Below are 111,790 nucleotides of genomic sequence, written 5' to 3'. Positions count from 1 at the left end.
TACTTGAATTGTTAAGTTTCATTAAAATCTGTTCATAACTCAAAAGTAAATATTAAAGCCTAATATAAAAGCTTGATATTGACCAATAAAATGTTGCTGACATCCAGCAGACCAATAGAAACGGTTCTTCAGTCCCGACGACCCCAGAAGGGAAAAGAATGCGGCCTGGAAAACCGAATTTTAAATAATTTGTATAACTCAATCTGCAAAACGTTAATCTGAAAATGTAGTCCCTAAAATTAATTATATATAATATGAAGTAAGAAATGACAGTATTTCAAAAATGTAAAATCTGAGAAACATCAAATTTACTCTGAAAACATTTGATCAAAAAGTTTTTCAAAATTTAATTGGTGTTTTTTTTTTTATTTCTATTCACAAACATTCGTTCTCTGCTTGGAACAATATTAGAACAGTTTTGTTAAAGTTTAGCAGCTGGAAGTGATGAATGATGGTTACTGGAGGAAAGGAAGCAGGAAACAGGAAGTGAAACAGGAAACGCTTTTATTGTTCTGTTAGAGATCAGTTAGAAACGGGACAGAAGCAGATCTTCAGGTCAGAGGAGACAAAAACTTTTCACATAAACAAACAGAGCAGAGGTTCTGCTACAGAACCGACGGAGCGTCTGGGTTCTGGTCCCATTCGGTCTCCAGTCTGATGTTCTACAGCCCAGGAAGGAACCCAGGAGGAAGTTAAGACCCAGAGCGGTCCCGTTGGCGTGCTTCTGGCTGTGGAATCAAGGTCCAGTAAAGGTTGGTCCCGTCATGCGTGAAGTTCTACTGGGAAACCGGACCTGAAGCTGGTGGACAAGCAGCTGAGAGGACTTTACCTGAGCAGGTAGCGAAGGCGGGTCGGTCCGAGGAGGTTCTCCAGAATTAGGAGGTTCTGCAGCTAAAGCAACAAGCAGTAGATTCGACTTAAACTAAAGCTTTATGGATCCGACAGAACCCTGAAACCAGAACCCTGAAACAGGAACGATACCGGAGCTCCAGACTGGACCCGCCAACTGAGCGGTCAGATAAACTGAGAGGGACATGGTTCTGGTTCTGTTTGGGAGGAGGCGGTACCATGAGTGAAGGTCCGCAGTAGGACGGGTCTGGGTCATCATGATAGGTTTGAAGTTCTGGACCCGGTGGACCTACATCAGAACTCCAAAGAAGTTCTGGAGTGAAGGGGGACAGGATGAAGATCTGGACCGAGTCTGAACTTCAGCGGAACCATCTGCTCCGTTTCATTCCCGGTTCTGGTTCCTGGGTTTTAGTTTTATTGCTTCTCATCTGGATCCAGAGCAGAACCGGTCCTCCCAGAAACGAACCAGCAAAAAACTGCAGAATTAATTAGAAAGGAAAGACGGAACCGGTCCAGTTCCAGGAAAACCAGGATTTAAATCAAACTGGGATTCAATCAACAAATCAAATCACATCTGGAGTTACATTCCACCATCGGAACCAATCAGGATCCCAATAAGGAGCCACTGGTACCGCTCCGCCTCACCTTTCCTACCCGGGAGTCGGAGCGGGATCATCAGCGGGCCGGAATGACGTCATTGGAAAAAAATCAGGAATGTTTGATTAAAGGAATGAGATGATTTCAGGTGTGGAGGGGGGTTCTGAGTCCGTTTCTACGGCGATTAAACTCTGTTAGCGGAGATTTAAGGCCTCAGACTCAAACAACCGCAGTGATTAAACCCCCAAAACGAAAACCGAACAAAAAGAGAAGAACCGCCGACAGGCCGGGCGGCCCGGGGCGCCCGACACCATCCGTGTTTGGCCCCTAGTGCGTTTGTCCCTTTGTCCCGGGCCCCGTCACTTCAACATGCTCTGCAGCATGGCGGTGGCGTAGGTGGGCCGCGCCTGCCGGCTCTCGATGGCGCTCCGGAGGTACTGGATGCCGCCGCAGCGCTCCCAGATCTCCTCAAACTGCCGAGGAAGGATCTCCGCGCCCCTCTTCCTTGACAGACCCGTCTCCTCCAGGCTCAGCTCGCACATCTCCATGTCGTCCTTCCCTGCAGAGGAAACGGCCACGTTAACAACCGCTGGTCCTGCAGACGCCCCGGAGCGTAACCGGGACGGTTCCACACACGACCTACGGGGGCGCTAACGTTCAAACCCGTCTGGAACAGTTTACTCCTCTGGACTCAAAACATGATCTCAGTTCCCAGGTGTTAAACATCAGCAAAACAGTTGAAAACTTTTTTAAATTGAGTGAATTTTGACAATTTTAGCAAATATTTCAGTTTAACAGAGCTGCATTACTGCTTTAAAACATCTTTAAGGTTTTATTCTCTGAATTGTACGACTTTATTCTCTGAAGAGAAGAAAAAAAGTCTCTTGACTGGCCCTAATACTCCGTCATAATTTTCCTTATTTTATCCTTTTATATTCACTGCTTTTAAAAGAGAAATAGCAGAGCAGCCAGTGATAAAAGAAAGGTTTACTGGGAGTTTTTTAATCATCAACTTTCAAATTTCATCTATAAGTAAAAGATTAAAATTGGAAGAAACTAGCCAATGTTTGAGCTGCTGAAGAGCAGTTGATACCAGAGGAGTGGCCGAGCTAAAAAAACGGAAATAAAAAAAAATAAAAAAAAAACTCTGGGGGGCTTTTATTTCCAGCGAGTTTAAACACAGACACATTTAAAATAACAGAAATAACCCCAGAAGTTGGATTTCGATCACAGATGTTTCTCCTCCAGATGTTCTACTGACCTGCCACCAGCAGGATGGGTTGTTTCTCCGGATGCAGCTCCATCTGCCTGGCGATCCACGGCCCATCGAAGTGTGCGTACCACCACCCTTTCTTCTGGGGCTTCTGCGGGTCTTTGTATTGGTCTCCGGGTCGGATGAACGGGATGCGGAAGTAGCGCTGCTGCCGGTTCATCGCCACGTCATGCTGCCGGGCTGGGATGGGCGGGGCCAGGTTGTGCTGGGCTGCTGACCGGAAGGATGAGATGTTAGACACAGGTCTGACACGGAGCTGATGGGAAAGTGACACGTGTCCCCTCCAAAGAGGATACGTGTCTTCAGAACACATGGCTCCAACTAGGCTGATGCCGTTTGTGGGTCACTAACCTGAACTGGTTCTGCAGGAGTTTAAATCTGGAGGAAAATACAACCTTCATACCTAAACCATTACATAGTTAGGTGTATAATTCAACTTTATTAATCTCACATTGGAGCAATTTACCTCTGCATTTAAACCATCCAGGTTGGGGTGCGCCCTAGCGCGACGCGCATGGTTGGGGTGCGCCCTAGCGCGACGCGCATGGTTGGGGTGCGCCCTAGCGCGACGCGCATGGTCGGGGTGCGCCCTAGCGCGACGCGCATGGTCGGGGTGCGCGCGTTTGCGCGACGCGCATGGCTGGGGTGCGCGCGTTTGCGCGACGCGCATGGCTGGGGTGCGCGCGTTTGCGCGACGCGCATGGTCGGGGTGCGCGTTTGCGCGACGCAGATGGTCAGGGTGCGCGTTTGCGCGACGCACATGGTCGGGGTGCGCGCGTTTGCGCAAAGCACATGGTCGGGGTGCGCGTTTGCGCGACGCACATGGTCGGGGTGCGCGTTTGCGCGACGCACATGGTCGGGGTGAGCGCTTGCGCGGGGCACACGGTCGGGGTGCGCGCTAGCGCGAGGCACACGGTCGGGGTGCGCGTTTACGCGAGGCACATGTTGGGGTGCGCGTTTACGCGAGGCACATGTTGGGGTGCGCGTTTATGCTAGGCACATGTGTTTAGATGACAGTGAAGATACAGGTTTAGTCTAATATATTTATATAATCTATCCTGGAAGCATTTTGAAGGAGATTTAAAGGACAGGGGAAGGTTACGTTTGTAAGCGCTACAGTAAAGGGAAGGGATATGATGATTTACGTTTTGCTTGTTCAAACCTCTTTTCAGACATAATGACTAATAAAAGGTGCATTTGTGTTTTAGAGGGACCAAACATCAGGATTTGCATTTCTGTCACATTATTCCAGCTAAATATAATGTCTGCATTACACTGAGGAATATGTAATAAATTTGCTTTGGTTGGCTGTCTTAAATAAATAAATAATTATTAAAACTGGACAGAACAACCCAAACTGGGTCCTTTTTAAACGAAGCTCTTATGACTGGAGATCCTCCACTTCCTGTGCATGATCGAACTTAACAGCAGATGTTTAGGCCACAATCAGTCTGAAACCATAAATTGATTATTTAAAAAATTGGCAACTAATTTGGTAACAATCTTACTGCTACAGACCCTAAGATGCCCTTTGCTGAATGAATAACCTACTTAACACTATTCTCTATGGAGGGTGAGGAGTGCCACAAGTTAATTCAGTAAAACTGGAAATTAATACAGAAAATATATGAGAACTATTTAATTATAGGGGCTTCAATTAAATATTTTTATTTCATTTTTACAAAATAATTATTTTAGGAATTATTTCACATTCCTGCGATGAAGGACGCCATAAATTAATTTAAACTGTCAGGAACCCTAAACCCTCATCCTAACCTTAGAGACGAGTTAAATAAAGAAATATATATGTAAATGGATGAAATAGAACTTATTTAGTAGAACATTTATTCAGTAGAAATCAACACCTATTTATTTAATTCAATATTTAACTGCGTCCCCCTTAATCCTAGATATTTTTTTTAAATATTTGAACTAGGGGGCTGATGTCACCATCTCTTTAATTTAAAGGAGAAATGCTGATGAATTGATAAATATTATAGATACTTTGATTTTTATTAAATTAACTAAAATAATGATTTAGAAACTAATTTTGCTTCAAAAGGAGAAATAAAACTGTTGCTTTCGGATTAATTAAGATTATTTCTTTGTTAAAGTCTCATTAGAAGCTTCTGTTAGATAATCAGAAACAATAAATACGGGTCAGAACCTGAAGGTGTGACCCACGCACAGGCGGTTCTGTTCAGGGTGGAAATGAGTGGCTGGTTTCCCATCGCTGCCTGGAAATATGAGGTTAGAGCTGAAGCGGGTCAGAGCGGTTCTGAAGAACCAGGAAGGAACCAGAGAGCCGTAAGGCGACACCAAGATACTACTGATCCAAACCAGGATCTCTAAAAGAAACCAGGAAACGTCAGAAAGCTCCTCCATCACCCAAACACCTCCAGAAGCCCGGCCCACAGAGCCTGAAGCTACAGAACCCGGCCAGAACCATCAGAACCTCCTAAATGAAACTAAAAGATTGGCTCCTTGTGTTGAGGAGCAGAAACTGAGACTGTTCAGAGAAAGGAGGGAGAACTTCAGAACCAAAGAGGATCCACTCAGGTTCTGGTTGGATGTTCTGCTTCCCAGGTTCGGTCCAATAGAAGAGCCTCGGGTCGCCGAGGGAAAGGTTCTATTAAATCTGGACGGTGACGGTTCTGTTCCACATGGAGGTGTCGTCAGCAGGTCCGCTTTCTGAACCTGGACTCATCTGAAGAAGAGTCCTGATCCAGTTTCCCTGATGTTCCTAGAATACTACCTGGATTTCCCCGTCTGGTTCTGCTCATCTCTGATCCAGTTTGGTCGGATTCGTGGACCCGGTTCTGGGGTTACGAGTCCGCTTCCCGACCGGTTCCTGATGGTTTGGGTGGTATCGGATGGATGCTTGGTACCAGCCGAGTACTGAGCAGGTCCATCCCTGATGTTCTGATGGACCGTGGCAGTACCTCTGAGGTCCAGTCAGGTTCTGGTTGGTGTGATTGGATCAGGCGGACTCACCGGGACACAAAGTCCTTTGATTTTCCTCCATGTTGGACCAGCAGCTTCTGTCGTCATGGAGACCAGACATACAGCTCAGAAGCCTTAACCCCGCCCCCCTACCGCCCCATCAACCAGAACCACTAGCAGCACCGACCCAAACCATCAGCAGCAGCAGCAGTGAGCCCGGTTAGAGCTGCAGGTTAGTGACGTTAGCTGGTTCTTTACTTACTTGCTTTCTTCTCTGGAGATGAAAGATCTGAAACATGTCAGAAAGTTCCGGCAGAACATGAGAAACAAACAGGAAGTAAACGGACCGGACCCAAACAGAGTCCTGGTTCTGATGGTAGTGATGCAATTAGAGTTCTGATTCTGCATCAGAACCAGGAGCAAACTGCTTGGCTTATTTCAGAACGGAACCAGAACTTTGAAAACAGAGACGTTTCCGTCTCCTTTCTTCCACCCAGAACCAGAATGAAATCTGTTTAAAACGGGACTGGACCGGGTCTAGAACTTCAGAACCACACAGGAAGCTGAGCCTGAATAAAACCTCATCAGAACCAGCTGGTTTCTGGAGATGATCTGGTAGGCTCATCGGAACCAGCGGGTCCAGTTTTTCCAGAACCAGAGTCTCTATTCCGCCTGATTGGACAATAAACCGGTTCATCTAACAGAACCTGGCTGTGATCTAGAACCCGGACCTCCTGAGACAGGACTTCATTACATTCTGGGACTCAGAACCGCATGTTGGTTCTGCAGCTGAATATTAAAGTACAGCTGATTATCATTTCTACAGTTTCCTTTAGAACCAGAACTTTGGCCGGACTGGAACTCCGATCAGAACTGGTCTGAAGGGCCATAACCTGACTCAGGTCGTTACCATGGCAACAGACCATAAAGATTAGTCCTCAAACCGCCTGACGGAACCTCAGACTGTAGCAGAACCAGTGGAGGACAGCCGTACCGTAGTCCGTGACGGATTTCGGCGCCCGCTGCTCCGTCTCCGTGTTCCTCTTCTTGTTCTTGGACTTCCAGGCGTGGTAGACCTTGAGGCGGCGGTGGAACTCCTCCCTGCAGGCAGCCAGCAGCTCGATGTCTGCAGGACAGAGAAAAAAAAACGTCAGACAAAGCAAAGAAACCCGACTTATTCGTGTTCTCCCTGGAACCTCCTCTGAACAAAGTACTCTACGCTTCTACCTGTGGTTCTGAAATCATTCATGGTTCGATGGAATCATCAAAAGGCTCAAAGAACCATTTAATAACAGCAGAAAACTACAACCAAGGTTGGAAGAACATGGATCTGATCCATAAGGTTCTGGTATCTACCATCTCTGGTGAGAACAGGTCCAATGAAGATCCAGGAATGAATTCCAGCACCTCATGGTGATTCCAAGCTAGACCAGAGATCTGGACCAGAACCAGATTCCTGCCAAGGTTAAGATCAAAAGGAGGCAAGGAAGCTGGAAGAGAATCTACAACTTCCAAAAATGTTGCAGTGAAGGAGAAGTTTGGTCCATCACTGAGCTGATGTTGGTTCTGAATGATGAGAGGTCCGTAAAGGTTCAGTTTAGCTAATACCATGACCTATAGGGAGCGGTACCACCATCAAAAGGACGTCACCGTGACCCAATAGTAGCAAGGCCTCAGAGCACTTGATGCTACCACACAAATGTACGTCCTGCCATCGCGATCGAGATCGTCCTGCCATCGCGATCGAGATCAATGTTAGGCCCCAAGACCCAAACAACGTCAAAGCACGACCCCAAGGCTGCCTAGCCTCGTGAGACCATCCTGATCTTGCGAGCTTTCAAGGTTTCACTCGCAGATCAGTCTGGAGACTCTCTGTTAAAGAAAATTTGGAGCCGTTCACCAAACAAACGTCCAATCAGCGTTGGCTTTGAGGCGGGTTGAGGTGTGACGCAACGAGAAGCGCGACAGTTCAGTCTAAAGAACATGGCGGCTTCAGCCGATGAAACTAGCGTTAGCGTGGCTATCGAGCATATTTCTTCACTGAAAGAAGAGCAAAACACTGCTCTGGAGGCTTTTCTCAGAGGAAAAGATGTTTTTGCTCTTCTCCCGGCTGCTTTCGGCAAGAGTTTGATCTATCAATTGGCTCCTCTTCGTCGTCGCTCTGTTAGTACGTCATATGCTTCGTTGATCTGATTGGTTTATTTGGCCCGTCTATCACCAACATAGGCCAATCAGCTAACCGGTATTTTCGCCCCTTCCCAAAATTACTTCAACGGAAGGTTTCCAGATGGATATGCGGAGTCAGGTTAAAGGCTGCCACCCGATACCAACTGTTAGCCACGGTGGAGGAGGTATGATGATTTGGACCCGAGATCTGCAGGAACTCACCACAGGATGTGTTGATGGCGTCCCGCAGCTCGGCGTACTTCCATTTGCTCAGCTCGAACTTCTTGGCATTGGCAGCAGCTTTGGAGGCCTGAACCTGTGGACCTCTGGACAGCAAACAGGAAGTGGAGACAGGAAGTCAGCGATAGCTGAGGGACACCAGAACCTCTGGGAGATAAAGGTCCACCTCAGGAGTGGAGTTCACACAGGGAGTCAGGAATGTAAATGTTTTCAGCTGAACCAGTTCTGACTAAAAGCTGAGACCAGCCTTGATTTGGGTAAAGTTCTGAACAGGTATCGGTTGATACCTGGTTCTGTTTCAAATCATAGTCCGATTCCTTCTCCTGCTAATCAGACCTTCAGGTTTTATCTAGACTCCCATCACCAGGAGGTTCATCAGAACGTCCTCTGTGGACTCCACTCCATCAGGAGCTGCTTAAAGGGGAAACCAGAGCCCGGTTCTACAAACTGGACATAGTTATGGGTCGGTAACAAACACCAGGTGGAGGTGAGGAGGAAGCCTGTAAGGAGGAAAAAGGAAGGAATAAAATAGGAGGGCATGCTGCAGATACCAGGAAGTCTAGAAGAACCTGAAGGTCCAGTGGACAGAGAGTGAAAAGAGCAGAACCCCTCTCCATCAACACCGTACTTTTCATGTTGGAAATTAATAGAAAATTATTTTTACCGATTTAGAAATTTTTTTTTTTATTTGTATTCATTTATTTTCTGATGAACAGAAGAAACCAGAAGATCAGAAAGATCTAGATCATCCCAAAGATCCATCTGAACCACAAGCTTCTGATGAATATCTGACCGGACCTCAGCCGGTGCTGAAACCTGGAATCATTCCCTAGTTTGGAGTACGACACAGTTGCCTGTTGGTGGCGCTGTTCTTGCAGCATCTTGTGAACGAGTCAGTTCTTTGCAGGTTCTGTATGACTTCCAAAAACTTCTAGAAGGACCAAAAAGTGAACCAAACATCGGATGAAGGTTCTGAGAGAACATCTGATCTTCTGCTTTAATCTCAGAGATTCCAGAACCAACCGGATCCATCTACCTAAACCTGAAATGTTCCGTTTCAGGTGAAGGAACATGTAACCAGCAGGAGGTCCACCTGAAAGGTCAGAAGAACTGGAATCTTTCTCTCTGAGGGAATCAACCCTGCAGGTAAACACTGATCCGTTTAAATCAATCACAATCATCTGGTTTTCATCGACGATTTGATCCAAATCAGGAGAAATCAAAGTGACTGATCGACCGTTTTTTTTTACCCACCGAGCGAGAAGTTCAGACATCTCCTTCGCCATTTCCTCCCTGAAAAGCATGATGGTCCCAGTTTAGCAGTCAGAAAAAGGGATGTGGGCGGAGCTTATCAGATACACAACATTTCAACTCCAGGAGAAGAAGAACTTGAGCTGTTTCTACACACCACAGGTGCCCCGGGTCAGAAGGATGACCCAACCCCCCCCACCAGCACTACATCCCACTAAATTAACCCAAGTCATTCAGAACAATCACCATGGAAACAACAGATCCTTAAGCACTTTAAGCATCAGCTACATCTGAACATCTAAGGAAACAAACATCTGTAGTTTTGATTCAACTGAAAATAATCATCTATAGCCTTCATTTGGTTGAACATGAGTTTTTAGAACCAATGCAGGAGGAAATATCAGGTTCTACTAAACCAGTTCCAGTCTTCTGATCCAAAGTTATTTTAAATTATCTGTGTCGCAAAAAGAGGCAGTTTTACACCTAAAAGCTTCTGTATGTAAAGAAATCATTAAAAATTGTTTCCTTTCTTTCATATTTCATTTAGCTTATTTTACTATTTTATAAGTTAGCTAAAATGTAGAAATAAACTGATAACAAGAGTCTGTTTTAGGTTAACATCTTCCATTCATACTATAAAATGGTTCCCAGCTCTCAGATGTGTGACCCCACTTTCCATCACTAGGGGGCAGCATCACATTTTTGTTCTCATACGCGTCGCTATATAGAAGAGCTATATATATATAAAAACTGTAACTGGAGCGTGTAACAAAAGTAATTCCCCTCTGGGATTATTAAAGTATTTTTGATTTTGATTCTGATAGACCCCGCATTGTGAGGTGAGAGGTATGCGGACAGAGCGGCCATCTTGGGTCAGACCAAGCTGCGGTCAGAGACTATACACGTCCATAGGGGCTAACCCTACTTTATAACCTCAGATGCTCTGAATCTGGGGAACTCTAATGCTACGTTTAGCCCGAACGCAGCGGAAGGAGCAAAAACTTGGTGCTGATTCATTTTTGATGCTTGGGTTAGGGTTAGCCGCTACGGTTGAAAAGTGGGTCTGATGTGCGTTGGGCGGAGCTACCCTATCCTTTCTTTGCTTGTAAAAATGGCAGCTATATTTGCTGTGATCAGTGGGTAAAAAGTAGTTTTAATATGTTTTTAAGTGAGAAAGTCCACCTGAAACCTTCATTTGTGTAGTCAGTTCATCCAGATTACGATCATAGTTTGAAATATTGTTTGTCGGAGCCACTCAGACCCCCGTACGCCAGTGGAGCGCTGTCGCTGGGAACCCAGTTCAACAGCAGCCTCTGGCCTGGACGCCTCTTCGCGGTTTGCCGCGGCGGCTGGAAGGTGCTTTTTTTACGTTCCTAATCCAAACTACAGGCACCAGAATAATTAAATCTAACATTTTATCGGCAGGTACTTTAATAAACGTTAAAGGCTAGGCGTTGACTCCTCTGTTTCAGAGGAATGATCATAGCGCTCTGCATCAGCAGTGCTGTGTCCATCTCCCTGCCTGATCAGCTTATCCGATCGGTTGATGCGGCGCGTCGAGCTACATCTGGCTACGCTGCTTCGCTTCATCTTCTTCTTGTTTACTACTGGTGGTTGGCTTTGATCGCAGTAGCGCCACCTTCTGCTCTGGAGTGTAAACGCTTCGCCTATGAGAAAAAGGAGCAGCGCATGAACCGAACGCAACACACGCGAACCGAACTGAGACAGTCGAACCCAACGGTTCGGACAGTTTTCATAAATCGTCCCACCCATAAAAGAGTCTGAAATTTATTTTACTACTTGTTGTTTTACTACTTTCTATTATTGTAAGTAAGGAGGAACACACTCTGCCCAGACAGAACAGGGCTGATTACCAGGCAGTAAGGGCCGACTGAGTGAAATCCATTGATCTTCATTTATTTAACCGGAGTGAATAATTGAATACTTTTTCCCCCCACTACTGTAACTATATATAGTAGTGGGGGGGGGAAAGTAGTAAAAAGTAGAAATATTAGTTATTAAAGTCCTTGAAATGCTGAGTCTTTTTATCTTCAGAGGGTTTTTTAAGCGCATGGCTGTAACAAAATCTCCCTGAGGAGTGTTAAAGTCTGTCTGGGCTGACTGCAGCGTTGCCATGGTGATTTGGACACACAGTGGGAGCTTTTTGGGTATTTATACTGGTTTGCATATGTTTTTAGAAGCGTAGGGATGTAGGAATTTTACCTTTTATTGTGCACTTCAAACCTTCAGCAGAAAAAGCGGAACATTCGTTCCTACAGGAGAAACTTCCTCAGCTTTTCTGTCTTTAAAAGGTTAAACGTTCTGAAGAACTGATGCTGTTTCTGATTGGGCGGCGGTCCATTTGGGCGTAATAATATCGATTGGATCAGAAGACGGCTCAACGGTTTAGTTTTTAATCAGAACTTCACATCTTCTGAGCTAATCTGGTAAAACTCTGTGGAGGATCTCAGGAAGACGCAGACTGTTGGTTCTGTTCTAAGCTGAACCGCCCTAAGCTAAGCTAAGCTAACCCTTTGATCAGATCAGAACAGGTTCCTGCAGGTGTGGAGAGTGTGAGAAGAAACCTACATGGTGTAGCTCTTCAGCTTTGTGTTGGACCCAACGCTGTGGAGAGAGTTAGAGGACGGTCAGAGTCAGAACAGCACAACCGGATCAGGGAGAGGAACCATTTTCCTCCCTCCTCATCAGACCACCCATGATCTCCAATCAGAGGAGATCAGCTGCTCTCTGTTGATCACATGATCCCGTCTATTATGGAACCAGGTCATAAAGGAGGAACTATTTACTGGTTCCTGGTTTCCACCAAACTGAACCCAGTAGCACCAGAGCTGTCTCACTGGGACTGGTTCCTTCTACGCCAAAAGTTCTTCCTACTCATGGAGCCCCGATCTCAGGGCTGGGAAAGGGGAAGGGGCCCGATCTGCGGCCTCAACTCAGGCCCCGCCCCTTCCCTGGCCAGGAAATGTATGGAGCCCCATCTTTGGCCAGAGAAGGTTTGGTGCCCCATTCTCTAGCCGGGGAAGGATAGGGGCCTGATCTTAGACCTGGGAAAGGGGGCGGGGCCGAGGACAGCCATGTTGGTGTGATTCTCTAGCTGTTGAACACTAAACCAGAACTGTCCTGGGTTTATTTATTTATTTATTGTTTTCAGAACCAGGCCTGGTTCAGAACTGGACCCAGTTTGGTGGAAAACCCTTTTTAGATTTCCATTTCTCATTAGGCTGCTCCTACCATGGACATAATTAGATCTCATGTTTCTGATCATTTTAATCAGGCTGGAAATAATCAGACTGTTTCTGCCTTTCTGAATCCGTTTCTTCACTCGGACTTCCGGCTTTCAGCAGCCGCTCCAGGCTGGAGGTTAAGACTGCTGCTGATCCGTAACAAATCAACCGGATTCTAGTCAGAACCTGGAGAGTGGGCGGTTAGCGGGCAGATTGTTACAGCATGCAGGGGTCGGAAAGGGGCGGGGTTAATTTAGGAGGGTGAATCTGAGGGTCTTACGCTGCTCTCTCTGGGGACGATGGAACGGAGGAGCCGTTACTGGGAGAACAAAAGAAGAACATGGTTAAACACAGCATGGTGCCTTCAGAACATCAGAAGCCCGTCGGTCCGGGTCCAGGTTCTGTTTGTCCTCCTGTTTCAGCCTGAGGACCATTAAGCTCTGAGCTCTGAAGGTTCTGCTGGTTTCATCTGTGAACCAGCGGCGTAATCTGGCGTTTTTATTCATATATCAGGTTAAACCTCCAGTCCTGCAGACTGGTAACCACTAACCAGCTTAGTTTCCTTCTGTTGGTCTCGGAGCTTAATGGGACCCGGCTCTGACCCTCCCTGGCGGTTGTGTCGGGTTACCTGCGCAGACCCGAGTCGTTCAGCGCCTCCTCGGGGATGAGCTCGGACTCGCTCTGGGCGATCCTCATGGCCAGCTCCCGGTCCCTCCTCTCCTGCTCCATGACGGCCTGCCGGGCCACCTCCTCCTGCCGCTCCGCCTCCAGCTGCAGCTCCATCTCCATCTGAGCAGAGACGCCATGAAGCTACTGAGATCTACGCCTCCATCAGCATGGCGGCCAAACACCTGCTTCTAGGAGGTTTCTGCACCTCCACCAACAGTTCCAGCATTGATCCCAAACAGGAAGGAGGAACATTTGCTTCTCCGCTAATTTCTCAGGGGAAACCAGAAGTTCCATTTCTGCTTCGTACAGGAAGCCATCTTAGAACCATCAGACAGACTTTAAATCCCCTTCTGTTAATCGCTAACATCATTGTGAAATCGTGCTGATCAGCACCAACCTGCATCCGCCTCTCCTCTTCCTCCCTCTTCTTCCTCTCTTCCTCTTCCAGCTTCCTCTTAACCTCCATCTCTGCTTTCCTGTGGAGAAAACGGAAGAACGAATCACCAAAGATTGTTGTGGTGGAAGGTTCGCAAGCATTTTGGTTGTGGCCGGTTTCTCAGAAGCATCTTGCTAACCAGTTAGCATCTTAGTGATAGTAGGTTCCCAATGGGAAATTCCATTGGGAACCTACTAGCACTAAGTTGCTAACCAGTTAGCAACTTGGTGCTAGCAGGTTCCCAATGGGAAATTCCATTGGGACCAAGTAGCACTAAGTTGCTAACCAGTTAGCAAAATTAGTGCTAGCAGGTTCCCAATGGAAAATTCCATTGGGACCAAGTAGCACTAAGTTGCTAACCAGGAGAGTTTAGTGTCGGAGGTCGTGGATGAGTCTCCTCCGTCATCCATTTTTTATTTAGAGGAGGAAAGCGGGGACGAAGATGTTGTGGAAGAGGACGCCAGGGCGGCAGAAGCTTGGTTTGGTGTAGAAGGCTTCCAGCCGTCCATGTTTGAGCCCTTGCCTCGCAACGCTGCCAGTTCTGTTAGCTCTACGCCTGCCGAAGACACAGACGTCCATCCCCGTGAACACTGGGACGCAACTCAATGGGAAAGGAAAGGATTCTGGTTTCAACCGTTGCGTATATTAGCTGCGACATTTGAATCAAGATGCTATGACCGAAAACATTTGATTGACAGATGACCGTTGATATATGATTGGCTGAATTTAGGTGTTCAGGCTGACGTAGAACTAACTGGCCTGCAGAAGATAACGGAAAAAAACAGATTTTAAGGCAGGATTTTTGGGACAATATTGTCTGATAAAGAGCACATTGGAAAAATGATCTAGAAATAAGCAAACATTTCTTAAATTAAGTGTTTTTACCCTTAATTTAAGTAGCTAAATGAGATACTTTCGAGCATTTTCACTTAAGAAAATTAGATATTAAGCACTTGAAATTAGACAAAGCAATTGTTTTTTTCTTATTTTAAATGTAAATTGTCTCGTTCCATTGGCAAAGTGTCTCACTTTCTTCCTCAATTCAAGAAAACATTTACTTGTTTTAGGAAAAAATGACTTTAGATTCAGATTTTATTTTATGCAGTATACATGTTTGATGAACGCTGACATCACTCGCTCCATCTGCACCCTGGAATCTGCTTTATGACGGCTGAAGGTTATCCTGCTTGTCGAGACGCTGAAAGGCTGCCGCAGATTAAAGCCGGACGCCTGATGAGACGTCAGAGAACCGCAGACGAAGGCGGCATCAGGATGCCTCTCTGACGCTCAGGACCGCCGGGCTCTGACCTTCAGCGGGGCTCCTGGGAGCCCGGAACATGGCAGGCGATGAGGAGCGAGCCATAAAACTCAGCCTGTCGGCTCTAATGTGTGATATTAGCGAGCAGCGGTTTGTGACGAACACGACGGCTCCCATCAGTCCTCCTAAACACTTCCAGAACTGCTGAGGGGCCTGAAGGGAAATTAGAGCTCTGGATGGAGCGGAGCAGTGTGAGCGGCAGCGTGAAATTTATTGTATCCAGAAATGAAATTTGGAAACATGTTACTTAAAAGAAGGGCTTTAAAGGTAACTTTGCCATTTTCTTTTTTCTTATTTCATTTTTAAATTATTATTTTTTTTATTCTATTTCATATAATTTTTTGTAACGTTTTGCTTTCCAAATTTATTTTTCAGAGCAGGAGGCATTTCTATTGGTCCGCTCGGCCGTCAGTAACAACCTTTTATTGGTCTAAGCGAACATCAAGAGAGAAAACGATCAGTGCAACATTATTTTAAAAAAAGCTATACATAAAACCATCTAAAATAGAAGAAAATTAAAATTCAATAAATTATCTGTAAAAATCAAGTTTTTTATATAAAAACTGGAGAGCAAATAAAAAAAATTGAATCAAATGAAACTTTTTTGTTGATAAAATAAAATGAAATAGCAAAATGAAAATTTTTTTAGTAAAATTTCTATTTACAAAAACATTTTATGAATTTTAACCAATTTTTAAAACAAGAAAACAAACCTGGAACCAAACTCTTCTACATCTATATTGTGTTTTCTATAAGCATCAAGTAATCTAGGAAAATAAATATTCTTTGCTTTACTAATTTCTTTGAGACACCGTTTTAAGAACAGATTTAGTTTTTACATTTTGGAGACAAACCAACGTGGATCGTTTATCTTTTTAGGATTAAAATTTGTTGCTTATTTTTAAAGCTTCAACTCAGTGAAACCTTTAAGTCCGAAACATTGATTGGATATAAATATCCTGATCTGGTAGTACGGTCAAGTAGTAAATTAAAGTTCTATAACATCAAACAAAAGAGAAGTTCTAAGAAAAAAACAACAGGATTTATCAGTTAATCCAAAACCAGAATTAGTCCTAAATTCTCCGCAGCCAGGTTTCCATGAATCCAGCCATGTTGATGCTTCAATGCTCTGGCTTTGTCATCATGTTTGTTCTGAAAATAAGCTTAAAACTACATATTTAAAAGAAAAATTCTGCTCATATTCAGAATATAAACTTCTGAAAGTTCTTTAAATCTGAAATGATTCCATCCTGTTCAATAAATGATCAGTGTTTTTAATTCAGAGTAATTTTCATGTGAATGTGCTTTACTGGAGGCATCCATGTTTGTCAAAGACCACTACTGCCACCTACTGGTTAGTGACGTCACGGTGCGGTATCGGCTGTTGATCAAGTCCCAGTGCTGTATCTGGTGTTTGTCACAACGCGCTATTATCCAAGTCATCTTGAAAACATTCTTCTTCCAAATGTTGGCTACATATTACGGGTTTTTTCTCTGGCCAGAAGTTCGATGGCTCCTCCCTCTTTAGGCTACGTTACTGCAGGCCTTGATGCTCAATTCCGATTTTTTGGTGAAATCTGTATTTTTTTTGGTGCGTTGCCGTTCACATTTCCAAATATATGCGACTTGTATGTGATCTCCTTTGTGAACTGCATTCATACAGCTTAAGTGTCTCGCATGCGCAGTAGAGGACGCAATGACGTCACAGGCCAGCGTGCTCTGCGTTTACAGAAGTAAACATGGATGTAGCGCTGGAGCGCATCTAGCGATCTTTCCCCACCTTAAAACCTCAATTTTTTCAAGATGGTTTAAAAAAAAACTAATTAAAATAATCATCGTCCGCCATGGTTGTTTGTTTTTCTTGCTTCTTCTGTGTAGCAAGACATATAAGAGTTAGCTTTGTCGGCTACTAATGGCGTTCAGGTCGGATGAATGCGACCTGGCCTTTCAGAAACAGGTCGCATTTAAAAAAAACTGATCTGTATCGGATTGAAGACCACATAGCCAAGTGGCCTGGGTCGCATTGGGGAAAAACAGATCTGTGTTCAGACTGTAATGAAAAGATCGGATTTGGGTCACTTCAGGCGGCAGGGTGAACGTAGCCAAGTTAGCGATCCAACGACCAACCCGTCCGTGGAGGATCAGGAATCAGAAAGGTGGAATAACTCTTTTTTTCACTTTTACCCGATGTATTCCAGCATCCAGCTGCCATGCACGTGGGCATTGTCAGTTTCACTATAGCTCTGGTGAATTTCAATGGTGAAGTCCTCTGGAAATCTTCAATAATTGTTGTTGATTGCAGATGTGTCTAGTAGTTCCCATTGATTTAGCTTGGAAAGCGGGGAGAATGGCGCTAGGCTTACCGCACCGTGACGTCACTGCTGGAAGATGGCAGGAGGGAGGGGCTACTATATTTGGGCAAAAATGGCCGCTCCCAGAATTATAATTTTTTTTTTTTTATTGATGCTAAATTAATTTAAGCTCCGCAAATGTATTAGTTAAAGGTATAAATAATGATCCATTCATTGCTGATTGGACTTTTCCTTTAATCTGTTCGATTATTCGATCGATTCTTAGAGCCAGTTTTAGTGACGCTGTTTAAATCAGAGCGCCATTAAACTAATCGCAGGTAAAAAGGTTCAGACTATTTGTGTTGGATGAACTTTTAACCTTTGATTATCTTTTTCATAGTTAAATAAACTTTGGAAATGTTAAAAATATATATATTTAAAATGATAGCAGCACAAACATTTCACACAGTTAAAGAAGTTGGTGTCGGGTACGATGGTTCTTCCCTCCAGGCAGGAACCTTGGGGAGAAGAACCCCCCCCCCCCTCCCCGGTTCGCTCTCACTTACAGTCGCCGGTCCTCCTCCTCCTGCTTGCGGCGCTTCTCGTCCTCTTCTCTTCTCCTGCGCTCCTTTTCCATCTCCTCCTGGATGCGGCGCAGCCGCTCTCGCTCCTCCTCCTCCTTCTTCTTGTTCTGCAGGTCGGTCAGCAGCTTCTCGGAGCGCCTCACCAGGGCCTGGTACTCGTGGTCGATGTCGATGCGGCTCATCATGGTGCTCTGAAACGCCGACACAGAGCGGGTCTGGTTGATGTATATCTGACTAAGGTCAGGGCCGTCTCTGGCCGCTGGGTGTCATGGTAACCACCTCATTAGGGTTTCATTCCTGGTTAGCGGGCTGAGGTTCACCTTAATATTTATGAGTAGATGCTGTCACCATGACAACAGTAGCGTCTCCCTCCAAGCCTCTAAACATAAACCTGACCTGTTCAGTTCTAACAGGTACCAGAACATCCAAGACCCATCATCGTCTTCCTGCCTCAGTTATGGCAAGCCATCGAGGCCAAAAATCGACGCTTTTCCCAAACAGAAAACCATTTGGGGGAAAAAAAATTAATGGAGGATTTAGATCAGATACCTTAAAAACAGCTTAAACCCTCCAGAAACATCTATTCGTAGAGAAAATGAGGTTCTGATGGGTTTAACGGCGCCGTTTTAACAATCAGAACCACAAAGATGATCAGAAATAAAAGATGAACTCTGCTGGCAAAGAGGCGACGGTTTGATTAACGGAGATTCTGAAACCAAACCAGAGATCCAGTCCTGATCTATGAACCTTCCGTCTCTCAAACTGAACCATAAACTGGTTTTCATCTTTGGCTTAAGACGCCAACAACAGTCTAAACAAGGACGGGTCCAGCAGAGCTTAGAACCAAACAAAAGGCCCGTCAGTCGAACCGTGACCCAAACAGAACTCGGTTCCGTTGCTTCAGCTTACCTTGATTTTCAGCACCAGGGCGTCGACGGCTTTCTCCAGACCCTCGATCTGTTTGCTCATCTCCTGCTTGCCCTCCTTCAGGCCGCCCACCACCTCGGTGAAGCGGCCCATCCTCTTCTTCAGGTTCTGGACCTTCACCAGGCCGTCGATTCTGAAACACAGGAGCAGAGTTTCCAGCAGGGGGCACACTCCACCTTAAACATCTGCTTAAGGCAGAACTTCACTTCACATCATCGTAAATAATAAATAACGCAGTCTGTGGGGATGGCTGGGCTCTAAATACTCAGCTTATCCTATAGTTCTGCTGCTATAGGCTTAGACTGCTGGAGGACATAGGGACCCCTTTTTCATCATTCTGCTTCATTCTCTCTCTATTCTCCCACTCTGCAGAATCTGTTAGTTCAATCTCTAACGTTCTGCTCTCTCTGCTTTTTCTCAGAGTAGCTTCATCTGGTCTGTTCCTGTTTGGCTGTGACTCCATCCTGGAGAGAAATATCAGCTGTGCTGCTGCCATCAACACCTTTGTTTCTAGATGTTGGAGCTTGGCCTGTTTTCCAGTGTAGTCCTGTTTCTCTGACTGTGACTAACTGGATGTGCTCTCTTCATCCTCTGACATGGGAGCTGGCTCGGAGCTCGTCTGCCTGGCTGTGTGTTTCCTGGACGGGGCCGCCTGTGGAGCTGGTTGACAGTTGCCTTTTGTATCTATGCTTCTTTTTCTATGTCTGCTTCTGTCTCCTTGAACCCCAGTGGGCCTCAGCAGATGGCCGCTCACACTGAGCCTGGTTCTGCTGGAGGTTTCTTCCTGTTCAAAGGGAGTTTTTCCTCTCCACTGTCGCTACAAGCATGCTTAGTGTGAGGGATTGCTGAAGAGTCAATGAGTCGATGCAATCAGCTGGTTTTCCTTAGATAGAAAACTTTGAATCAATCTGACTGGATGATCTGGTTGAATTATCTCTGTAAAGCCGGCCGTACACTCTACGATTTTTAGCCCTTTTCAGTCGTGCAAGAATTTTCCGACTTTCAGCCTGATTGTCGCTATATAAATAAACTAAATCGAAGTGGATGGCGGTGATTCACGGGTCGACACGGCAGAAAGACTGGTAGAGATGCGAGGAGCCATTAGAACCCGCTAGCAGGCATTTTAATACGTTTCCTCTCATCTCTGCTCCAGAACCTGATCATCACTCAATCAATCGTCTCCATTACAGTTCAGGCTCCAGCGCCTCATTTACTCCAATTAGTTCTGATGAAGCTCGGTTCTTGAAGCTTGATAATAAATACAGCAGAGGAGCCGAGCATGGGAACCGACAGACTGCGGCCCGCTCGGTTCATTACAACGCTTCAATCAACCCGGGCTTTAACCAGAACCCGCCCTCCAGTCATCAACACTCCAATCACTCACTCCCGTCCCGCCGCACACCGCCGGCAAGAACGGATCAGCAGGTTGTCAGAGAAGATGAAGGACCCCCGCAGAGGAGGAGAAACACCCTCCTCTCCACCTGCATCCTTCATGGAACCTGCCGGGTCCAAAGCGTGTTTAATCAGCAGTCAGAGGGAATAACGGCGTCGCCGCGTTACAGCGAGCAGAACCACGGCGCTGAGCTGTGAAAGTGGCAGATAATGAAGAACAGGAGGAGGAGTATGGAGCTAAAATGGGGCCAGAAAGTTGGTTCAAAAACCTTTTCTTTTTAAATTGAAAAAAAAAAGAACATTATTAGTCTGTGTTGGACATTTCCCACAATGCAAAGCAGAAGAACCGTCAGACTGACGGCGGCGGCGGCGCTTCAGAAATAAACTAAAATAATCATGTTATAAAGACACTTCCAGCCCTACAGTTCCTGAATGCATCAGCTGGGAATATTTCATGCAAAAAGGAAGGAAGGAAGGAAGGAAGGAAGGAAGGAAGGAAGGAAGGAAGGAAGGAAGGAAGGAAGGAAGGAAGGAAGGAAGGAAGGAAGGCTTTATGGCTAGAAGGTTTAAAGCAAGGAAGGAAGGATTTAAGAGTTGAAAGAAGGAAGCAAGGTAGGTAGGAAGGAAGCAAGGTAGCAAGGTAGGAAGGAAGCAAGGTAGCAAGGTAGGAAGGAAGCAAGGTAGGAAGGAAGGAAGGAAGGCTTTAAGGAAGGAAAAAAGGAAGGAAAGTAGGCTTTATGGCTAGAAGGATTGAGGCAAGGAGGGAAAGGAGCAATGAAGCAAGGATGGATGGAAGGGTGGATGGAAGGAAGCAAGGATGGAGGCCAGAAAGAAGGATGGAAGAAAGGATTTGAAAAAAGGTTTAAAGGAAGGAAGGAAGGATTTAAGGATTGAAAAATGGAAGCAAGGTACGTAGGAAGGAAGCAAGGATTTAAGGATTGAAAGAAGGAAGCAAGGTTTTAAGGATGGAAAGAAGGAAGCAAGGTAGGTAGGAAGGAAGGCTCTAAGGAAGGCATTAAGGAAGGTTTTAAGGAAGGAAGGAAAGAAGGAAGGAAGCAAGGTAGGAGGGAAGGAAGCAAGATAGGAAGGAAGGAAGCAAGATAGGAAGGAAGGAAGGAAGGCTTTAAGGAAGGAAAGAAGGAAGGAAGGAAATAAGGAAGGAAGGCTTTAAGGAAGGAAAGAAGGAAGGAATGTAGGCTTTATGGCTAGAAGGATTGAGGCAAGGAGGGAAAGGAGCAATGAAGCAAGGATGGATGGAAGGGTGGATGGAAGGAAGCAAGGATGGAGGCCAGAAGGAAGGATGGAAGAAAGGATTTGAAAAAAGGTTTAAAGGAAGGAAGGAAGGATTTAAGGTTTGAAAAATGGAAGCAAGGTACGTAGGAAGGAAGCAAGGTAGGTAGGAAGGAAGCAAGGATTTAAGTATTGAAAGAAGGAAGCAAGGTAGGTAGGAAGGAAGGCTTTAAGGAAGGCATTAAGGAAGGTTTTAAGGAAGGAAGGAAGCAAGGAAGGAAGGAACTCACCGAGGTTTGTGCTTCTTCCTGCAGAGCCACATGCGGACCGTCTTCTGCATCATGATGCAGGCGCCGGCCCGGTACAAAATCTTATTCTTCACTGAGACACAAAAACATCAAGAGGTCAACAAGTCGGACCAGAACCGGGTCAAACATCAGAACCATGGGCAGCTGTGAGGGGGGAGAGTTAGAGATCTAGAGACACCTAGTGGCTCGGTTTTAAAACTGCAAAACGAGCAGATGATTCATCATTAACTGGAGTAAAGAGACTAAATGATTCCTTTAAATCAGCGGTCCCCAACCACCGGGCCGCAGACCGGTACCGGGCCGGGGGTCATTTGGTACCGGGCCGCACAGAAAAGGATTAGGATTATTTATTTACCGGTAGATCTAATTATCATTTATCTTTATTTATCATTTTATCATCAACCGTAGAAAAACAACAAGAATAAAAACTACAAAATAAAAAAAATATAAAAAAAAAAATTTGGGATGTTTTGTTCCAGAATCTCTCTCTGCTGGAGAACCGGGCCTCAGTGGACCAGAACCTGCAGCCGGTTCCATGTTTCTAAACCAACTTCTTTGTTTCTTTGTGTTGTGAATAAAACAGATGTTCTGGTTTAATGCAGAAGAACATAGAAATGAGCAGCTAGATCTGCTCTGAAGGTAGGAGCAGCTTACGCTTGATGACGGACAGAGAGCACCACTGGACCTTCTTCCAGCGGCTGTGGATCAGCCACTTGTTGACCTTCTTCACCAGCTCAGCCAGATGTTCCGGATCCGACCGCATGATCTGATCGAACTCTGCAAACTGGACACGGTTTCAGAACGTCAGTGATTACGGTTCTACTAGAGTTCTGGTTCAGTCCCGGGTTTCCAGCGGGCGAGGCGGCCCAGTCGGAACCAGCGGTTCAGGAAGTCTCACCTTGCCGGGACGGAAGAACACTTTGGTGAGGCCGAACTTGTAGTCGTTCTCGTCGAGTCCCAGAGCTTTGAACAAGGCCTGCGGAACAAATAAAGGTTTTAATGACCGCCGGCGGCCCGGTTCCGATCCGGAGTCTCTGGACTCACCTTGCAGAAGAGCCGCGGGTCCAGCCGGGTCAGTTTGGGCGGCATGTACTTCTGGTACATGTTGTAGAGCTCATGGAAAGGAGCTCTGGAGGGGAAGCCGCCCTGCATCAGGTCCAGAACCGAAACCATTCCTACAGAACCGACACAAACAGGAGCAGAACCTTAGGGACCAGGAGCAGAACCTTAGGGACCAGGAGCAGAACCTTAGGGACCAGGAGCAGAACCTTAGGGACCAGGAGCAGAACCTTAGGGACCAGGAGCAGAACCTTAGGGACCAGGAGCAGAGGTCCGCTTGGTTTATCGCAACATGAAGCAGAAGAGCTCAGAGGAACCGATAAAATCCTCAGAACCAGATCCAGGCTGAGTTCGGCGCCTCGCCGTCTCCGGGGCGCCGTGATTAAGACGTCCTCAGTGAGGAGCAGGGGCCTCGTTATCAGAGACGCTGCGCCGCGTCTGATTGGTGCTAATTGGAGGGTTAACAGGAGCAGCGCTGCGGTGAGCTGCTCTCCACGCAGAGACAATTAGAGCTAATCATCTACTAATGAGACACTTCCCAAAGTTACACAGGAAGGAGAGAGGAACAGGAGAGGAAGAGGAGAGGAAGAGGAGAGGAACCAGGAGAGGAGGAGGAGATGAAGAGGAGAGGAAGAGGAGAGGAACCAGGAGAGGAACCAGGAGAGGAGGAGGAGAAGGAGAGGAACCAGGAGAGGAGGAGGAGAAGGAGAGGAACCGGGAGAGGAACCAGGAGAGGAAGAGGAGAGGAACCAGGAGAGGAACCAGGAGAGGAAGAGAGGAAGAGGAGAGGAACAGGAGAGGAACCAGGAGAGGAGGAGGAGAGGAGGAGAAGAGGAACCAGGAGAGGAACCAGGAGAGGAAGAGGAGAGGAGGAGAAGAGGAACCAGGAGAGGAAGAGGAGAGTAATAGTAGAGGAGGAGGAGGGGAACAGGAGAGGAACGAGGAGAGGAGGAGGAGAGGAGGAGAAGATGAACCAGGAGAGGAAGAGGAGAGGAGGAGGAGAGGAACCAGGAGAGGAACGAGGAGAGGAACGAGGAGAGGAGGAGGAGAGGAGGAGAAGAGGAACCAGGAGAGGGAGAGGAGAGGAGGAGGAGAGGAACCAGGAGAGGAAGAGGAGAGGAGGAGGAGGGGCACAGGAGAGGAACCAGGAGAGGAACCAGGAGAGGAAGAGGAGAGGAAGAGGAGAGGAACCAGGAGAGGAGGAGGAGAAGAGGAACCAGGAGAGGAACCAGGAGAGGAGGAGGAGAAGAGGAACCAGGAGAGGAAGAGGAGAGGATGAGGAGGGGAACAGGAGAGGAACCAGGAGAGGAAACAGGAGAGGAAGAGGAGAGGAAACAGGAGAGGAAGAGGAGAGGAATCAGGAGAGGAAGAGGAAAAGGAAGAGGAGAGGAAGCAGGAGAGGAAGAGGAGAGGAAACAGGAGAGGAACCAGGAAAGGAACCAGGAGAGGAAGCAGGAGAGGAACCAGGAGAGGAACCAGGAGAGGAAACAGGAGAGGAAGAGGAGAGGAACCAGGAGAGGAAACAGGAGAGGAAGAGGAGAGGAAACAGGAGAGGAAACAGGAGAGGAAGAGGAAAAGGAAGAGGAGAGAAACCAGGAGAGGAAGAGGAGAGGAAACAGGAGAGGAACCAGGAGAGGAACCAGGAGAGGAACAAGGAAAGGGACCAGTAGAGGAAACGGGAGAGGAAGAGGAGAGGAAACAGGAGAGGAAGAGGAGAGGAAACAGGAGAGGAAACAAGAGAGGAACCAGGAAAGGGACCAGTAGAGGAAACAGGAGAGGAAGAAGAGAGGAAACAGGAGAGGAAGAGGAGAGGAAACAGGAGAGGAACCAGGAAAGGGACCAGTAGAGGAAACAGGAGAGGAAGAGGAAAGGAAACAGGAGAGGAACCAGGAGAGGAAGAGGAGAGGATGAGGTGGGGAACAGGAGAGGAACCAGGAGAGGAAGAGGAGAGGAAGAGGAGAGGAATCAGGAAAGGAACCAGGAGAGGAGGAGGAGAAGGAGAGGAACCAGGAGAGGAGGAGGAGAAGGAGAGGAACCGGGAGAGGAACCAGGAGAGGAGGAGGAGAAGGAGAGGAACCAGGAGAGGAGGAGGAGAAGGAGAGGAACCGGGAGAGGAACCAGGAGAGGAAGAGGAGAGGAACCAGGAGAGGAACCAGGAGAGGAAGAGAGGAAGAGGAGAGGAAGAGGAGAGGAACCAGGAGAGGAGGAGGAGAGGAGGAGAAGAGGAACCAGGAGAGGAACCAGGAGAGGAAGAGGAGAGGAGGAGAAGAGGAACCAGGAGAGGAAGAGGAGAGTAATAGTAGAGGAGGAGGAGGGGAACAGGAGAGGAACGAGGAGAGGAGGAGGAGAGGAGGAGAAGATGAACCAGGAGAGGAAGAGGAGAGGAGGAGGAGAGGAACCAGGAGAGGAACGAGGAGAGGAACGAGGAGAGGAGGAGGAGAGGAGGAGAAGAGGAACCAGGAGAGGGAGAGGAGAGGAGGAGGAGAGGAACCAGGAGAGGAAGAGGAGAGGAGGAGGAGGGGCACAGGAGAGGAACCAGGAGAGGAACCAGGAGAGGAAGAGGAGAGGAAGAGGAGAGGAACCAGGAGAGGAGGAGGAGAAGAGGAACCAGGAGAGGAACCAGGAGAGGAGGAGGAGAAGAGGAACCAGGAGAGGAAGAGGAGAGGATGAGGAGGGGAACAGGAGAGGAACCAGGAGAGGAAACAGGAGAGGAAGAGGAGAGGAAACAGGAGAGGAAGAGGAGAGGAATCAGGAGAGGAAGAGGAAAAGGAAGAGGAGAGGAAGCAGGAGAGGAAGAGGAGAGGAAACAGGAGAGGAACCAGGAAAGGAACCAGGAGAGGAAGCAGGAGAGGAACCAGGAGAGGAACCAGGAGAGGAAACAGGAGAGGAAGAGGAGAGGAACCAGGAGAGGAAACAGGAGAGGAAGAGGAGAGGAAACAGGAGAGGAAACAGGAGAGGAAGAGGAAAAGGAAGAGGAGAGAAACCAGGAGAGGAAGAGGAGAGGAAACAGGAGAGGAACCAGGAGAGGAACCAGGAGAGGAACAAGGAAAGGGACCAGTAGAGGAAACAGGAGAGGAAGAGGAGAGGAAACAGGAGAGGAAACAAGAGAGGAACCAGGAAAGGGACCAGTAGAGGAAACAGGAGAGGAAGAAGAGAGGAAACAGGAGAGGAAGAGGAGAGGAAACAGGAGAGGAACCAGGAAAGGGACCAGTAGAGGAAACAGGAGAGGAAGAGGAAAGGAAACAGGAGAGGAACCAGGAGAGGAAGAGGAGAGGATGAGGTGGGGAACAGGAGAGGAACCAGGAGAGGAAGAGGAGAGGAAGAGGAGAGGAATCAGGAAAGGAACCAGGAGAGGAAGAGGAAAAGGAAGAGGAGAGGAAGCAGGAGAGGAAGAGGAGAGGAACCAGGAGAGGAAACAGGAGAGGAAGAGGAAAAGGAAGAGGAGAGAAACCAGGAGAGGAAGAGGAGAGGAAACAGGAGAGGAACCAGGAGAGGAACCAGGAGAGGAACAAGGAAAGGGACCAGTAGAGGAAACGGGAGAGGAAGAGGAGAGGAAACAGGAGAGGAAGAGGAGAGGAAACAGGAGAGGAAACAAGAGAGGAACCAGGAAAGGGACCAGTAGAGGAAACAGGAGAGGAAGAAGAGAGGAAACAGGAGAGGAAGAGGAGAGGAAACAGGAGAGGAACCAGGAAAGGGACCAGTAGAGGAAACAGGAGAGGAAGAGGAAAGGAAACAGGAGAGGAACCAGGAGAGGAAGAGGAGAGGATGAGGTGGGGAACAGGAGAGGAACCAGGAGAGGAAGAGGAGAGGAACAGGAGAGGAACAGGAGAGGAAGAGGAGAGGATGAGGTGGGGAACAGGAGAGGAACCAGGAGAGGAAACAGGAGAGGAAGAGGAGAGGAACCAGGAGAGGAAACAGGAGAGGAAGAGGAGAGGAATCAGGAAAGGAACCAGGAGAGGAAGAGGAAAAGGAAGAGGAGAGGAAGCAGGAGAGGAAGAGGAGAGGAACCAGGAGAGGAAGCAGGAGAGGAAGCAGGAGAGGAAGCAGGAGAGGAACCAGGAGAGGAAACAGGAGAGGAACCAGGAGAGGAAACAGGAGAGGAAACAGGAGAGCAACCAGGAAAGGAACCAGGAGAGGAACCAGGAGAGGAAACAGGAGAGGAACCAGGAAAGGGACCAGTAGAGGAAACAGGAGAGGAAGAGGAGAGGAAACAGGAGAGGAAGAGGAGAGGAAACAGGAGAGGAACCAGGAGAGGAAACAAGAGAGGAACCAGGAGAGGAAACAAGAGAGGAACCAGGAAAGGGACCAGTAGAGGAAACAGGAGAGGAAGAGGAGAGGAAACAGGAGAGGAAACAGGAGAGGAACCAGGAGAGGAACCAGGAAAGGGACCAGTAGAGGAAACAGGAGAGGAAGAGGAGAGGAAACAGGAGAGGAACCAAGTTCTGACCTGAGCACTGGAGCTGGGAGAGGATCTGAGCTCCTTCAAACTGGTGGCTGACCATCTTCAGGTTGGGTTTGATGCAGCGAATGAAGCTGGAGCCCTGAAGGAGACCAGGAGAGAGAGAACCGGGTCAGAGCAGAACCAGAACCACTGGATCCTCCAGTAGACCATTACTAACCGTGCTGCGGAGCTTGTCCAGGAGGATGTTCAGCTGGGTCTGCAGGAGAAAGCACAACATTTGGTTCAGAACCCAAACCACTGATAGACCCAACAGAACCAAGGGGAGCAGAACCAGAACCACAGAAGAAGAAACCTTCAGTGACCCAGAACCACAGGGAAAACCAGGAGATGAAAAATTGTCCTGCTGATGTTCAGCAGGGAGAACTTCCCTCAGCAGCTAGTAGAACTTTCTAAACCCAGTAGAACCATCTAAAGGCAGCAGAACCTTCTAAACCTGGCAGAACCTCCAGAAGCCAATAGAACCTTTCAAAGCCAGAGGAACCATCTAAACCCAATAGAACCTTCTAAACCTTGCAGAACTTCCTCCAGCAGCCAGTAGAACCTAACCCTCAGTGAATAGAAGTCCTGTAGCTCCTGTATCCAGATCACCATTCCTCCACCACCGTGCTGACAGGTGGTTCCAGTGGTTTTCTGGCTGTGCTGTCATGACCTTTAACCTTTGACCTACTAACTGAGGGTCAGGAACAGAACCTGTCTGGGTTTTCTCCTGATGCACATCGAGAAGGTGGATAAGAACTTAAGCGAGAAAAAAAACAAAAAAAAAAGCTGCCCGAGGATCTGGAGTTTCTTTAGAAGGTTTTATTTTTTCTAATTTTTTTTCTTCATAATTCATATGATCTAGTTTTTTTCTTTTATTTCTTTTTTAGATCTAATTGTATATTTTCCAATTTTATTTTTTTTCTTTCAGTTTTGCAGATCAAGTTTTATTAATTTCATTCCTTTCTGATTGTTTTTCATATTCTGTTCACTTCCAGCACCGTCCAAACACTCGCTCTGACCAATAAGAAAGCTGCTAACGTCCAGCAGACCAATAGAAATGCGTCTTTGCTCGGAAGACCCGCCCCCAGCAGGGAAGATGTTTGGAAACGCAGTTTCAAAAGAATAAAATTTGTAAAAGTCAATCTGGAAAAAGAGACGTTTAAAAAAGAAAATAACACAAATCTTATTAGATGAAATATAAAATAAAAAAATTTCATGATTGAACAAATTTAATCTGGAAAAAAAGCCCTTTTTTTAAAATTAAAAAAGTTTCATTTCAGTTTTTTTTCCAATTTCTTTTAATAAAAATGTTTTCTGCTTTCAACAAAGCTGGAACAAATTTCACTCCATAGGATGGTCATTCTCTGGTCAGCCTGAGGAGGAACGTTCGATAAACTCATCACAGCGTCTCTGCTGGGCGGGGCTTACCTTGAACTTGTTCCCCACACTGATGAAGCCCAGCTTCCCGGCCTTCTGCTTCACGTCTCGGCTGTTGGTGGAATTCTCAAACAGCTCGCGGATGAAGCGGTCCTTGGAGTCGCTGACCAGACTCTCCAGCGACATGTGCAGAGCGTCGTTGTTCTTCTCCACAAACTTGGTCTGAGATGGAGGAGGCATGTTAGTCTCTATAAACCCCGGCTCTACGTGTTTCAACTCTGCAGCATCCTGAACGCACCGTCTCGTAGCACACGGCTCCGGCAAAATGGCGGATGATGAATCCTTCGTCGTCCCTCACGTTCCGGTGGACGGCCAGCTTGGACTTCCTGGGAATCTGAAGGACAGAAAAACGGAGGGTGGACATCAGAGACGCAAATACGGACGTCTAACTGCAGGCGGTTCATTCTATAGAAAAACCTCATCTAGAGTGAAGATCTTTGTAGGACATTAATCATGGACAGGAAGACTTTTATATAAACATTTTTCATTTTTCGAACTCAAACAATAAAAAACTTTTCTAGCTTGTTGTTTTCTAGCCTCTTGGTTCAGACGTAAAGGTAACCGTGACGATGGCGGCTAGCAGCGGCTGTTAGCAGAAGCGGCGACTCACCGTGAGGCGGAAGTGGTTCTTGTGCTTGCTGTGGACGGTGTCGGTGAAATGCTGGTCGCTGGGCTGAGGGAGGCGGTTCTCCTCGTCCAGGATGTCCAGGATGCCCAGAACCTTGGCCTCCACCAGGTCTGCAGAGAGAGGGGTGGAGGATGAAGAGGATGAAGATTAAAGATCAGGAGGAAGAGGAGGATGAAGAGGATGAAGATTAAAGATCAGGAGGAAGAGGAGGATGACATCCTGAAGAAGAGGATGAAGGAGTCAACTCTGGTGTTCTGATCACCTGGCGGTGCGTTTAGAACCAGACATCTTCATCATCATCATATTTCTTTTTTTTAGCTATAATAACATTTTCTGATGATGATGATGATGGTGGTGTCTGTACCGACTCCTCTAACAGAACCAGAACTAAATCAGAGGATCTGGATCATTGGCTGGTCCTGAACCGGATTCAGTCACAGCAGATTCTGATTCACAGCAGTTCTGGGTCGACCTGCTCAGCTTGAGAGAACTCGTTAATGAACCCGGCAATGATCCGATCAGAACTTTCCTGTTCTGTTCAGTAAAGGTTCTGATCTCTGGTCCTTTCTGGTACCGAGGTCAAGTTCCGTCCAGATCTCTCTGAATGTTCTACCAGAGAAGCAGGAAGCAGAGATCCAGGAACCGGGCTCCCCAAAACTGGTCAAACAGCTAGAACCTCATTCTAAGGTCTGGTTCAGATCCAGTTCCAAGGACCCATCAGAACCAGAACCTCTGCATTCTGACCGACTTGGCTGATGGCAGCAGCTCTTCAGTACAGGGTTCTGGTTCTATGCGCTGGTGGAGCCGGAGGGGCTTACAGAATCCACAGAGAAACTAAGAACCAGACCTGTTGCTATGAAGACTAAAAGTTCCGGCTGTGTCCGAATGTCCTCCCTAACCACTATATAGGGCCCTATATAGCGGTTGACCACTAACCACTATATAGGGCCCTATAAAGCGGTTAACCATTAACCACTATATAGGGCCCTAAATAGCGGTTGACCACTAACCACTATATAGGGCCCTATAAAGCGGTTAACCATTAACCACTATATAGGGCCCTAAATAGCGGTTAACCACTAACCGCTTTATAGGGCCCTATATAGTGGTTAGTGGTTAACCGCTATATAGGGCCCTATATAGTGGTTGGTGGTTAACCACTATATAGGGCCCTATATAGTGGTTGGTGGTTAACCGCTATATAGGGCCCTATATAGCGGTTAACCACTAACCACTATATAGGGCCCTATATAGCGGTTAACCACTAACCACTATATAGGGCCCTATATAGTGGTTAGTGGTTAACCGCTATATAGGGCCCTATATAGCGGTTAACCACTAACCACTATATAGGGCCCTATATAGCGGTTAACCACTAACCACTATATATAGCGGTTGGCCACTAACCAGTATAAAGGGCACTATATAGACCACTAACTCTATATATAGGGTTAGTGGTCTACGCCTTTTTAGATGAGGGTCTAAACGTCTAGTGGATGAAAAGGTGGTGGACCAGAAATTTCCCACAATGCACCTTAAAAAGTAGTGTTCATCCATGGTCACTAGAGAAGCAGATATATCACAGAATGATATTTGTCAGGAGAGATCTCCTGGCAAAGCATCATTGGATTTATTGTCACAACGGCCTGCTTTTGCCATAGGCTGCAGCAACCTGACAGCGGAGAGGAATAACATAGATGGTGCGGAGTTACGTGACCAATGGGGAGCAGAAAGTAGAGATCAACTGTCCGAACGGTCAGTTAACTGAGTTCATTATAAAATCAACCATATAGTCCCCCTCTATGTAGTGATGGAGGGGTTTAGGGGTTAGGGCGGATGTTCAGACACAGCCTTCAATATTGAAAACTGTTTTATTTTGGACCCATTAAGAGCGAACTGAGCAGAGCGACTGATGTCCAGCAGAGGGACGGTTCTGTCCTACCTATGCAGTCCTGATTGTCCACATAGTGAACCTCGTTGACGCCCAGACCCTCCTTCTGGTACAGCTCTTGCTCCTGCAAAGAGAGAGAAACATCAGTAGCGGGTAGGAGGTTCTGATGAGGATGGGGGGTGGTTCTGGAGGACCTGGAGGTCTTGGTGTCACACCAGCAAATGGAACCAGAACCAACCACTGGCTGCTGAGGTAACGACCTCGCTGTCATCTTGGGTTTCAAATAGAAACGTTACCATGACAACCGTCTGACTGAGGTTATACCTCTGGGCCAGGGTGGTCAGAAAATTTAAGTTTTATTTCATGTATTGATTTATGCCATTTACTCACTATAAAAGTTTTCACTCAGTCCGTTTCACCTAAATGACTGACTTTTTCCCGTAACAAACCAGATTCTCATTGTTTGTTGATTCATAACATTTTACTGTTTAACCAAAGTGTTTGTAATTTCTTTTGACTCCGACTAATTTCCATTAATGTAAGTAAGGAGGAACGAACGCTGCTCAGGCAGAACAGGGCTGATTACCGAGCAATAAGGGCCGAATGATGAACGTTCTCTCTTTGCAAAGATAAAAATAAAGTGTCGATGGAGTGAAATCCATCAATCTCTGTTTATTTAACTGGAGTAAATAGTTGAGACCCAGACCGATGGTCGTGGTCCGTTCTGTAACCATGGCTACAGAGGCGGCTCACCTCCTTCAGGATCCGCTCGTTGAAGAACTGCTGCAGCTTCTCGTTGCAGTAGTTGATGCAGAACTGCTCGAAGCTGTTGTGTTCAAAGTATTCTGTAAAACAGAGGCAGCAGGAGGTGAGCAGAACCACGGAACTTCAAACGGCGGCTCCACCTAATGACGGGACTCACCGAAGCCGGCGATGTCCAGAACGCCGATGAAGTTGGCCGAGGAGTCGAAGGGGAAGCACTGGTTGACCCGCGTCACCACGTGGTCAAACAGGCGGCTGTAGGTGGCCTTGGCCAGCGCGTCCCGGGCGTTGTTGGCCTGCTCCACCTTCAGCGGCACCCTGGGGAGGGAAAGACGGTCAGAACCTCGGCCCACGACTCAGACCCACTGCGTGGTCTACTGGCACCGTCTGACCCAGAACAGAGGAGGCCGATTCAGGAAGTGGCGGCCTGGTGGTTAGGGCATAGAGCTTGGGATACAGAGGTCTTGCTCAGAGACACTCTGGGTCCCTGAGCAAGACCGTTTACCCCACACTGCTCCCTGAGCGCCTCACAATGGCAGCCCACTGCTTCCCAAGGGGAGGGGTTAAATGCAGAGAGGGAATTTCGTTGCTTTGTACTTGTGACAGTGGAATGATAATGGCAAAAAAAACTTTATTGTCAATATAAGAGTTGACCTCTGACCCTGGTTCTGACCTATGACCCTTCAGACCGGCCATGTTGGGTCAGATTATTAAAAGAGGATTAAAATTGTCAATCAAGAAAAAAAGATTTCAGAAAAATGTATAATTTCTATCCCAAGTTCAGACATTTTTAAATTTGATCATTTTTAAGATTTCATTTTACATTTATTTTGGAAAAAAATTCAGTTTTTAATTTTTTTTTTTTTTTTTAAACAACTATTTTTCATTTGAATTTTTGCAGTTTTTTTGTGGGGATCTGAAGACTGATTTTTTTATGAATGTTCTTGTTTCATAAATCCTGTTTTCTCGCTCTGGTCTGAGCGCAGACCAATCAGAACGCTGCGCCCGTTTCTGTTTGTTATCCCAGAGGGGAGGAGCGCAAAATCTGTAAAACAGGATTTAAAATGTAAACAAAAAAACATAAAATTAAAAAATTGGTGAAAAATTGAATTAAATTACTCTTTTTTTGCCATTTTATAAAATATGCTTGCTTCAAATATCCTTTTATAAAAGCAGGAGAACAGCCTGTGGAAAACATCTGGTTCCTTCCAAAGGAACCTTATGTTCCTCACAAAATCCAGGCAGCAAAATGATCTTTATCCTTTCTGGTTGCTCCAAGATGGCCGCCCAACCCTGACTGATGAGGTTCTGATGATGACCTTCACAGGAGGTCTTGGCTGAAGCCCCTAACCCTCTATGCTGATCGGAGCAGCTATAGGGACACTGCAAAAAATGTAAATCTAAATAAGTCATTTGTTCTTAAAATAAGTTCATTTTTTCTTGAATTGAGTAAGTAAGTGAGACATTTTGCCAATGGAACAAGACAATTTACATTTGAAATAAGAAAAAAACTATTGCATTGTCTTATTTCAAGTGTATATTATCTAATTATCTTATTTTAAATGTAAAAATACTCATTCCATTGGCAAACTATCTTATTTACCTGCTCAAATTAAGGGTAAATACACTTGATTTAAGATATTTTTACTTAATTTCAGATCGTTTTTGCAGTGGAAGAGAAACCTTCAGTGTCTCAGAGGTGAGCAGAGCTTCTTACTTGATGGCCGTGCCTTTGGCGCCCCCTGCTGTCAGCATGACCCTGGTGGTGAGGCTGACTCTCAGGTCTTCCTCCGCCAGGCCCAGCAGCTCAGCGCAGTATTCCAGCGCCTGACCCGATTGGTTCTTGATGTTGCAGCCGCCTGCGAGACGAGGAGAAGGACAAAAACATCAGAGCGGCACAAAACATCGACCTTTTGACCTTTGGGATGTAGCGTGTCTGTTTTCCATTATAGCTGCAGTTCTGCTCGCTTTCTGAAACCATCAGTGATCAATTAAGTCGTTCTCTTACTTCTGATTGTAAACCTTGATTATTCTGAAGCTCCATTGGTTTTCAAACCGTTTTTACTGGATTTATGAGACCAGACCACCGTCGTTTCTAATTCTTGTTTCCTCGTGAAACGTCATCCTCAGCCCTAGAACTGTTCCAATTCACAAGAACAGCAGACCGAGAACGGACAAAGTCCCCGGATGTTGTTCTTGCCCCTCCCTCTTTACCCAGCATGCATCAGAGCAGACTTGTCCATTCTCCAGACAGACAGCTTTCCCAGCATGCACTGTGGCAGCAGCAGCTTCCAGGTTAGCACTCACAGAACTTAGTATCAAGTTAAAAGTTCACTTTTCTGTTGCTCAATAAAAGCTTCTTTTCTGTTGCCGTTGTTAAATAAAAGCAAATTTTAAGGTCGCCCCGCAGACGGGGCTACCGTAAGCCCGCAGGAGACAGACGGGGCTACCGTAACTGGCCGCTACCGTAACTGGCAGGCGGCAGCCGGGGCTACCGTTAGCCCGCAGGCGGCAGCCGGGGCTACCGTTAGACCGTATTGTTCATATTAAGCCACTTCTGCAACCATGAAGACAGTAAAAGCCCTGGTCTCTGCAGTACTGGGAGTTCTGGGTAGAAACGCCGCCGAGGCTTAAACTGAAACCGCTGCTGCCGACCGTAGAGTTTTATTTCATCCTTTGCATCAATATCCGACCTTCCCTCAGAGTCTCCTGGCTCCGCCCACTTTGGACACTCAGAACCAAACAGATTTCAATGGAAGACGCCAAAGGCCCGAAGTTTCTGTTCCGTTTGGGTTTTAGCCGCTCATTGAGCGAACCCAGATGACCTCGGTGAATCCGTTCCCGGTTTCACAGAAACATTCCTCCCTGCGGAGCAGGAAGATGGATGCTGAATATCACCGCCATCAATCACAGTCAGGATGACATGAAAGCAGCTCGGGGACACGGCGGAGCAACCAGGAGGCCGAGATGGATGATTTCTGACAGGCTGCTAATTCAACCACAGAACGCCGCCAGGATCGGCTCTCAGTCTGTTCACGCGGATGTTTCACCTCATCCAGGTTGAACCGCTCTGCTGAGGATCTGAACCCATCAATAGTCAGAGGCTACAGAACAGACATGTTTACGGTCTACTGATCCGTTCCTGGAGATTTAAAGGTGAAGCCAGATTCTGGAGAGAGCAAATCATCAGGAATCATTAATGAACTTCAGTTGGTTTAAACCAACAATAAAAAAAAAAAAGTTGCTGAGAAGAAACCAAATAATCTGATGTTGAGGGTTTTATCTCCTCCACAGTGAGGTTAAAATGATGGTTGAGGCGCAGAGACCTCCTACATCCTTGATGCTAACACCAATGCTGGAAAGTAACATTTGAGTATCTTTACCTGAGAAAGTTTTTTGGCCATTAGGAACCTGTTAGTTCTTTGTTGTTTTTAACTTAGCTTTATAATCACTGTTGCTGTTTTTCTTACTTGAAATGAAATTCCATCATGGCAGATAGCAGCTCTTAGGACTGAATCTGGACGCCGTTTCTTTTTGATAAAGCTTCTAGTTAGAGTGGCTCAGGTTATCCTGAGCTATCTCTATAGTTCTGCTGCTATAGGCTTAGACTGCTGGAGGACATAGGGACCCCTTTTTCATCATTCTGCTTCATTCTATCTCTATTCTCCCACTCTGCAGAATCTATTAGTTCAATCTCTAACGTTCTGCTCTCTCTGCTTTTTCTCATAGTAGCTTCATCTGGTCTGTTCCTGTTTGGCTGTGACTCCATCCTGGAGAGAAATATCAGCTGTGCTGCTGCCATCAAAACCTTTGTTTCTAGATGTTGGAGCTTGGCCTGTTTTCCAGTGTAGTCCTGTTTCTCTGACTGTGACTAACTGGATGTGCTCTCTTCATCCTCTGACATGGGAGCTGGCTCGGAGCTCGTCTGCCTGGCTGTGTTTTTCCTGGACGGGGCCGCCTGTGGAGCTGGTTGACAGTTGCCTTTTGTATCTATGCTTCTTTTTCTATGTCTGCTTCTGTCTCCTTGAACCCCAGTGGGCCTCAGCAGATGGCCGCTCACACTGAGCCTGGTTCTGCTGGAGGTTTCTTCCTGTTCAAAGGGAGTTTTTCCTCTCCACTGTCGTTACAAGCATGCTTAGTGTGAGGGATTGCTGAAGAGTCAATGAGTCGATGCAATCAGCTGGTTTTCCTTAGATAGAAAACTTTGAATCGCTCTGACTATCAAGGGGGCGGGATTGTTATGGTGGAAGGTTCACAAGCAAGTTTGGTTGTAGCCGGTTTGTGGGAAGCATCTTGCTAACCAGTTAGCATCTTAGTGCTAGCAGGTTCCCAATGGGAAATTCCATTGGGACCAAGTAGCACTAAATTGGTGACTTAGAAACGACGCTGTCAAGGAACGCTATGGACAGCGGAAACATGCAAGAGGAGGAGAGTTTAGTGTCGGAGGTCGTGGATGAGTCTCCTCCGTCATCCATTTTTTATTTAGAGGAGGAAAGCGGGGACGAAGATGTTGTGGAAGAGGACGCCAGGGCGGCAGAAGCTTGGTTTGGTGTAGAAGGCTTCCAGCCGTACATGTTTGAGCCCTTGCCTCGCAACGCTGCCAGTTCTGTTAGCTCTACGCCTGCCGAAGACACAGACGTCCATCCCCGTGAACACTGGGACGCAACTCAATGGGAAAGGAAAGGATTCTGATTTCAACCGTTGCGTATATTAGCTGCGACATATGAATCAAGATGCTATGACCGAAAACATTTGATTGACAGATGACTGTTGATCTATGATTGGACGAATTTAGAAGTTCAGGCTGACACTTAATGGAAAAAAACACAGATTTTAAGATAGGATTTTTTTTTTTTTTTAAATAGAATTTTTCTAGATTTTAGGACAATATCATCTGATAAAGATTACATTTATATCCATGTTTAAGCCAGAATGATTTGACATTTAAATATTATTTCCCTACGACTTGGTTCTTTAAAATTACTCTGAACATTAGACACAAATGTTCTGATATTACAGAATGTAATACTGTTAAATGCATGTACTTTGGAGGATCTGACTATGAGTATCAATACTTTCACTCAAGTACTACTGCTGAGTACTTCATCCACCGCTAGGTACCACAGCGATCTGCTAAACTGCTGGGTGTTTAATCCTAGAGGCTTATCTGTAAGGTCAATCCTCCAAAACCCAACATTTCATCCAGTAATGTTGGAGGAGAAGGAACCAAGGAGTCTAACCCCACAGCATGATCCCCAACGCACCGAGCCTTACACTGTCAGACAGGAACCCAGATCCAGGCTGATCCAGCAGCTCCAGATCAACTCCTCAAGCGTTCCCTCTGCAGCTCACCTGAGGTGCTTCCTGCCTCCTCGAAGTCGATGTTCCCCAGGTGCAGCACTCCAGCCACCACCCGGAACAGATCCAGCTTCTCCGTGTCGCCCAGACCGATCTTCTTCATGGCGACGCACATCCTGTTGAAGTCGCCGTGGTCGTCCAGCAACGGGTCCTTCAACGGGCCGGATTTTGCGTGCTGAGGAACAAGAACAGAACGATTACCCAGTCTGACGGCGCTCAAGTGCTTCCTGACCAGAAGGGGGCGCTGTTAGGTTTAATTTGTTAATTTCACTGCAAAGAACAAGAGAGGAATAGGAGGAGCTCTGAAATCCTCCGGACGAGAACTCTGCGCTACATCTACACCTGATGGACGAAGGACCAGAATGCATGTGTGTCACAGTTAGTGCAGATAAGCCCCGCCCCTTCCGCAGAAACTCTGCTAGCAGCTAGCAGAGCGAGGTGCGTGAGAACGCTGGGACCCTTTTTCCACCTGGATCCCCGCTCTTTTTGGCCCTCATGTCCCTCCGTTGTCGCACGAACTTGCCCCCACTTCCTCGCCGCCTCGGCCCTATTGTAGAAGCAGTTTTATTGTCTTATATATCTTTACACGTGGCCCTATACTTACTTAGCAACAAAACAGTACATTCTGAAGGTCAAGTATGAGTCTTAGCAATAATAAAGTCCCTAATGTCTAATTCGTACGCAACTAGATGATGTATGAGGAGGTTTGGCATAAACAGAGAACATCTGTATAAACATTCCTCCGAGTGTCAAATCGAGCGCCGGCGTCGACCAGCACACGGAAATTCCAGTAAGCTTTCGACATGGTATTCCTGTGCATGTGCAGTTACGTAATGCGATGTGGAAACTATAAATGCCGCCTGAAATGGACTGAAGGTTGGGGGATAACTGAATTGTGACGATGCGTTGCTGGATGTATGAAGTGTTTAAGACAGCTGTATGAATTCGGTTTTGTAATTAAATGTGCCCCCCCCCTCCGGATGATAAAATGGTGTGAATCGTGGGCTTCTTTCTGTCGTAAGGGAATTCTACCAATGAGCTTCCATAGTATCTAGGCATAGGGCTGGGCGAAATAGAAAAAAAAATGCATATTGATCGATATCGATAATTATTGAAAAGATTTCAAACCATATTTTATGTTCAGCTCTGCCTGGACTTTTTATAATATTGCTAAATGATTTAATTTTAATAAAAAACACAAACACAGACTTCCAATTAAAACTTTATTTAACCAACTTTTTTAACCATAACAGAATTGTTTTAAAGAAAAATAACTTAAAAGCCCTGAGTTATGTTATTAAATACTGACAAAAAATAAACTAAAGTGACCAGAAAAGGGACCAAAACAAAATATAACAAATAAATAAATTCTCTCAATTGTTAGAACTACGTGGGAAACTGCCCAGAGCTGAAAATATATATATCTATATATTTCCCGAAATTCCCGAAGATCCCTCGGAGGACGACGCAGAGGCGCGCCGGGGCCTACACAGCTCGTACTCCTGCGGGTGTGAGCGGCCGAGATGATAAAAAAAAAGTTGGTTGCGTTATCAGACTTTGTTTTCATTGGTTCCCGACACATTTTACAGATGACTGTGGTTTGTTTTTGGTCCGACTTGCCATGACCGAAATACTGCCGAACTACAAAAACCCTTCTTTGGAACAATTTCCTCCGCCTCTCCTTGCTGCACATCTTCATGTGCTCTGTGTTGTGGTTTGAGAGGGCGGCGCTTGGTGACAGCATGCCTGGGTCCGCGATTGTGATTGGTTGGGAGGAAGCAATGACTAGCATAAACCTACATGCTAGGCTACAATGAGAAGGAAGGAAAACTGCGTTTCTTTTTTATCCAACTTTTATCGACCCTCTTTTTTTCTATTGCGCCACATGTCTATCGATCGATATATATCGTTATTGAATTATCGCCCAGCCCTATCTAGGCCCACAGCTCGTTCCTGATTGGCCCTCTGGCGTTGTGGCGTGGGATAACATAGCGCAGACCACGCTTTAATATTGGGCAGAAAATATCTGCGATAAGCTCACTGCGACACGCTGCTGGGGGAGGAGAACCAGCTCCTAACAAAGAACCCAAACGACCCCCCATTACTAAGGGGTAGACCTAGTAGTCAGGTTCAATTTGCATGTTTTCTATGCTAAAACAAGGCTCTGCTTTTGGTTCACTCTATAAAGCCTGGAACTCAACGCTATTTCTGACATTTTGAATTGAAAAAGCTTCCTGGATGGGAAGCGTAAATTCTTCAAACTTGGAAACAAAATCCATTGGATTGGTTTTTAACTTTTTAGGAATGAGGAGTTCTGAACTGAAGCCTTAGGAAGAGTGATGAGGAGGCGGAGCTGTAAATCTGAGCTGCACGCTAAGAGGCGACTCACACCGGGCCGCCATATGGTCGTCATGGAGATTCTCTCCACCTTCAACCAACAGGGACAGGAACTCAGACTCTTATGCTGCGTTCACACCGGGGGCAGCTGGCGCGACAGAAGCAGCGAGTTTACATGCAAAGTCAATGGTTGACGCGCGTCAAGGCGCAGCAAAAGGTCCCGCGGCGCGTTTCGAGCAGCAAGCGCAGCGCGTCTGAGCAGCTGAAGCAGCGCGTCGGGCGCGTTTTGGCATCTGACGCGCGTGACGCGCCGCAAACGCGCTGCTGCTCGAGATGGAAAAATTGAATTTTTGCTGCTCGACGCGCCGCGTCAACCAATCAGAGAAGCTGATCTGGGAGCTGGCTGGGAGAGAGACACAGCGCTGATGATCAGAGCGCTCTGATTACTCCTCTTAAACAGTTTATTAACGCATAATTAACTTAAAATATATACATCTGCCGGCAGAATATGTTCGCTTTTATTATTCTGGTGCCTGCAGATCGGATTATTTAGATGAAAAACACCTACCTGGATTCCTTCTGTCGGCGCACCGCTGGTATGTGGGGGTCTGAGCGGCTCCGACAGAAATAACATTGGGAGACAGGATTGTAATCTGGATGAACTGACTGCACTGATGAAGTTTTCAGGTGTATTTTCTCACTTAAAAACATATTAAAACTACTTTATTCCCACTGATCACAGCAAATATAGCTGCAAGGCAGAGAAAGGATAGAGTAGCTCTGCCCAACGCGCCTCAGACACACTTTTGGACCGCGCAGCCAGAGCAGCAAAGCTGCTTCAGCCGCGCGTCAGAATTCACTGGTACAAGCAGCAAAAATGAAGCAGCAGACGCGATTTTGCTGCTTTTGCTGCCCCCGGTGTGAACGCAGCATAAGAAAAGTCTAACAGCTCTAAAGGTTAAAAGATTAAGACATTCATAAAGGGTCAAACTGCTCCCCCTGCTGGCAGAATGTGGTCAAACACATGCAGAGTCAAATCATAGAGATTTTTCCCTCCAGACATAAATCCTGATATTTTGCTCTAATGTGTTTCCTCTTCTGGAAGCTAAGTCAGACCTTCAACTACTGGTACCTGAAGCGGGTCGCCTGCCCCAAACCCATGAAATCTGGAGCCTCCTGATCCATCCGCTGCACAGCAGCTCAGGATCAGCAGAAGCTTTCATGTTTTCCTCCCAGGTGTGTTTAAAGGAACATATACCGGGTCGATTTCATCCAATAAAACGGTTCAGTCTCCTCTGCCGGGCTGAATTACCTCTGAGCTCTTCCGGTTCTGCATGATTTGCCGATCCGTGTCTTTGGTGGCGAAGAAGCGGGTGCATCCTCTGCTCAGGTACTGCAGGAGAAGCAAAGGAAAGAAAAGGCAGAACATGTTGGGGTTTACCAGAGGGATGTGATTTCCTGTAGAAACAAAGCAAATCCAGCTTAAGAAATGATTTCTCCCTGGATGAAGGAGATCAATCAGATCTAATAATTAGTTATTGGCAAAATGCATCCTACAGATACAATAAATGAAGCGTTTCAAACTTTTAGGTCGAGTTTCTCCAAACCCTTAATTGATGGGTAAGGTGGCGGATGTGTGATGCTGAGGGCCTGTTCTCCTGCTTAGCTCCTGGGAACCAGGAGATGAAGGTTGCTTTCATATCTGGTCATAAACGTCAGCAGCTGACCCGTTTAGAGACGCTCCTTCCTGGAGTTCCGTGTCTCTGTGTTCGGAACCGCTAAAGGAAATCGGCCGACAGAACTTCCTGTTTTCCTTCTGGGTTCTGATCCGCTGCTTCAATCTGCGCATAAAGCAGCAGAGCGAGCAGAACCTCTGATCCATGTGGAGAGCCTTTCAGACCGAACCCATCCAGGTCTCGCTGCTCACTGGGGGCTCTATGGAACATCTACTTCTTGGGTTTGGCCGAGGTTTCCCCGCTGGACCCGGAACAGAGTCGCAGTCTACTAGCCTGGTGAGACCATCCTGATCTCGCGAGCTTTCAAGGTTTCAATCGCAGATCAGTCTGGAGACTCTCCGTTAAAGAAAATTTGGAGCCGTTCACCAAACGAACGTCCAATCAGCGTTAGCTTTGAGGCGGGTTGAGGTGTGACACAACGAGAAGCGCGACAGTTCAGTCTAAAGAACATGGCGGCTTCAACCGATGAAACTAGCGTTAGCGTGGCTATCGAGCAAGTTTTATCGGAATTACAGAGTATTTCTTCACTGAAAGAAGAGCAAAACACTGCTCTGGAGGCTTTTCTCAGAGGAAAAGATGTTTTTGCTCTTCTCCCGACTGGTTTCGGCAAGAGTTTGATCGATCAATTGGCTCCTCTTCGTCGTCGCTCTGTTAGTACGTCATATGCTTCATTGATCTGATTGGTTTATTTGGCCCGTCTATCACCAACATAGACCAATCAGCTAACCAGTATTTTCGCCCCTTCCCAAAATTACTTCAACGGAAGGTTTCCAGATGGAAATGCGGAGCAAATCATAATGGTGGAGTCAGGTTAGCAGTCTAAAGGAACCCACAGACCTTCACAGCAGCTCAGTAGGTTCTAAGGAGACTGTGAAAAAAGTTAAAATCAATCCTCTGGACTTTGTTTCCAAGTTTGAAGACGTTTCTCTTCCATCCAGGAAGATTTTTCAATTCAAAATGTCAGAAATAGCGTTTAGTTCCAGGTTTTATCCAGCAGCCCAACAAAGCCTGGTTTTAGTTTAGAAAACATGCAAATAGAAACGGATGAACGGGTCCCCCCCTTTGGAATGGGGGTCAATTGGCTTCTTTGTTAGCCTGCAATGTCTCATACCTGTCTACACTGCAAAAACAATCTAGAAATCAGTAAAAAAAAATCTAAAATTAAGTGTATTTACCCTTAATTTCAGTAGGTAAATAAGACAATTTGCCAATGGAATGAGTATATTTACTCCTAAAGTAAGATAATTAGATATTATGCACTTAAAATAAGACACTGGAATAGTTTTTTCTTGTTTTAAATATAAATTATCTTGTTCTATTGGCAAAGTGTCTCAAAAACCCTTATTTTAAGCAAAAATTACTTAATTAGATTTCAGTTTTTTGCAGTGTATGTCTCTGAAAGGGGGGTCGTTAAAGGGAATAGTTGGTCTGGCTGAATAGGGGAGGTCTTCTGTTCTCCTGTAAAGGGGTTGGAGCTGTGACGATAGCGGGAAGGAATCAACTCTATCGCTGCATTGGAGGTTTTTGAAAGCTGGAATCTGAGTCAACCTGCTCTGTTTAAGGTTGGTTTTTCTTTCTTAACTTTTTTTCTTTCTCCGTTTCAATTTGCATGTTTTCTAAACAAAAACCAGGCTTTGTTGGGCTACTCTAAAAAAAACCTGGAACTAAACGCTATTTCTTGACATTTTGAATTGAAAAAGCTTCCTGGATGGAAGAGAAACGTCTTCAGACTTAAAAACAAAGTCCAGAGGATAGTTTTTTTTACTTTTTTGGACCAACTCTGACCTGGATGACTGAGACCATCATGTTCTAAGGAAATAAAGTTTTTCCAGGGAAGCCGTCTAGAAAGGTTCTGATATCTGGTCCGGATCGTTTCCCGCTGGAGATCTTCTCTTTTTCTAAACTCCTGCTTCTTCTTTCCAGAGGTTTTCTGTCTGAGCATCGTTTCTGTCTTTAAGCTACTTTTTGTATTTGCTGCAGATTTAATCCTTTGCAGCCATTTGCATCCTTTATTTTCCAGTTTTCCTCTCCATCTTCGCTCCGGTCTGCTGCTCCTTTCCTTTCATCTAGGACTCGTTGCATTTTTCGCTGGCGGCTGTTTGATGAAACGTTCTTCTGGGCCGAGCTTTAATAGGAGCCGCTGCATGGCTGACCCGATACTCCTGGTAATCGGATTACCTTACATCTTTCACTACCTTCAGGGTCTGATGGGTGGAAAGGCTGCAGCTGAATGAACATCAGCGATCATTAAATCTCTTTGGAGGGATAATGATCTGCTGACGGACCCTGATGGAGCCAGAACCAGAACCCGGCTAATCTGGAACCACGCTACTGAGGAAAGGCGGTAAAAGCAGAGCTGCAGCCTGTAAAGAGATCAGGAGCTTTGCTGCATCGCCTAAAGAATTGATGGGAGCAGAATAAATAGAAAGATCCACCCAGTTTTATTAGAATGTTCTGGACTTTTAGAACTGATAAAACTCCTTCATTTAAAACAGATTAAAGATCCAAACTGTGTTTCTCTCATTCCTGGAAAAAACACTGAACTAATCCTGGTGATAAATTACTCTCTGCTGCCCCCTAGTGTTTGGAACAGACAGCTTCCTGCCAGGATGAGCTGATTTCCTGCTGAACAGAAGGTCTGAGATGTTCTGAGCGTCTTGGTGGCTCCATGAGGGCCTGAAGGCCGAGGAAGGAACCGAAGGAGCCGGAAGCAGGAAGGAGCCGGAAGCAGGAAGGAGCCGAAGGCAGGAAGGAGCCGGAAGCAGGAAGGAGCCGGAAGCAGGAAGGAGCCGGAAGCAGGGAGGAGCCGGAAGCAGGGAGGAGCCGGAAGCAGGGAGGAGCCGGAAGCAGGGAGGAGCCGGAAGCAGGGAGGAGCCGGAAGCAGGAAGGAGCCTGAAGCAGGAAGGAGCCTGAAGCAGGAAGGAACTTGAAGCAGGAAGGAGATGGAAGCAGAAAGGAGCCGGAAGCAGGAAGGAGCAGGAAGGAGCAGGAAGGAGCCGGAAGCAGGAAGGAGATGGAAGCAGGAAGGAGCCGGAAGCAGGAAGGAACCGGAAGCAGGAACGAGCCGGAAGCAGGAAGGAGATGGAAGCAGGAAGGAGATGGAAGCAGGAAGGAGATGGAAGCAGGAAGGAGATGGAAGCAGGAAGGAGATGGAAGCAGGAAGGAGCCAGAAGCAGGAAGGAGCCAGAAGCAGGAAGGAGCCGGAAGCAGGGAGGAGCCGGAAGCAGGAAGGAGCCTGAAGCAGGAAGGAGATGGAAGCAGGAAGGAGATGGAAGCAGGAAGGAGATGGAAGCAGGAAGGAGCCAGAAGCAGGAAGGAGCCGGAAGCAGGGAGGAGCCGGAAGCAGGAAGGAGCCTGAAGCAGGAAGGAGCCTGAAGCAGGAAGGAACTTGAAGCAGGAAGGAGCCGGAAGCAGGAAGGAGCAGGAAGGAGCAGGAAGGAGCCGGAAGCAGGAAGGAGATGGAAGCAGGAAGGAGCCGGAAGCAGGAAGGAACCGGAAGCAGGAACGAGCCGGAAGCAGGAAGGAGATGGAAGCAGGAAGGAGATGGAAGCAGGAAGGAGATGGAAGCAGGAAGGAGATGGAAGCAGGAAGGAGATGGAAGCAGGAAGGAGATGGAAGCAGGAAGGAGCCAGAAGCAGGAAGGAGCCAGAAGCAGGAAGGAACCGGAAGCAGGAAGGAGCAAGAAGCAGGAAGGAACCGGAAGCAGGAAGGAGCCGGAAGCAGGAAGGAGCCGGAAGCAGGAAGGAGCCGGAAGCAGGAAGGAGCCGGAAGCAGGAAGGAGCTACTTCCAGTTCCTCCTTCTGTCCTATGAACTCCTCTGGATTCAATTTAGGTCCATTATTGATAAAAGCAAAAAAATAAAAATAAAAAATAAAATAATAATAATAATAATGATGCTAAATAGAAAGAAATGAAACTTTGAAAATGTTTTAAGAAAAAAAGGTTTTAAAATGCGTTTTTTCATTTTCTGCGTGGGGGAATACAGATGCGTTTCTATAGCAACGGCATTTTTATTGGTTAAGAGAAAACGTCAAGATAGGGTGATCTGAGGAACGCTATTTGAAAAGAGTAGAATCTGTAAAAATCTATCTGAGAAATATAAAAAAAAAACTGAAAATATTAAATCTGTAAAAAAATAAATATGTAAAATAGCTAGATATTTTTATAAAATATGAAAAAAATACATAATAAAAAAATAAAATCTGAAAGAAAATGTCAAAACTGTTTTGGAAATTCTGTTTTTCTTTTAACAATATTGGACCAAAACTGTCTCCATAGCTGAAGTGCTTCCAATCTAAGCACATAGATCTATGTGACCTTCCTGTGTGATTGACCAATCAGCCGACAGGAAGAAAGCAGCTGCTGCAGCAGCTTTGAGTCGCTCAGCAGAAACTGATCTGGTTCAGAGTCTGAAAACTTTAGAAAAAAGTGGTGGATTTTTTCCAAATTCAGCAGCTTTCAGGCGCCCAGACTCCAGGCTAATAGCTCTGATCTCTCGCGTTTATCCAAACAGATCAGCAGAACATGAACGTTGGTACCCTGAACGTATCCGGAGAGCTGAGGTGGAACTTCTGGCGGATCTCCTCTGGCGCTCCGGCACACAGGCGGTAGAAGATGTGGTAGTTCCTCTCCTCAGAGCTTTGTCTGCAAATCCTTGATTTCTCTAAGAGGTAGTGGGACACAAACCCTCCGACGACGGCGTTCTGAAAGAAGAGGAAGACAGCAGTCAGATTTCACTGAACACAGAACCAGTAGCAGGACTGGGAATACTGGGACCTCATGTTAAAGTTCAAATGGTCGTATACCAGCAAAGTTAAACCATTTTCTGTGTCTGATGGTTGCAATAATACGGAAGCCGAGAGCGGCCATACTAGACTTTTTTTTTTTCTCCTTGAGATAATGACTTAACTATCTCGTTATCACGGTTAAACCATTAATTGTTTTCTCAAGATAAGATAATTATTTCACTATCACGAGAAAACAGTTATTGATTTCCTGAGATAACGAAATGATTAACGGAGGCAGAGGTCTAATTGCTTATAAGTCAGAAGTGGAAGCAAATCATCAAACCAACAATGTCTCGTTACCTAAAAGTTCAACACAGATAATTTAAAAAATTTCACATTGACTAATAAATCCTCTCCCGCTGTTGTGATATTGAAGGATGAAATCAGTTTTAACAGCAAGCTTTTGTTATCTTAAGATAATGAGAAAATTAACTCGTTTTCTCAAGAAAACCACCGTGAAAAAAGTATCTGAGGGAAACTCAAGCTCTCGGCTTCCGTACAATAAGTCTTAATTAGACCTGAATGAAGTTTGAACCGTTACTATTAACCAGCTCTAAGGACAGACGTCGCTCCTTCACCGCAAAAACTGAAAAATGAGGGAGGCAGTCTTTCTTTAATTATTTTTTCTGTTTTTTTATGACTTTAATCTTTAATATTTTATTCTCCTAATGTTGCGACTTTGAAATGTTATGTTATTCTCCTAATGTTGCGACTTTGAAATGTTATGTTATTCTCCTAATGTTATGACTTTGAAATGTTATGTTATTCTCCTAATGTTATGACTTTATAAAAAAAAATAGAAACTCTGGCCTGGCCCCAATACTGCGCCGTAGATAAAAACAGATTGGGAAAAAAATAAATAAATAATAAAATAAAAATAAATAAATAATTAAAAACAGAGGGGAATACCTTCTCATTGAAGTGGATCTCCACAAACTTCCCGAAGCGGCTGCTGTTGTTGTTCCTGACGGTTTTAGCGTTTCCAAACGCCTCCAGCAGGGGGTTTGCTGCACAAAGCAGACGCTCCAGTTAGGAACAGCATTTCTACATCATTGGATTTTATGACGTTAAAAATATTACCTTCCACTATCCTCTCATCGATGTCCTGCCCGGTCCCGTAGGACGTCGTTAAGTATCTGAAAAAGTGACGGACGACACTTTAGATCAGAGCCGACATTATAAACAAAACCAGGAAAAAAAAAAAAAACAAATAATCCAAACTCAGGACTCAGTAACTAAGAGGCAGCAGGAGAAAAAGGCTCTGCATCAGCAGCGCTGCTCCTGCTCCTCGAGACGCGCTGCAGGACTTTTTGATGCACATCAACCATAAACTATGCATGGAAACGTGCTGCTTCTGCTGTTAAAAGCGCGTTAATTAGTGATGACAACATCAAAGCCCTGTGAACCAATTTGACACAAATAACACTGCGCTCGACACATTTGAAAGTTTAGAATGGCGGCCTCTGCTGGATGCTTTTAAAACTACAATTGAGTGGGTGTCCTAATGTCCGCATTCCAAAAAGGAAAATTAAACACAATCTACTGGACTTAGTTTCCAAGTTTGAAGACGTTTCTCTTCCATCCAGGAAGCTTTTTCAATTCAAAATGTCAGAAATAGCGTTTAGTTCCAGGATTTTATAGAGTGGCCCCCAAAAAGCCTCATTAATGCCGAGAAAACACAGACTGAAGCAGGAAAACAAGCTTTACCACTTAATTATTGGAGGTTTATTTGGTTAAACACATTTTATTGTTTTTATTTAAGTCCTCCGAGTCTAAATCCATCTGCTGTTGTTCACTTTAAAGTGATTTATACATAAAGTTGGATTGGAAGATATGGAGAGAATTTTGGTTCAATATTGTTGGAAGCAAATGACAAGTTTTTTACATTAGAATGAAAATAAAACACAAAACTGAGAAAAAGGTTTTACTTAAATGAACTTTTATTTTTTTCAAATGTTATTTTTTGAGAAAAATATTAACAGATTTTATGTTTTGAATTTTTTTTAAATGTTTTTTATATATGTTCTTTTTTTCATATCAAGTTTTATGATGTTTATCTTTTTCAGATTTAAAATTTTTAAATGTTATTTTCTGAGAAAAAGTAACAGATTTTATGTTTTCACATTTTTTTGTAAAAATGTTTTTTTTATATATATTTTTTTCAAGTTTTATGAAGTTTCTTTTTCAGATTTAAAAATTTCAAAAAATTTGTCTTAGAAAAACATGAACAGATTGCTTTTTATATTTTTTTTCATATCAAGTTTTATGAAGCGTATTTTTTTTTTATTTTATCTTCATATTTTTGTTGCGTTCCAGGCTTTTCCTTCGCCTCGAGCTTCTTTTCCGAACATACGACTGTTCAACGCAAACATGCGGAACCAGTTATTTGTGATAAAATATATCTGATGAAACTGTTTTAATAAACGTTTTTTTTATTAATCAAACATCCAAATCAACAAAGGCGTGAAACGCAGCAGATCGGATCCGGCTCCACAGCGGAGCTGCCGGCTTCATCCAAACCCACCTGAGAACAAACTTGGTGTTTTCCGTCTTTCCAGCTCCAGACTCTCCTGAGACGATGATGGACTGGCTCGTCTTCAGGACCTTCATGTCTCTGTACGCCTTATCAGCTGCAGAGACACACGGACACAACCTCATTATGGAGTCAACTTAGTGCCATTATTCTAGCAAAGAATAATGGTACGAACTACAAAATGATATTAAAAATGCCAAATCACTGCACATGTTTAAGAGAATGTTAAAGACTGGATTCTTGAAGAAGTATGAAATAGTAAGAAGTGAGCTCATACTATCGTTGTTTAGTTGAGATTGACGACTGACTTTGTTTTTGTTGCAGAAGATAACCATTTTTTTTAGTTTCAGAGCTGAGAAAAAAGGGGCAGATATAAGATTTTTTTCTTCTTTCTGCTGCCTTTCATTTCATTTTGTTTTAAAATGTTGAAATACATATGTAGTATGTCTGTGTGTATATGTATGTAATGTATACAGATGGATATGTAGGTATGTATGGATGGAGGTGTATTTTTTATTTTTTAGTATATCAAAAATTTGATAGGCTGTTTTTTTTTTTTGTATTCAATGAAATGAATGAATATAAAAAATAAAAAAAAAGAATGTTTTATAAATGGAAATAAACGACTGAAACGGTGAAAAACTTCCTTATTTAAAAAAAAGTTACTGATTTTTTTATATTAATATTTTTTCAAATTTCCTTTTTTTTTTCCCCCAAACAGATTTTACATTAAAATCTTTTCAAGTTTCTCTTTTCCAGGATGAGTTTTACAAATCGCACTTTTTACAGATAAAACTCTTTTTTTCCACTTTAAGGCCAATAAAAAAGCTCTATGTTGACAAACTGAAAAATAACTAAAAAAAAAAACTCCATTTGAAACATTTATATGAAAACATTGAAGAAAAAAAAAATACATCTGAAAAACATTTGACATAAAATGTGAAATAAAGTTACTGAAAAATAAAAATATGTACAACTTAGGGAAATAAAGCAAAATTATACTCAAAAATTTTCTCTGCTTAAGAAATTTTTCCTATTTCCAAAATGTTTTCTTCACAACAATAATGGACTCCGTGTGGTTTTCATCAACGATGACGAAATTATTTCATTTTTTTTTTTTTTATAACGATAATGAAAACTGAGGAGCTAAACGTGGATGTTTGCAGCAGCAGCAGCGGGGGAGAAAATAATCCACCATGAGGTCCCCCCCCCTCAGGGACATAAATCAATATTAACTTCCATATGCACATATTAAATTAAACTATTCCATATAATATGCTGAAAAATGTGCATAAACACTAGTGAAAAGCTCTCATAAAGCAGTGAAAACATTTAGCTCCTATATAACCAACTCAAAAGCTCTCATACAGAAACTGTTCATATAAACGGGTGAAAAGATTTACCTTTTAAACACGCTGCTAAAAAGCTTTTTGCAGATTTTAGTTAAAACAGAAAAAACTTCAGCTTCACAGGATTTTTGACTTTCCAAAAAAAACTGTATGTATTTATTTTTTAAGGTACATTGTTAGATGTAATATCTGCAAAAATATTAGCAAATAGCTGCTGAACATTCTGGAAAAAAGGCTGAAAACAAACCAGTGGATTTTGTTTTTAACACTGTTTGAATATTTGTAAATTGTTAGCTAAACATTTAAACATAAATTATAATCCATTAAGGTCGTCAAACCGACAGTCACGTTTATTTAACCATTTTGGATTTAAAAATATCAAATAATAAATGTTTCAAATGTTATATAGAAAAATAATGACAACTTCAAAATTCACAGGATTGGTTTATTTTTTCCCAAATTATGGGGAAACGGAATATGTCAGCTGACTGAAATATATGGTTCACCTAGTAGTGTTAATGAAAGGTAAAGCTTTTCACTAGTTTATATGAACAGTTTTCAATACTCTGTATGAGAGCTTTTCACTAGTGTTAATGCACAGTACATTATATGGAAGAGTTTAAAGGAATAGTACACCCAAAACATGATTAGCCTTCATTTTCCACTCACCCCCATGCTGAACAACACTCTGGAGTACTTTTTTGATATCTCAAATGCATCTGGAGATCTGGGAGGCTTCTTGCTGTCTGCTGACATTCAAATAATGGAGGTCTATGGCGCCCGAGGCAGAAAAGTCCATAAAAGTCCACAAAAAACGTGTCAATATTCCTCCATACTGCTCGTCCAATGTAATCCAAGAGTCCTGAGTGGGTAGCGTCCAGAATTTACTCGAAACGAAGTCATTTAGAATGTTTTTAGAGCATAAACAGTAGTGTATAGGATTTCCTGAAAGCGCGTTCACGACGCTACGGAAACCGCGGCAGACCAAACCAGATGAAAGTACGCATTCAGCGTCTGCTCTGCCGATAATGCAAGCGTAGAAGAAGAAATGTGCTGTTTACCTGTGCAAAGAAAGAAACAACGAAATAAAAATTTCTGAGGACTTCAGTGTTGAGGAAGAGCATGAGTTCTTTGCCGAGCTGAATGCGCACTTTCATCTGGTTTGGTCTGCCGCGGTTTCCGTAGACTCGTGAATGCGCTTTCAGGAAATCCTATACACTACTGTTTATGCTCTAAAACGTTCTAAATGACTTCGTTTTCGAGTAAATTATGGACGCTACCCACTCAGGACACTTGGAATACATTGGACGAGCAGTATGGAGGAATATTGACACGTTTTTTGTGGACTTTTATGGACCTTTCTGTCTCGGGCGCCATAGACCTCCATTATTTGAATGTCAGCAGACAGCAAGAAGCCTCCCAGATCTCCAGATGCATTTGAGATATCAAAAAAGTACTCCAGAGTGTTGTTCAGCATGGGGGTGAGTAGAAAATGAAGGCTAATCATGTTTTGGGTGTACTATTCCTTTAATATGCAGGGCTCGATGTTAACCATCGCCCGATCTCCCGGGGGAAGTAGTTTTTATTGTCGGGAGAGTACACATGTCGCAAAAAAAAAAAAACATCTATCACTCAAAATTACTTTAAAATCACCGACATTCACTGAAAACGACCCAGAAGCGTTGCCGGGGCCAATTTTGTTGTTTTGCACACATTCTCGCGTGATTTTCCACCAGATGGGGTGATTTTTGTCCGGGGATTTTTTGTCCTGCGCGAATCAGACACATTTTTTTCGACTTGGCAGACTAAAAAACAACAACAAAGCTATTTTACCCTCCACCCAGATAATTAAAATTAAAAACGATCGGTCAGGGATTAGGAAAATTAGCATAATCGTACGCCATGCGCACAGTGTAAATATGGCTACCATATGGCAGCCTTCTGTACAGTGATGCAGGTCATACATTAAAAAATTTTCATTATTTTTTTCTCTTAGACATCAGAGAGGTGCATTTAAATGTTATAGAGCTAAACATGTTAGATTGGTGACCTGCTATGTTATTATTATTGTCTTGTTGCTGCATTTATTTTGTCAGGGAAAACTAATCCTGATCAGTTAAAATGATGTCAGACTGTGGAAACCCTGAATAAAATAACTATGTATAACGATTCTCTAGAAAAGTCACATTATATTAATAGTATTATCTTGTTTTTTTTTAGATTTTTAACATTACAGTTTATATTTTTTCGAGCAAACAACAGTTTAAAGTAAAGTTAAGTTTGAAAAGAATGTGCAGGAAGGATTGAAAAGCATGTTAACACGGTAATGTAGGCTGGAGTTCATTATCTGACGCATGCAGATACACACCAGGAACCTGGAAACTTAAAAAATACTGAATTACAAAAAACATGTTTCATTGATATATATACAAAAAAATGAATATTAGGAACTATATTTATCAAACATTATTCTGGGCAAGTAAAAATTGTTTCTGGGCAAATGAAATGTGAAAGTGGTAAAAATCCTTAACGTCAACCCCTGATATGTGTCATATGGAAGTTAATTTTGATTCATGTCCCTGGGGGGGAACCTCATCATCCGGAATGGTCCGCTGCTGCATGTAATGCATAATTACTGGATCATCTGGAAACCTTGTTTATCTAAAATCATTCCTTTACTGGACTTTCAGTTAGCTCATCTGTCTGCTACATTAACCAAGATGATATGTTGAACCATTTTCACAACTTTTGTGACACACTTTTATAAAGTAGAGCATTAATTCATGAAAAAGTTTATTTAAATTCTATAAATCAAAGTTTTCGGCCCAACAGCAGTGATGATCTGCAGGCAGCATTCTATACCCAGTTATTGTAGATCTAGGATAGAGCTGCAGTCTGGGAAAGAATCTGGCTCGTATTGCAAATTGTAAAATTTGACCTTTTTTTGCAAGATAAAACCAACTAAAACTATTGTAATGACTAAAAAGTGACTTAAACTAATAATAGTTTTCGTTCTGAAGACTAAATCCAAGATGGCTGCCAAAAAAAAACAGTGAATGGAACGACAGTGACTCCATACTCTCCCAGGTTCTGCCGGTATCTCCAGAACCGGAACCAGTCCCAGCGCGGCGCAGCTTGACTCTTCGCTTCAACCTCTCCTACCTGCCGACCCCAGAAGCAGACTCCACGGTTTCTTACCGATGGCGTAGACGTGCGGCGGCAGCGTCCCCAGTGACCGGCCCTGGTACTGCTTGATGGTTTCTGCCGTGTAAAGCTTTGGGATGTCGTAGTACGGGTTGACTGCGATCAGGATGTTGGCGACGTACGTCTGAGAAGTAGAGACAACTCTTAGAACCGTTTGCTCCCGGATATAAACCCAGTAATTCACTGGGAGCTGCTCATCTTACTGGAAGGAACCGACAGAAACACAGGAGAATCCAGAATGAGCACAGTTCCACCTTCAGCCACTAGATGGCAGCATCCCGCTGCTTTATGTGGAAGCAAAGGACAGCAAAACTACTCTAACAATCAAACATCTGGTTAAACAATAAGAATGAAAGGTTTTTATGATGCAGAAAAGTGTTGGTCTTCTGAAGGATTGGGGATCTAGAAACATTTTTCTATGTGGATGTGAAAACCCCAAAGCAATAGAGGATTTGAAGGTGGATGTGACCCTGCATGATCAGATCAATGTTCTGATCTGGATGCTGAGGAGCTTTAGGATGATCTGAAGGAAACAATGGCGGACATTCTCACTCATCCAGGTGGTAGTCATTAAAAAACAAAACAATGGACTGTTTTTACAAGTTTGAAGACGTTTCTCTTCCCATCCAGGAAGCTTTTTCAAATTAAAATGTCTGGATTAGCGTTGAGTTCCGGGCTTTTATTGAGTAGCCCCAAAAAAAGCCTCATTAATGCTGAGAAAACACAGACTGAAGCAGGAAAACCATCTCCACCCCTTAATTATGGGAGGTTTATTTTGTTAAACACATTTTATTCTTTTATTGTTTTTATTTAAGTCCTCCGAGTCTGAATCCATCTGCTGTTGTTCAATTTAAAGTGGTTTATAAATAAAGTTGGATTGGAAGATATGGAGAGAATTTTGGTTCAATATTGTTGGAAGCAAATGACAAGATTTTTAACATTCGAATGAAAATATATGCAAAAAAGAAAAAAACAGTTTTAATCAAAAAGGTTTTGAGATCAACTTGTTTTTTTTAAATTAAATTTAAGATTTTATTTTTCAAATGTTTTTTTTTTTTTTTTGAGAAATTAACAGATTTTATGTTTTCACATTTTTTTAAAATAAAAATTTTTTTTTTATACATTTTCTTTTTTCGTATCAGGTTTTATGAAGTGTATCTTTTTCAGATTTAAAATTTTCAAATGTAACTTTCTGAGAAAAATATTTACAGATTTTATGTTTTCACATTTTTTATAAATTTTTTTATAATTTTTCTTCATATCAAGTTTTATGAAGTGTATCGTTTTTTTATTTTATCTTCAGATTTTTATTTTTCAAATTTTCTTTAACAGATTATGTTTTCACAATTTTGTTATAAAAATGTCTTTTTATAAATTTTCTTTTTTTTTTCTTATCAGGTTTTATTAAAGTGTATTTTTTCAAATTGTGTTTTCTCTTCGCCTCTGGGGGGCGGGCCTTCCTCTGGAGGAAGGAGTGACGATGTATTTCTATTGGTCGATGTGAGCATCAAGCGTGGCTCGAAGTGAAGAGAACGTGAAACACAATTTGGAAAGAATGCAAATCATAATCAAACCCCTAAAAAACAGAAAATAAAATTTGAAATATATACTTAGTTAAAAAAGCATAAAAAATGCTGGTATAATTTATTATTTTAAAAAAATCGATTTGAAAACACAAAAGTTACTCTTAAGCTTTTGTTTTGATTAAAAAAAATTCTCTGTATTTTGTTTTTGCTTTTTTATTGCTTGTAACAATAATGGAATAAAGTTCCCTCCATAGAACAGCGCTGGTCTGGTTCTGATCCAGACCTGAAACTAGACAGAGCTCCTCAGGGATCAGTTTTAGGCCCCTCCTGCTGTTTATTTTACTGGGATAATTTCTTTACAGCATGGTGTTTATTTTTATCTACTTCTTTATTCACTTTAACGATCTAAAGGGGGGGGGATGACTTTACATTTCATTAACTGTATTAGCTGCAACGCTAGAGGAACCAAGTTTGGACCTGCAGTGCCACAAATCTGTTTTTAAAGGAAATAACTTTTTTTTTTTTTTTTTTTTTTTATCAGAGAGTTGGATCAATATCATCATTAGCTTCTTTTAGCTTAGCCAGCTGGCCCAGATGAAGCACTCAGAGATGCTAACCCACGCAGCGTCACCGCGCGGCTGGATTACTGTATTTATGGGCTTTATTTTGGTGTCAGCAGGTCTTTAATCACACGTCTGCAGATGCTGCAGGGCGTCTTTAGGCTGACGAATACAAGTCTGAGGAAATTTCACCAGGTTCAGCTTCTCTTCTGGATGCAGGTGTTAGAAAAATGTATGTTATCGTTTTATGTTAAGTAACAGGCATTCGGCCTGTTAGGAATGTTCTGTTACGAAAAGTCAGGCTCTATCCAGTCATGTGTGTTTGCAGCTGACTGGTCGTCACCTGCAATAAAACTGCACAGGTAATGCTCTATCATGTGTTAACCTCTGACCCCTCCTGTTATCCTTTTGAAGTCCGATAATAAAAGAGGCAGAAAAGAGAGTAGACTACAGTCGCATCCTCTGTCTGTTCTCTTTCCTTTTCTGCAGAAAAGCAACTTATTTTGTTTGGTTTTCATTTCTACGACAATAAGGTTTTATTATTATTTAACCCCATCTGCAAGTCTTTCAGATTCTCCAGCATTACGCTGCCGCGTGTTATGCATAAGTCAGGCTGTCGTTGGACAGAAGTTTAGAAAGTTCTGCGTATGCGCCAGCGGTTTCGGAGATTTCGGGACGTCGGGCATATGCTGGCTAAATCTGCAAGGTGTGACAGGGACCTTACCTGCAACTTATGGCCCAGATATGGCATACGCTAACCTGACTCCGCATATCCATCTGGAAACCTTCCGTTGAAGTAATTTTGGGAAGGGGCGAAAATACCGGTTAGCTGATTGGCCTATATTGGTGATAGACGGGCCAAATAAACCAATCAGATCAACGAAGCATATGAAGTACTAACAGAGCAACGACGAAGAGGAGCCAATTGATAGATCAAACTCTTGCAGAAACCAGTCGGGAGAAGAGCAAAAACATCTTTTCCTCTGAGAAAAGCCTCCAGAGCAGTGTTTTGCTCTTCTTTCAGTGAACAAATACTCTGTAATTCCCATAAAACTTGCTCAATAGCCACGCTAACGCTAGTTTTATCGGCCTAAGCCGCCATGTTCTTTAGAATGAACTGTCGCGCTTCTCGTTGCGTCACACCTCAACCCGCCTCAAAGCCAACGCTGATTGGACGTTCGTTTGGTGAACGGCTCCAAATTTTCTTTAACGGAGAGTCTCCAGACTGATCTGCGAGTGAAACCTTGAAAGCTCGCGAGATCAGGATGGTCTCACGAGGCTAGGCATACGCCGGCATACGTCAGGAAATTTTCAGCATGCTCAAAATTTCTCGACGTTCTCGCCATAAATCAACGTGTTTCAGCACGTTATACGACTTATACAACGTATGCTAATGTTTTTGCCAGATATTTTGTACGTCAGGCATACGCTGGTCTGAATAGTCATGGTGTGACAGCGGCTTTATTCGATTTCTTTTTAAAGTTGTATTTCTGCATTTTCTTTTCAAATTTCGAACAGGAACATTACGTTCAAAAATAATGGAACAAACTTAACTCCGTACATCTCCTGCTTTAAATAGTTGGTTTTCTGTTGACTGTTAAACTTGGCTTTGTGTTTTCAGGGCTTTATAAATAAAGTGGATCCATGGCGATCATCATCAGCCCGTCTTCCTGTAAAGATTCACTCACATAGATTTTGTCCTTGCTGTATCGAACCCGGACGTTGTTCAGCAGAGTGGCTTCATTCAGGTACATCAGGGAGCCTGTGAGGGAGAGACGGGACACAGTGATGCAGAGCGGTGGAGCGCCACCTGCGGGATCGAAGGTGGAAAAGCATTCATCAGCAGAGACGGGACGACTGAAAGCTTACAGTTATCCTCCACATGTTTGTTCACGTCGTCCTCGGCAGGAAACACCTGGTTGACGGGAGCCAAGAACGTCTGCAGGAGGAGAGAAAGACGTCAGTGAACGCGGTTCCTAAACGCCGCAGCTGCCTGCGGCGAGGCGGATGAACCCAGAGCCAAACGCTGCTCTGATGGACGCCGTCAGCCTCAGCGTCTCCAGATCAGCCGTTCACTGCAGCGATGGATGCTGAGATAAAACTTCCATCCGAATTAAAATACCGTATTTCCTGGACTATAGAGTGCATCTCACTATAAGCTAACTAAGCTAACAGCTGTTAGCCAACCAATCAGGTCTGACCTGCACCTGATCAAAGCAGCGTTTCCAGAACTAAACCTGGAGGGAACGGATAAAGCGCCCCCTGCTGGCTAACAGCGTACGTAGCGGATCCCTTTTTCCATCTGCTTGGAAAAGCGACGGCAGAAAGGAAGCAATATTTTATGATAAATACAGATTTTGTAGCAAAAGGTTAACTTTCATCAAACAAATGCTAAAAGTTGACTTTAGATGGCATTAAATATAAACAAGAAGTTTTGTTAGTGCCTGTTTTTTTAATCATTCAGAACCAAAATCAGATCAAACAGGATTGAGGTGGAGAGAAGGTTTAACTATCAGCTGTTGAACCGTCCGTCCGTCCTCCTGATGATTTACTGATTCTGCTCCTTCCTGAAGCAGCAGGAAGTCCAGCCTCTGATGGACCTTCAGGTACCTGGAGAGGCTCTCTCTGGCCTCCATAATCTCCTCCTCTGGATGATGAAGAGTGGATTATTTGACCAGCTAAGCTGTTAAGGATGTAGATGGTCCGTCTCCATGGTAACCTTCCCTGGACAGACCCCTCCTGGGCAGTAAATCACAGAAATGTTTCTGTTTGGAGGAGGCGAGACCCTCGGTGTGTGCTCAGCGGGTGCCGTCTAATTCCTGGGTTATCTGCTCTGATCTAAGGTTTGAAAACTGTCTCCAAACCTCAGATCAGAGCAGGACTGATTCAGAGTTCCTCCACTAAAGCAGAACCAAACGGACCCCCCCTGCAGCAGCGGGACAGCAGGATCCGTTTATTCAGAACTCCTTTAGACAGAGCAAGAACTGCTTCTTCATGCTAATCTTTGCTCTGGTTCTGCAGCAGCAGTTCTTAGATACGAGTCCTTCAGAACCGCTCCCTGTCCACCAACAGCTGAACTCTCCTTCAGAACCCAGGCAGGTTCTGATGGAGCCCAGTTTTAGAACCGGCGGCATTTCATCTTGATCTGCAGATGATAATCCATGCCGTCCTCACAGCTGAGTTCTGGTGTCTGCGTAGGGGTTAGAGCAGCGCTGGATCCCCACAGCCTCCGCTCTGGGTCCCTGAGCACGCTGCTCCCACCAGGCACCGCACAATGGCAGCCCACTGCTCCCCAAGGGGAGGGGTTAAATGAAGAGAACACATTTCCCCCTTAAATCATCAGATCCGACTGGAAAACCTGCAAGTTTCAACTTTTCCTCCGTTTTCAGCACATTTTAAACCTTTGATGAAAAAAACAGACATGAGCAGAAAACCCAGGAATGTGTGACATCACTGTTTGCTCTGAGCACACACCGAGGGTCCCGCCTCCTCCAAACAGAAACATTTCTGTGATTTACTGCCCAGGAGGGGTCTGTCCAGGGAAGGTTACCATGGAGACGGACCATCTACATCCTTAACAGCTTAGCTGGTCAAATAATCCACTCTTCCTCATCCAGAGGAGGAGATTATGGAGGCCAGAGAGAGCCTCTCCAGGTACCTGAAGGTCCATCAGAGGCTGGACTTCCTGCTGCTTCAGGAAGGAGCAGAATCAGTAAATCATCAGGAGGAGCCAAGCGGGAGGAACCGAGCAGGAGCAGCATCCCGTTATCCATCATCCACTAAAACCCAGGAGGGGTCAGGGTTCCATCTGTTCCTGTTTGACGGCAGCTGAATAATTCCTGCCAATTCTTTCAAAGGTATTTATGAATGTTGGGTTTAATCTAATCTAATCTAATCCTTGAACACCTGCAGCTGCTGCGCCGTCTGTCAATAAATTCCGATCCATTGATTCATTTTAAGGAACTATTCGATCATTAATCCATCAAATATCAACAGATTAACCGATGAGATAATTCATCGTTAGTTGCAGCTCTCCATCGTCCAACATTGCTGCCAAAGCTTCACCAATCATGGGAAACATTTGGTCATGAAGGAAAAAGAGGAAGCATCTGAAAGGGTTAATAAACTGGAAGATGTAAGCCCCTCCCCTTCCTGCCAGGAGCTGACCTTAGCTTTAGCTTTAGCGTTAGCGCCGAGGAAGAGGAGAGAAAGAACGATGTCTCAACATGTCTAGAAAACTCTGAACTGCTTTAAATTTAAACATTTAAATGATTTAAAGAAAGAGGTTTTAAAAGCTAAACGACCATTGTTTGGTAAAAATGGCGGCGCCCTGCCTCTGCTGTAGGAGGCGGGGCCTTAAGGCCAGCTGGAGGCCTGGTCTCACCTTTCCCTTCTGCTTGAGGGGCTCGATGGTGAGGCTGTCCGCTCCGATGTCCACGATGGATCCCAGCTGGAACCCGTCCGTCGGATGAGGCGCCCACACCGCCTTCCCGTCCTCCATGATGGCGCCCTGCGAACCAGATGCACACGGCGGTTAGAGGTGACCTCAAAGGTCGTGTTTGGAGGAGGAGCTTCTAGTTCTGCTCCATGTAATCCGACCCAAACGGCCGCTGGGTTACATCCTGCTCAGATTAATGTTTAGACCCGAGTTTAAAGCAGCATTTAAGTCTGGTTTGGTTTTTAACGCAGACTAACCTGGACGTGGGTTCTGGATGGGTTCTGGTTCTGTTTCTAATCCTCTGGGTGGATTAGCAGCGGCTGTTTGGGTCGGATCACATGGACCTGCTGTAATCGTATCCTCGGTGCTTTTAGAGAAGCAACCGCTGCCAGAAAACCCAGAAGTTCCTCATTCAGACTATTGAGCACGGAGGAGGAGGTATGATGGTCTGACCCAGAGGGGAGGATGAACCGGGTCATCAACAGAACACTGATCAGACCAGCAGAGGCTGACAGAATTATTCTGGTTCTAATGATTCTGAACAACCAGAACCATCAGAACCTGCAGCTCCAGATCCATCAGAACCATTTAACGGCATCAGAACCTGCAGCTCCAGAACCATCAGAACCATTTAACGGCATCAGAACCTGCAGCTCCAGAACCATCAGAACCATTTAACGGCATCAGAACCTGCAGCTCCAGAACCATCAGAACCTGCAGCTCCAGAACCATCAGAACCATTTAACGGCATAAGAACCTGCAGCTCCAGAACCATCAGAACCTGCAGCTCCAGAACCATCAGAACCATTTAACAGCATCAGAACCTGCAGCTCCAGAACCATCAGAACCATTTAACAGCATCAGAACCTACAGCTCCAGAACCATCAGAACCTGCAGCTCTAGAACCATCAGGACCATTTAACAGCATTAGAACCTGCAGCTCCAGAACCATCAGAACCTGCAGCTCCAGAACCATCAGAACCATTTAACAGCATCAGAACCTGCAGCTCCAGAACCATCAGAACCTGCAGCTCCAGAACCATCAGAACCATTTAACAGCATTAGAACCTGCAGCTCCAGAACCATCAGAACCTGCAGCTCCAGAACCATCAGAACCATTTAACAGCATCAGAACCTGCAGCTCCAGAACCATCAGAACCTGCAGCTCCAGAACCTGCAGCTCCAGAACCATCAGAACCTGCAGCTCCAGAACCATCAGAACCATTTAACAGCATTAGAACCTGCAGCTCCAGAACCATCAGAACCTGCAGCTCCAGAACCTGCAGCTCCAGAACCATCAGAACCTGCAGCTCCAGAACCATCAGAACCATTTAACAGCATCAGAACCTGCAGCTCCAGAACCATCAGAACCATTTAACAGCATCAGAACCTGCAGCTCCAGAACCATCAGAACCATTTAACAGCATCAGAACCTGCAGCTCCAGAACCATCAGAACCTGCAGCTCCAGAACCATCAGAACCATTTAACAGCATCAGAACCTGCAGCTCCAGAACCATCAGAACCATTTAACAGCATCAGAACCTGCAGCTCCAGAACCATCAGAACCATTTAACAGCATCAGAACCTGCAACTCCAGAACCATAAGAACCATTTAACAGCATTAGAACCTGCAGCTCCAGAACCATCAGAACCTGCAGCTCCAGAACCTGCAGCTCCAGAACCATCAGAACCTGCAGCTCCAGAACCATCAGAACCATTTAACAGCATCAGAACCTGCAACTCCAGAACCATAAGAACCATTTAACAGCATTAGAACCTGCAGCTCCAGAACCATCAGAACCTGCAGCTCCAGAACCTGCAGCTCCAGAACCATCAGAACCTGCAGCTCCAGAACCATCAGAACCATTTAACAGCATTAGAACCTGCAGCTCCAGAACCATCAGAACCTGCAGCTCCAGAACCTGCAGCTCCAGAACCATCAGAACCTGCAGCTCCAGAACCATCAGAACCATTTAACAGCATCAGAACCTGCAGCTCCAGAACCATCAGAACCTGCAGCTCCAGAACCATCAGAACCTACAGCTCCAGAACCATCAGAACCTGCAGCTCTAGAACCATCAGGACCATTTACCAGCATTAGAACCTGCAGCTCCAGAACCATCAGAACCTGCAGCTCCAGAACCATCAGAACCTACAGCTCCAGAACCATCAGAACCTGCAGCTCTAGAACCATCAGGACCATTTACCAGCATTAGAACCTGCAGCTCCAGAACCATCAGAACCTGCAGCTCCAGAACCATCAGAACCTGCAGCTCCAGAACCTGCAGCTCCAGAACCTGCAGCTCCAGAACCATCAGAACCATTTAACAGCATTAGAACCTGCAGCTCCAGAACCATCAGAACCTGCAGCTCCAGAACCTGCAGCTCCAGAACCATCAGAACCTGCAGCTCCAGAACCATCAGAACCATTTAACAGCATCAGAACCTGCAGCTCCAGAACCATCAGAACCTGCAGCTCCAGAACCATCAGAACCTACAGCTCCAGAACCATCAGAACCTGCAGCTCTAGAACCATCAGGACCATTTACCAGCATTAGAACCTGCAGCTCCAGAACCATCAGAACCTGCAGCTCCAGAACCATCAGAACCTACAGCTCCAGAACCATCAGAACCTGCAGCTCTAGAACCATCAGGACCATTTACCAGCATTAGAACCTGCAGCTCCAGAACCATCAGAACCTGCAGCTCCAGAACCATCAGAACCTGCAGCTCCAGAACCTGCAGCTCCAGAACCTGCAGCTCCAGAACCTGCAGCTCCAGAACCTGCAGCCCCATAACCATTAGAACCTGCAGCTCCAGAACCATCAGAACCTGCAGCTCCAGAACCATCAGAACCTACAGCTCCAGAACCATCAGAACCTGCAGCTCTAGAACCATCAGGACCATTTACCAGCATTAGAACCTGCAGCTCCAGAACCATCAGAACCTGCAGCTCCAGAACCATCAGGACCTGCAGCTCCAGAACCTGCAGCTCCAGAACCTGCAGCTCCAGAACCTGCAGCCCCATAACCATTAGAACCTGCAGCCCCATAACCATTAGAACCTGCAGCTCCATAACCATTAGAACCTGCAGCTCCATAACCATTAGAACCTGCAGCTCCAGAACCTGCAGCTCCAGAACCTGCAGCTCCATAACCATTAGAACCTGCAGCTCCAGAACCTGCAGCTCCAGAACCATTAGAACCTGCAGCTCCAGAACCTGCAGCTCCAGAACCTGCAGCTCCATAACCATTAGAACCTGCAGCTCCAGAACCTGCAGCCCCATAACCATTAGAACCTGCAGCTCCAGAACCTGCAGCTCCATAACCATTAGAACCTGCAGCTCCAGAACCTGCAGCTCCATAACCATTAGAACCTGCAGCTCCAGAACCTGCAGCTCCATAACCATTAGAACCTGCAGCTACAGAACCTGCAGCTCCATAACAATTAGAACCTGCAGCTCCAGAACCTGCAGCTCCAGAACCTGCAGCTCCAGAACCATCAGAACCTGCAGCTCCAGAACCTGCAGCTCCATAACCATTAGAACCTGCAGCTCCAGAACCTGCAGCTCCAGAACCATTAGAACCTGCAGCTCCAGAACCTGCAGCTCCAGAACCTGCAGCCCCATAACCATCAGAACCTGCAGCTCCAGTGAAAACTTCCAGGAAAGCTTTCAGTCTATCCGCTGCGCTGAGCTCCAGTCCATGAGGGACCCACTGAGAGCATCACTGGTTTCCATGGAAACCAAGGCAGGAAACATCCGACCTTTAAACTGGAGAGATCGGCTGCCAGTCAATAAACAAAGCTTCGTCCCTGAAACATGCAGCCACGGCTCAGCGGGGTGGGGGGGGGCATCAGGGAAAACAAAATAAAAACCCAAAAAAAGCTTTTTCTGATTAGAATAAACCGTCAGATTAGAAAAGTTAACTCAAATTACCAGAATAAATGTGTTTTATTAGGAAGAAAGAATGAAAGGATTTATTGACCAACTTCACCAAACTGAAGGATGAACCCAACATTTTATCTACATCTTTAATCTCCTAATCTATTGAATTATTATCTTCATATCCCATAAGTGTATTTACACTTCATTTAAGACATTTTTACTTATTTCTAGATAGTTTTTTCCAGCGTGGCTGTAATTTCATTCCTCCATTTGGCGTTTATCTTCCTGTAAAGCAGACGGGCGGCTTCAGAGCAGAGTTTACATATTCAAACGAGCCGCTGCTGCCGTTTGCTCGGCTCTGAAGGAGGACAGAGACGACGGCGGCCAAATATGGCCGACCTGGAGGTTCTGACCGCCAGGAAAGAAACTCTGTCCTTCTGAAACGGTTCAGGAAGCTTCCAGCTCCACGCTCAGACACCATGTTTGCTGCTCTAGAAGGAAACCGGATCGGCTTGGAGGTCGGGTTCTGAAGCAGCAGGCAGGAGGACTGGGAATAAGGATCCAGATATTCTGGATCAGAACATGAGCTCTAAAAGCAGCGTGCATCAGGCTCACAGACGGACTGGAGAGCCGCTTCCAGGAGGCGCTGCAGCGTCTCTGAGAGGACGACACGTTTCACAGGAAGCGCCGTTTGGGTCGGCGTGTCGACCCACATCCCCGCTGACAATGGGCCGATTGTTGGAGCGCGCTCAGAGTGAGCTCAGAGCAGAGACCACTCGGCCGGGTCACGTGCAGAACCCAGAGGCTGCGGCGGGTTCAGCTGCTCATCTGGACCTGCTGATCACAGTAAATGTGACGATGTGAAACCTGCAGCTGGACTGAGCTGCAGATCCACCAGAACTCCTGGGTTCTGTTTGGTTCTGGTCGGGTTCAGTCCTGGATTTGAGGATTACATCAGTTATCTGGCAGAAGAGAAAAGCTCCAGGTCGGACCCACAGCCGGGCACGGCAGCGGAGTCATGATGATCTGGGCTGGACCACGATCTGGGCTTTTATGGAGAGAAATTTGCTCCAACAATATGAAAAGTAAAGAACAAGTTTAAAAAAAAAAAAAAGAAAAAGAACTTTGTCTTAAATGTAATTTATAACGTTTATATTTATAAAAAGTTCAATATTTTTTAAATTTTCCTACTTTTTTTATTTGCCAAATATTTATTTTCTGGGGATCTGAACTGCATCATTTCAGATTCTGACTGAATTCTGACAATAAAAAAAGTCAGAATTCTGAGATTAAAGTCAGAATTTTGAGATTAAAGTCAGAATTTTGAGATTAAAGTCAGAATTCTGAGATTAAAGTCACAATTCTGAGATTAAGGTCACAATTCTGAGATTAAGGTCAAAATTCTGAGATTAAAGTCACAATTCTGAGATCAAAGTCACAATTCTGAGATCAAAGTCACAATTCTGAGATCAAAGTCACAATTCTGAGATTAAAGTCACAATTCTGAGATTAAAGTCAGAATTCTGAGATTAAAGTCAGAATTCTGAGATTAAAGTCACAATTCTGAGATTAAAGTCACAATTCTGAGATTAAAGTCAGAATTCTGAGATTAAAGTCACAATTCTGAGATTAAAGTCAGAATTCTGAGATTAAGGTCACAATTCTGAGATTAAAGTCACAATTCTGAGATTAAAGTCACAATTCTGAGATTAAAGTCAGAATTCTGAGATTAAAGTCAGAATTCTGAGATTAAAGTCACAATTCTGAGATTAAAGTCACAATTCTGAGATTAAAGTCAGAATTCTGAGATTAAAGTCAGAATTCTGAGATTAAAGTCAAAATTCTGATATTAAAGTCACAATTCTGAGATTAAGGTCACAATTCTGAGATTAAAGTCACAATTCTGAGATTAAAGTCACAATTCTGAGATTAAAGTCACAATTCTGATATTAAGGTCAGAATTCTGAGATTAAAGTCACAATTCTGATATTAAGGTCAAAATTCTGAGATTAAAGTCACAATTCTGAGATTAAGGTCACAATTCTGAGATTAAGGTCACAATTCTGAGATTAAAGTCACAATTCTGAGATTAAAGTCACAATTCTGAGATTAAAGTCACAATTCTGAGATTAAAGTCACAATTCTGAGATTAAAGTCACAATTCTGAGATTAAAGTCACAATTCTGAGATTAAAGTCAGAATTCTGAGATTAAAGTCAGAATTCTGAGATTAAAGTCAAAATTCTGATATTAAAGTCACAATTCTGAGATTAAGGTCACAATTCTGAGATTAAAGTCACAATTCTGAGATTAAAGTCACAATTCTGAGATTAAAGTCACAATTCTGATATTAAGGTCAGAATTCTGAGATTAAAGTCACAATTCTGAGATTAAGGTCAAAATTCTGAGATTAAAGTCACAATTCTGAGATTAAGGTCACAATTCTGAGATTAAGGTCACAATTCTGAGATTAAAGTCAAAATTCTGAGATTAAGGTCACAATTCTGAGATTAAAGTCACAATTCTGAGATTAAGGTCACAATTCTGAGATTAAGGTCACAATTCTGAGATTAAGGTCACAATTCTGAGATTAAAGTCACAATTCTGAGATTAAAGTCACAATTCTGAGATTAAAGTCACAATTCTGAGATTAAGGTCACAATTCTGAGATTAAAGTCAAAATTCTGAGATTAAAGTCACAATTCTGAGATTAAAGTCACAATTCTGAGATTAAAGTCACAATTCTGACTTTTTTCTCATGTTAAACTGAAATAAAATTTAAAAATTCAGTTAACTTTTTTTTTTTTCCAGTGGCCCTAATCCTCTTCTGTAGCCTAAAGCCCACTGCCAACATTAAGACAGAAAATAGAAAGAAAATAACAAACCATCAGTTCAGGTGTTTGAGAAAATATGGGAATCAGGAAATTATCTATAAACCAAACTGAACGATTGTTGTTCTCTACTTTAAAAACACACTTTTTAAAATAGAAACCTGGAACTCGACACTATTTCTGTGATTTTGATTTGAAAAAGCTTCCTGGATGGAAGAGAAACGTTTTCAAACAAGTGGATTGTTTTTTTTACTTTTTTGTACTGACTAAGACCTGGATGACTGAGGGTCTTCACCAGCACGATGGAGAATAAAGACAACAGCGAGGAAAAAGGAGGAACAGTTATTTCATTTCAAATGTTCCTTTAATAGGAGCATTAATCCCAGACAGAGCGGCTCACGGTTCTGCAGCTGGATCATTCCACCTTAAACCACCTTTAATGTTGAAAGCAGCTCCTCCCTCCACCTTTACAGGCTGTAGCTTGAACACCTGCTCTGATTGTTCCCGTTCATTGATGGGACTCACCTGCTGCGGCTAGAACCCCACCCACCCGCACCTTCAACCAGCCGCGCCGTCATGGCTTCCGCTAAAGACCGCAGCCCAGAACGCCACGCTTTTACCACCGGCTCAGCTGACCTCTGATAAAATGTTACTGAATCATAGAAATATCATAAACTGTTAACTTTATCGCCGTGCAGTAAAAGCTGCTTCCTCAGCTGGGATCCTTTCCCCGCGCTGTGGAACGGTTTTTATAAATCCGGAGGTAGAATCCCATCTGCTCGCTCTGCAGCGTTTCCTCCTGGACCCGGGTTCCGCTCGTGGTCCTGGTCCGGCCCAGACCTTCCGGTTCCTGGTGACGTGAGCCTTTTGTAAAGTGCTGATCTCTTCCAAAGAACCTGTGATCCAGTTTAAAGATTGACAGGAACCATCCCTGTTTGAGGCGAAGTCTAACTGATAAAGCAGCTGAGAGGTTGTTCATTACACAGAGCAGCAGCCGGTTCCGTCTGCCCACCGTTTCACACCCGGGACCTGAGGCAGAACCAGAACCACTTTATTAATGCCCTGATCCAACATGCTGATCTATGCAGTGTGCGTTTGCGTCACCTTCAGGGAGGGAGGGGGGGGCGAGGCTGCATCACTGCGGGATCACAAGGATGAGTTTGTCCCCACTTTAAGACCAGAAAGCTTCCTGGTTTAATGCAGAGCTGCGCACTCTGAAGCAAAATACCAGGAAACTGGAGAGAAAATGGCGCCCTGCAGGCCTCCGGGAATCCTACCCAGTCTGGAAAAACACTTAATGCTGAATAAGAGGAGCCTTCATAAAGCAAGAGCAGCATATTTCTCCTCATTAATAGAAGAGAATAAATATAATCCTAGATATTTTTTTAATCCAGTCCCCAAACTCACCCAGAGCCATAGCTCTGTTGAACCGTCCATCCCACCTGCTTTTAATAGGAATTATTTTATGGGATTCTTTATAAATAAGATTGATTTTATTAAAATAAGATCATTAGCACTCCTCTGACTATGACTAGTTTAAACAGCTTTAATCCAGTTGAACTTTCAGAGTTAGATGTTAGAGTTCAGCCTGTTTTCCAGTGTAGTCCTGTTTCTCTGACTGACTAACTGGATGTGCTCTCTTCATCCTCTGACATGTACCCCATTTACACTACCCTTGAAAAACCGTGCCGCGACCGGTCTGAGCTCAGTAACTGAGATAACTTATGGTGTGTAAATGGAAAGCAAACTGAACTGAACCGAGCTAGACGCAACCGGACCGAGCTAACTGCAGACCAGTTCCAGTTTGGGCTCGGCTCGGTTTTTCCCTGGCTCGGTTCTCTGATAACAACTGCTTGATTTCCTGCTTCTTTGTCTTCTTCTTCTTGTGTTTTATGGGGGTTGACAAACAACTTTTGGTGCATTACCGCCACCAACTGCTTGATTTCCTCCTGCTTGAACCGAGATAGCGTGATGTGTAAACGGTCGTCAGAACCGAGCTCGGCCTGGTTAACTGATCCGAGCTCGGACCGGGCTTTTTGTATTTCTGCTTCTGTCTCCTTGAATCCTAGTTGGCCTCGGCAGATGGCCGCGCACTGGAAAAACAATCTAGAAATAAGAAATTAAAATTTCTTAAATTGAGTAGGTAAACGAGATAGTTCACCAGTTCGCCAATGGTTTTTTATTTTGTAAATTGTGTCGTTTGAAACCTCAAAATGTCTCTTTTACCTCCTCAATCCAAGAACAAATAGACTTATTTTAAGAAAATGACTTATCTAGATTTAGATTTTTTCCAATGCTCACACTGAGCCTGGTTCTGCTGGAGGTTTCTTCCTGTTCAAAGGGAGTTTTTCCTCTCCACTGTCGCTACAAGCATGCTTAGTGTGAGGGATTGCTGAAGAGTCAATGAGTCGATGCAATCAGCTGGTTTTCCTTAGATAGAAAACTTTGAATCAATCTAACTGGATGATCTGGTGAACTGGAAAGTGACCTGAGATGACATGATGTGAATTGGAGCTATAGAAATAAACTGAATAGATAGCCATCGCAGTTTCCGGGTCTCCTCTAGAAGTTTAACTCCATAAACCAGCTTTTCTTTCCATTTATCAAGCGCAGCCACATTAGAAATGTTTTCCATCTATGGAGTCCAGTCTACACAGCCTGTTCCAGAACCATCAGTTCTGACGGCGCCGGCTGCAGCAGGCAGAGGTTTTAACAGTGCGGTGCATTCACTGATGAGCAGAACATCAGATTTTTGATTAACGGTTCTGCTGCTGCTGCTCACAGCAGACGGTCTAATAAACTCAGTCCTAGTCAACTAACCGAGCAGTTTCTATGCAGGAGAAAATACTTTTATCCATTTAGCTACAAGAATGGCTTCACCTATAGAGATATGTGGGATTTAAAAAATAGAGCATCTGAAATTCCTGATTTGATCTCCAGATGCTGGTTCCAGTTCTGACAGGTTCTGTCCCGTCTGATCAAAGCTTCATCAACCCTTAGAGTCGCGCAGAGACGGGAAGGCAGAGCCTCACGGGAGCCGCATCAGAGTCGACGTTCCGGAAAGTAAACACAGAAATGGAGCGGAAAGGTCCGGGAGGCCCTGCAGAGGCCAAAAATAACCCAGAAGGAACAAAGCGGGACCCACGGGAGGGAGGAGTCCTGCAGGTGTGGGAACCAACAGAACCAGGGAGGAACCGAGCGGTCTGGACCCAGTTTGGATCTGACGGCTCCCAAACCTGAACTCAAACATCTGGCATGCGGTGAAGCACAGTGGTGGTAGCATCATGCTGAGGAGACATTCATCAGGAGGAACCAGGAAAACCTTCAGAATTACTGGATGGATCAGAGGTTCTGGTTGACTCCAGCTTTAGCTGGGATGGACCTTCATGGTCCAGCAGAACCAGAACCGGCTCCTTCTGAAGCGCCTCCTTCCTCTGAGGAGGAGCAGCTCCTACAGAAACCTCAGAGTATTTAGAGAGGCGGATTATCTAGGGTCAAAGTCCTGCTCCGCTGCGGCCACACCAACCCAGAGAGCCACCACAACAAACCCAGACAGAACCTTCAGGGGGAGGAGCCACCATCACAGGCTCCGCCCCCTTTCACCTGCGGCGAGATGTTGCTCAACCTGAATCAACGCCCTGCTGAAAAATCTCAGCTCCACCCAGGAGCCTCCTAAACCACAGAACCGCAGCAGATGAGCGACACGCCTGAGCCAGACGGATCGGGTTTCAAAGCTCAGACACGGGCCGGGTCAGGAGCGCGTCAGGGAGGCGGGTCTGCTGCCGCCTCAGATCTCCACCGAGTTCCTCCATGCTTGAACGAGTCTGAACGTCTCTCAGCCTTCAGCACCGCAAACGGTCCTCAGAGAGAACCCGGCCAGAACCTTCAGCTGCATTCACTCATCAGACAGCAGCAGGATCAGAGCCCAGGGGGGCCCGTCAGAGCCCCGGGCCCGTCAGAGCCCCGGGCCCCCAGAGCCCTGGGCCCCCAGAGCCCAGGGGGGCCTCAGAGCCCCGGGCCCCCAGAGCCCTGGGCCCCCAGAGCCCAGGGGGGCCCGTCAGAGCCCCGGGCCCGTCAGAGCCCCGGGCCCCCAGAGCCCTGGGCCCCCAGAGCCCAGGGGGGCCTCAGAGCCCCGGGCCCCCAGAGCCCTGGGCCCCCAGAGCCCAGGGGGGCCCGTCAGAGCCCCGGGCCCGTCAGAGCCCCGGGCCCCCAGAGCCCCGGGCCCCCAGAGCCCAGGGGGGCCTCAGAGCCCCGGGCCCGTCAGAGCCCCGGGCCCCCAGAGCCCTGGGCCCCCAGAGCCCAGGGGGGCCTCAGAGCCCAGGACCGGAACAAGTGGGACCGAACAGAACGAGTCCCTCAGATCAGCACCATCAGAGGAACCTGAAGCTGAACAGCAGAGATCTACGATCCTCAGACGGGTCGACAGCTGCAGAACCTCAGACTAACCCATCAGAACCTCAGACTAACCCATCAGAACCTCAGACTAACCCAGCAGAACCTCAGACTAACCCAGCAGAACCTCAGACTAACCCATCAGAACCTCAGACTAACCCAGCAGAACCTCAGACTAACCCAGCAGAACCTCAGACTAACCCATCAGAACCTCAGACTAACCCAGCAGAACCTCAGACTAACCCATCAGAACCTCAGACTAACCCATCAGAACCTCAGACTAACCCAGCAGAACCTCAGACTAACCCAGCAGAACCTCAGACTAACCCAGCAGAACCTCAGATTAACCCATCAGAACCACAGACTAACCCATCAGAACCTCAGATTAACCCATCAGAACCTCAGACTAACCCAGCAGAACCTCAGATTAGACCATCAGAACCACAGACTAACCCATCAGAACCACAGACTAACCCAGCAGAACCACAGACTAACCCATCAGAACCACAGACTAACCCATCAGAACCTCAGACTAACCCATCAGAACCAGACTAACCCATCAGAACCAGACTAACCCATCAGAACCAGACTAACCCATCAGAACCTCAGACTAACCCATCAGAACCAGACTAACCCATCAGAACCACAGACTAACCCATCAGAACCAGACTAACCCATCAGAACCAGACTAACCCATCAGAACCTCAGACTAACCCATCAGAACCAGACTAACCCATCAGAACCACAGACTAACCCATCAGAACCACAGACTAACCCATCAGAACCACAGACTAACCCAGCAGAACCTCAGATTAACCCATCAGAACCTCAGACTAACCCAGCAGAACCTCAGATTAGACCATCAGAACCACAGACTAACCCATCAGAACCACAGACTAACCCAGCAGAACCACAGACTAACCCATCAGAACCACAGACTAACCCATCAGAACCTCAGACTAACCCATCAGAACCAGACTAACCCATCAGAACCAGACTAACCCATCAGAACCAGACTAACCCATCAGAACCTCAGACTAACCCATCAGAACCAGACTAACCCATCAGAACCACAGACTAACCCATCAGAACCAGACTAACCCATCAGAACCAGACTAACCCATCAGAACCTCAGACTAACCCATCAGAACCAGACTAACCCATCAGAACCACAGACTAACCCATCAGAACCACAGACTAACCCATCAGAACCACAGACTAACCCAGCAGAACCTCAGACTAACCCATCAGAACCTCAGATTAACCCTTCAGAAGCAGAACTCTAAGAGAGCTGATGGTTCCTGCTCCAATTAAGCGGGTCGACCCGGCCTGCAGCCCGGTTCTGATCCTCCTCATGTGAGCTAAGTGGATAACGGCTAATCCTTAGTCAGAACCACGGACCCCGGATCAGCCAGAACACAGCGGCCCGCTAACAGAACCAGAACACAGGAAGACCCAAAACGATCCTGAAGACTCTGAGTTCCTGTGTACGGAGGGACGTTTGTTCCATTATTGTTACAAGAACAGAACAGATTTTTAAACTGGAAATTTCTTTTTTTCCATTTTTCAAACGTCTCCATTCCAGAATGTAAAACTCAATTTCAGAAGAATTTGGTTTGTGAACTCGGATCACATTCTCCTCACTGCTGGTGGCGTGCTTTGGAGCGAAGACGCATTTCTATTGGTCCGCCGCACGTTAGCAACAGGAGCGAGGAGCGAGAGTTTGGAACGGGCTCGTACGGAAGCCCAGAGCGGTCGTGTCGCTCCGATACTTTTTCACAGTGGTTTTCTCAAGAAAACTAGTTAATTTTCTCAGTATCTGAAGATAACAAAGCTGTTTTCACGCCATAAAAAGATGATTGGTGTTAAAACCGATTCCAACCTTCAATCCCACAAAAAGCGGGAGAGTATTTGTAAGTAGAAGTCATGGCCACCTATGTGTGATTCTGTAAATAATCCTGTATTTAAGTTTTCGGTAACGAGACGACGTTGTTGGTTTGATGATTTGCTTCCACTCTGATTCATAAGCCGTTAGACCTACGCCGCCGGTGTTACGCCTGAAACAGCTATAAGATGCATTAACCCCCAAAACGACCCCAGATAACGAGATAATTATCTAATTATCTCGAGAAAAAAATGTATTGTTTAACCCTGATAACGAGATAGATATGTCATTGTTATGGACAAAAAAAAAGTCAAGTACGACCGCTCTCTGCTTCCGTAGGCTTGAAGGGGAGAGATCGGGAAAAACTATTTGAAAAAAAAACGTGATTTTTGGGAAACTTCATGAAAAAAAAAATATTTGAAAAACTAAAATCTGAGAAAACAGCCAAGTTACTTTTCCTTAAACTTCTATTCACAAACATGTTATTTGCTCTAAAAAAAATAACGGAACAAATCTCCCTCCATAATGGTGGACGAACTCCCCGCCTTCATGTTCCTGCCGGGAAGTTTAATCAGAAGGACGACTTCCTTGGTCTCCATCGGGTCCTGAAACCCGACCAATGATCCTACATCAAGAGTTTAAACCTTAATGCGCACCTCCTCTGTCAGATGAGCATACCCCGTCAGACCAGCATACCCACAGCCAATAGCTGTTAATCCCTTTCTCTTTATAAAACCTTAAGTCATGTACAAAAAAACGATTTAATTACTTATTTTATATGGCGATCTGACCTTAAATTGTTTTTTTCATGCAAAACTACACAGATAAATGCAAATCTGATGCATATTGACTATAGGTATGCAGAACATTGGTTTGACCCGTTACCATGGTAACAAACAACCCCATCATCTCATTCTGCCTTGATGCTCCAATATCTGATGCTCTAAAACTCTCACCTGAACCTAAACCAGTTAAACTACAGATTTATTTGTCCTTTTATTTCCACTCCAGAGTCAGAAAAGTGCAAACGTCCTGCAGGAGACTCTGGCTCTGCTTACAGGAAACGCCTGCAGATAAGGTCGCCTCCAGTCTGCAAGTGTTTTCCATCTGATCCTGTTGATGTCTTTACTCCTTCTTCTCCTGATTTCCCTCCGTCTCATTGGTTCAAACACTCCTGGGCTTTACTAGAGGTGCTCAGAAGGTGTCCGTGACCCATCTCTGACCCACCAGGCATCTGTTAAAAAGACTCGCACATCCCCAAACTCAGGAAGAACAGCAAACAATAGGAACTATTTCCTGTTTCGACATGACGCCACTGCCCCCGTTATCTCAGTTTTTCTAGTTTCTCTCCATCCAAACTCCTCCTGCAGCCTCCTTTAGGCGCATTTCAGGAACCAGAGGTGCTGAGGAGAAGTTCAGGAGCAGGAGGGGATGGATGAAGGAGAGAGAACACGAGGAAACACGTGAACTTTATGGCATCCCAGCCATAAAACCAGGAGGACGGAGGCAAAAGTCAAAGTCCACTCCAGGTATGAGGAACCGTGGGTTGCAGAGGCCTCCGCCCATCAGGAAACTGGGATCCTTGAAGGATAATAGTGTGAGATCTGGACAGGTAGAATGACACAGATTAAAAGAACAACACAGAAAGGAGAGCAGCCTGGAATAATGGCTGAGAGCAAACACAATGAGAGCTCTTATATAATCCCTGAACATGCTTCAGTGGTGCATCAGCACGGTTCCTGCACTAACACCACAAGCCGAACCCATCAGCCCAGCCTGCTGTTTCCATTCAGTGCATGTCCCTCCTGGGTTCTGGTTCCCAGGCTCGGCAGCAGCAGCCGCCTCCTGTCAGCCTGCAGGCCGCAGCGGGGCTCCTGCTCCGGGGACCAGACCTCAGCCTCACAGCCGTCCGTGTCTCAGCGTTTCCGCCACGGATCAACGGTCGGACCCACCGCGACCCGAGTGCATTGAACCACCCCCACCCCACCTCCACGGCCTTCATGGCGACCGCTCTGCTCTAAATTAACTCTTTATTACATGAAGTTTGGTGGAAGCAAGTGAAAACAACGCTGGCCAATCAGAAACATAGTTATGGTTTTAAAATTACCTGATTTAAAATGAAAACAATAAAAAAGTTACAGTTCATATCCGCTGCCCTAATTAGTCCCGCTATGGGCAGGTGCTTGGCTCTTAGTGCGGTACCGGCACCCTCATCAGGTCCAGAGACTCGAACCGGGACGCTGCGCTCTGTAGCCCGGTCAGCTAGCTAACAGCTCGGTCTCATCCACCAGAACCTCCCGCTGTTCTTACCTGGCTCTCCTGAACAGAACCTCCCGGAATGCAGTTGGTATTTAAATTATAGCAGAAAATATCTTCTAAATCCCCGGAAAGAGGAGCGCAGCTTCGGCCGGGAGTCCTGGTTAAACTGCGTCCCTCTGCCGGCGGGTTGGTCCACTCTCTTCCCGATCAGCAGCTTCCCACTCCCGCAGCGATCCTGGGAAACAGCCCCGTGACGTCACACGATGCCTTTATAGCTGAGCGGAGAACCCCCCACCAGGGGACGCTGTTTACACGTCAACCATTTTTTCCCCCTTTCATTCAAACAAAGAGAAAGGATGAAGGAATTAGGTAAAAATGGAGAGAATGGAGCTTTAAAGGAATATTAGGGACAGATGGAGACACGAACGAAATTAGGGTCATTAATAAAACATTGTTTTTATTTTTACATAACACAAAATTATAAAATAGAATATAGTAGGTGGAACCTAACGGTTAAACACTTTTATACAGTAGGTGGCGGTATGGTCGTATAAGCTGTTTGCAATCCGCCAATCAAATAAAAGAAGAAGAAAATGGACTCGCTATGTACACAGACTAGTGCAAACCATAGATATATAAGAGTATATACAGGTGCTGGTCATAAAATTAGAATATCATGAAAAAGTAGATTGATTTCAGTAATTCCATTTAAAAAGTGAAACATGTATATTATATTCATACATTACATACAAACTCATATATTTCAGATGTTTATTTTGTTTAATTTTGATGATTACAAATGACAACAAATGAAAATCTCAAATTCATCATATCAGAAAATTAGAATATTACTGAAGACCAATAAAAACAAAGGATTTATAGAAATGTTGGCCAACTGAAAAGTATGAACATGAAAAGTATGAGCATGTACAGCACTCAGTATTTAGTTGGGCCTCCTTTGGCCTGTATTACTGCAGCAATGCGGCGTGGCATGGAGTCGATCAGTCTGTGGCACTGCTCAGGTGTTATGATAGCCCAGGTTGCTCTAATAGTGGCTTTTAGCTCTTCTGAATTGTTGGGTCTGGTGTATTGCATCTTCTTCTTCACAATACCCCATAGATTTTCTATGGGGTTAAGGTCAGGAGAGTTTGCTGGCCAATTAAGAACAGGGATACCATGGTCCTTCAACCAGGTACTGGTAGCTTTGGCACTGTGTGCAGGTGCCAAGTCCTGTTGGAAAATGAAATCTGCATCTCCAAAAAGTTGGTCAGCTGCAGGAAGCATGAAGTGCTCTAAAACTTCCTGGTATGTGGCTGCGTTGACCCTGGACCTCAGAAAACACAATGGACCAACACCAGCAGATGACATGGCACCCCAAACCATCACTGACTGTGGAAACTTTACACTGGACTTCAAGCAACGTGGATGAAGTGCCTCTCTTCTTTTCCTCCAGACTCTGGGACCTTGATTTCCAAAGGAAATGCAAAATTTACTTTCATCAGAGAACATGACTTTGGACCACTCACCAGCAGCCCAGTCCTGTTTCTCTTTAGCCCAGGCAAGACGCTTCTGACGCTGTCTGTGGTTCAAGAGTGGCTTGACACAAGGAATGCGACAGCAGAAACCCATGTCTTTCATACGTCTGTGTGTGGTGGTTCTTGAAGCACTCACTCCAGCTGCAGTCCACTCTTTGTGAATCTCCCCCACATTTTTGAATGGGTTTTGTTTCACAATCCTCTCCAGGGTGCGGTTATCTCTTTTGCTTGTACACTTTTTTCGACCACATCTTTTCCTTCCCTTCGCCTCTCTATTAATGTGCTTGGACACTGAGCTCTGTGAACAGCCAGCCTCTTTCGCGATGACCTTTTGTGTCTTGCCCTCCTTGTGCAAGGTGTCGATGGTCGTCTTTTGGACAACTGTCAAGTCAGCAGTCTTCCCCATGATTGTGTAGCCTATAGAACTAGACTGAAAGACCATTTAAAGGCTTTTGTGGGGTTTGAGTTAATTAGCTGATTAGAGTGTGGCACCAGGGGCCATCAATTTTGAACCTTTTCACAATATTCTAATTTTCTGATATGATGAATTTGAGATTTTCATTTGTTGTCATTTGTAATCAGTTTTGTAAATGACCGTAAACTCAATGTAAACCTCTATGTATTATTTAATGTTTATTTTTTTTATTTGTTTATTTCATTTATTTATTTTTACCTTCTACCTTACCTTATTCTTTCACCTACGTTCGATTAATTCTGTAATGTTACATGGAATTCCAATAAAGCATTAATAAAAAATAAAAAAAAACATCCAGCATCGGTCGCTTTCGCCTAGGGGCGCTGACGTGATTTGGGGGCGCCATCTTGGGGCGGTCGACAGCTCCGGTGTAGGTACCAGATTGACTCGGGCTGCCAGATTGACTCGGGGGCCTGCGCCTTTTGAGATGCGTCAGAGCGTCCGCCATCTTAAATGTGGCAAATCTGCAGTTTCTCAGTCACTTAAACAGTATCAGAGGGACTTTAATCTCTGAATATACTTTGTATTCGTAGTATTTTTGGTTTTGTAATATTACAAGTTTATTTTTGTATCCCTTTAGCTTCATTCTCCTGAATTTATTCTCGTTACAAATGCAGACCGCGGGCTCAATGTAGTTTGTTTGAGTGGCATTGCCATAATGTCACGTCATCGGGAGGCGCAAGGCCCATGGCGAATTCGGTGACGTCATCAGAAGGCGCAGGGACCATGGAGAATGTCTTCGTAAAATTGTCCGTTTACAAACAGCAATCCCGCTTTCGAATAAAACCTACACCCCGCTATAATTACTTTAGTAAGCTGTCCAGACCAATCAAAATGTTTTGCGCAATTGTGCAAACGTTAAAACAATTATGTATTGTGACGTCATCAAAAGGCGCAGGCCCCCGAGTCAATCTGGCAGCCCGAGTCAATCTGGTACCTACACCGGTCTGTAATGTGTTTAGCAGGCAAATAATCTATTTTAATCAACTTTAACTCACCGAACTGATTTTCACGGTTGTTTTTTTTTTTTTTTTTGCAGAAAACAAAAAAGATTCACTGTATTTATCTTTGTAAAAACACTGCAGTACAGTATTTTATTAATTTATTGTTTGTACTTTTTTAACTCTGTCACCTATTCTGTTATTTTATACACTTTTTTTTAGATCTACAGTTGTGTGACCACTTTTGCTGTAATGTTTTGCTGCTGTAACATCAAAATTTACCCATTTTGGAACAATATTGTGATTTTTTTATTTTATATACAAAGATATACAAACGGTATCTGTTCTCCCTACACCAGCTGGTTAGGGTAGCTGTCGACCTCCCCAAGATGGCGCCCGTAATTTCTGCGCTTCGACAGTCAATGCTACTCTTATGTCTCTCTATGGTGCAAACTGCATCAAGTAACACAGAGAAACAGATATTAATGCATGTTAATTTTTTTATGAATAATCTGAAAAGTGCGGCGTGCATCTATGCACTTCCCCCTGAAACTGAATTTGGGTTTTAAATCAAGTGTCAGTTTTTTCCCCAGTGTCAGATTTCAAACATTTCACTGTCATAGAAAATCTTTTTTCCATTGTTCTCCTCTGTCAGACATCTGCAACGACAAAGAGCTGCTTGTTGGAACCTCAGGAACGACCGCAGCCAGAGATAAAACTAAACATCAAAGCTTTGATTTCAGAGAACCAATAATGAATGGAAGACACTGTTGATTCAATTCTGTTTGAACAATAAATAATTTTCTATTCTTTGCATTCAACCAAATCCCCTTTCTAGATGAAACGGTGATATGAAAAATCCAATCTAACTATTTTAGATTTTTGGCTTTTGACTCCCAGATATCATTTAAAGCTCATATAGCTTCCTAATAGAATTAGACTCAACTTTATTTATCCTTTGGGATTACTCCCTCAGGGAAATACTGGTTAAAGTAGCTTATATAGAGTACAAAGAGTAAAAGCAAGATGCCATAAAAGATAAAAATACAACAGACAATATAAAAAGAGTGGATATAGATTTTTAGTTCTCAGGCTCCTCTCCTGTGGAACCAACCACCAGTTTTAGTCCGTGAGGCAGACACCCTGTCTACTTTTAAGGCTAGGCTTAAAACTTTCCTTTTTGATAAAGCTTCTAGTTAGAGCGGCTCAGGTTATCCTGAGTAGGGGGGGGGGATTTACCATCAGGCAATACTAGGCAGGTGCCCCAACTTCCTGGGGGCCCCATAAAACGGTGTTTGCATGTATGATTAATACAAATATTCCTTATTTCTGCACATTATGTTTTTGGCTAAAATGCCATCAGAACGCTGATAATATTAAGTGTGTCTCAGCCCCCCCTTCAGTGTCCTCCATATTGGATCAGTCCATTTGCTGCACATGTTCAGAAAGGTCCAAACAGACAGCAGCAAACCATTTGAAAACAAACCATGCAAAGAGCAGTGTTGCCAACTTAGCGCTTTAGTCGCTATATTTAGCCACTTTTCAGACCCCTCTAGCACTTTGATTTCTAAAAAGCTCCTAGCGCCAAATCTAGAGACTTTTTTCTGCTACTGGAGACTTTGGAGACAACATCTAAAAGCAGCGAACTCTGCTCTCCAGAGCGAGTAGATTGGTAACCCCGCCTCCTGCTCTCCTCTATCTTGTCTGCTGTCATGATTCATGCAGCTATTATTTCATCCAAATGAAAAATGGAGAACAGATAAGCAGATCATGGCTTGTCTACAGTGAAAAGAAGGACTGGGTTATTTACTTTGGCCTTTTTGGAAACACAGGAAGGAGCAATCAGCTAAGTGAGCTTAGTGCTTGGAAAAAAATCTTTCATTCCTTTAGAGACAGCATGAAAAGTCAGCCGAGTACAAAACATAGAGAGGAAAACAAGAAGAAAAGGGACAAGAAGAGAGGGACACAACCTAGAACAGATAATGGATGTCTATTCTATTAACATTTCTCTATTTGTAGAATGGGGCTGTCTTATGTTTTGTCTTCGTATACGGCCCCAAATTTCCTGAATCTGCCCCTGACCAGCTCTTAGAGGGGTTCTGCCCCCTGCTGGCCCCCGTTTAAAGCCGCCCCTGCTACCTACAGCTAATGACCACAATTTAAAGAAAGACTGAAGGCTTCCCGCTGTAGGGCAGGGAAAAACCGTCCCACTACCTTCAGGCCCCTTCCTGTAGACTTCATCCCAGATCCAGACACTAACTGCAAACATCCTCACCGTCAGCAGTCAGAAGGTGAAGGGTGGCACTCCACAGGGCTGTGTGTTCTCCCCGCTGCTCTTCCCCTCCACAACCGCAGGTTTTAGACGTTTTTTCCGCTTCAGCAGATCGAACGTCGACAGAAAACCACACCATCTTCCATCCAAGTTTGATTTTAATGTGGAAAATGAATCCAGTCCATGAGGCAGAGACGCTACTAGCACCTAGCTACTGTCAAACAGCCCATCTTCTCCATCTTAACTTACAATACTTACAAGGTTCAAATCAGAACGTTCCTCTAAACAAGGCAAAAGCTTGAGCTGCTGCTCAGAGAACAACACGTAGGAAACCATAACTTAACGGGTCGGTCTGCGGATGAAACGGGAGGTTACAAAGGCAGCGTATTTACACGTCATGTCTCGCTCTGTACAGATTATCAGTCTGGTGCGTGTGGCTGACGGAGGTCCATAGAAGCGGTTTGCCTAGAGCCGGTGTGGCCCCGCTCAGACCCGTCTTTCAGGGGCCGATGGACGGCATTGGTCCAGGAGTCTCTTCGATCTCCGGCTCCTCCGGAGAGCCGGGCCAGGCCTCTGCCTGCTCCGCCTCCTTCTTGTCCAGCTCTTGTTGATCTTTGATCTTCAGGATCAGCTCCTTGATCTCCAGGCGCTTCGTCTTCATGCGCTGCTGGGGGAACCAGTCGGACAGGTTCATGGGCAGCTGGAAACTGGGAATGGGGTTCTGCAGGGAGAGAAGAGCAAAAATCCTCAAAACAAAGTTCAATAATTAAAAGAAAAACAAAACAGAAATGCTGCTGAATTTTCAGCAATAATTCCCAGTGGAAGTGGAAGTTTTATCCCGTTTTTTTTGCAGCACATTTGGAATCAAAAACAACTTTGACACAACAATATCACTACATAAAAAAACGGCAAAAAACGCAGAAAACTGGACGCTGGATCAAACTGTGGTCAAGCTGCTTTGATGCTTCAACGCTCTGGTTGTTTATCTGCTCTGTTCTGTAGCTTCAAGCTAGAAAGCAGCTTGGCTTTATTTACTTTAAAGGATTGATAGAATGATTCTATAGGGTATCTGGTCCTTCAGGTCTCTAATAGGGTGATAGAATGATTCTATAGGGTATCTGGTCCTTCAGGTCTCTAATAGGGTGATAGAATGATTCTATAGGGTATCTGGTCCTTCAGGTCTCTAATAGGGTGATAGAATAATTCTATAGGGTATCTGGTCCTTCAGGTCTCTAATAGGGTGATAGAATGATTCTATAGGGTATCTGGTCCTTCAGGTCTCTAATAGGGTGATAGAATGATTCTATAGGGTATCTGCTCCTTCAGGTCTCTAATAGGGTGATAGAATGATTATATAGGGTATCTGGTCCTTCAGGTCTCTAATAGGGTGATAGAATGATTATATAGGGTATCTGGTCCTTCAGGTCTCTAATAGGGTGATAGAATGATTCTATAGGGTATCTGGTCCTTCAGGTCTCTAATAGGGTGATAGAATGATTCTATAGGGTATCTGGTCCTTCAGGTCTCTAATAGGGTGATAGAATGATTCTATAGGGTATCTGCTCCTTCAGGTCTCTAATAGGGTGATAGAATGATAATATAGGGTATCTGGTCCTTCAGGTCTCTAATAGGGTGATAGAATGATTCTATAGGGTATCTGGTCCTTCAGGTCTCTAATAGGGTGATAGAATGATTATATAGGGTATCTGGTCCTTCAGGTCTCTAATAGGGTGATAGAATGATTCTATAGGGTATCTGGTCCTTCAGGTCTCTAATAGGGTGATAGAATGATTCTATAGGGTATCTGGTCCTTCAGGTCTCTAATAGGGTGATAGAATGATTATTTAGGGTATCTGGTCCTTCAGGTCTCTAATAGGGTGATAGAATCATTCTATAGGGTATCTGGTCCTTCAGGTCTCTAATAGGGTGATAGAATGATTCTATAGGGTATCTGGTCCTTCAGGTCTCTAATAGGGCGATAGAATGATTCTATAGGGTATCTGGTCCTTCAGGTCTCTAATAGGGCGATAGAATGATTCTATAGGGTATCTGGTCCTTCAGGTCTCTAATAGGGTGATAGAATGATTCTATAGGGTATCTGGTCCTTCAGGTCTCTAATAGGGTGATAGAATGATTATTTAGGGTATCTGGTCCTTCAGGTCTCTAATAGGGTGATAGAATGATTCTATAGGGTATCTGGTCCTTCAGGTCTCTAATAGGGTGATAGAATCATTCTATAGGGTATCTGGTCCTTCAGGTCTCTAATAGGGTGATAGAATCATTCTATAGGGTATCTGGTCCTTCAGGTCTCTAATAGGGTGATAGAATGATTCTATAGGGTATCTGGTCCTTCAGGTCTCTAATAGGGTGATAGAATGATTCTATAGGGTATCTGGTCCTTCAGGTCTCTAATAGGGTGATAGAATGATTCTATAGGGTATCTGGTCCTTCAGGTCTCTAATAGGGCGATAGAATGATTCTATAGGGTATCTGGTCCTTCAGGTCTCTAATAGGGTGATAGAATGATTCTATAGGGTATCTGGTCCTTCAGGTCTCTAATAGGGTGATAGAATGATTATTTAGGGTATCTGGTCCTTCAGGTCTCTAATAGGGTGATAGAATGATTCTATAGGGTATCTGGTCCTTCAGGTCTCTAATAGGGTGATAGAATGATTCTATAGGGTATCTGGTCCTTCAGGTCTCTAATAGGGTGATAGAATCATTCTATAGGGTATCTGGTCCTTCAGGTCTCTAATAGGGTGATAGAATGATTCTATAGGGTATCTGGTCCTTCAGGTCTCTAATAGGGTGTGTAACATTGGTTGGGCTGAAAATGGCATATTAGCTGTTCTATGAGCCCTAATGCAGCCTGGTTAAAAGCCCTAGAATGAAACCACAGGTTTTCTTCCTTTTATGGTTTGATCATGAATATTTAGATGAGCTGTGCTCTGATTGGTTGGTTTACAATGAGTGAAGCTGCTGAGCAAAGACGCATCATAGCAACAATCACTCACTCACTGAAACATCAGATTGTTGATATGGTAGGGGGACCAGACGTCCTCTTTTGCCTGGACATGTCCTACTTTTCTTACCTAAAAAAATTTCTGAAAAAAAGAAAGAAACTACCGATCCGAGGGGGGAAAAAATGCGCCAGCACCTCCCAGGCGAGCTCAGGATCAGGCTGGGAATCTCACTGTGGGCACGAGTTTCTATCCAGCAGTGACACTCGAGGACGGCTGCCTTCTTGAAAGCATCTCTGCCCTCGGACTGATTTTCTCCCTGAATAAAGGCTGAGCGGAGACAAACCCCTTCTTCTGCTTGGGGGCATATTAACTGCAACACACACACATGCTCTGTTCCAAAACCTAGGACGCGTCCTTAGAAGGCCAGATTCGAAGGCCGATTACGTCATAGCTCGGCGCCGAGGTCTGGTTGGATTCCAAGACTCCTCGTTATGCGGCCTTAAAATGCGTCCTTCTTTTTGCCCGATTTGAAGGACGGGTCCGATGTATCCTCTGCATCCTTGGTTTACCCAGGATTCATTGCGAGACCAAGCAAGCTGTGATCAGAGGAAAGCCCTCTGAAGGGTAGACCTGTTTGAATTCACAGCCAAAACTCCACCAGTCTCCTTATTTTCAAGGACTTTGAAGGATCCAGTCTAGGTAGACCGCGTCCTTGGAGGATCCCGTCCAGGTTTTTGAACACACACGCAGACGACCTGGTTTCTGAGCATAAACCAGGCTTTAAATGAATGATGAAAAGGTGAGGCCCTCATAACGACCCCTGTGGCTCCCTTCTGCACGCCTCTGTCTGGAGCCGACGCCTTAGGACCGACGACCTGAACGACCGTCGCCTGGAACAGTTCTCACCTCGAAGAAGCTCTCCACGTACTGCAGGACGTAAACTCCACAGTCGCTAAAGTTGTCCTGCTGAGGCACTCGGGGGCTGGAGCCCTTCATCACGTCCTTCCCGAAACTCCGCTGAGAGCCTCTCCGCACCTCCCACTCCACCTCCAGGTACCTGAACACAACACGTAATGATCAGCACCAGAAGCAGCTAGGCCTTCCAGCCAGCCTGGGCGGGTTTCACTCACTCTCTGAGGGTTTTCACCACGTTGGACCTGGACGGACCTCGCAGCGAGTCCATGATCAGAATACAAGGCCTGAAAGAGTCAAAAGTCAAACAATCAGACCCAACAGCACCCCCTGCAGGTCCAAACGTTCAGCTGCTCCACTCACTGTTTGCAGATGATGGGTTTGGAGGCTAAGCTGGACACATCGGGAACGCCGGCGTCTTCAGCCAGATTCCCATCTTCGCTGCATTCGTCCTGAACACACAGAGACGGAGATACTCAGAGGCCGGACCGACTCCAGGGCCCGGGTGGAACCAGAACACAGAGGGGACCGGTACCTGACAGGAGCTCTGGTCATCAGAGAAGGTGTAGGCGTCGTCTCCGTCTCCCGACCTGTAGCAGAACTTGATGCGCTGCAGCTCGCCTTCACAGAGAAACCCGGGTCAAAAAAAACCAGACGCTTCTGACCAAAAACCGGAGTAAACCGCTCCACTTACTACTGAACTGCTGCTCCGGTTCCGCCCGGCTGCTCCCCAGCTGCTCCTCCCCCACCTCCGGGAAACCACAGTGTTCGTGGGGCAGGTCCGAGTCGGCCTCGTCTGGAAACGTGGGGGACGTCCCGTCCGACAAGCTGTCCAACCCATCTCCGTCCGGCGACAGAGGCCGGCAGTGGTCCGGGATGTTCTCCTCCGACTGCGGCTCATCCGGGGAGCTGAAGGCCGGAGGCGGGTCCATATACATCGGGTTCTTCTCCAACACTGGACCCTCCAGGCCCGGGAAGCATATGACCGCCAGATACCAGTGAGCCCTGAGAAAAACCCAACAGAACATGGTACCAACGCAGTAACCTGACTCCGATTTGCTCCACATATCCATCTGGAAACCTTCCGTTGAAGTAATTTTTGGAAGGGGCGAAAATACTGGTTAGCTGATTGGCCTATGTTGGTGATAGACGGGCCAAATAAACCAATCAGATCAACAAAGCATATGACGTACTAACAGAGCGACGACGAAGAGGAGCCAATTTATAGATCAAACTCTTGCCGAAACCAGTCGGGAGAAGAGCAAAAACATCTTTTCCTCTGAGAAAAGCCTCCAGAGCAGTGTTTTGCTCTTCTTTCAGTGAAGAAATACTCTGTAATTCCGATAAAACTTGCTCGATAGCCACGCTAACGCTAGTTTCATCGGCTGAAGCCGCCATGTTCTTTAGACTGAACTGTCGCGCTTCTCGTTGCGTCACACCTCAACCCGCCTCAAAGCCAACGCTGATTGGACGTTCGTTTGGTGAACGGCTCCAAATTTTCTTCAACGGAGAGTCTCCAGACTGATCTGCGAGTGAAACCTTGAAAGCTCGCAAGATCAGGATGGTCTCACGAGGCTAATAATCCGGTGCGTCTTATGTGTGTGTTAAATACAGTAATGGCACATGTAACTGAGACTGCGCCTTTTAGTACGGTGCGCCTTATGGTCGTGAAAATACGATAAGTCAGCAATTTAGTGCTACTTGGTCCCAATGGAATTTCCCATTGGGAAACTACTAGCACTAAGTTGCTAACTGGTTAGCAAGATGCTTCCTACAAACCAAAACTTGCTTGTGAACCTTCCGCCACAACAATCCCGCCCCCTTGATAATCGATCAATCACATTCCCTTTATTCACTCGTGTAAAGTCGGGCACCACTCGGGAGAATTCGGACATGCAACGGTTGGAACGGCCGCTTCCCTACAACTTTAACGTCATCTGAGCACGTGATATTTATACTTTATTATGGCGCTCGGCAGCGTATTTATGCGGGTTGATATAAATGACAAGTACAGGATGTTATTATTGAAAAGGGGAAATGTTTTGTTTCTCTCTGTGTAAATGTGGTCTTAGAAACTCACGACTCGTTGATGGGAACAAAAACAAAGTCCTTCTGGAACAGATCCACGTGCCGGGTCCACGTCTTGACCCGGTTGTGCTTCTTCTTCTGGATCCTGAGAGGCCAAACGGAGAGTTTAGGTCTGCAGCAAGAGGGAAGGTTAAAGTCCGGAAGGTCCCGGCTTTCACTCACGGCAGGTTGGCTGTGTCCGGCACGCTCCGGCGCTCCCTCTGGTTCAGTCTTTTGTAGAAGAACGAGCTGAACACGTGGATTCTATGTGCGTCTTCTTTTTTTAACTTTTCCAAAACTAAATATCTGAAAAGGACAATGAGGGCAGAGGAAAAACGGTTTCCAGGCGTCGTCTTTTCTATGAAAAGCAGCAGAAATGAGAAACACTCACTTTAAATAAAAGTCTATGATGACGTCGTTGAGGAATTCCCCATCGTTAAGGCAGTGCAGGTCCTCGTTGGTAACGGATATGCCCCCTTTGGCGGGGGGCGGGGGGTACACTATGAGCCTGAGGCGGGAGACAAATAGAAGGAAGGTAACCAAAGGGTAACAGGAGCCGTCCTGCAGGGGGCAGCAGCATCACTTACTTCATGACCAGTCCGGAGAAGGTGGGCTGCAGGTCCGTCATGTCCTCGTCTTCATCGAAGCCGGAATGCTGCCGGGTGGCCATCCGTGTGCGTGTGGACACGCCGACGGCTGAGTCGGGGGACAGCGTTGGGGAGGAGGGGGAGGCCTGCTCAGGCTTCGCCTGTCCGGATAAAATAAACTCTGCAGCCATCAGATTGAACGATGGATCAAATAGTTCAAGTTTTTGGCCTTAATTCAAGCAGGAAAATAGACGATCAGCCAATGGATTGATTATTTCAAGCCCTAAAATCAGATAGTTAGATATTTTGGACTTGCAGTAAGATCATTGAGTTTTTTTTTCTCATTTTAAATAAAAATTATCTTATTCTTACATGCCGATGATACAATCCAACACCATGGGTTCCTCCCCTGATGCTGTTCAGGCTACCCTGCAGGATGGCCGTTTCCAACTACAGCAATCCCTTACACAACTCAAACTCTTTCTTAATACCTCCAAAACACAAATCGTAGTGTTTTTCTGTTGCACCGATACCAATAACAGTATCAGGAGGGGCCCCGATCTAGTACTAAAATGGTGGTATCGGTGAGTACCAACAAATAGGGATCAGGAATACAGAAACCATTTTGAGAGCCAAAAGTTTCTTCAACTATTGTCACCCATTCCAGGTAGGAAATAAAAAGTTCTACTGGATTCACTTTGTTTTAGTCTTTTTCCTGCTTCACAAAGGTAGGCAGCAGCTTGACATGAAGCCATGATGGTGATTATTTTACATCAAAGTAGAATGCAGTTCTTAATATAAACACACATCAATTTCAAACAGATGGTATCGGCCGATACTGCACAGCCAGGTATCGGGGCCTGAAAATGGCACCACTAGAGCCCCATTTACGCTACCTTTGAAAAACCGATCCATGCCGAGACCGGTCCGAGCTCGGATCTGATGACCGTTTACACATCACGCTATCTCGGTTCCTCGACTCCTAGTGACGATCTGCGGTATTACTGCCAGTATTGAAGGAGGAAATCAAGCAGTTGGTGGCGGTAATGCACCAAAAGTTGTTTGCCAACCGCCATAAAACACAAGAAGAAGATGACGAAGAAGGAGGGAATCAAGCAAATCAAAATGGCGGCGCCCGTCACATTCAGAAAGTTATGCTTGATTATTTTTGCTGTACTTCGGTGTTATTATTAAAATGTTGCGTGGAGAAGATTTTGATTGTTGTTTATAGTTGAAGAAGAAGTTGTTCTTCTTCTTCTGTTTCTGGAGAGGCATGACCGCCCACTACTGGAACGGAGCGTGAATCGCGATGTGCAGCCAGACGGAGATGATGCGTTCTGCTCATGCGCTCTTGTTGTCAGAGAACCGATCCAGGAAAAAACCGAGCCGAGCCCACCTCTGGAACTGGTCTGCAGTTAGCTCGGTCCGGTTGTGTTTAGCTCAGTTGAGTTCAGTTTGCTTTCCATTTATACACCATAAGTCAGTGGTTCCCAAAGTGTGGGGCGCGCCCCCTAGGGGGGGCGCAATGCCATTGCAGGGGGGGCGCGGGAAGCGGTATGGATGAATGAAGAAAAAAAAAAAAAACAGTGCTTGCTTGACTGAGCATAATGGACAGTTGTGACACTGCAACCCAGATTTGAGAAGATCAACAGCAAAAAGCAGGCTCACTACAGCCACTGAAAAGATGGGAGGATTAAAGTACAAAGAAAAAACTCTCAGGGAGCTGTTCAATGTTTTCACTCCATTTTGCACAGAGGCTTTTTTAATGTATAGATTATAGCAAAGTTAAATATTGTTACAAATAAAAAAAAGAAATATGTTTAAAATAACACAGACAACAAAGAATCCTCTTCTAATCTACAGTATAGAACTATAAAAAAAATACAGTTACACAAAAGTGTTCCACTGTAAAGATGGTGTAGTTTGTTTTGTTGCAACCTGAAGTGTGAAATAAACTTCAGTGGAGTTTGAAAACAAAATATGTGTATAGATTTATTATATCTGGTTGAACGATGTGTGTGCCCAGTTGATATCAGCTTGGCAAAGAACTCATGCTCTTCCTCAACACTGAAGTCCTCAGACATTTTTCTTTCGTTGTTTCTTTCTTTGCACAGGTAAACAGCACATTTCTTCTTCTACGCTTGCATTATCGGCAGAGCAGACGCTGAATGCGCACTTTCATCTGGTTTGGTCTGCCGGGGTTTCCGTAGACTCGTGAACGCGCTTTCAGGAAATCCTATACACTACTGTTTATTAGGGGTGTGCAAAATAATCGTCATGATGATGCATCGTGATTCTAATTTTCGTGATCTACTGCATCGATTCTTGACGCCAAGTATCGATTATTAATTTAAAAAAATAAATAAATAAAATTGCATGAATGGTTGGCGATCATCAGCCAAAAACAAGTGTAATACAACTTCCAGTCCAGTAGATGACGCAGCGGATGTGTTGACACACGCTGCCTTGTGTCACAAGCATTTCTGGCCGCGGGATACTGCGCCGAGTCATTCAAAAACAAAACATGGAGGAGAAAATATTGCAATGCATCGCAATAATTCAAGTATTGTGATGCATCGTGATAGAATCGCATCGTGGCCTGTGAATCGTGATTCAAATCGAATCGTGACTTCTTTGGCAATACCCACCCCTACTGTTTATGCTCTAAAAACATTCTAACTGACTTCGTTTCGAGTAAATTCTGGATGCTACCCTCTCAGGACACTTGGAATACATTGGACGAGCAGTATGGAGGAATATTGACACGTTTTTTGTGGACTTTTATGGACCTTTCTGCCTCGGTCACCATAGACCTCCATTATTTGAATGTCAGCAGACAGCAAGAAGCCTCCCAGATCTCCAGATGCATTTGAGATATCAAAAAAGTACTCCAGAGTGTTGTTCAGCATGGGGGTGAGTAGAAAATGAAGGCTAATCATGTTTTGGGTGTACTATTCCTTTAAAGTATAGCATGCATCCTGAGCTATCTCTATAGTTCTGCTGCTATAGGCTTAGACTGCTGGAGGACATAGGGACCCCTTTTTCCTCATTCTATCTCTATTCTCCCACTCTGCAGAATCTTTTATTCAAACCAGACCCACCTAAAGCTCAAGGATTAGTTTAGATGAGAATGATGAACCCACCTCCGTCTTCTGGCTGCAGGCCTTGTTGTAGTTGACCAGGCGGATGTTGGCCTCCTCAAAGGTCAGCTTGGTGGGGAAGCCGCTGAGGTTGTTGTTCTGGCCGATGACGTTCAGGATGTCCTCCAGGATCATCTGCTCCTTCATCACCAGGCCGTTCTCGAAAATCAGGACGATGTATTTCTCGTCCACCTCTGGTGGAAATGGAGCAAACGGACCGATTACCGACGACACTTTAACCTTCCACATCTATCTGCTCTCGATTCGCAGTCTGCGCTGATGCAGTGCACCAATGTCAAGAACGTGCTGGGCTTCTTTACTCACGGTCAGCGGAGCAGTCGTACCACTGGCCTCCCAGTTCCTGGGACATGTTGAGCTGGGAGCGCAGACGGAGGCACTCGTCCACCGTCGTCTGGAAGAAGAGGACGGGGAGCTTCCGGACGCGGCACCATTCACAGCTGATCAGCTCCGCTGTCTGAAGGCACATCTTCACGGTGCCCAGCTCTGCACCTGATCACACAAAAAAAAAAAATACATTCTGGGTTCTCTCTGAATCCAGAATCACCTCCATGATGTAATCTTCCCATGACAGAGGAGGCGGACTCAGGGACGGATTTACAATTAGCCAATACTAGGCAGCTGCATTCTGTTTACATGTATGGTTAATAGATCTAATCCTTATATGTCCACCCTAAAGGAAAAGTCGCTCATATTCAGAATTCAAACTTCTGAAAGTTCTTTAAATCTGAAATGATTCCATCCTGTTCAATAAATGATCAGTGTTTTTAATTCAGAGTAATTTTCATGTGAATGTGCTTTACTGGAGGCATCCATGTTTGTCAAAGACCACTACTGCCACCTACTGGTTAGTGACGTCACGGTGCGGTATCGGCTGTTGATCAAGTCCCAGTGCTGTATCTGGTGTTTGTCACAACGCGCTATTATCCAAGTCATCTTGAAAACATTCTTCTTCCAAATGTCGGCTACATATTACGGGTTTTTTCTCTGGCCAGAAGTTCGATGGCAAATCCTCCCTCTTCAAGTTGGCGATCCAACGACCAACCCGTCCGTGGAGGATCAGGAATCAGAAAGGTGGAATAACTCTTTATTTTCACTTTTACCCGATGTATTCCAGCATCCAGCTGCCATGCACGTGGGCATTGTCAGTTTCACTATAGCGCTGGTGAATTTCAATGGTGAAGTCCTCTGGAAATCTTCAATAATTGTTGTTGCTTGCAGATGTGTCTAGTAGTTCCCATTGATTTAGCTTGGAAAGCGGGGAGAATGGCGCTAGGCTTACCGCACCGTGACGTCACTGCTGGAAGATGGCAGGAGGGAGGGGCTACTATATTTGGACAAAAATGGCCGCTCCCAGACTCAGTGATCGAGAAGAAAATATTGTTTTTATTTGTTTTACTGATTAACGCTAAATACATTGAATCAACATTTGCTGCACATGTTCAGAAAGGTCCAAACAGACAGCAGCAAACCATTTGAAAAAAAAACGATGCGAAGAGCAGTGTTGCCAACTTAGCGCTTTAGTCGCTATATTTAGCCACTTTTCAGACCCCTCTAGCACTTTGATTTCTAAAAAGCTCCTAGCGCCAAATCTAGAGACTTTTTTCTGCTACTGGAGACTTTGGAGACAACATCTAAAAGCAGCGAACTCTGCTCTCCAGAGCGAGTAGATTGGTAACCCCGCCTCCTGCTCTCCTCTATCTTGTCTGCTGTCATGATTCATGCAGCTATTATTTCATCCAAATGAAAAATGGAGAACAGATAAGCAGATCATGGCTTGTCTACAGTGAAAAGAAGGACTGGGTTATTTACTTTGGCCTTTTTGGAAACACAGGAAGGAGCAATCAGCTAAGTGAGCTTAGTGCTTGGAAAAAATCTTTCATTCCTTTAGAGACAGCATGAAAAGTCAGCTGAGTACAAAACATAGAGAGGAAAACAAGAAGAAAAGGGACAAGAAGAGAGGGACACAACCTAGAACAGATAATGGATGTCTATTCTATTAACATTTCTCTATCTGGAGAATGGGGCTGTTTGATGTGTTGTCTTCTCCTGCCCATCTTTGCCTAGGGCCCCAAAGTTCCTAAATCCGCCCCTGATCTCTCCAATCAGATGGACGCCTTCCAGCTGTTTCCAGAAGTCCTCACAGCTGCTCCTTACCTTCAGCTTCCACCTGGATGCAGTCCACAGCAAACTGAAACAACAGACAGAAATGATCCGTTTTATTCCAGCTGCACATTTTTTAGTTCTGCTAATAAATCCCAGAAAGAAGCATGAGAAGAACACTTAAGAGCAATATTTCCTCTACTCGCTTTTAAAACTTCTTTTCTCTCCCAAATCTATTCTCTTGCCCATCAAGTCTTTGTTTCTGCTCTCAGATCTGATGCTTCTTGCACAAACCAATCTCTCCTAGAGTCAGAGATAAACCCACTGGCTCTGCTCTTTTAGTCATCAGGCTCCTCTCCTGTGGAACCAACTACCAGTTTTAGTCCGTGAGGCAGACACCCTGACCGTTTCTCAATTCACTAGAACACGAGTACGGACTTGTGTCCTCGCCAAGTATGTCCTTGAGAAGAACACAGGAAAGTGTGGACTTGTTGAGAACGCGAGGATGCAGCATAAATCTGGGTCAATTGGAACAGAAGCGTACTGATGACATCACCACGCGCCCGCCTCGTCTAGAGCTTTATTTCCCCTCCTGTTATTAATAGTCTCTAGATGATAATAAATTATGACTTTTTTTCCATTTAGTGGAGGAATAATAATGAACACAGTCAGATAAACACAATTAAAATTTTAACAAATTAAAGAAAAAAAATTGCGATCAGAGCCAGCGGTCCATCACACATGTCTTTGTTTTAAATTACGCATTTTATCGCTAAATGAACCATATAGTGATGCTTTAGAGTATAATCCCGTAAAAATTCAAAAAAAAAATATCCACTGGACTTGGAAGGAAAGCTTCCTGGAGAGGTGGAGAAACGTCTTCAAATCTTGGAAACCAAGTCCAGTGGATATTTTTTTTTTTTTTTTTTATGGAATGACTATGACCTGGATGACTGAGAACCTTAGTCAGTTTAAAGTATAATCTTCTCGTCTCAAATGATCTTTAAAAGTAGTTTTATTGAACAACAGCAACAGAAAAGAGAACTTTTAAATTTCAATGGAGCCTCATTGAAAGCTGCTGCTGCCGCAGTGCATGCTGGGATGGCTATTAATCTCAAGAACGGACAAGTGTGCTCTGATGCATGCTGGGTAAATGGGGAGGGACGAGAACGACATTCAGGGACTTTGTTCTCAGTCTTCGTGTTCTTGTGAATTGGAACAGTACTAGAACTGAGGTTGATGGCGTTTCACGAACACATGAGAACTCACAAGTACACAGATTGAGAAACAGCCCATGTCTACTTTTAAGGCTAGGCTTAAAACTTTCCTTTTTGATAAAGCTTCTAGTTAGAGTGGCTCAGGTTATCCTGATCTATCTCTATAGTTATGCTGCTATAGGCTTAGACTGCTGGAGGACATGGGGACCCCTTTTTCATCATTCTGCTTCATTCTATCTCTATTCTCCCACTCTGCAGAATCTGTTAGTTCAATCTCTAACGTTCTGCTCTCTCTGCTTTTTCTCATAGTAGCTTCATCTGGTCTGTTCCTGTTTGGCTGTGACTCCATCCTGGAGAGAAATATCAGCTGTGCTGCTGCCATCAACACCTTTGTTTCTAGATGTTGGAGCCTGGCCTGTTTTCCAGTGTAGTCCTGTTTCTCTGACTGTGACTAACTGTATGTGCTCTCTTCATCCTCTGACATGGGAGCTGGCTCGGAGCTCGTCTGCCTGGCTGTGTGTTTCCTGGACGGGGCCGCCTGTGGAGCTGGTTGACAGTTGCCTTTTGTATCTATGCTTCTTTTTCTATGTCTGCTTCTGTCTCCTTGAACCCCAGTGGGCCTCAGCAGATGGCCGCTCACACTGAGCCTGGTTCTGCTGGAGGTTTCTTCCTGTTCAAAGAGAGTTTTTCCTCTCCACTGTCGCTACAAGCATGCTTAGTGTGAGGGATTGCTGAAGAGTCAATGAGTCGATGCAATCAGCTGGTTTTCCTTAGATAGAAAACTTTGAATCAATCTGACTGGATGATCTGGTTGAACTGGAAAGTGACCTGAGATGACATGATGTGAATTGGAGCCATAGAAATAAACTGAATAGAATAGAATCACTCAGAGAACTTAATTAAGGTTCCTGTTTTGGTTCCAAACCCGATGAAAAGCTGGAGGTTCTGCCTCCATGTTGGACCGAGCCTAGAAGGAACAGAAAACCCAGTGGGAAGGACTCACGATGACGGGCTTTTTCACCATCAGCCTCATGGTTCCGATCCGAATGCTGCGACAATCCAGGATGATGCTGTCGCACCTGGTGGTCGAGACTCTGGGCCTCTTCTTCCTGGGAGGAGCCTTCTCTGCAGACGGCTGCTTCCCAAACTGGGGCAGAGAAGGAGAAGGTTTCATTCCCAGTTAGCTTCCTGGAAGCTTCCTGGTTTTGAGTCCGACTTCCTGTTACCTGATCCTTCATCTTGGCTCTCCGTGGGATGGTGATCTTCGTGCTGACGTCTTCGAAGAATTCGGCGTTCAGCTCTTCCTGCTCGTCGGCGCTCTTCACCGCCGCCTCCACTTTGCCTTCAGAGGGCGCCGGAGAGGAGTGGGCGGAGTCAGCGGGTTGGGGGGAAACGTTGTCCATGCGGTTCACGCTTTCGGTGCTGGCGGTCTCGGCCTCCTCTTCCTCATCGTCGCTGGACAGGACGACTTAAGAGAAGAAGAAGAAAACAGATGAAGCCGGGAGCTCTAGGCAAACACTGACCTCCTGCCGGTTCCTGATGTCACTCACTGGGATCGTTGTGCTCAGCCTGCTGCCCCCCCGCCCTCTGCCTCCCTTTGGCGGGGGTTCCAGCCCGGCAGGCGCCGGACGTCCCGGCCAACAGCGGGATCCTTCCGTTGCTCAGAGGCAGCGGCGCCGCCCTGCTGCTCGCCATCCGTGGCGGCAGGGCTTCTCTGATGGCGGCTCCGGCTTTGTAGAATTTCTGCTGCAGGCTGTTGGGTCCGAGGGAGGGGTGGGATCTGATGGCGGGTCTGGGGGTGGGGGAGGACGAGGCGGCCTGGGGGCCCACCAGGGACTCGCAGCTCCCGCAGCTCAGACACATGCTGCCGTCCTCGCTGGGCTTTTTGCACTTCAGGCACACCGAGTGGTAGACGACGGTCCGAACGGGCTGCAGGGACAGACGGGACCGGATCAGGGTTCTGCAGAACATCAGTCAGAGGTCCGACCCAGAACCCACGCTAAACCTCAGAGCCAGAGCCATCAGAAACCTCAACTACCAGTCATCCCATTCAGCAGCAACTACTGAGGAATTGTGGGTAATGGAGTCCCCCCCCCCTCCCGCCGTTCAGGGCTGGTCTCACCTCGGCCGCTTTGAGCTGCGGGGAGAAGCAAACGTTCTCCAGAGGTTTCCTCTTCTGCTGGACGCGCCGCTTGATGTTCAGCGACTCTCCTTCTGCAAAATATCAAACAGACAGATTTATCGCCATGACAACCAACCCCTCTACTGTCGCCCAGCCCAAGCGCTTATATGAAGGCCATAAATAACTTTGTCCCAATGGAATTTCCCATTGGGAACCTGCTAGCGCTAAGTTGCTAACTGGTTAGCAAGATGCTTCCCACAAACCGGCCACAACCAAACTTGCTTGCGAACCTTCCGCCACAACAATCCCGCCCCCTTGATAATCAACCAATCACATTCACTGTATTCACTCGTGTAAAGTCGTGCACCACTCTGGAGAATTCAGAAATGCAACGTTGGAACAGCTGCTTCCCTACGACTTTAAGGAAACCTTAGGCTATCTGATTATTAAAAAAAAAAAAAAAGATGAATCGATTTGCAAAATAATGGTTAGTTGCAGATCTAGTTGTAATACATCCTTGTTTTGCTTTAGGAAGGAAAAGTTAGTAGGAAAGTCATGCCTCACCTGGGGCCTCTGGACAGGTGAGGACGATGCTGTCCACCTCCACAGCCTGGTTGTTTCTGCAGGATTGAGAGCAGAACATCAGGCTGATGGTAGAAAGTCAGACTCATCCTCACAGACACATTAGCTCGGCTCCATCCGCCATGTTTGGATCAAACCGAAACATTCTAAGTTTGTTAAAGAGGAAACAGAACCGCCTATCCTGTTCTGCCCGATTCTGCCGCTCGCAGCTGTTTAGATGAAGCTAGCATGAGCTTCTCTACCGGATCGGGAGCGCCACTGACCTTTGAGCTGGTTTCCGTGTCAGCGATGGGACCTGAGCGTGCTGGAAGTGGCGACCCTGCAACATGATTCCTGGAGCGAGCGTGGAAGTCAGGATCAGGTTGAAGTTGGTTCTGGTGGATGTGGAGGAGGGAGTCTGTGCTGCAGGCGGGACATCGCTGCAGGAGGGGAGGAGGAGTTTTAATGAATATCCCGTCCTGTTTGGATCTTTCCAACAGAACAATCATCTAAAGTTCAAACGGATCTCAGGAAGCCCGGTTCTGCCTGACCCACTTATCCAGAGATTTCCCAAGAATCTTCAGCAGTTTAGGCCAGAAAAACACCAAATCTGATTTTGCATCCAAACAGACAGAAAATTGTGCCTTAAGGGCTGTGTGTCGCAGTTAGTTAGCGACAGTGGGAGTTTTTCCTTTCCACTGTCGCTACAAGCATGCTTAGTGTGAGGGATTGCTGAAGAGTCAATGAGTCGATGCAATCAACTGGTTTTCCTTAGATAGAAAACTTTGAATCAATCTGACTGGATGATCTGGTGAACTGGAAAGATGACATGATGTGAATTGGAGCTATAGAAATAAACTGAATAGAATTAGCTTGTTGCAGGTATGATGCAGATATTTTTACTTCATGCCCGATTTTAAAGCGTGGTCTGCGCCGTTATTCTACGCCACAACGCAAGAGGGCCAATCAGGAACTAGCTAGGATTCTGTGTGTCGGTTTGACGAGCTCGTTCGCCGTCTACAACCCCTCATCCAACGCCGGCGTCACACAGTTCCCCGTGAGCGTTCCCCAAAGACCGGCCGTGGCGCTGCGTGTTTTGGCTTCGGGTGCAAACCAACAGGGCGCCGCACAGAGCTACAAACTAGCGTCCTGCACGGTGTCTGGGATAGAGTCCGAGGTGTGCCAGGCTTTATGGACGGCGCTACAGCCAGAGTTTCTGCCATTAGAGACCAAACAGGAAATACGAATAGAGTAGAGCGGATGTAGAACTGACCAATCAGAGGCCTCCTTTCTCTCCTCTGTCTACGGTCACCTACAATTTAAGGCTGGTTTATATTCAGAAACCAAGTGGTCTGCATGTGTGTCGCAGTGAACGCAAATGTGACCCCGCCCCCTTCCGCAGACACTCTGCTGCACCTTTCCTAAATTGTAGGTGACCGCAGACAGGAAGCCTCTGATTGGTCAAATCTAGATCCGCTCTACACTATGCGCATTTCCTGTTTGGTTCCTTACCGGCTTGTTTTGTTTGTCTGACCGCCATTGTGGAAAACGACTGGTGAAGATGGAGCAGCTAGCAGAGCGAGGTGCGTGAGAACGCTGGGACCCTTTTTCCACCTGGATCCCCGCTCTTTTTGGCCCTCATGTCCCTCTGTTGTCGGATAAACTGGCCCCCACTTCCTCTCCGCCTCAGCCGTATCTAGACCCACAGCTAGTTCCTGATTGGCCACTGATATATATATGGGTTTTATATTTTGTTGTTTGACAATCATACAAGTTTTGTATCACAAATGAAGCACTCTCATTATCTACGTTTCCTTGAGAGCTTGATATAATTTGCTTTTGTACTCACAAGCTTTCTGTGCCATGCTCTGACCATGATGTAATAATGTTTTTTGTTTCGGCTATCCACGAGCCCTGGGTGGATTCGGGGGGGTGCCCGTTCTATTTTTTGGTTTCTGTAATCATGCGCTCCAGGCATGAGAGGGAGCGATCACTTTTCCTGATTGGGTGAAAGATTTTCCTTTGAAGTTTGGCATAAAGGACGGACGGCGGTTGGCACTGGCGGGGTCTGCTAGGGTTGCATACGGACGCCTAGCTGCGCGGGTTGCTGCCCTGCTGGGATCGACCGGCCCTCCGATCCTTTGTGTCACGGTAGGGGGACAATATAATTTATATTCAGCACCGTGCCTTGATTGATGTGCTTGCTTTGCTGTGTTCTGTGGCGGAATAAAACGACACATTTTACTCTAGCAGACACTGTGTGTGTTCTGTGTGTGCATCTTTATTACCGACTCATCCCGATCCTGCCTAAATTTCATAATACAGCCACCTTGCGTTGTGGCGTGGAATAACATAGCGCAGACCACGCTTTAATATTGGGCAGAAATCATAAATATCTGCGACACGCTGCTGCAGGAGGATAACCAGTAGAGACTGACATTTTTTCGGGAATCCCACGGGATTCCCGTGGGATTCCCGTGGGATGGGAGTCAGTATTAGTAACGATCACGTGATTGGGACGGTACAGGATTAAACATTAACGGGAGCAGACGGGAGCAGGAGCAAACCAATAGTAACAAAAAAAAACGAGGATCGATGCCAAAAAATAAAATAAAATAGAAAGAATAAAAATCCAGTACTGACGCCGCCATTTTGTCGTTTTTTTCCTTGAAGCCTACACTATAATGCGAGTCAAAAAAAACTACAAGACCCAGAAACCAACAGTGCTTCCGCTCTGAGTTTTTCACCCGTGCTTAAAAGAAATTCAGATTCAATGAATTGGCAGAAATCTTATTGAAGACAACAAGAATGGGAGTGGTGCAGGAGTCATTCTGAATGGGAGCGTGATGGGAGTGGGAGTAATTTCACAAGGTGTGGGACAGGACAGGATTTAGATTTCTACTCTGGCCCGGGATCGGGACGGGACACAGTTTTTTTCTGTGGGAGTGGGACGGGACAGGAGTGAAAATCCACTCCCGTGTCAGTCTCTAATAACCAGGCCTTTAGGAGAGATGCACTAGAATATCTGCAGAAGGGGGGGCATCTGCCTTAACTGCAACACACGCAGACGACCTGGTTTCTGAGCATAAACCAGGCTTTAGAGGTGGTGGCATATAGCGCTCATTGAAAGTCAATGGTGATGATTTCCTGCAGGGGGCAGCGTAGCTCCGACTGAGATAGAGCCCAGGTCTATTTTAGTGGGACTACGCAGCAATTTAGCAGCAACGGTCAGCTAAAATACAAAATAAAATCTGTTAATCTGACAGAGAAAGAGTTAGTTTGGAGTCACACATCGCGTTTATAGGCAGCAGGACAGACTGGAGCAAAAAACAATGAAACATTAAAATAGAAACTTTCCCCATGATGGGAGTTCAGGAGGATAGGAAACGGATAAAGTAGTTGATCCTCTTTGAGCCTCACAGAAACCAGAATAAGGAGGAGCAGACAGAGCAGGTCAGAGCAGCGTATCTCTCTCACCTCTTTATGGAAAAAAGAAAGAAAAACTGGGATAAACTTCCCAGATCTCTCTGAGAATCTCCTCTCTGCCTCAGTAACCATAGAAACCGTCCCACGCCATTAATAGCTGTTTTTCCATTCTTTAGATGTAGATCTCATTATGTTTTTAATATATGAACATTCTCTATCTGTTCTGGTTCTAGATGCTCCACAGACTCGCTAAGTAGAGCTTTGCTTTATAGAATGCACCGCTGGTTATTCATTATTTATAACATTTCATCATCTGTTCCAGTCAAATCTGTGTAAAATAATCGGCACAGATCTGCTCACCCTTTCCAGTGAGAGCTTCTCTATACGCAGTCAGATTGACATGGAAATCCTGAGATTAATCATCTCTGATCTCATATGATAATCAATAATCAGAGATTAAAAAGTCGTACGCAACCGGTGCGTTCAGGGCTTTAGATGATGGTTCTGATCCACTGAAATCATCAGAACCTTTCTGATTGGTCCAGTTCCTCCATCCAGCTTCCAGTTTTTCTGAGGAATCCCTGAAGGTTCTGTTTCACTAATGGATTTCCATAGATTTCCATGGACCATCATCACCGAAAGAAACATTTCCATCGTTTTGAAGCAAAAGAAATATAGAAAAAGGTTCCTACCTGCATTTTCGGGCACCCAGTCTGTTCAGAGACCTCATGTTGGATCGGTTTCCAAACGTCCTCAAATGATCGGAACCGTAGTGCCTTAAAGGAGGAGACTGGAGCGGGAAACAAAGCGGCATTAACTCCAGCTGCTTTTCATTCATTCCCCTCTGGAGACGCACAGCATCGCCGACAGGGACTCACCTTCTTCTCCGGGGTGGTCATCTGCTGCTGCTCCATCTCCTCCACACTCACCACGCCCGCTCTGAAGAGAGGGAAAGCCCAAAAAACTCAGTTAGAGACAGACATATTCCAGAAGGTCCCCGTTTGAAACTATTCATATAACAAGAGCATTAAACACAAATAAATAAGATATTAGAGTTGGAAAAAATTCTGAGGTCATCATCCATGACCTTCCTCCAGAATTTAGTGAATTATTTCCTCATGAAATCATTTTAAACGTCACATGCGATCTGCTCATCAGTATTAGACCAATCAGCTGATTTAGCCCCGCCCACTAAAGGTTAAATATGGGCTGCGTTCGAATTCATGGGCTGCGTCTTCCAGATTCAAAGGCCGATTACATCATAGCGCGGCGCCGAGGTCTGATTCGTCGGATTCCAAGAGTCCTCGTTATGCGGCCTTAAAATGCGTCCTTCGATTTGAAGGAGGGACGGGTGTCTCGATTTGAGGGACGGGTCCGATGTTTCCTCGGTATCCTTGGTTTACCCAGGATTCATTGCGAGTCCAAGCAAGCCGGCTGCTCCGTGATCAGAGGAAAAAGGGAAATGGCGCCAGACAGTGGTGAATATTAGAAGTTCAGTTTAATATAATCCAGTCAGTGAATAGTTCCGTCTGAAATGAATGAAAATAGTTGTTTTAATGGTTATAGAGTCAGATATGTGGCGGTAATGTTTGGTTTATCTAAAGGTTTTTGTCTGTTACTGTATAAATGGGTTTGGCTCTAATTTAAGACAGATTCTAATAGATCTGATAGGATTTTATTTTATTTTTATTTTATTGCTGTTTTGCACAATTTACTTAACTAGGTTTTTTTTTTCCAGTAATGGATATTTGAAAATAGCAGCAACATCAGAGATGTGCAGAATAACAGCAGCAGGTTATTTAACTGACTAAGGTTTCTATCATTTGATTTGATTTTATTAGTTCCTGCTCCCGGTGGCTGGAACATTTATTCCACTCTGGATTCTCAGGAGTGGAGTCTTTGTTCACTTTACAATAAAAAAAAATTAAAAAGAAACAGTTCTGTATTCATTGTTTTCCTGCTTTGTGTGTCATCTGTCACGGTTGCTAAGTGACATGCGTAAAGCGGTGAAAGCCACCGAAGGCTCGACCCGTTTAAATCCACAGCCAAAACTCTTCGCGTCTCCTTATTTTCACAGACTTTGAAGGATCCAGTCTAGGTAGGCCGCGTCCTTGGAGGATGCGGTCCAGGCAGGCCGCGTCCTTGGAGGATGCGGTCCAGGCAGGCCGCGTCCTTGGAGGATCCGGTCCAGGCAGGCCGCGTCCTTGGAGGATCCGGTCCAGGTAAGCCGCGTCCTTGGAGGATCCGGTACAGGCAGGCCGCGTCCTTGGAGGATCCGGTCCAGGTAAGCCGCGTCCTTGGAGGATCCGGTCCAGGTAAGCCGCGTCCTTGGAGGATCCGGTCCAGGTAGACCGGGTCCTTGGAGGATCCGGTCCAGGTAGGCCGCGTCCTTGGAGGATCCGGTCCAGGTAGTCCGCGTCCTTGGAGGATCCAGTCCAGGTAGACCACGTCCTTGGAGGATCCAGTCCAGGTAGACCACGTCCTTGGAGGATCCAGTCCAGGTAGGCCGCGTCCTTGGAGGATCCAGTCCAGGTAGACCACGTCCTTGGAGGATCCAGTCCAGGAAGGCCGAGTCCTTGGAGGATCCGGTCCAGGTAGACCGGGTCCTTGGAGGATCCGGTCCAGGTAGGCCGCGTCCTTGGAGGATCCAGGTCCAGGTAGACCGGGTCCTTGGAGGATCTGGTCCAGGTAGGCCGAGTCCTTGGAGGATCCGGTCCAGGTAGGCCGAGTCCTTGGAGGATCCAGTCCAGGTAGACCGGGTCCTTGGAGGATGCAGTCCAGGTAGGCCGCGTCCTTGGAGGATCCGGTCCAGGTAGGCCGCGTCCTTGGAGGATCCAGTCCAGGTAGACCGAGTCCTTGGAGGATCCAGTCCAGGAAGGCCGAGTCCTTGGAGGATCCAGTCCAGGTAGACCGGGTCCTTGGAGGATGCAGTCCAGGTAGACCGGGTCCTTGGAGGATCCAGTCCAGGTAGGCCGCATCCTTGGAGGATGCAGTCCAGGTAGACCGGGTCCTTGGAAGACGCAGCCCATGAATTCGAACATAGCCAATAACTGAACAATTTAAAATGTTTAATAGAATCTAAACGAACGCCTCTTTTCCAGCCTGATTCTGCCTTTTGTTTGATTCCAAGCTAAATGATAAGCCATCCAAATCAGCCAGGGGTGTGAATAATTGTGGGCTCAGCTGGAAATGAGGCCTCCAAGCAGGACTTGGTGGTGGTTCCTGTTCACCCTGACAATGGGCCGGGTCGTTACTGCGGTTCTGATCATATTTTTACTACAGAGAAAGATTTAAATGAGCGGAGCGCTGAGACCGACAGCTGGATGTGTGCAGAGAAGGTTCTGGAAGCGGGAGCAGAAGGTTCTTACTCGTGTCTCTTCGCCGTCTCTCTGTCACCGGGAAGCGAGAAGCTCCAACTGTGCTTGAAGCCTCCATCTGTCCTGGTCTCAGAACGATTCAGGGCTTAAACAACAAACCGAGAGCCGGATCAGTGCAGGGACAAAACCCACAGGCCCGACAGAACCGAACCGAACCCGCTGCAGCTGCAGAGATACGCTCGTGCTGTCAGGAACAGGTCCGACCCCCTGGCATCACAGCCTGTGCCGAATCTGTCTGGGAAACCTAAAGTTTCGCAGGTGAGACACGGTCTGACCCGACAGGAAGCTGCACTCAGAGCGCCTCAGGTCCAAGGTCGCATGCTATAGGCCTGGATCATCTGTCCATTTCTGCTTTAGTGCTGATCTGTGCCACTGTGCAGATCAGCACTGCACTTCTTGGCCTGCCACTTCTGGAACTGTCCCTGTGTTCTTTCATTTCCCTCCTATGTTCCTCACAGTTTAAATTTCAGACAACTTTTTGTATACTTCCCCTAACCTATGTTGAACAATCTTTGTTTTTATGATCATGTTAGAGTTTTTTAGAGGCGCCCATGATGAATCTTCAGAGGAGATTAAATACATTTTCTCACACCTTGATACATCTGGCTATGAAGTTCAAATCTTAATGAAGTTACCAAACCAATTTTGTTTTTCAGTAAGTCAGTGAAAAGTAGTTAAGGGTTTTCAAATCAATAAAATTATTATTTTTTGCGCCTGTCAAATTTTGTTTTAATGCATATTGCACATTTTCTGTTAGTCTAATAAGAAACGCATGTTCTCCCTGAGCAAGTTTGGGTTCTCTCCAGGTACTCCAGCTTCCTCCCACAGTCCAAAAACATGACTGTTAGGTTAATTTGTTTCTAAGTAGCTTCATCTGGTCTGTTCCTGTTTGGCTGTGACTCCATCCTGGAGAGAAATATCAGCTGTGCTGCTGCCATCAACACCTTTGTTTCTAGATGTTGGAGCTTGGCCTGTTTTCCAGTGTAGTCCTGTTTCTCTGACTGTGACTAACTGGATGTGCTCTCTTCATCCTCTGACATGGGAGCTGGCTCTGAGCTCGTCTGCCTGGCTGTGTGTTTCCTGGACGGGGCCGCCTTTTACGGTTGCTTTTTGGCTACGTTCACACCGCAGCCTGAAGTGGCCCAAATCCGATTTTTTTGGCCCATATGCGACCTGGATCTGATCTTTTCATGACAGTCTGAACAACACAGATCTGATTTTCTCAGGCCACTTGGCTCTGTGGTCCTGAATCAGACACGAATCTGATATTTACGTTTAACTATCTTGAAAAGATTGTGTTTTTATAGTTGGGAAAGATAGCTAGATGCACTCCGGCGCTACCATCCATGTTTACTTCCGTAAACACAGAGCACGCTGGCCTGTGATGTCATGGCGTCCTCTACTGCACATGCGGGACACTTGCGTTGTACGAATGCATTTGACAGTTGCACACAGGAGATGACATACAAGTTGTATATATTTGGAAATGTGGACAGCAATGCAAAAAAAAAAGAAAAAGAAAATTGAATTTCACAAAAAAAATTGGAATTGAACACCGTAGCCTGCAGCGTGAACGTAGCCCCAATATGTCTGCTTCTGTCAGCAGATGGCCGCTCATACTGAGCCTGGTTCTGCTGGAGGTTTCTTCCTGTTCAAAGGGAGTTTTTCCTCTCCACTGTCGCTACAAGCATGCTTAGTGTGAGGGATTGCTGAAGAGTCAATGAGTCGATGCAATCAGCTGGTTTTCCTTAGAGAGAAAACTTTGAATCAATCTGACTGGATGATCTGGTTGAACTGGGAAAGTGACCTGAGATGACATGATGGGAATTGGAGCTATAGAAATAAACTGAATAGAATTGAATTATATAGATAGTGACAATATGTAGATATTTATATTTTTAGTGTGGAAAGTTCTATTTCTTTATATGATGAATGTGTGTAATATGTCCTTTGTATACCTGGAATGTGTAACGAACAGGATTTCCCTCTGGGATTCATTAGATTAATTCTGAAGTTCTATAAATGTAAACTACATCCAGTCTTTTTCTATTGACCTACATAGCAGAGCATCATTCAGCTGTGATCTGTTGGACCTGAGGAGGTGAAATTAATCCAGGTTCTGGTAGCAGCTCTTCTATCTTCAGTTCCAACAGGACATTTCGATCCTGTTTGGACATAAAAACCTTTGGTTTCCTCTCAGACACCCGGATCAGGATCCTAATGGGCCTTTGATTCTGGATCTTCCATGTTTAGAAGCTCAGAGGAAACAATGAATCCAGCTTCTGTTTACATCTATCCTCTCAGAGCTAGCCTGCTAGCATCAGAGCTAGCGCTGGTTAGCTGTCTGCTTCTGGACACAAACACATCTCTGCTTATTTATCTGTTTGTTTGTGTTTTTTTTGTTTATTTGTGCCTCCATCTGCGGAGTAAACACACAGGGAGCAGCTAACCGCCTGTCAGCCACAGGAAGGCCTGTCTCTGCAGCAGCAGCATCCAGCTAACCTCAGCGCTAACGGGGATCAGCTCCAAACAGCGCAGATCGGCTAACAAACCGGACCCAGCTGACCCCCCCAGCCGAAGACCCGAACCCGCAGCACCGCCGCCGCGCTGGCAGCTCCCCCTGCTCCCCCGCCTGGACAGAGGATGAGCAGGGGGAGCAGCGTGCAGCCAGCCGGGGAATCCGGTGGCCGTGTGCGGCTAGAAAGCAGCTGCAGCGGCGGCCCGGTCCGAGCACCACAGCGGGGGATTCGCAGCTTACCTTCGAGGAAACGGCTTCTGTTGTGGGCCATGTTTATGCCATGACCCGCTTCATCTTGCGGTGATGCACATTAAAGGCTGGAAACAGCAGATCGGCCGTTTAAAGCTGCTCTAAGCCACAGATACACACCATGCCGGAAGTTTAAGCGACGGCGCTTCAAAATAAAAGCTCGAACATCCGGAACAGATGGGTTCTCACACTATTTAGTTCATTAAAACGCAATGAAGATAATATTTAGTATTTATGAAGTTCAGAGCATTTTTTTTTACAGTGTACAGAATAATTGTCTTGATGCCAAAAAGAGCCCAACAGATGTGTTCTGCTTAATTTATGCATATAAAGGGAGTACTACTGATTAAATGGACACTGCAATGTAAGTAGAACAGGAAAGGAAAAAATTAAAAAAGATGAAAGAAAGAGGAGATAAAAGGGAGATAATGATAAAACATTTTCAGTCTGCTTCATCATCTGCAAAGAGATGTAAAATGACAGCAAAACCAACGGATATAAGAGATACAATAAAGTGGCACCTTGATACTATCACTGAATTATAAGTAGAATTATTATTAAAGTGCATTTGTGCATGTAAAGTTTATCCACAGGAAAAATGCTCAAGAGTGGTTGTAAAGAGCCAAAGACCCGGTGCAAATACAACATATTTACACCATTTATTAAAGCCCTGAGCCTCCATATCAATAAGTTTTTGCACCACTGCTGCACTTAATAAAGGGGAAACTGAAAGCTGTACTAAACGAATTGTCATTTTGTATACACTCTATGTATACAAAACGACAATAAAAGTTGTTTAAGTTATGTCGCACATTAACTATGTCAGATTTTTCCTGAGGTTTGGGTCCCTGTTGATGCTACAGATCTGTCCATTTCATGTTGAAGTTGTTCTCCTGCTTGTTGAAAAACACCGTCAGTGGTTTTCCCCGGGTCCGTTTATTCGAGTGCAGGTAACTTAACTGAGATGGAGTGTTATAAAAAAAACTTTCGACAAAAAAGCTTTGATTCGCCTTTGCAACGGGAGAGCAGCATCAGAGCCACCTCAGCTGGCTCCTCTCGATGTGGAGGAGCAGCGGCTCTACTCTGAGTCCTCCCTGAATGACTGAGATCCTCCCTCTATCTCTAAGGGAGAGCTCAGACACACTACGGAGAAAACTCATTTCAGCCGCTTGTATCCAGGTTCTCGTTCTTTTGGTCATGACACAAAGCTCATGACCATAGATGAGGGTAGGATCGTAGATCGACCGTTAAATCGAGAGCTTTGCTTTTTGGCTCAGCTCTATCTTCACCACAACAGAGCGGTAAAGCGCACGCTTCAAAGCAGACGCCGCACCATTCCGCCTGTAGATCTCCCACTCCATCTTCCCCTCATTTGTGAACAAGACCCCCAAATATTTAAACTCCTCCACTAGGGGCAGAACATCCTCTCACTCTACCCTTTTCCGGCTCAAGACCACGGTCTCGGATTTGGAGGCGCTGATCCTCATCCCAGCTGCTTCACACTCGGCTGCGAACCGCTCCAGTGAGAGCTGTAGATCACAGCCCGTTCAAGTACCGCAGGAAATCAGAGTGGCAGTCAGCTTCTCCGTTCACTCCAAACAGGAAGTTTGGATCCACTTTCCCCAAGAGGTCGTTTGAGCTTCACACTGAGCAAAGGTTTCATCTGCACCACAGCCCGTTCAAGTACCGCAGGAAATCAGAGTGCCAGTCAGCTTCTCCGTTCTCCTATGAACAACTGCAGACTGAGTAAACCCCGTCCGCCCAACACCAAACAAGACAATCACTGGAATCTTCCCACACAGACTGGATTCCATAAAGGACACCTTTTCCTGGAGAAGTGAGTCTGCAACCTGTTCCTCCAATTCAAACCTAAGATTCTAATTTCCCACTGAGCCTGAACTAACCGCAGTCACCTTCCAGTTCCGCTTTGACAGTGTTCTGAGCAGCACTGGATTCATCACCATATTTTAATAAACCTGTTAAACTTTTCCCTGGTCTCTTTGTTTGGTCTTCTGCATTTTGGGGTCAGACCTTTAATTACATCATGACAGATTCAAAGTTTTTCATCTGAGGATATTAGAACATTAGAATTTGTATGACTATTACGTGTTCAGTACGGGGGCCATAGCAGGGGCCAGCACATGATCTACACACTGGAAAAAAGATCTAGAAATAACTAAAAATTTCTTAAATTAAGTGTATTTACCCCTAATTTGAGTAGGTAAAGGAGATACTTTTGTCAATATAATGAGTATTTTTACTCTTAAAATAAGATAATTAGATAACATGCACTTGAAATAAGACAATGCAATTGAGTTTTCTTATTTTAAGTGAAAATTGTCTTGTTCCATTGGGAAGATGTCTCTTTTACCTCCTCAATCCAAGAACAAATACACTTATTTTAAGAAAAAAATTACTTATCTAGATTTCTATTTTTTCCAGTGCAGGGGCACTGGCCCCTGTTTGCCCCTGTTTAGAATCGCACATGAAGGGACAAGAGCATCCTTCGTGGCCCACCATTTCCCATGATTCATTATGGGTCAAAGTGGAGAGGTCAAGCCGGGACAGAAACTGCGGATGACAGTGGGGAGAACAGTTATTCAAAGTTAATACGATATTCTTTCTGGGTCTCAAAATATATTTGAGGGTGTTTTTAGATGAGAATGCAGCTTTTTTAAAGGCTGGAGGAGGAGGAGGAGGAGGAGGAGGAGGAGGAGGAGGAGGAGGAGGAGGAGGAGGAGGAGGAGGAGGAGGAGGAGTGGACAGGCTGCTGATACTTCAGCTGTCTGGTAGAGCCTCAGTCTGCGCTGCTGGCAGCCTGAGAGAACAGGTTAAATATAGAGCAGAGAGTCACCGCTGATGACCTCAACCGACGGGTCTGACACCAGCTGAACATCAGGAGGATCAGGCTGGTTCTCCTCAGTAGCAACCTGCCGTCTGTCTGGTTTTCTCCTCAAACAGTGGCTGGAAGCAGAAAGAATCCAAGTTGGGACTAAAGAGCAAAGCTGTTCCTGACGTGAGACGATCAGCAGAGGCCTGAGGTCTGGAGCGAGCAGGAGAGGAAACAGGTAAGAGAGGATGACCTCCGGTCTGGTCCGCTGAGGTGCTGCTGTGGTTCCTTTTGCTGTGGTTTCCTTCCTGCTCTCCAGTCCTGTTAAAGTGGGTTTCAGCAACGCTTCTCTAGATTTCATGTCTGTTTGGAGTTTTGTTTTATCCTGGTTCAGTCCAGAGCCCAACTTTAAGAGAAAAAAGGTGCAGCTTGCTTTGATCCGAACAGGCTGAAAAACTGATGATTATTTTTTCTACAATAGTTTCGCTGCTTCAACACCAGAATATCAGAAAAAGAGATTTTCTAGTCTATTCTATTTTTCTAAACTATTATTATTCTATTATTCTCAACTGGGTGTGCGTTCCCAGCAGCTGGTTCCCAGCATCGGTAGTGGAATCTGGACCAGTCCTCCTGACAGGAAGAGGATTTTAACTGTAGTATGGAGGAGAAGCTCAGATGAAGGATCTCTCCTGCAGGCAGATCTGCTCTTTATCGGCTCTGCACCCAGGGCACTACTCCATCAGTGGGTGGTACATAAATCCCTCTGAACGGTTTTGCCCCTAACTTTCTATTCCTCAAACAGTGCAGATGTTTTAAATTCAAGTTTTCCTGGAAATTAGCTCCTTTCTTTGATTAGCCCTGCATAACCCAGAACAGCTCACCGAGGAGAAGGTCCACATTGTTGGAAGCAGGAGAACTGGTTAAGCCGGGCATACACTCAATCGTTCACGCAGCTACAGCTCAAACTGTACGATGAAAGCGCAGGGTTTAAAAGTTCACAGCTCACCATGTTTGTTCTCACACTGTGTGACCCGACGGTCTGATGCGATCTACCTGCTCCCACTGTAAGTCTAAAAACCACCCGTCAGGACTCGGCATCGAGAGATGCCGCTGGTCGGACTCGCTAATCTGGTTAATCCTTGTTTGTTTTTTTCCAGACCGTACGATTCCTGGTGGGGAGGTGGTCCTGAGAGGCTACTCGCCCCTCGTTATCCACTGTACACTACAGGACGCACGGTGAGGCTTAAAGTCGGCCCGCTTGAAAAAATTCTCACGACTGGAAAGTCGGCCTGAAAAGGGCAAAAAACCGTACAGTGTACACCTGGCTTTAGGATCTGAGTAACTTCAGAAGGACCAGAAGTGTGGAGAATAGACGGCTACCCAGCTGCTGCTCAGAGGGATATTCTGCCTTCATCCAAATCTTTTGGATCTTAGAAAAACACGAATACAGAACGGTTCTGTTTGGAGCAGGAGTTTGGCTCCTGGGGGCCCTACAGAAACAAACAGCCCAGTTCGGCTGTCGGGTTGAAACATATTTATTGTAAAGAGCTGCTTTCAGGCGTGCTACGGTGACGCAGGCGTTGGCCTATCTACGGAGGCCTTAAGGGCTGGTTATCCTCCAGCAGCAGTGTGTCACAGTTAGCTTGTTGCAGCTATGATGCAGATATTTTTGTTTTATGCCCAATTTTGAAGCGTGTTCTACGCTATGTTGTTCCATGCCACAACGTAGGAGGGACAATCAGGAATTAGCTAGGATTGTGGGTTTTCGTGTGTGCCGGACGACACACAGTTCACCCGTTCAGGTGCAAACCAACAGACCGTCACACAGAGCTACAAACTAGCGTCCTGCACGGTGTCTGGGATAGTGTCCGACGTGTGCCAGGCGTTGTGGACGGCACTACAGCCAGAGTTTCTGCCATTAGGTACCAAACAGGAAATACTTAGTGTAGAGCGGATGTAGAATTGCCTTAACTGCGACACATACGCCGACGACCTGGTTTCTGAGCATAAACCAGGCCTCAGACTCCAAATGGCCGAAACGGGTTCAAATACGACCTCTGGTCCTTTGCTGCATGTCTCTCCCCTTCTCTTGTACCCACTGTACAAAAGACAGGCCACTAGTGCCGTAAAAAGCTAAAAAAAAGTAACTTTTATGTTCAAAACTTTTCATCAGAACTGGACCATGCAGCGACGTTCTGGCCGGGTTCTGCTGGGATGTTGTGAACCAACCATCAACCTTCCTGGATGAAAAGTCTCTCTCTCTCTGCTGTTGATCTTAAGGAAGCAGATCAGTTATCTCGGGTCTGTTTACCATCTTGTTTCTCAGATCTAGTGGGTAGGAACAGATTTGTGCTCCAGAGCCTTTCAACTCTTCCAGCTGATATCTGTGTCCTCCTTCCTCTGAGGGTTTTACGGCTTTCTGTGTCAGTTTGTCTGGGTTCTGCTCGGTGTTGCTGAGTCTTCCAGTCTGGGGCCACCTGATGAAGACCATGAGATCACTGCTCTAATTCTGAGGCGTCCGCCCTGCTGTTTGTTTTCATAACAGCTGCTGTTCCCATGGCAGCTGAACTCAGAGCGGGTTTGTCACACAGCCGATGATAACATCCAGACGTATCACTCAGGGAATGTGTGAAGATAAAACTTGTAGCTCAGCTATAAGTCATTCATTATAGAGCTAGATTAAAGAGATGTCTGCTGGGTCTGACAGTGGGCGTTCTTTTAGAAACAAACTCACAGGAAATGGTGTAAAACGTGTCAAATGTTGGGAGTCCTGAGCAAATAATTGGTGGATTTAAAAAGTCAGCTTCAGTGTGCAGGCTAGCGGCTACTGGTAGAAACACAAACTGGTATCAGTTTATCAGTATCGGTATGCTAACCCGTCCTCTGACCCTTTTATTCACTGAACGCTTATTTTGTGCTTCCAACCCTGATATCTGCTGGGTCTGCATGGCAGGTAAAAAAGTCAGACCTTTTCTTCTCTTTGTTGATCTAACTTTTATCCAGCGAGTTTGTAGAGAAAGAAACAGAGCCGAAGGTCTCCACATGGATGGATGGATGGATGGATGGATGGATGGATGGATGGATGGATGGATGGATGGATGGATGGATGGATGGATGGATGGATGGATGGATGGATGGATGAATAATGATGGATGGATGGATGGATGGATGGATGAATAATGATGGATGGATGGATGGATGGATGGATGGATGGATGGATGGATGGATGGATGAATAATGATGGATGGATGGATGGATGGATGAAGGTTGGATGGATGGATGGATGGATGGATGGATGAAGGATGGATGGATGGATGAAGGATGGATGGATGGATGAAGGATGGATGGATGGATGGATGGATGGATGGATGGATGGATGGATGGATGGATGGATGGATGATGGATGGATGGATGGATGGATGGATGGATGGATGATGGATGGATGGATGGATGGATGGA

The 111,790-nt window shown here is 45.4% G+C and overlaps 3 protein-coding genes across 13 annotated transcripts in view; 1 reads left to right on the top strand and 2 right to left on the bottom strand.

Annotated features, from left to right (window-relative positions):
- Nucleotides 1-487: 487 nt before the first annotated feature.
- On the bottom strand, nt 488-75,272 carry LOC119796406 (unconventional myosin-VI-like). 10 transcript variants are annotated; one of them, XM_038304915.1, is made up of 36 exons: nt 75,070-75,272; nt 59,712-59,837; nt 57,197-57,266; nt 57,016-57,089; nt 53,236-53,365; nt 48,680-48,785; nt 47,236-47,291; nt 47,065-47,162; nt 45,907-46,071; nt 40,945-41,025; nt 37,290-37,470; nt 33,655-33,796; nt 32,098-32,255; nt 31,929-32,020; nt 31,227-31,299; nt 29,267-29,394; nt 28,895-28,990; nt 28,648-28,818; nt 27,398-27,436; nt 27,226-27,319; nt 22,764-22,894; nt 22,618-22,695; nt 22,374-22,503; nt 21,702-21,792; nt 18,772-18,922; nt 17,845-18,053; nt 13,631-13,709; nt 13,193-13,353; nt 12,845-12,883; nt 11,909-11,944; nt 9,323-9,361; nt 8,051-8,154; nt 6,657-6,788; nt 5,925-5,951; nt 2,708-2,932; nt 488-2,005 (listed from the first exon to the last, which is right to left on the bottom strand). In XM_038304915.1, exons 2-36 carry the CDS (start codon nt 59,826-59,828, stop codon nt 1,806-1,808), a joined length of 3,903 nt encoding a protein of 1,300 aa, XP_038160843.1. In that variant the 5' UTR covers nt 59,829-59,837; nt 75,070-75,272; the 3' UTR covers nt 488-1,805. The 10 variants fall into 10 exon arrangements, with proteins under 10 accessions (XP_038160843.1, XP_038160844.1, XP_038160845.1 ...); XM_038304916.1 differs by having other exon boundaries at nt 2,708-2,929; XM_038304917.1 differs by lacking the exon at nt 5,925-5,951 and having other exon boundaries at nt 2,708-2,929.
- Nucleotides 75,273-80,381: 5,109 nt separating this feature from the next.
- On the bottom strand, nt 80,382-105,653 carry senp6a (SUMO specific peptidase 6a). 2 transcript variants are annotated; one of them, XM_038304929.1, is made up of 23 exons: nt 105,493-105,653; nt 102,726-102,819; nt 100,236-100,296; nt 100,050-100,147; nt 96,216-96,371; nt 95,935-95,990; nt 95,371-95,462; nt 94,799-95,177; nt 94,475-94,716; nt 94,252-94,395; nt 92,086-92,119; nt 90,235-90,420; nt 89,914-90,104; nt 86,771-86,931; nt 86,575-86,691; nt 86,367-86,489; nt 86,197-86,289; nt 84,811-85,121; nt 84,652-84,737; nt 84,480-84,568; nt 84,335-84,403; nt 84,111-84,261; nt 80,382-80,962 (listed from the first exon to the last, which is right to left on the bottom strand). In XM_038304929.1, the coding sequence occupies exons 1-23, from the start codon at nt 105,521-105,523 to the stop codon at nt 80,741-80,743; spliced, it is 3,186 nt and encodes a 1,061-aa protein (XP_038160857.1). In that variant the 5' UTR covers nt 105,524-105,653; the 3' UTR covers nt 80,382-80,740. The 2 variants fall into 2 exon arrangements, with proteins under 2 accessions (XP_038160857.1, XP_038160858.1); XM_038304930.1 differs by lacking the exon at nt 102,726-102,819 and having other exon boundaries at nt 105,493-105,651.
- A 2,636-nt stretch (nt 105,654-108,289) lies between these two features.
- LOC119796409 (filamin-A-interacting protein 1) overlaps nt 108,290-111,790 on the top strand; it is a 28,361-nt gene continuing 24,860 nt past the window's right edge. The window contains exon 1 of the mRNA XM_038304926.1: nt 108,290-108,569. The gene's annotated coding sequence lies outside the window, so the exon portion shown is untranslated. The remainder of the gene's footprint in view (nt 108,570-111,790) is intronic.

This window comes from Cyprinodon tularosa, unplaced genomic scaffold (genome assembly GCF_016077235.1).
Source record: "Cyprinodon tularosa strain WSP-4 unplaced genomic scaffold, ASM1607723v1 ctg548, whole genome shotgun sequence".
NCBI lineage: Eukaryota > Metazoa > Chordata > Actinopteri > Cyprinodontiformes > Cyprinodontidae > Cyprinodon > Cyprinodon tularosa.
Note: the sequence above shows the minus strand (reverse complement) of the source record. Positions and strands in the feature narration are given on the sequence as shown.

Coding starts and splice junctions, on each gene's coding strand:
- LOC119796406 (XM_038304915.1), bottom strand. CDS start 59,828: ATGGAGGACGGGAAGGCGGTGTGGGCGCCTCATCCGACGGACGGGTTC. Junction 47,163..47,235: donor CGATGAGAGGATAGTGGAAG/GTAATATTTTTA, acceptor TGCTTTGTGCAG/CAAACCCCCTGCTGGAGGCG. Junction 27,437..28,647: donor GTGTGGGGAACAAGTTCAAG/GTAAGCCCCGCC, acceptor TTTCTCCTGCAG/ACCCAGCTGAACATCCTCCT.
- senp6a (XM_038304929.1), bottom strand. CDS start 105,523: ATGGCCCACAACAGAAGCCGTTTCCTCGAAG. Junction 95,178..95,370: donor CGCAGCTCAAAGCGGCCGAG/GTGAGACCAGCC, acceptor CTGTCCCTGCAG/CCCGTTCGGACCGTCGTCTA. Junction 85,122..86,196: donor TTTGTTCCCATCAACGAGTC/GTGAGTTTCTAA, acceptor GGTTTTTCTCAG/GGCTCACTGGTATCTGGCGG.